The sequence below is a fragment of the Thalassophryne amazonica genome, chromosome 21 (genome assembly GCF_902500255.1).
Source record: "Thalassophryne amazonica chromosome 21, fThaAma1.1, whole genome shotgun sequence".
NCBI lineage: Eukaryota > Metazoa > Chordata > Actinopteri > Batrachoidiformes > Batrachoididae > Thalassophryne > Thalassophryne amazonica.
Genome location: NC_047123.1, coordinates 38,817,774 through 38,960,159, shown reverse-complemented (window position 1 = coordinate 38,960,159; position 142,386 = coordinate 38,817,774). Strand labels below are relative to the sequence as shown.

The 142,386-nt window shown below is 42.0% G+C and overlaps 6 protein-coding genes, 1 long non-coding RNA gene and 6 other non-coding genes across 15 annotated transcripts in view; 5 read left to right on the top strand and 8 right to left on the bottom strand.

The window, feature by feature from the left end:
• rps7 (ribosomal protein S7) overlaps positions 1-12,035 on the bottom strand; it is a 12,809-nt gene extending 774 nt beyond the window's left edge. The window contains exons 1-5 of the mRNA XM_034161724.1: positions 11,984-12,035; positions 11,252-11,336; positions 11,043-11,114; positions 10,477-10,620; positions 10,022-10,086 (exon numbers count right to left, since the gene is read on the bottom strand). Coding sequence (XP_034017615.1) covers positions 10,022-10,086; positions 10,477-10,620; positions 11,043-11,114; positions 11,252-11,326 — 356 coding nt within the window. The 5' untranslated portion in view covers positions 11,327-11,336; positions 11,984-12,035. The remainder of the gene's footprint in view (positions 1-10,021; positions 10,087-10,476; positions 10,621-11,042; positions 11,115-11,251; positions 11,337-11,983) is intronic.
• On the top strand, positions 9,638-23,408 carry LOC117502662. Its single transcript, XR_004558375.1, has 3 exons — positions 9,638-9,721; positions 10,809-10,990; positions 23,398-23,408. It is a non-coding gene; the product is annotated as an uncharacterized LOC117502662 (long non-coding RNA).
• LOC117503681 lies at positions 9,664-9,878 on the bottom strand. Its single transcript, XR_004558632.1, has one exon. It is a non-coding gene; the product is annotated as a small nucleolar RNA SNORA73 family (small nucleolar RNA).
• On the bottom strand, positions 10,207-10,423 carry LOC117503678. Its single transcript, XR_004558629.1, has one exon. It is a non-coding gene; the product is annotated as a small nucleolar RNA SNORA73 family (small nucleolar RNA).
• On the bottom strand, positions 10,753-10,967 carry LOC117503680. Its single transcript, XR_004558631.1, has one exon. It is a non-coding gene; the product is annotated as a small nucleolar RNA SNORA73 family (small nucleolar RNA).
• Positions 11,444-17,105, top strand: rnaseh1 (ribonuclease H1). Its single transcript, XM_034161723.1, is given in 10 exon segments — positions 11,444-11,541; positions 12,991-13,089; positions 14,036-14,085; positions 14,088-14,159; positions 14,674-14,859; positions 15,029-15,128; positions 15,593-15,647; positions 15,831-15,915; positions 16,665-16,789; positions 16,922-17,105. Coding segments are annotated over 9 exon segments (843 nt in total). The 5' UTR covers positions 11,444-11,541; positions 12,991-13,024; the 3' UTR covers positions 17,027-17,105.
• An 11,615-nt stretch (positions 23,409-35,023) lies between the features above and the next one.
• LOC117503683 lies at positions 35,024-35,236 on the bottom strand. The gene has a single exon (XR_004558633.1). It is a non-coding gene; the product is annotated as a small nucleolar RNA SNORA73 family (small nucleolar RNA).
• A 117-nt stretch (positions 35,237-35,353) lies between these two features.
• LOC117502661 (40S ribosomal protein S7-like) lies at positions 35,354-37,389 on the bottom strand. Of its 2 annotated transcripts, none has more exons than XM_034161725.1 (5): positions 37,331-37,389; positions 36,603-36,687; positions 36,395-36,466; positions 35,831-35,974; positions 35,354-35,441 (listed from the first exon to the last, which is right to left on the bottom strand). In XM_034161725.1, exons 2-5 carry the CDS (start codon positions 36,675-36,677, stop codon positions 35,373-35,375), a joined length of 360 nt encoding a protein of 119 aa, XP_034017616.1. In that variant the 5' UTR covers positions 36,678-36,687; positions 37,331-37,389; the 3' UTR covers positions 35,354-35,372. The 2 variants fall into 2 exon arrangements, with proteins under 2 accessions (XP_034017616.1, XP_034017617.1); XM_034161726.1 differs by lacking the exon at positions 37,331-37,389 and adding an exon at positions 37,248-37,272.
• On the bottom strand, positions 35,561-35,777 carry LOC117503677. The gene has a single exon (XR_004558628.1). It is a non-coding gene; the product is annotated as a small nucleolar RNA SNORA73 family (small nucleolar RNA).
• LOC117503684 lies at positions 36,107-36,319 on the bottom strand. The gene has a single exon (XR_004558634.1). It is a non-coding gene; the product is annotated as a small nucleolar RNA SNORA73 family (small nucleolar RNA).
• Positions 37,390-38,059: 670 nt separating the features above from the next.
• LOC117502657 (ribonuclease H1-like) lies at positions 38,060-42,369 on the top strand. Its single transcript, XM_034161722.1, is given in 11 exon segments — positions 38,060-38,428; positions 39,369-39,379; positions 39,382-39,492; positions 40,007-40,192; positions 40,362-40,436; positions 40,439-40,460; positions 40,925-40,953; positions 40,956-40,978; positions 41,164-41,248; positions 42,000-42,124; positions 42,257-42,369. Coding segments are annotated over 11 exon segments (897 nt in total). The 5' UTR covers positions 38,060-38,303; the 3' UTR covers positions 42,362-42,369.
• Positions 42,370-69,609: 27,240 nt separating this feature from the next.
• On the top strand, positions 69,610-116,055 carry myt1la (myelin transcription factor 1-like, a). Its single transcript, XM_034161785.1, has 21 exons — positions 69,610-69,682; positions 69,776-69,809; positions 73,753-73,815; positions 76,368-76,808; positions 77,730-78,329; positions 78,574-78,986; positions 84,568-84,702; positions 88,837-88,927; positions 93,639-93,749; positions 94,321-94,541; positions 99,725-100,005; positions 101,311-101,532; positions 102,706-102,854; positions 105,840-105,908; positions 106,588-106,650; positions 107,055-107,138; positions 109,001-109,222; positions 109,381-109,472; positions 109,767-109,870; positions 110,443-110,586; positions 115,493-116,055. Exons 1-21 carry the CDS (start codon positions 69,628-69,630, stop codon positions 115,631-115,633), a joined length of 3,735 nt encoding a protein of 1,244 aa, XP_034017676.1. The 5' UTR covers positions 69,610-69,627; the 3' UTR covers positions 115,634-116,055.
• Positions 116,056-119,336: 3,281 nt separating this feature from the next.
• si:ch211-195d17.2 (uncharacterized protein LOC560495 homolog) lies at positions 119,337-131,408 on the top strand. Of its 2 annotated transcripts, none has more exons than XM_034161784.1 (9): positions 119,337-119,581; positions 123,971-124,264; positions 124,348-124,394; positions 127,809-127,846; positions 128,298-128,484; positions 128,855-129,010; positions 129,402-129,516; positions 130,446-130,605; positions 130,782-131,408. In XM_034161784.1, the coding sequence occupies exons 1-9, from the start codon at positions 119,468-119,470 to the stop codon at positions 130,817-130,819; spliced, it is 1,149 nt and encodes a 382-aa protein (XP_034017675.1). In that variant the 5' UTR covers positions 119,337-119,467; the 3' UTR covers positions 130,820-131,408. The 2 variants fall into 2 exon arrangements, with proteins under 2 accessions (XP_034017675.1, XP_034017674.1); XM_034161783.1 differs by having other exon boundaries at positions 127,809-127,864.
• The last annotated feature ends 10,978 nt before the right edge of the window (positions 131,409-142,386 follow it).

The window sequence follows — 142,386 nt, the reverse complement described above, 5'->3', positions numbered from 1 at the left end:
AGAATCATTCCAGACACCACAGCAACATAACGCTAGCACCGCTAATTAGCACAGAGCGAGCTAAAATACACTCAGATCTGTGCAATCAATTTACTTAACCTGAAGAATCAATCTAGTTATGTTTGAGTGATGTGTTGGAGCGTTCTTTTGTTTTTCATGATTCCATATTTTAGGCTGCAGTCAAACAACAGGGTTTCTGGTTCCGGAGCACAGCGGTGTTCTGCTGTATCTGTTAGCTGTTTGAACTGAGCTGTTTGAGTTCTTTGAATTAACAGTCTTTTTCAAGACTTTTTTACTTTTTTTTTTTTTTTTTTTTTTTTTTTTTTTTTTTTTTTACTTTTTCACCGTGCTCCAACGCCTAAAGAAGACCTCTAACGGTCGAAGCATCGCGACGGAGCTCTTTTATCAGCTAACCTTCATCAGCGTTGGCAAGCTTGCTAACGCTTTCGTTTTTATTTTTATTTTATTTTTTAGCACTGTTGTCGTGCTGCTCCACAGCCTGCCTAGTGGATTTTTATTTTATTTTTAGCACTGTTGTCGTGCGTTACCTGTGCTGCTCCACAGCCTGTCCAGTGGATTTTTATTTTATTTTAGCACTGTTGTCGTGCGTTACCTGTGCTGCTCCACAGCCTGTCCAGTGGATTTTTATTTTATTTTTAGCACTGTTGTCGTGCGTTACCTGTGCTGCTCTACAGCCTGTCCAGTGGATTTTTATTTTATTTTTTGCCACTGTTGTCGTGTGTTACCTGTGCTGCTCTACAGCCTGTTCAGTGGATTTTTATTTTATTTTTTGCCACTGTTGTCGTGTGTTACCTGTGCTGCTCTACAGCCTGTTCAGTGGATTTTTATTTTATTTTTTGCCACTGTTGTCGTGTGTTACCTGTGCTGCTCTACAGCCTGTTCAGTGGATTTTTATTTTATTTTTTGCCACTGTTGTCGTGCGTTACCTGTGCTGCTCTACAGCCTGTTCAGTGGATTTTTATTTTATTTTTTACCACTGTTGTCGTGCGTTACCTGTGCTGCTCTACAGCCTGTTCAGTGGATTTTTATTTTATTTTTTACCACTGTTGTCGTGCGTTACCTGTGCTGCTCTACAGCCTGTCCAGTGGATTTTTATTTTATTTTTAGCACTGTTGTCGTGCGTTACCTGTGCTGCTCCACAGCCTGTCCAGTGGATTTTTATTTTATTTTTAGCACTGTTGTCGTGCGTTACCTGTGCTGCTCCACAGCCTGTCCAGTGGATTTTTATTTTATTTTTAGCACTGTTGTCGTGCGTTACCTGTGCTGCTCTACAGCCTGTCCAGTGGATTTTTATTTTATTTTTTGCCACTGTTGTCGTGTGTTACCTGTGCTGCTCTACAGCCTGTTCAGTGGATTTTTATTTTATTTTTTGCCACTGTTGTCGTGTGTTACCTGTGCTGCTCTACAGCCTGTTCAGTGGATTTTTATTTTATTTTTTGCCACTGTTGTCGTGTGTTACCTGTGCTGCTCTACAGCCTGTTCAGTGGATTTTTATTTTATTTTTTGCCACTGTTGTCGTGCGTTACCTGTGCTGCTCTACAGCCTGTTCAGTGGATTTTTATTTTATTTTTTACCACTGTTGTCGTGCGTTACCTGTGCTGCTCTACAGCCTGTTCAGTGGATTTTTATTTTATTTTTTACCACTGTTGTCGTGCGTTACCTGTGCTGCTCTACAGCCTGTTCAGTGGATTTTTATTTTATTTTTTACCACTGTTGTCGTGTGTTACCTGTGCTGCTCTACAGCCTGTTCAGTGGATTTTTATTTTATTTTTTACCACTGTTGTCGTGCGTTACCTGTGCTGCTCTACAGCCTGTTCAGTGGATTTTTATTTTATTTTTTACCACTGTTGTCGTGCGTTACCTGTGCTGCTCTACAGCCTGTTCAGTGGATTTTTATTTTATTTTTTACCACTGTTGTCGTGCGTTGCCTGTGCTGCTCTACAGCCTGTTCAGTGGATTTTTATTTTATTTTTTACCACTGTTGTCGTGTGTTACCTGTGCTGCTCCACAGCCTGTTCAGTGGATTTTTATTTTATTTTTTACCACTGTTGTCGTGTGTTACCTGTGCTGCTCCACAGCCTGTACAGTGGATTTTTATTTTATTTTTTACCACTGTTGTCGTGTGTTACCTGTGCTGCTCCGCAGCCTGTCCAGTGGATTTTTATTTTTATATTTTTTTTTAAATTTATTTATTTTTTTTAGCACTGTTGTCGTGCGTTACCTGTGCTGCTCCACAGCCTGTCCAGTGGATTTTTATTTTATTTTTTACCACTGTTGTCGTGTGTTACCTGTGCTGCTCCACAGCCTGTCCAGTGGATTTTGATTTTGATTTTATTTTTTTGGGCGCTGTTGTCGTGCGTTACCTGTGCTGCTCCACAGCCTGTCCAGTGGATTTTTATTTAGCGCTGTTGTCGTGCGTTACCTGTGCTGCTCCACAGCCTGTCTAGTGGATTTTTATTTTGTTTTAGCACTGTTGTCGTGCGTTGCCTGTGCTGCTCCACAGCCTGTCCAGTGGATTTTTATTTTTATTTTATTTTTTAGCACTGTTGTTGTGCGTTACCTGTGCTGCTCCACAGCCTGTCTAGTGGATTTTTATTTTGTTTTAGCACTGTTGTCGTGCGTTACCTGTGCTGCTCCACAGCCTGTCTAGTGGATTTTTATTTTGTTTTAGCACTGTTGTTGTGCGTTACCTGTGCTGCTCCACAGCCTGTCTAGTGGATTTTTATTTTGTTTTAGCACTGTTGTCGTGCGTTACCTGTGCTGCTCCACAGCCTGTCTAGTGGATTTTTATTTTGTTTTAGCACTGTTGTTGTGCGTTACCTGTGCTGCTCCACAGCCTGTCTAGTGGATTTTTATTTTGTTTTAGCACTGTTGTCGTGCGTTACCTGTGCTGCTCCACAGCCTGTCTAGTGGATTTTTATTTTTATTTTATTTTTTAGCACTGTTGTTGTGCGTTACCTGTGCTGCTCCACAGCCTGTCCAGTGGATTTTTATTTTATTTTATTTTTTAGCACTGTTGTTGTGCGTTACCTGTGCTGCTCCACAGCCTGTCTAGTGGATTTTTATTTTATTTTAGCACTGTTGTCGTGCGTTACCTGTGCTGCTCCACAGCCTGTCTAGTTGATTTTTATTTTATTTTAGCACTGTTGTTGTGCGTTACCTGTGCTGCTCCACAGCCTGTCTAGTGGATTTTTATTTTATTTTGGCACTGTTGTCGTGCGTTACCTGTGCTGCTCCACAGCCTGTCTAGTGGATTTTTGTTTTGTTTTGGCGCTGTTGTCGTGCGTTACCTGTGCTGCTCCACAGCCTGTCCAGTGGATTTTTATTTTATTTTTAGCACTGTTGTCGTGCGTTACCTGTGCTGCTCTACAGCCTGTCCAGTGGATTTTTATTTTATTTTTTGCCACTGTTGTCGTGTGTTACCTGTGCTGCTCTACAGCCTGTTCAGTGGATTTTTATTTTATTTTTTGCCACTGTTGTCGTGTGTTACCTGTGCTGCTCTACAGCCTGTTCAGTGGATTTTTATTTTATTTTTTGCCACTGTTGTCGTGTGTTACCTGTGCTGCTCTACAGCCTGTTCAGTGGATTTTTATTTTATTTTTTGCCACTGTTGTCGTGCGTTACCTGTGCTGCTCTACAGCCTGTTCAGTGGATTTTTATTTTATTTTTTACCACTGTTGTCGTGCGTTACCTGTGCTGCTCTACAGCCTGTTCAGTGGATTTTTATTTTATTTTTTACCACTGTTGTCGTGCGTTACCTGTGCTGCTCTACAGCCTGTTCAGTGGATTTTTATTTTATTTTTTACCACTGTTGTCGTGCGTTACCTGTGCTGCTCTACAGCCTGTTCAGTGGATTTTTATTTTATTTTTACCACTGTTGTCGTGCGTTGCCTGTGCTGCTCTACAGCCTGTTCAGTGGATTTTTATTTTATTTTTTACCACTGTTGTCGTGTGTTACCTGTGCTGCTCCACAGCCTGTTCAGTGGATTTTTATTTTATTTTTTACCACTGTTGTCGTGTGTTACCTGTGCTGCTCCACAGCCTGTACAGTGGATTTTTATTTTATTTTTTACCACTGTTGTCGTGTGTTACCTGTGCTGCTCCGCAGCCTGTCCAGTGGATTTTTATTTTTATATTTTTTTTTAATTTATTTATTTATTTTTTTTAGCACTGTTGTCGTGCGTTACCTGTGCTGCTCCACAGCCTGTCCAGTGGATTTTTATTTTATTTTTTACCACTGTTGTCGTGTGTTACCTGTGCTGCTCCACAGCCTGTCCAGTGGATTTTGATTTTGATTTTATTTTTTTGGGCGCTGTTGTCGTGCGTTACCTGTGCTGCTCCACAGCCTGTCCAGTGGATTTTTATTTAGCGCTGTTGTCGTGCGTTACCTGTGCTGCTCCACAGCCTGTCTAGTGGATTTTATTTTGTTTTAGCACTGTTGTCGTGCGTTGCCTGTGCTGCTCCACAGCCTGTCCAGTGGATTTTTATTTTTATTTTATTTTTTAGCACTGTTGTTGTGCGTTACCTGTGCTGCTCCACAGCCTGTCTAGTGGATTTTTATTTTGTTTTAGCACTGTTGTCGTGCGTTACCTGTGCTGCTCCACAGCCTGTCTAGTGGATTTTTATTTTGTTTTAGCACTGTTGTTGTGCGTTACCTGTGCTGCTCCACAGCCTGTCTAGTGGATTTTTATTTTGTTTTAGCACTGTTGTCGTGCGTTACCTGTGCTGCTCCACAGCCTGTCTAGTGGATTTTTATTTTGTTTTAGCACTGTTGTTGTGCGTTACCTGTGCTGCTCCACAGCCTGTCTAGTGGATTTTTATTTTGTTTTAGCACTGTTGTCGTGCGTTACCTGTGCTGCTCCACAGCCTGTCTAGTGGATTTTTATTTTTATTTTATTTTTAGCACTGTTGTTGTGCGTTACCTGTGCTGCTCCACAGCCTGTCCAGTGGATTTTTATTTTTATTTTATTTTTTAGCACTGTTGTTGTGCGTTACCTGTGCTGCTCCACAGCCTGTCTAGTGGATTTTTATTTTATTTTAGCACTGTTGTCGTGCGTTACCTGTGCTGCTCCACAGCCTGTCTAGTTGATTTTTATTTTATTTTAGCACTGTTGTTGTGCGTTACCTGTGCTGCTCCACAGCCTGTCTAGTGGATTTTTATTTTATTTTGGCACTGTTGTCGTGCGTTACCTGTGCTGCTCCACAGCCTGTCTAGTGGATTTTTGTTTTGTTTTGGCGCTGTTGTCGTGCGTTGCCTGTGCTGCTCCACAGCCTGTCCAGTGGATTTTTATTTTTATTTTATTTTTTGGCACTGTTGTTGTGCGTTGCCTGTGCTGCTCCACAGCCTGTCTAGTGTCGGATTCCCTGTTTGGGAATCCGCTAGCTTAGCATAGCTACTAGCTCTTAGCCGTTTTAGCATGGCGGCTTCTCCTGTCTCTCCTGCACTTTTCTGCTCTGGGTGTGAAATGTTTAGTTATTCCTCGGCCTCTTTTAGCAGTAACGGTACTTGTAATAAGTGCAGCTTATTCGTAGCTTTGGAGGCCAGGCTGGGCGAATTGGAGGCTCGGCTCCGCACCGTGGAAAATTCTACAGCTAACCAGGCCCCTGTAGTCGGTGCGGACCAAGGTAGCTTAGCCGCCGTTAGTTCCCCCCTGGCAGACCCCGTGCAGTCGGGAAGGCAGGCTGACTGGGTGACTGTGAGGAGGAAGCGTAGCCCTAAACAGAAGCCCCGTGTACACCGTCAACCCGTTCACATCTCTAACCGTTTTTCCCCACTCGACGATACACTCGCCGAGGATCAAACTCTGGTTATTGGCGACTCTGTTTTGAGAAATGTGAAGTTAGCGACACCAGCAACCATTGTCAATTGTCTTCCGGGGGCCAGAGCAGGCGACATCGAAGGACATTTGAAATTGCTGGCTAAGGCTAAGCGTAAATTTGGTAAAATTGTAATTCACGTCGGCAGTAATGACACTCGGTTACGCCAATCGGAGGTCACTAAAATTAACATTGAATCGGTGTGTAACTTTGCAAAAACAATGTCGGACTCTGTTGTTTTCTCTGGGCCCCTCCCCAATCAGACCGGGAGTGACATGTTTAGCCGCATGTTCTCCTTGAATTGCTGGCTGTCTGAGTGGTGTCCAAAAAATGAGGTGGGCTTCATTGATAATTGGCAAAGCTTCTGGGGAAAACCTGGTCTTGTTAGGAGAGACGGCATCCATCCCACTTTAGAGGGAGCAGCTCTCATTTCTAGAAATCTGGCCAATTTTTTGGGATCCTCCAAACTGTGACTGTCTAGCGTTGGGACCAGGAGGCAGAGCTGTGGTCTTATACACCTCTCTGCAGCTTCTCTCCCCCTGCCATCCCCTCGTTGCCCCATCCCCATAGAGACGGTGCCTGCTCCCAGACCACCAATAACTAGCAAAAATCTATTTAAGCATAAAAATTCAAAAAGAAAAAATAATATAGCACCTTCAATTGCACCACAGACTAAAACAGTTAAATGTGGTCTATTAAACATTAGGTCTCTTTCTTCTAAGTCCCTGTTGGTAAATGATATAATAATTGATCAACGTATTGATTTATTCTGCCTAACAGAAACTTGGTTACAGCAGGATGAATATGTTAGTTTAAATGAGTCAACACCCCCGAGTCACACTAACTGTCAGAATGCTCGTAGCACGGGCCGGGGCGGAGGATTAGCAGCAATCTTCCATTCCAGCTTATTAATTAATCAAAAACCTAGACAGAGCTTTAATTCATTTGAAAGCTTGTATCTTAGTCTTGTCCATCCAAATTGGAAGTCCCAAAAACCAGTTTTATTTGTTATTATCTATCGTCCACCTGGTCGTTACTGTGAGTTTCTCTGTGAATTTTCAGACCTTTTGTCTGACTTAGTGCTTAGCTCAGATAAGATAATTATAGTGGGCGACTTTAACATCCACACAGATGCTGAGAATGACAGCCTCAACACTGCATTTAATCTATTATTAGACTCTATCGGCTTTGCTCAAAAAGTAAATGAGTCCACCCACCACTTTAATCATATTTTGGATCTTGTTCTGACTTATGGTATGGAAATAGAAGACTTAACAGTATTCCCTGAAAACTCCCTTTTGTCTGATCATTTTTTAATAACATTTACATTTACCCTGATGGACTACCCTGCAGTGGGGAATAAGTTTCATTACACTAGAAGTCTTTCAGAAAGCGCTGTAACTAGGTTTAAGGATATGATTCCTTCTTTATGTTCTCTAATGTCATATACCAACACAGAGCGGAGTAGCTACCTAAACTCTGTAAGGGAGTTAGAGTATCTTGTCAATAGTTTTACATCCTCATTGAAGACAACTTTGGATGCTGTAGCTCCTCTGAAAAAGAGAGCTTTGAATCGGAAGTGTCTGACTCCGTGGTATAACTCACAAACTCGTAGCTTAAAGCAGATAACCCGTAAGTTGGAGAGGAAATGGCGTCTCACTAATTTAGAAGATCTTCACTTAGCCTGGAAAAAGAGTTTGTTGCTCTATAAGAAAGCCCTTCGTGAAGCTAGGACATCTTTCTACTCATCACTAATTGAAGAAAATAAGAACAACCCCAGGTTTCTTTTCAGCACTGTAGCCAGGCTGACAAAGAGTCAGAGCTCTATTGAGCTGAGTATTCCATTAACTTTAACTAGTAATGACTTCATGACTTTCTTTGCTAACAAAATTTTGACTATTAGAGAAAAAATTACTCATAACCATCCCAAAGATGTATCGTTATCTTTGGCTGCTTTCAGTGATGCCGGTATTTGGTTAGACTCTTTCTCTCCGATTGTTCTGTCTGAGTTATTTTCATTAGTTACTTCATCCAAACCATCAACATGCTTATTAGACCCCATTCCTGCCAGGCTACTCAAGGAAGTCCTACCATTATTTAATGCTTCAATCTTAAATATGATCAATCTATCTTTGTTAGTTGGTTATGTACCACAGGCCTTTAAGGTGGCAGTAATTAAACCATTACTTAAAAAGCCATCACTTGACCCAGCTATCTTAGCTAATTATAGGCCAATCTCCAACCTTCCTTTTCTCTCAAAGATTCTTGAGAGGGTAGTTGTAAAACAGCTAACTGATCACCTGCAGAGGAATGGTCTATTTGAAGAGTTTCAGTCAGGTTTTAGAATTCATCATAGTACAGAAACAGCATTAGTGAAGGTTACAAATGATCTTCTTATGGCTTCGGACAGTGGACTTATCTCTGTGCTTGTTCTGTTGGACCTCAGTGCTGCTTTTGATACTGTTGACCATAAAATTTTATTACAGAGATTAGAGCATGTCATAGGTATTAAAGGCATTGCGCTGCGGTGGTTTGAATCATATTTGTCTAATAGATTACAGTTTGTTCATGTAAATGGGGAATCTTCTTCACAGACTAAAGTTAATTATGGAGTTCCACAAGGTTCTGTGCTAGGACCAATTTTATTCACTTTATACATGCTTCCCTTGGGCAGTATTATTAGACGGTATTGCTTAAATTTTCATTGTTACGCAGATGATACCCAGCTTTATCTATCCATGAAGCCAGAGGATACTCACCAACTAGCTAAACTGCAGGATTGTCTTACAGACATAAAGACATGGATGACCTCTAATTTCCTGCTTTTAAACTCAGATAAAACTGAAGTTATTGTACTTGGCCCCACAAATCTTAGAAGCATGGTGTCTAACCAGATCGTTACTCTGGATGGCATTTCCCTGATCTCTGGTAATACTGTGAGAAATCTTGGAGTTATTTTTGATCAGGATATGTCATTCAAAGCGCATATTAAACAAATATGTAGGACTGCCTTTTTGCATTTACGCAATATCTCTAAAATCAGAAAGGTCTTGTCTCAGAGTGATGCTGAAAAACTAATTCATGCATTTGTTTCCTCTAGGCTGGACTATTGTAATTCATTATTATCAGGTTGTCCTAAAAGTTCCCTAAAAAGCCTTCAGTTGGTTCAGAATGCTGCAGCTAGAGTACTGACGGGGACTAGCAGGAGAGAGCATATCTCACCCGTGTTGGCCTCCCTTCATTGGCTTCCTGTTAATGCTAGAATAGAATTTAAAATTCTTCTTCTTACTTATAAGGTTTTGAATAATCAGGTCCCATCTTATCTTAGGGACCTCATAGTACCATATTACCCCATTAGAGCGCTTCGCTCTCAGACTGCGGGCTTACTTGTAGTTCCTAGGGTTTGTAAGAGTAGAATGGGAGGCAGAGCCTTCAGCTTTCAGGCTCCTCTCCTGTGGAACCAGCTCCCAATTCAGATCAGGGAGACAGATACCCTCTCTACTTTTAAGATTAGGCTTAAAACTTTCCTTTTCGCTAAGGCTTATAGTTAGGGCTGGATCGGGTGACCCTGGACCATCCCTTGGTTATGTTGCTTTAGACGTAGACTGTGTTTCATAATTATTGTATGGCCTTGCCTTGCAATGTGGAGCGCCTTGGGGCAACTGTTTGTTGTGATTTGGCGCTATACAAGAAAAAAGTTGATTGATTGATTGAATGTGTCAGATATGCTTTAACTGCAGGGAGTAAAATGTTTGGCCCCGCCCATTAACAGCTTATAGTCTGTCGTGTTGGTGTAATTTTTTTTTTTTTGTCGCACTGCATTCTGTTTGTGTCCTGCATGGTTAAGCGCCCCAGTAATGGCCCCAAAGGACTCTGGGAAGAGGTAGGAATATGCAGGATGCCCATCCTCGCCGGCCAGCAGCCGGGGACGGAACTTTCTATCCGACATTGTGGAACGGGACTGTATGTCTCGGCTCAGAGCTACGCTCCCAAACGCCACCAGGACAGAGCCAGAGAGCAACTCTGGGTGTCCACATCGGAAAAAAAGGCCAATATCACAATTTAGACAAAACTGCACCAACACAGATGCCCATTTAAGACAGGAAAAATGGACACGCCTCTAGTGTCCCTTTCTGTGGGTGGAATAAAAGATGTACTGGACCTTTGATGAGAACCATCTCACCTTCTGGGACGCTTCTGCTTATTCTTTCTGCGACTTTTCCTGGTGGGTTTGGGCAGAATTCTCCTCTGAAAGTCACACAAGCACATCAGGTCAGTGTTCAAGTCCAAATGACAAACATCTCAATAACACTCAGGAGTCAACTGGATCAGGACCAGACTGACATAAACCGACAACACCCACAGATATACTGTGTCCTGCATGGTTAAGCTCCCCAGTAACAGCCCCAAAGGACTCTGGGAAGAGGTAGGAATATGCAGGATACTCATCCTCACCAGCTAGGAGCCGGGGACGAAGCTTTCTGTCCGACGGCGTGGAACGGGACTGTACGTCTCGGCTCGGAGCTACGCTCCCAAACACCACCAGGACAGAGCCAGAGAGCAGCTCACTGGATGTCCACGTCGGATAAAGAAACCACGCAGGGGGACATCAGCACTCGTTTGACAGAATGTCCTCACCTGTGCAATGAAGACCACGTGTTTGCCACTGAACTTCTTCTCCAGCTCCCTCACCAGCCGCACCTGAATCTTCTGGAAGGACTTCAGCTGAGGAACAGGAACGAAGATGATGATGGCTTTCCGGTTGCCACCAACCTCGATTTCCTGAAACAGTCAATACGTTCAAAAATGAACATCACCAAAACAAGACAAGCACTGTGGCTGTGTCCTGAAGTCACAGTGGACAAGAAGCTCAGATGTTTGCTGTACTTCTGATGACCAAAACTGATAACTACAACATGTGTCCTGCATGGTCTCGCTCCCCAGTAATGGCCCCAAAGGACTCTGGGAAGACGTAGGAATATGCAGGACGCTCATCCTCACCGGTCAGGAACCGGGGACGGAGCTTTCTATCCGACATCGTGGAATGGGATTATACGTCTTGGCTCAGAGCTACGCTCCCAAACGCCACCAGGACAGAGCCAGAGAGCAACTCTGGGTGTCCACGTCGGATCAGAAGGCAGAGTCACATTTTGTCCTCAGCACATTCACCTGTCAGGGACAGTCTGATGGAAACGTGTTCCCACCTTTGCTGCAGTGATGTTCAGCTCCCTCAGCTGAGCCTTCAGGTCAGAGTTCATCTCCAACTCCAGCAGAGCCTGAAGGGGCAAAGAAAAAAAAAAAAATTAACACTTCACACTTAAAGACTCCACGATGCTTCCACAAATGTTCATACTCAAGTCTTTGCAGCACAACTATGATTTCATATATATGAATATAAATTAACTTTTCTTACCTGGGAGATCCCAGACTCAAACTCGTCTGGTTTTTCTCCATTAGGTTTCACTATTTTGGCGCTGGTACTGAACATGGCCTTTTGTCTGGGAAAGAAAAAAAAAAAAATCAAACGCACATTCAGAATTACAGATTTTTAACAGAATTATTCCTTAATTTTAACTCTTCACAGCTGTAACTGATTAAAAATAACAGGAAACCGGCGTTAAGAAGTTCAACGAGCTGCTGCTGGAACCACGAACAGAGAAGGGATTTCAGACAAAAGCCACAAACCTCACGGAACATCTGAAGGTAAAGAAAATAAAGTCTCGAAACTGTTAAAAGTCGTGATCTTAAAGACGAGCGTTTTGCAGGTGAGGCTAGTTAGCATCGAGCTAACGAACGCTGATTTTCACTTATGTTTTCTTGCGGGATTGGCAGTGGTCGGTACCGGCAGTATGTTTTCTGTCTGGACGTACTCTTTAATCGAGCTTAACGTATTCGTGAAGTTTCTTTTTGTGGTCGCTGTGTGAACACATGCACGGCCTGCTAGCTACCGCTTCGTACCCCCACCGACACTGCATTTACTACGCCGTATTATGACTCTTATTTTAACCATCCGTCGCCCCAGACCTCCTAATCTTAAACATCAATAGTTAAGCTTGCTTTACCGTGTGAATATTCAATAATATGCCTCCATCAAAGTCAATTTTAAGACAGACTCAGACGTCCACCGTGAAATAGTACAACTAACCTTACTTTACGACGGCCAAGGAAGAGGCCGGATTATCGCGAGAGCCGTATTAATCGAATGTGAACGGGGTGTTACTATCGCGAGAGCGAGGCTTTTTTTGTCATCTTTATATATATTTATGCAATGTACAAATGCTTTCGAACGGAATTATTTGCAAAACACCAAAATTAATATAAAAGCACGTCATTCACAAATAATTCACATAAATATAAATCTGAATAAGCTTAATCGTTTGTTGAGGGAATGCTTTATTTCGGAGTCGTGATGCACAATGACATTACAAAAAAAAAAAAAATAAAACATCTTCAACCGCTGGTAAATTTTAATTTTTGAAAGTAATCCTGTTTTGCATGGTTAAAAGGCACGTTATGTAAAAGCAAGTATACATTTGAATAAAATTTTAGTCCAACTTGACGTCATTGTTTTCCAGGACCTTATTGTTGTTGTTTATTATTAATAAACCTTTATTTAACTAGATTAAAAAAAAACATTGCGTTCGAGAGTGACTTGGCTAAGAAAGGCAGCAACAGATTACATATTAGACAAAACAAACACTGTTCATAGGATTTCTGTTGTCGGTTTTTTTTTTAGATAGAACGGAAACTGTTCCAAAATAAAATATTTTGGTTTTAACTAAATAAATAAATAATGCTCTTTCACAGTTGACGATACGAACAGCGCCCCTCCGGAAGTGGCGGTCAGTGCCGGAGCTACAAAAACCTCAGGGCTATGCCATATTTTTTTCTGTATTCCTGATTTCTTGCTAATTTGTGTCAAGTTTAAAAGAAATTATATTCGGACACTAATTCAGAAGACTTGAGCCCAAGGTTTTGACAAGTTCTGTGTTTTCAGAGTATTTTTGTAAGGAGCTAGCAGCTAACTAGCTTGTCGTTGTGTTCAGTTTAATAATGACATGTAGTTTAATTTGACTTTAGGATGTCAGCCGCCTCGGTTTCGCTGCTTCTTTTGGTTTAATGAGTCATGTTAAGACTTGTTGGTTTTTTCAGTGCGGTTCGGACTGTTTGCAGCGCTGCAGAAAGTATGGCTAAAGGAACGTTCTTCTACGCGGTGAGGAAAGGAATCAAACCAGGAGTCTACAAGACGTGGTGAGAGACAGTTTAAAACTTAACAAGACCTCAGTTATATCTTAACATGTTTTAGTCGGACTGATTTATATCTCAGCTTGTGATAGTTTGCACTAATGCTGAAAAGTGACTTTTCTTCCTGTTCTGACTCACCAAACTCCATAAAGATATGTGGTATTTAAAAGTTAATTCAAATATTTGCCAAATATTAAACCATTTAAAAAAATGTTTTTAGCTTTTTCAAATCAAAATCATGTAATCTTGATTTGCACAGGGACACTACACAAGCAAGTCTTTGTTAAATGTTTTATTTATTTAACCCAACATAAAAGGGTTGGACTGAAAGGCGCATGAGCTGAAAATCTGCAGGAGTGCAGGAGACCTGAAAAAAACAAAACCCTGCTATTTCATTGTATTACCTTACTAAGCCATATATACTGATGGGGGAGTGTAAAGATGATTTCCAACCAGCCGTAGCTGATCCACAAATGAATTCTGCCTTCCAGAACAGCTCTTACATAATCATCTACCTGCTTCTGCATGTACAGAAGGGCTGGCTTGTCATTCCTACATTCATATTGTTATATTTAATAAGAGCCAGGGGGCCAAAATATCATCATCAGAGTGTGCAGGATGCCTGGGGTGGGGGCGGTGAGCGGGGGACCAACTGCTGTGGTTCTGATTACTTGTATTTTAGAAATCACTGTTGTGGCATAGTAATGTAATACAGCAAAATAACAACCACCACAACATACCAGCTTTCTTTTTTTTTTTCCTTCAGGTCTCCTGCACCTTTCAGTCCAGCCGCCATAAAACAGTGACTCTGGGATTACCATTATTATGCAGTTACTAGTCTGAGGGGTACAGAGCTACAAAATTTCTGTTCCTCTGTAAGTTTTTATGTTTCTTAGATTAGGGTCTGTTCAGTTCTTTTTACTATTTCATTCGTGCCATTTTTGTGATTTAGGGATGAATGTAAAAACCAGGTAGACAAATTCCCATGTGCCTCCTATAAGAAGTTGCTTCAGAGAAAGATGCCTGGGCGTTTGTCAGAGGAGTCCAGCCGTCCGCAGTTCCAGAGGTGACAGAAGGTGATCTTATGTACTTTTAAACAGTTTATTTTTTAAATCTGGGCCACTCCCCCAAAACAGAAAAGTCTCTGATGATTGCTTAGCTGTATGATTTCTTTCTGTGTGTTTCTTTGTTGTGCTTCTGTTTTATTTATACTGATATTGTTCATATGGTCACCTCACTGAGTCTGGTCTGCTTATGTTTTTTGTTTGTTTTGTTTTTTTCCCTGTAATCAAAACAACACCCGAAGGAGTTTTTCCTTCCCAGTGTTGTCAGTGTGTGTGCTCAAGCGGTAGGTACGGTTAAAAATTTACTTGTGTGCAGCAGCTTGAGGCGACTTATGATTTGGTCTATGAGGGTTGTCCAAAAAATTGATGGTCAAATATTAATAGATTTAAAAAAACAAGTATTGGATGAGGTACTCATTTGCAATGGTATTGATATTAACAGTGTGGTCTTTTTCTCCTAGATCTAAGAAGCCACAGTTTCAGTTGAGGTTTTTCCCCTACAATGAGACTGTTTGTGTTCTTCCAGGAGTGCAGAGTGATGGGTCCTCGTATAGTCTACTTCCTAAGCGAGGCCCAGAGCCTCTGGAGTACATCCCTATTGGTCAGAAGAGGTGTCACTCAGGCGAGGAGGTGGAGTCAGTCCCCAAACGAGTCAAACTGTCAGACTGCAGCAGCTTATCATCAGAAGCCACAGATGGATTCACATACATGGGTGAGACGCAGAACACACGAGGTGTGGATCCTGAAATGGCACAGACCGGGACGTGGGACTGAAGAGTCTTTACTCTGCCGGCTACAGGACGGGCAACACCAGAACTCACACCCCCACAGGTGGATGCTGTCTTTGTTGCTGTCACTCAGGGCTTTTCTTCATCCTCCAGGTGACGCTGTGGTTGTTTTTACTGATGGCTGCTGCTCGGCTAACGGACGGCGCGGCGCCCGAGCTGGCATCGGCGTGTATTGGGGCCACAATAACCCGCTGTGAGGAAACGCACATTTTAAAATGTTACACAGATCCAGAAACTTCTTTTTCTGTAACTGAAGTTTATATATGTGCAGAGTAAAAACAGTCAGATCTGATTGATTTCAGCAGCTGGAGCCTGCAACATGTTAGTGTCTATTCAAACAGTAGGTGCCGGTAAATCCCCTCATTCCACAAATCTGTGAGAGGTTGATTATTTTCTGGTTTTGAAATGCGAGTGCACACACCTTGAAAATTGTGACAGGATGCTCTTCAATCAAATATTGATTATGAACATATATAAAGGAAGTAAAAGCAATGATTTAGATCTCACCAAAAGAAAACATTTTATCTACAGAACGGGCAGAGTGGCATGTGTTTAAACTTTTATATGAAATGAGATCTGAGATTACTTCCAGTGCAGGGAAACAAATCCTCCTTTTGGTGCAAAAGATGGATCTGAATTATCTCATATTTTCTGCAGAAATGTTTCCGAGCGGCTGCCAGGACGACAAACCAACCAGAGGGCGGAGCTCCAGGTAAGCGTGTCAGTCTGTTTTTAAATACCAGCCCACGCCTCGGTGACAAAAAAGAGGATGTAGAGTTTTGATTTTCCTCCTGTATGAACAGTTTTATGTTGTATTAAAATCCTTGGGTGTGGTCTTAGTTTTGTGTTGCTGAAGTTGTTGTGTGATAAAAGGTTGCGTCTTTGTGTGCGCCAGGCTGCCTGCAGAGCTCTGGAACAAGCCAAAGAAAAGAACATCAAGAAGCTGGTTCTTTACACAGACAGCAAGTTCACCATCAACGGTGAGTTCAGGTTCCTCAACAAAAGGAGGGAAAATAATTCAGTGTCTGGCTGGAGGTGAGAGGTTCTGTGGTGAACCGTTCAAACCAAAAACACTCCGTGAAAACATTTAACCTGAATCTGCTGACGGCTGTTTTCTTCTCTGCTACCTTAAAGTTTAAGATTGTAGCACAGCTCACAGCCTCTTTGGAGGTGTGGCCAAACATCTGTCAAACAACACGGGCACATTTCACACCCCCATGTGTGTGGCAGGGGGTGTTAGTCTGAATGTCCAAATATCACACTGTGGTTCACCTTTAGCGGCGACAGTTTACCAACTTTTGTCTCTAAGTAAATAAACAAAATGCTAAAACGGAGGAGGCGTGGCTGTCCACCTGCCGCAGCTGACTGAGAGGAAGAAGCCACAGACATGGTTTAATTTTTCTTCTTGAACATCAGCCTTCAGAAACTTCATCTGTTGTTGGCGGTGGAGGGAAGCCCAACGCTGGTAAGCTTCAGCACTCTTGTGGTTCTTCACAGTGACGGTCACCTACAATAGTCTTAACAATCTAGTTAAATATGGCACCATAGCTACTTAACACCACCTTCTGGGGTAGATAGGGGTGACGTTAAACCGCTTAAATCGATCAGCTACATCGCTGTATGTGTCCAACTTCATCAGCTTCAGAATAACTGAACATAGACTTCAAGTGACGAAGTTATTCCAGATCAGTCCAGAAGTCTGCAGGAATCATGTCTGTGTTTCCTGCAGGTGTGACCAAGTGGGTAAAGAACTGGAAAGTCAACAACTGGAGGCTGAAGTCTGGAGGTCCAGTCACCAACAAAGAAGACTTTGTGAAGCTGGACCAGCTGAACACAGAGGTTGATGTTGTCTGGGTAAATACTGACGCCCTCAGTGAAATATTTAATGATGGGTTTTTCTGGAGAAAATGAAGATGTTGTGATTTCTGTACTATTTATTTTTTTTAGTTTGACACAGTTTGGGAACTCTTCCTCTTCTTTGTGTAGTTGCACATTCCGGGTCACTCCGGCTACAAAGGTAACGAGGAGGCGGACCGACTGTCCAGAGAAGGAGCCGCGCAGCCTTCACAGGATGAAGGAAGTTTGGACTGAGGGGCGGCAGCAGCTGATGTTTGTGCTTGTCATGTTTTCCTTTGTGTTTCTGCTTTGAATAAAGTTCAGCTTTCTCTTAGTAGGTTTAATGATTAAACTGATTTTCATTTGATTTTGGAGAAAAGCTTCAGTCAGACAGGGTAGAACCATTAAACTGGATTTGAAGAAAGAGGGCGGAGCCAATAAAACAGGATCTGCATCCGAAATGGAGGCAAAGTGCACAGCAAACTTTAACTAACTTTGGGCACGACGACAGCTGCACTGGTCTGCTCAGGTGAAGTCTATATTATGTCCTCTGTGGACGGACTCGAGACCAATGAAAAGTGGATCACAATGGTGCAGAACTGAATCGTTGTACAGGATTGTGAATAACATTCAGTGCAGGCTGTGGAAGGGGGTGTGGCTAACTCACACTGTTGAGCACCTGAACAATCAGAACACCAGACTTACAGTTGGAAAGTTGCAGGATGTTCCCTTCATTGCCTAATTGAGTTTGTCTCTTTGGGGTTAATCCAGCTGAGTGTCTTTGTTGTTTTGCTTCGTGATGTCATAGAAAGTGACAGGATGCAAGCTCTATAGATGGTTTACATTGGCCACCAAACATTTTATGTTAAGATGCTAAATTTACAGTGCAGCTGTCTTAAAGACGTAACGATCACAACTGTGTAAACCAGAGGTCTCAAACTGGTTCCAGAAAGGGCTTAACTGATTCCATCTGCTCAAAGTATGGTAATCAGTGAAATCACATGGTGCAGTGGGTGGTTGCAAAGAAAACCTGCATCCTCTCGGCCCTGTCCGGAATCAGTTTGAGACCTCTGATGTAAACGGATTCAAAAATGCACATGGACACAAAGTAAAACTGTAATGATGCCGTCTGTGACCTATTACAAATGGTAAAGAAAATCCAGTGATGTCTATAGCAATGGAATAAAAAAAACAAATGCTGATGGTTGTGTGTTAATGTGTGCATGCACCAGATAAATGTAAATATGGCTTTAAATCTCCCCTCATTCAAATGTGTCTGTATGTACAGACCTAAATCTACATCTGAAGTCTGTATTGGTCCAGGATGAGGAAACCAGATCCAAAGAGGACAGACTGTTCATGAAAGGCCTCTGTTTTACATTTTGCTTAAATTTCTTTTCACATTTATATTTGCCCTGTTTTGGCCTCATACTCACTTTACTAATCTCACTCTCCTCTGGTTGTTCTGGTGTTTGCGGTATCATCTTTAGGCCAACTTCACACATCTGCTCTTATTTATAATTATTTTCACACGTCTGCTCTTATTTACATTTTCTCAAGCGCCTGCAGTTTGCATACTGAACCTGAGTTCGATCAGAAGCATCTGTTTCTGAAAACGTGGAATCAGTTAGAGAACGGTGACAGAAGAGAAGATAGATGACGAGGAGGAGAAAACTGGTGAAAGGAGTGAAACTAGTAGGAAATAAACGCAACATGAGTACTACTTTATATAAATATGTGCGTGTGATACCAATGATGGGCCAGCAGGAGGTACTGCAGGTCATTGTTGGACATAAAACACGTAATGAGCACGATTTGTAAATGTTTTTTTTGTTTGTTTTTTTTAATCCAGTAAGGCTGCGAGAATATTTTGCAGATCAGCTCAAAATAAATAAATTGGGTTTGTTCTGTGTTTTCCTGCTGCACATGTGAACTGTAAGAATTTGCTGCACGTTATAAAGAAGTGGCTGTAAATGTGGGTTTCTTGTTGAAATCACCATTGTTAAAAAAAAAAAAAAAGTTATGCAAATTATGGGTTGAGTTCACAGGGTCAATAAGTGGAATAGTTTTGACTGCAGTGAATGTCCAAAGTAAAGGTCAATAAGGTTAATGTTTATTGGATTCTGTGATATTTAACATATGTGACTCTGACAGATTGTACAAATGATTCCTTTTCAAAAATCCTATTACCTCGACCAATTATGATAACCTTTATTTCACCAGATAAAAAAGCCTATTGAAATCGAAACCTCTTTTACAGGGGTGAGCAGGCCAAGAAATGCAGCAGCACAGCTCATAATAAACAGGTTAATAACATTAAAACAAATAAAATACAAGCAGTTTACAGATGAAACAATCAACTTGGTCATAGTCACAAAATATAAGTTAAAACTACCTAAATAATCATTTGCATCATCTACGGTGGGTGGGGGGGGCAGCATGTGTTCAGGTTGGGGATGGATGGATACTTTTTGTACCCGTGTGGAAATCTAACCTGGACTCCATAAAGTAGACCCATCAACCCGCATGTGGGCACACAGACCAGTAAACATCTGACTTTGAGCAGGTCGTTGTCATTATAACACATAAACGAGAGCAATCAGAGATTTCTGACATCCGCCAGTCTGCATCCAGATCACCTCCAAAAGTCACTGGAGTCTTCCATACCCTAATATGTATCTGTGGTGAAAATTTAGTCAAAATCTGTGCAGTAGGTTTGACGTAATCCTGCTAACAGACAGACAAATAAATGCAGGTGATTTTATTGCATCCTTGACGTAATGAATGTTAGGAAAATAGCTGCGGTATTGATCAGTTTGTGGTTCTGTAGTCCAGTATGGGTTCAGTAACCTCTGTATGACTGAATATTCTTGAATTCTGAGTAATATCATGAGTTCGATGCAGATAAAGTCTGTAAGTGTGCTGGTTTTGTGCGTCTCTGTATCCACCACACTACAGAACTGCCCCAGGTCCTGGATGCCAACCACCCAGGTAGACAACCGGTCCATCACCATCTCTGTAAAGTAACCATGTGCCTGCTCCAGCCAGGGGAAATGTGGGCGTGTCCTTGACCTTCAGTCTCTGGGGTCCTCAGCACTGAACCACTTGTGTCCTGGATTATGTCCAGAGAAACTCCCCACATGGACTAAATGTGGTGTCTGATGTTCCTTCACAGTGTCAGTGATCCTCCTCATCTGAGTCTCACTAAATAACCCTTCAATTGGCACATTTGATCCTCCACAGAGACCTGGTACCAGAGACATCCAGTCATGGCCTTAGGACACTGATCCAAGTCTGACAACCAGACAGTAAGACAGGAGCATCACCAAACACCTCTGACCTTTTAATTTCTTATTTTAATTTAACCTTATTTAACCATGTTAGTCCTGTTAAGATCAAGATTTCTTTTTCAAGGGAGACCTGGACAATTATAAAGTTTACAGTCCACCTAACCTGCATGCCTTTAAATATGGGAGGAAGCCGCAGCACCTGGAGGAAACCCATGCAGTCACGGGGAGAACATGCAGACTCCACACAGAAAGGCCACAGTGGGAATCAAATCCATTACCTTCTTGTTGTGAAGCAACAGTGCTAACCCCTGAGCCACATGCTGCCTTTAACTGCATGTCTCCATAAGAGCTTCCCATCATCTCTGGATGTCAAAGGTCAAGACCCCAGGTGGCTCCAGTCAGGTTGTTGAGTGGAGAAGTAGCTGGTCTGCCAATATGGAGACCTGGGTTTGAGTTCTACTCATCTGTGTCCTTGGACAAGACATGTGACCTACACAGTATCAATCCCCCCAGCTGTACTGGTCTTGGCTGGGGAAATAAATGTGAGGCATCACTGTAAAGCCCTTTGAGCATCTGCTGCATGGAAAAGCTCTACAAAAAAGAGACATGGAGGTCCCTGCAGAGAGGACTCATTCCTCATTTGGTTTTGATTGCAGTTAGTTGTGGTGGACAGTGGACCCATAAAGTAAGAGAAGCTGTGCCTCTGTCTGGACCTGAGTCTGCACAGAGACATGCTCCTCCCCTGGTACTGATTCTTTGCAAACTTGTCTCCACACCGCTCTTCTTTACTTTTCACCTCGTCTCTGGCAAACAAGACAATAATGGCAATCTTTTGTTTCTGTGGAGAGAAACAGAAAAAGAGACACCAGAAGCCCCCCCCCCCCCATCCTGCTGCAGCCACTCGATCAGTTGGTGTCGATGTTGGAATCAGCAGGACAGAAGGTTTCTCACTCCGACCTCAATCGCTGCCTTGTGGCGAGCGTGGGGCGCCGTGACCCTGCCGCAGGCAGCCCAGCCTGAGAGCGTGCGCCTCTTGGAGGTCAGAGGTCACCTCGCAGCAGCTTCACCTCCTCACTGGCTGAGCCTTGTTAGCACTTCTCCTCCTCCTCCTCAGCAGAATGCGCTCTGGCATCAGTCCGCCACTGCCCTGCTGGAGGGGAGGAAGACCAGCAAAACTAGAGAAAACTTAACAAAGCAGACATGAGAAGCATCCTGCTCACACTTCACTCTGAGGCATTTGTTAATTTTTGGACCAGCAGCTTCTTAAAATAAACCACAATGTTCTGCTGGGGTTGAAGAACTCCCTGACATCGCAAGCCGTCTGACACCGAGCGGGGCTGTTAGCTAAAGTGCTCGCAGTGCTGATGGCGAAGAAAGAAAACTTCATGCAGATATTCAGCTGTCTGAATATAAGCCCACAGTGCACCAGAGTTGGAGCCGAGTTGCTAAACCTCAAGTCCAAGTGGACGAGCTGTGGAATCTAAGATGTAGTTGTGTGACCTTACGTGCTCTGAAGTCTAACTGAAGGGAAATGTTCCAAAAATCACTTTTTCTCTTCGAACCCATCTCTGGTTTGAGATGCAGCCTGCAAAAAATTGGACATGAATCGTGCCATTACAAAGGAAGGGTGGAGTGAGACGACTTCCTGTCCACAGTGGGGTTTGTTTTCAGAAGTTCCCCTCAAGGTCATGAGGTTGACTTTGTCTGTTTAATTTGGTCAAATCATCCCAGTCAACAGGTCTTTTTTAATTGAGGAATTTGTCTCAAATGGTTGTTGACAGGTTGGCGGTTTGAGACTTGGAGCTGGATTTAGGTGACGTCACACCCTCTGTGGGGAGCAGGTCGCTCAGTGGGATAAGGATTTGGGCTTCCGATATGCAGTCCTAGATTCAGTTAGTGGTCACGCTGCCTGAGAGCAGAGGGTCTGCAAGTTTGTCTTTGAAAATGTTCAGGTTTGTCTTTTTGTGTTGTCAGCTTAGAAATCCTCAAAGCCTTCAGTGTGATGGGACGGAGTTCTGCTGGAACAGACACGCTAAGATCAAAGAACACTCTGGAGTCCAGATCATAGAAAAAATTAAAAACCTTTAAAAAAATAATAATTGTGTAAGGAGAACATTTTTGACATTTTCTCTCTCTCTGAACTCCACCATGTTGTCCATCATTGTGACTCAGTGTTTGTTTTTTACCATCTTGTGGATCCAGGTCTGGGCTTGTGTTCTCCAAAACTGAATGAAACTCATCTCTGTTTGTCTCTTACAATTGAATGTTTTCATGAGAGGATGCTGTCATGTGTGAGATCTGTTTTTATCCTTTGGGCTTCACGTCACCATGTGGTCAGTCGGTCAGTTGACGTTTCGCTTGTGAGTGACATCACTTCAGTTGTCCCGGCCCAAGTGTCACCAAACCTGGTGTACGCATTTTGCATAGTGACCTCAAGAGGCTGGTTGACATTTGGGTCAAAGGTCAAGGTCACTGGAGAAAACTTTGTAAAAACCAATAACTTCTTTGTGAATTGTCTGATTGTCACCAAACTTGGTAAACCTGTTACGCTTGGTGACCCCAAGAAGCTGATTGGTTTCTAGGGACAAAAGATTAAAATCACTGACCTGCACTTTGGAAAAGTCTTCTGCAGAAAAGCACCATTGGTTAGTGCAGACAGTGAGCTCGTTTAACACCTGTGAGTAGTGTGGTGTATGTGTGAGGATTTGTTTGTTTGTGTGTCTTCCATCCATGTGAATAATAAAAAAACAAAACAAAACTAAGTTTTAAACCAAACATACAATGACTGAAGGTTTGCCAAGAACAGAGATTTTATTTTGAGAAAATTCAGTTAAGTCAAGGTCACAAGGTCAACATTTGTGACCTTGAGGACACTGAGTGTGGCTGTTACCATGATCTGGTAAAGATTCTCCTTCTGGTCACATGACAAACTCAGGGGCATATCTGTTTAACTCACTTTGTGGATTAAAGGTGGTTAATGATTTAATGTTGAGCTGATCAGATGTTGAACATATGTGAGTGTGTGTGTTTGTGTGGAAGCGTGAGGACGGCCTTCATGTTGACGTATCAAAGTGCAGAATCAGCAGCTTTTTGTCTGAATTAACATAAAAGCTTTTAAAATGGTTCAAATTCCAGAGAAAAATCTGCAGACGTTCAGTGTTTCACCTCTTCACCAAACGTGACTCCAAAGCTGCTTTTAATTGCTGCTTGCAGTGTTTGAACTTGGCTCTTCCTCCGCCGCCACCCGCCATCCTCATTATGAGAAGAGGTGAATTGTGGGTAGAATCTGTGGGTGGTTGGACAGCCTGCTGTGAGCGCTGATGTTTGTGAAGGCAGGGGACAGGAAGGAGATGAGCGAGGGGATGGACATGATGGAATGAAAGATGAGGGAGAAGAAAAGGAAGAGAGGATAAAAGGCAGCGAGGAGAGAGTGTGAGGAAACCAGAAAGAGGAAGCTGACAGAAAGTCGGCAGCTTGAATGTTGAGTAGTTAAGTGAACCAGGACCAAGAGACACCACAAAACCAATGGAGTGATGGATGTGAAAAAGAGACAGAAATGGATCAAAGTGGAATGAGAAATAACGTTTGATTTTTTTTTTTTTTTTTTTTAAGTGGCGATGTGGCTGGTGGACCGCTGTTAAAAACATGAAATATATCCTGGACTCACTTCTGTCACGTGACTTCTGGAAGTATTAACTTGTGCAGTTATTAGCGACCATGCTAACTAGCAAGACAAGGCCAGTTAAAACGATAGCTCACTGTTTGCTTTCTCTGCTGGCTTTGTTAATTAGCACGTAGTCTTAAAAACAGGCCTCTGGAGCTCATTTACAATTAAAACACATTTTTACCCCCTCTGAAGAGGTAACAATTTTCACTGTCTGTCTGAGTTTTAGCGGGATAACTCCAAAAATAATGATCAGATTTCAATGGAATTTGGTGAGCAGAAGAAATGGTAAATGGACTGCATTTATATAGCGCGGTTTACAATAACGCCTCACATGCACACCGATGTCAGGGTGCTTCCATACGAGGTACTCACTACACGGCAGCAACTAGGGGATTAAGGACCTTGCCCAAGGGCCCTTAGTGATTTTCCGGTCAGGCTGGGATTTGAACCGAGGCTCCTCTGGTCTCAAGCCCAATGCCTAAGCACTAGACCATCACCTCCCCTAAAAGATAGATGATGTTCTGGGGATTAAGTGAGGAGGTGATCCGGGATTTGGATCTGGGCCTTGGTGGAGGTATGGCTCTTTGGTGTCTTCTGGTTTGATCACATGGTGTCAGGCACCTGTTTTTGTTGGATCACTTCAGCTTGTAGTTTGACACACATTAGTTCTGACAGAACCTGTAAGATGTCGGTTCTGGTCTCACAGGTTCTGTTCCTCTGTACTCCTGGGGTTCACCTTGCTGTCATGTGACTGTCATGAGAGTCGGTGTGATGTAGAACTACTGCCTCAGGTTTGACACAATGGTCGAGGTGGTTGTGGAATGTGCCTCCTTTGGAGGATCTGAGGTATAGATGCTGCCGCTGGGGTCCACACTACTGAACCCGTTCCCATGGCAATGTGGCCCTGGATACCCGGTGGAAAATGGATGCTTAGGATGGATGAATGTGTAAATGAAGGCAGAGAAGCTGAGTGTGGTGCTGGTTCCTTTGCTGCGGTCTGTAGAACTGGGGCACGGTGCTGCTGGGAGCTGCCTGCTGGCTCTTAAAATGCTGCTCAGGTCTGCAGCAGGCTGACATCCAGACAGCCTGAAAACTCGCACATATCCACCCTCAGCAGCCGACGTCTTTATCCGCAAGCCAACGCCGCGTCTGAAAAACAGCCACTGCATCACACTCTCAGGACGAGCTGCTGATCAGGGCTGGTGGAGAAATACTGGCTAAAAATATCACTTTCCACTGATTACACGGAGTGGAAGTCAATCCTCTGGAGTGCGCCACAGGCCAACGAGCGTCTGCGTGTTTCTGCATAAATTAGCTGCTTTCTGGCTCATTTCTTCACTCATCATCAGACAGCTTCAGGGGAATCTGGTCCTTGTCTGTAATACAGTTCACACTGACATGAGGAATAAAGATTATGTGGGTTTGCTGTTAATTACTGTCTGCAGCTGGGTTTTTTTTTTCCTTTTTATTTGCAGAGTCATCAGGAGGAACACACACACACAAAACCTATTTTCTATATAACATGCAGTTATCACCTTGTGCTTTATTTCCAGTTTCCTTACATTGACTGTTTTGGGGTGAGTTGGATTCATAAATATTTGTACAATTTTTATGTATTTATTTGTTATTTCAGCTGTTTATCACACCTAAATTAATTGGATGATATTTGTATCAAAAATCAGATGAATATTGATGGAATTGCAGTAATTTCTTTGCAACAGTTGAAACTGGATGATAGGTAATGTGTTTGTCAATATTTACTATGTCCTGCCTTTCGTCTGTCGTAGGATTACTGCGATATTATGATGTTTAATGGTAGTAAATCCTGAAAATGCCTAGAATCAGTATCCAGATCCTAAAGCATTGACCCATTCTGAACCCCTGTTTTTCGAAAGGTTTCCTGTGAATTGAAATAGGTTTGGTGTTGTATGTGTGGTCACAAACACATGGAACTGATCTCCATTCATTCCCTGAGAGGTGGAACACTGCATTTGATCACAAAGAAAAATAAGACTCACAATATATCAGAAAACCACAGAAGAGGACTTTCTTTTGGTTGATTATGCTCATGTATAGCTGTCGTGAATTATTTCACCACAGACAGCGGCATCTTTATCTGGGCTGTGATTCTGTGTTCAATGAAATTATCATCATACTCAAGAACCAACTCATCTTCATGTGGACATCAGCTCCCCAAAAGTCAGACAATCTGCAGTGAAAACAACAAAGCAACTGTGAGCGAATTGGATTAACTTGGGAAAATTTCAGATGGCAACAGGTCAGGGTGGGTTTATATATATATCAGTAGTTTGAATTAGCTTGTTTGTTACTTACAGAAACTAGTTTTCCCAACTGAAAATAATAAAACAAACACTGATTTTCCCACAAGCTTCTTAATGTATGGAACAAGTTACATGATAACAAATCCTACTTGTGAGATGGTCATAATATGAAATGTCAAGTGTTTATGGATCACTAAGTTGGTTTATGAGATGCAAAATCACATTTTGAGATAGTGAGATTGATGTGTAATTGAGATTATGAACTGTGTTTATGAGATGCGGTGGTCCAACATAATCCATTATGAGATATTAATCCATGATTATGCTACAAATCAACATTCTGGGAGTAAACATAATTTAAAAAATAGTCTTAATAACCTTCTTTGTATAGTGCTCTGAAGTCAGATGTTTCAAAGTGCTTTTAATAAATGAACACACAAGAAAAAAATTAAAGAGCTGAAAAGTGCCTGTGTTTCTAAATTATAATTTGTTTTAGACTCTACATCATTACAATTTAGCAAGATGACCAATATGATTGTTTTTTTTTTATATATATATATATATCTTATTTGTTATTAATGTTCTCATGATGATGTTAATCTGACCATTATGACGTGTGCTGCTGCCTTTCTTGGCCAGGTCACACTTGTAAAAGAGGTTTTGATCTCAGTGAGCTTCTGTCTGGTTAAATAAAGGTTATAATTATTATTATTATCATGAATCCATCTATAACAGAGTTAAAATGTCCAAACACAAACCAGAATGCAGAGTAACGTGTCCTCTTCACACTTTCCAGTGACCTTTCTCTTTGATCAGGGTCATATTTTAATAATAATAATTTTGCCTCAAAAGAAAAGTGGTTTTAAATTTCTGTCTTCTGGATTGGAGTCAGTATGGGACCACTTCTGGGACTTGCTATCCAAAGAGCAGAGTTGTGGTGTTTTGGATCCTCAGCAGAGTAAGAAAGAGGTTTTTGTAGAACTTGTCAAACACTGGGTCTGACCTGGAAAAAGAATTCACAAAATGTTGCGATGGTTTCAGATAAGATTCTATTTTGTTGTAAATTTTGACATTCGAGAGAAGAAAAGACGGCTGCTGCAGGGACAAAGAACTCATCTTCATTATGTCTTGTTCCTTTTGATGGCGAGTGTCATGATCGGTGACTCATCAGCCTCTCGCTCCTCCGGTTCTGTGTCCATAAGAGATGGGAAGTGACCTACATAGCACGATGGCAACTTCTTCTGGTCTGTCTTTGCATTTCAAGAAGAGATGAATAATTTACTCTCCTCCAACACACGGCTTCTAAATAACCACTTCTGACATAGAGCATCCATGAGAGGCTTTAATGACATTAGAAAGGTGTCATCAAGTGTGACTGCATTAAGAAGGAGGCACCAGTAGGAGATCTGCATGAGAACCAACGTGAAGAACAGCTTCTGTCAGGAAGAAGAACCTGGAGAGGATTCAGAGAGTCGAGAAAGGTAGAAGGAGGAATGTCAGGAAGAATCAAACACTGTGGAAGGAATAATGAGTGAAAGAGATGGAGAGCAGGAGGAAGTACAAAAAGAACACTTCAGAGGAGAAGAAAGGAAGAGGATGATGAGATGAAAAGTAAAATAATTGGTGAAAGGCAAAGAGTGAATGGGAAAACGGTGGGGGGATGGAGGAGAAAATGAGGATAAATGGAACTACAAAAGAGGAGGACAAGAAGAACAACTGGTGGAAAAAGAGGGCGAGGAGACTGGAAGAAAACTGAAAGATCAAGAGGATGAGGAATTTGAGATCAGACATGAAACCAGGAAAACAAGGATGAAAGAAAGGACACAAGTGCAGATGAGGAGAAAAGTAGAGGAGGAGTAAGATAGGTGGCAGAGAGGGTGCACAATGGAGAGAGGGAGGGAAGGAGGAAACTTCAAAGAGAGATGAGGGGACAAAGATTAGGAAATAATGAAGGATGCAAAGGAAGCGTGAGAGATGAGGAGAATCACTGAGGAGTGTAAGAAGAGGAGGTGCAGAAAGAGGAGTCATCTTTGGTGTCCTTCAGCTTCTAAATAAGATGCTTCTAGTTTCAGTTTAACTTTGAGACAAAAATCTAAACTTTGTGAATATTAAGTTTCTGTTAATGTGCCTTTATATCAATAAAATGAATCGATAAACATTTGGATGAAGATGCATCGCAGTGCTTCAGTCCTCTGCGGTCTGCAGGATTCTGGGCCTCCTTGAGGGCAAAGTGCGTGCCGCCCCTGCACACAGCCAGGGGCGTGCTCAGCAGCAGCCATCTTTAGGGCATTATCTCCCGCCATACGCCCCCCGCAAGCTATGCTCAGCCCTGCTGTCATTGACTTTCTTCCCACTGAGGCTTCAGGCTGCAGAGCTGCAGTGAAAAACCCACTCCACACCTCCACACTGCCAGCCCACGGGGTCGCTGCTCCTGATCCCAGCAGGTACTAACCTGATGATCTGCTCCCCACCCACTAACAGTCACTATGATCCACCTGAACTCTCCTTTTAATAAAGCAGAAACTTTCTATAATTTTCGTGACATCTGCTTGTTATTCGTCCTGTGAATGAAAAATGAAACATTTGTCACTTAAGGTTGTTTTGCAAATCTGCTCTGCATTGTTTTTATTTTTTGGTGGTGTGTTTTTTTTTTGTTTTTTTTTACCCTGCTGTGTGTTTCAGCAGAGGACTTGAGACAGAGGACGTTTCAGTCCCGTCCATCTCTGTCCTGCTGTATCAGAACTGACACAGTTGACTTTAACATTGACTTTTGTTTTGACAGATCCAAAGAAATTAAATGAGTAATCAGTAAAAAGTTTTAAAATGAGACCCTTTGCTGTTTCTGGATTATAAAAGGTGAAGGAGACACATGGTTGTTTTTCTTGTTTGGGGAGTTCTTCTGTTATTATGATGTGACTTTTGTCCGGTTTGATCTCGTAAAACATGTTTTGATCTCGACAGGGCTTCCTGCTAAAATAAAGGTTGGATTAAATTTACTCTGGGTCTTGGCCTGGCTGATCTTGAGGAACATTCTCTGATCATTCGGAGCACATATTTTCACTTTTTGTCCACAGACACACAGGACTTGTAAAAGTCTTTTCAACATTCAGCCTGGATCCAGATTGGTCTTAATTAAGGATCCTGATTGGTTGTTTGCAAAATTGAGTGAAGAAGCTAAGTGTCACTTGGAGGGATGGACAGATGGACAGACGGATGCAGTCTTTTCTCGTCCAGATGTTTTATTGAAGGCAGAGTGGAAGTGGGTTAGTCTGTTAAAAACCAGCCTCATAGTTTTCACGCCATCAGAGCAGAAAGATGGAAGGAGAGATGAGTGGAAAGAGTCAAAGTGTGTGTAGAGATGTGATTGGAGGAAAGCTGGATGGAGGAGGGATGTGTGGAAGCAAGGACGAAGGAGCTGAAGCATGAAGGAGGCAGAAGAGGGAAGGATGAAGGGTATAAATTAGGCAATGACATCATTAAAAATTGAGGATAAATGGACACGATGATGATATAAAAGGAGGAAGACAAAGGCACATAAAGATATGAATGATAGAAGAGAGAAGAAGTTAATGAGTCCAAACTTTCTAATCCAGAAAGCTCAGTCTGGATTTTGATTCAGGCAAGTTAGATTTTTTTATTTTTAATACATCAACACATAAAAATAAAGACTTTAACAGTATGTGTTTAATTTATTCAAATTATTACCTCCAGAGAAGGGTGGAGCTTATATCATGATCAGTACGTCTGTGTGCCTGTCAGAATTTATTAATATTATTAAAAGGTGACGTATGAAATCTAAGCTGGACTTTGCCAGAAGATTCAGAGGTGACTTGAACATTTCATTTTTTATTATTCATTTATTTTTTTTTTTGTTTAATATTTTACTCCCCTGTGAAGATGTGACTGGTGAAGCAACAGACTGTTATCTCTCCAATCACTGCCAGTGAAGTCTGTGGTGGGGTTTTGGTGGCTTCCCTCACGAGTCTCCTTTGTGAGGACAGTCTTCTCTTGAGACATTTTCCAGAGATTTACTGTTTGTATTTTCATGATGATTGATTCAATGGAGATATTTATTGACTGGACAATGTCCTCTTGTCCGTTCTCAGACTTGGGCTCTTTTACTGACTTTGTTCTTTTGTTTTCTGGTTACGGCCGCCAACGAAGGTGAAGGAGGTTCTGTGTTCGCCCCTGTTTGTCTGTTTGTGAACAGCCTGGAATTTTCCATATAACTTTCTGAAATTTTTACTGAACATTCTAAAAAATGAGCCGCTGTCTCAATGAGAAAAACTGATGTAACAATTTGCATAGATTTTTTTTTTTTAAGTTATTTCAACTTAACTAGAGAAGTCTTGTGGCATTAACTCAGTTGAAAGTTGAAAAAACAAAATTGAATAACTTAAAAAAAATCTATGCAAATTGTTACATCAGTTTTTCTCATTGAGACAGCAGTTCCTTTATTAGAGTGACGATTCATATCCTGATAGGCAAGAAGTGTCTCAGTTTTCAAGATCATGGGTCAAAGATCAAAGTCAGGAAAAATCTTTGAAAATTGGAAAAAATCCCTATTTTTAACATTGAGCAAATTTAAAAAAAAATCATACCACTGTAAATAAAAATCACATTTCTTTTGTATTTAGAGAGTGTTATGTAGGATGGTATCCTTCAATGACTGACAAAGTTTGATCCAGATCTGATCCAGGTTACACATTTTGTGGCCATTTCAATTTAACATTGAAAATCCCATTTAATGTATTTTACATTATCTTAATCAAATGTGTCCTGATCACTCTCATATTTCAAAGTGAGGTGCAGACTGACACTCACTGTCACCTGACAAAAGTTTGATCCAGATCTGATCCGGACTGTGGATTTAGTGGCTATTTAATTTTCAAATTGAAAGGCCCTTTTGGTCTGTATTTTGTGTTATATTTTAGTTTATGAAAAGTCACTTCTAACAGGACTTTGACCTAGAATTTTTTTTCCAGGGCAAAAATTTGTGGAATTGCAAACTAGTGTTGGCTGAGGTTTGCACTCTACTTTTAATGTGTGATTTGTTTAAGGTTAAAGACTGTTTTAGGAGGCTCGATTTTTTTTCCCCCCTCCAGTCTAAAAATAAAACTTCTCCTCAGTGAATCCACACGTGTCGTTTTCAGGAATTCATGTCTTCATCAGTCAGACTGAGTCTGGACCTGGACCTGGACCTGGACCTGGACCTGGGACTCGGGGTTCACACACACAATGATTATATTTCCACCTTCTATAAAAGCTTCCAGGAGCAGAAGTCTGACCTCATGACCTCTGAGGGTTATTCAGACTGTAAAAGTCCTCTGTGCATTCTGGAATGTTCAGGGAGCTCCGCCCCTTTCATTCCAAATTCTGATTAGCTCCTGTTCGGCTGTGATTGATGTCTTGATAATGGGAGCTTTCAGTCGCTGTCATTATGTTTCCGTTATTCAGCGGCTGGTTGTTGTCTTTGTTTCCATTATTTGGGAGTGTGTTTTTAAAGGGGGCGGGGCCTTGTGTCTGGCCCGCCCCCTGGCTCTGTGTGGCTGAAGGGTCTGAGTGCTGCTGCAGTTTATCATGATGATTATTTAATTACAGCCTGCAGCCAAACAAAAGGAAACCAACACTGGAGGACGCCGGAAACCGTGCGTGTGCGCGTGAATCCGAACAACACCCTGTAGGGCTGCCACGCGCACACGCACGCGCTCTGTCTGGCTTCCAGCGTGCAGGCTGTGAATGGGGGGGTGCACACTGCGCCCTCGGGAGCCCGCATGCGCGTCCCGGCCAGCTCGCGTTCGGGCGCGGCGTCGGGTTTGCGTGCGCGTCTTCGAGAGACGACAAATAAAGAGGAGAGAGAGAAGGAGAGAAGAGGAAGCCGCCGTCGTCTTGTGCTGCTGCAGTCTGAATCTGTCTCCCTCACCTTCACCATCACATCATCCTCCCCCCTCCTCCTCCCCCCTCCGTGCCAGTGAAATTTATTCTGCCTAACAGAAACTTGGTTACAGCAGGATGAATATGTTAGTTTAAATGAGTCAACACCCCCGAGTCACACTAACTGTCAGAATGCTCTAGCACGGGCCGGGGCGGAGGATTAGCAGCAATTCCATTCCAGCTTATTAATTAATCAAAAACCTACAGAGCTTTAATTCATTTGAAAGCTGTATCTTAGTCTTGTCCATCCAAATTGGAAGTCCCAAAAACCAGTTTTATTTGTTATTATCTATCGTCCACCTGGTCGTTACTGTGAGTTTCTCTGTGAATTTTCAGACCTTTTGTCTGACTTAGTGCTTAGCTCAGATAAGATAATTAAGTGGGCGACTTTAAATCCACACAGATGCTGAGAATGACAGCCTCAACACTGCATTAATCTATTATTAGACTCTATCGGCTTTGCTCAAAAAGTAAATGAGTCCACCACCACTTTAATCATATTTGGATCTTGTTGACTTATGGTATGGAAATAGAAGACTTAACAGTATTCCCTGAAAACTCCCTTTTGTCTGATCATTTTTTAATAACATTACATTTACCCTGATGGACTACCCTGCAGTGGGGAATAAGTTTCATTACACTAGAGTCTTTCAGAAAGCGCTGTAACTAGGTTTAAGGATATGATTCCTTCTTTATGTTCTCTAATGTCATATACCAACACAGAGCGGAGTAGCTACCTAAACTCTGTAAGGGAGTTAGAGTATCTTGTCAATAGTTTTACATCCTCATGAAGACAACTTGGATGCTGTAGCTCCTCTGAAAAGAGAGCTTTGAATCGGAAGTGTCTGACTCCGTGGTATAACTCACAAACTCGTAGCTTAAAGCAGATAACCCGTAAGTTGGAGAGGAAATGGCGTCTCACTAATTTAGAAGATCTTCACTTAGCCTGGAAAAAGAGTTTGTTGCTCTATAAGAAAGCCCTTCGTGAAGCTAGGACATCTTTCTACTCATCACTAATTGAAGAAAATAAGAACAACCCCAGGTTTCTTTTCAGCACTGTAGCCAGGCTGACAAAGAGTCAGAGCTCTATTGAGCTGAGTATTCCATTAACTTTAACTAGTAATGACTTCATGACTTTCTTTGCTAACAAAATTTTGACTATTAGAGAAAAAATTACTCATAACCATCCCAAAGATGTATCGTTATCTTTGGCTGCTTTCAGTGATGCCGGTATTTGGTTAGACTCTTTCTCTCCGATTGTTCTGTCTGAGTTATTTTCATTAGTTACTTCATCCAAACCATCAACATGCTTATTAGACCCCATTCCTGCCAGGCTACTCAAGGAAGTCCTACCATTATTTAATGCTTCAATCTTAAATATGATCAATCTATCTTTGTTAGTTGGTTATGTACCACAGGCCTTTAAGGTGGCAGTAATTAAACCATTACTTAAAAAGCCATCACTTGACCCAGCTATCTTAGCTAATTATAGGCCAATCTCCAACCTTCCTTTTCTCTCAAAGATTCTTGAGAGGGTAGTTGTAAACAGCTAACTGATCACCTGCAGAGGAATGGTCTATTTGAAGAGTTTCAGTCAGGTTTTAGAATTCATCATAGTACAGAAACAGCATTAGTGAAGGTTACAAATGATCTTCTTATGGCTTCGGACAGTGGACTTATCTCTGTGCTTGTTCTGTTGGACCTCAGTGCTGCTTTTGATACTGTTGACCATAAAATTTTTTACAGAGATTAGAGCATGTCATAGGTATTAAAGGCATTGCGCTGCTGGTGGTTGAATCATATTTGTCTAATAGATTACAGTTTGTTCATGTAAATGGGGAATCTTCTTCACAGACTAAAGTTAATTATGGAGTTCCACAAGGTTCTGTGCTAGGACCAATTTTATTCACTTTATACATGCTTCCCTTGGGCAGTATTATTAGACGGTATTGCTTAAATTTTCATTGTTACGCAGATGATACCCAGCTTTATCTATCCATGAAGCCAGAGGATACTCACCAACTAGCTAAACTGCAGGATTGTCTTACAGACATAAAGACATGGATGACCTCTAATTTCCTGCTTTTAAACTCAGATAAAACTGAAGTTATTGTACTTGGCCCCACAAATCTTAGAAGCATGGTGTCTAACCAGATCGTTACTCTGGATGGCATTTCCCTGATCTCTGGTAATACTGTGAGAAATCTTGGAGTTATTTTTGATCAGGATATGTCATTCAAAGCGCATATTAAACAAATATGTAGGACTGCCTTTTTGCATTTACGCAATATCTCTAAAATCGAAAGGTCTTGTCTCAGAGTGATGCTGAAAAACTAATTCATGCATTTGTTTCCTCTAGGCTGGACTATTGTAATTCATTATTATCAGGTTGTCCTAAAAGTTCCCTAAAAAGCCTTCAGTTGGTTCAGAATGCTGCAGCTAGAGTACTGACGGGGACTAGCAGGAGAGAGCATATCTCACCCGTGTTGGCCTCCCTTCATTGGCTTCCTGTTAATGCTAGAATAGAATTTAAAATTCTTCTTCTTACTTATAAGGTTTTGAATAATCAGGTCCCATCTTATCTTAGGGACCTCATAGTACCATATTACCCCATTAGAGCGCTTCGCTCTCAGACTGCGGGCTTACTTGTAGTTCCTAGGGTTTGTAAGAGTAGAATGGGAGGCAGAGCCTTCAGCTTTCAGGCTCCTCTCCTGTGGAACCAGCTCCCAATTCAGATCAGGAGACAGATACCTCTCTACTTTTAAGATTAGGCTTAAAACTTTCCTTTTCGCTAAGGCTTATAGTTAGGGCTGGATCGGGTGACCCTGGACCATCCCTTGGTTATGTTGCTTTAGACGTAGACTGTGTTTCATAATTATTGTATGGCCTTGCCTTGCAATGTGGAGCGCCTTGGGGCAACTGTTTGTGTGATTTGGCGCTATACAAGAAAAAAGTTGATTGATTGATTAATGTGTCAGATATGCTTTAACTGCAGGGAGTAAAATGTTTGGCCCCGCCCATTAACAGCTTATAGTCTGTCGTGTTGGTGTAATTTTTTTTTTTTGTCGCACTGCATTCTGTTTGTGTCCTGCATGGTTAAGCGCCCCAGTAATGGCCCCAAAGGACTCTGGGAAGAGGTAGGAATATGCAGGATGCCCATCCTCGCCGGCCAGCAGCCGGGGACGGAACTTTCTATCCGACATTGTGGAACGGGACGATGTCTCGGCTCAGAGCTACGCTCCCAAACGCCACCAGGACAGAGCCAGAGAGCAACTCTGGGTGTCCACATCGGAAAAAAAGGCCAATATCACAATTTAGACAAAACTGCACCAACACAGATGCCCATTTAAGACAGGAAAATGGACACGCCTCTAGTGTCCCTTTCTGTGGGTGGAATAAAATGTACTGGACCTTTGATGAGAACCATCTCACCTTCTGGGACGCTTCTGCTTATTCTTTCTGCGACTTTTCCTGGTGGGTTTGGGCAGAATTCTCCTCTGAAAGTCACACAAGCACATCAGGTCAGTGTTCAAGTCCAAATGACAAACATCTCAATAACCCTCAGGAGTCAACTGGATCAGGACCAGACTGACATAAACCGACAACACCCCAGATATACTGTGTCCTGCATGGTTAAGCTCCCCAGTAACAGCCCCAAAGGACTCTGGGAAGAGGTAGGAATATGCAGGATACTCATCCTCACCAGCTAGGAGCCGGGGACGAAGCTTTCTGTCCGACGGCGTGGAACGGGACTGTACGTCTCGGCTCGGAGCTACGCTCCCAAACACCACCAGGACAGAGCCAGAGAGCAGCTCACTGGATGTCCACGTCGGATAAAGAAACCACGCAGGGGGACATCAGCACTCGTTTGACAGAATGTCCTCACCTGTGCAATGAAGACCACGTGTTTGCCACTGAACTTCTTCTCCAGCTCCCTCACCAGCCGCACCTGAATCTTCTGGAAGGACTTCAGCTGAGGAACAGGAACGAAGATGATGATGGCTTTCCGGTTGCCACCAACCTCGATTTCCTGAAACAGTCAATACGTTCAAAAATGAACATCACCAAAACAAGACAAGCACTGTGGCTGTGTCCTGAAGTCACAGTGGACAAGAAGCTCAGATGTTTGCTGTACTTCTGATGACCAAAACTGATAACTACAACATGTGTCCTGCATGGTCTCGCTCCCCAGTAATGGCCCCAAAGGACTCTGGGAAGACGTAGGAATATGCAGGACGCTCATCCTCACCGGTCAGGAACCGGGGACGGAGCTTTCTATCACATCGTGGAATGGGATTATACGTCTTGGCTCAGAGCTACGCTCCCAAACGCCACCAGGACAGAGCCAGAGAGCAACTCTGGGTGTCCACGTCGGATCAGAAGGCAGAGTCACATTTTGTCCTCAGCACATTCACCTGTCAGGGACAGTCTGATGGAAACGTGTTCCCACCTTTGCTGCAGTGATGTTCAGCTCCCTCAGCTGAGCCTTCAGGTCAGAGTTCATCTCCAACTCCAGCAGAGCCTGAAGGGGCAAAGAAAAAAAAAAAAATTAACACTTCACACTTAAAGACTCCACGATGCTTCCACAAATGTTCATACTCAAGTCTTTGCAGCACAACTATGATTTCATATATATGAATATAAATTAACTTTTCTACCTGGGAGATCCCAGACTCAAACTCGTCTGGTTTTTCTCCATTAGGTTTCACTATTTTGGCGCTGGTACTGAACATGGCCTTTTGTCTGGGAAAGAAAAAAAAAAAAATCAAACGCACATTCAGAATTACAGATTTTTAACAGAATTATTCCTTAATTTTAACTCTTCACAGCTGTAACTGATTAAAATAACAGGAAACCGGCGTTAAGAAGTTCAACGAGCTGCTGCTGGAAACGAACAGAGAAGGGATTTCAGACAAAAGCCACAAACCTCACGGAACATCTGAAGGTAAAGAAAATAAAGTCTCGAAACTGTTAAAAGTCGTGATCTTAAAGACGAGCGTTTTGCAGGTGAGGCTAGTTAGCATCGAGCTAACGAACGCTGATTTTCACTTTGTTTTCTTGCGGGATTGGCAGTGGTCGGTACCGGCAGTATGTTTTCTGTCTGGACGTACTCTTTAATCGAGCTTAACGTATTCGTGAAGTTTCTTTTTGTGGTCGCTGTGTGAACACATGCACGGCCTGCTAGCTACCGCTTCGTACCCCCACCGACACTGCATTTACTACGCCGTATTATGACTCTTATTTTAACCATCCGTCGCCCCAGACCTCCTAATCTTAAACATCAATAGTTAAGCTTGCTTTACCGTGTGAATATTCAATAATATGCCTCCATCAAAGTCAATTTTAAGACAGACTCAGACGTCCACCGTGAAATAGTACAACTAACCTTACTTTACGACGGCCAAGGAAGAGGCCGGATTATCGCGAGAGCCGTATTAATCGAATGTGAACGGGGTGTTACTATCGCGAGAGCGAGGCTTTTTTGTCATCTTATATATATTTATGCAATGTACAAATGCTTTCGAACGGAATTATTTGCAAAACACCAAAATTAATATAAAAGCACGTCATTCACAAATAATTCACATAATATAAATCTGAATAAGCTTACGTTGTTGAGGGAATGCTTTATTTCGGAGTCGTGATGCACAATGACATTACAAAAAAAAAAAAATAAAACATCTTCAACCGCTGGTAAATTTTAATTTTTGAAAGTAATCCTGTTTTGCATGGTTAAAAGGCACGTTATGTAAAAGCAAGTATACATTTGAATAAATTTTAGTCCAACTTGACGTCATTGTTTTCCAGGACCTTATTGTTGTTGTTTATTATTAATAAACCTTTATTTAACTAGATTAAAAAAAAAACATTGCGTTCGAGAGTGACTTGGCTAAGAAAGGCAGCAACAGATTACATATTAGACAAAACAAACACTGTTCATAGGATTTCTGTTGTCGGTTTTTTTTTTAGATAGAACGGAAACTGTTCCAAAATAAAATATTTTGGTTTTAACTAAATAAATAAATAATGCTCTTTCACAGTTGACGATACGAACAGCGCCCCTCCGGAAGTGGCGGTCAGTGCCGGAGCTACAAAAACCTCAGGGCTATGCCATATTTTTTCTGTATTCCTGATTTCTTGCTAATTTGTGTCAAGTTTAAAAGAAATTATATTCGGACACTAATTCAGAAGACTTGAGCCCAAGGTTTTGACAAGTTCTGTGTTTTCAGAGTATTTTTGTAAGGAGCTAGCAGCTAACTAGCTTGTCGTTGTGTTCAGTTTAATAATGACATGTAGTTTAATTTGACTTTAGGATGTCAGCCGCCTCGGTTTCGCTGCTTCTTTTGGTTTAATGAGTCATGTTAAGACTTGTTGGTTTTTTCAGTGCGGTTCGGACTGTTTGCAGCGCTGCAGAAAGTATGGCTAAAGGAACGTTCTTCTACGCGGTGAGGAAAGGAATCAAACCAGGAGTCTACAAGACGTGGTGAGAGACAGTTTAAAACTTAACAAGACCTCAGTTATATCTTAACATGTTTTAGTCGGACTGATTTATATCTCAGCTTGTGATAGTTTGCACTAATGCTGAAAAGTGACTTTTCTTCCTGTTCTGACTCACCAAACTCCATAAAGATATGTGGTATTTAAAAGTTAATTCAAATATTTGCCAAATATTAAACCATTTAAAAAAATGTTTTTAGCTTTTTCAATCAAAATCATGTAATCTTGATTTGCACAGGGACACTACACAAGCAAGTCTTTGTTAAATGTTTTATTTATTTAACCCAACATAAAAGGGTTGGACTGAAAGGCGCATGAGCTGAAAATCTGCAGGAGTGCAGGAGACCTGAAAAAAACAAAACCCTGCTATTTCATTGTATTACCTTACTAAGCCATATATACTGATGGGGGAGTGTAAAGATTTCCAACCAGCCGTAGCTGATCCACAAATGAATTCTGCCTTCCAGAACAGCTCTTACATAATCATCTACCTGCTTCTGCATGTACAGAAGGGCTGGCTTGTCATTCCTACATTCATATTGTTATATTTAATAAGAGCCAGGGGGCCAAAATATCATCATCAGAGTGTGCAGGATGCCTGGGGTGGGGGCGGTGAGCGGGGGACCAACTGCTGTGGTTCTGATTACTTGTATTTTAGAAATCACTGTTGTGGCATAGTAATGTAATACAGCAAAATAACAACCACCACAACATACCAGCTTTCTTTTTTTTTTTCCTTCAGGTCTCCTGCACCTTTCAGTCCCAGCCGCCATAAAACAGTGACTCTGGGATTACCATTATTATGCAGTTACTAGTCTGAGGGTACAGAGCTACAAAATTTCTGTTCCTCTGTAGTTTTTAGTTTCTTAGATTAGGGTCTGTTCAGTTCTTTTTACTATTTCATTCGTGCCATTTTTGTGATTTAGGGATGAATGTAAAACCAGGTAGACAAATTCCCATGTGCCTCCTATAAGAAGTTTGCTTCAGAGAAAGATGCCTGGGCGTTTGTCAGAGGAGTCCAGCCGTCCGCAGTTCCAGAGGTGACAGAAGGTGATCTTATGTACTTTTAAACAGTTTATTTTTTAAATCTGGGCCACTCCCCCAAAACAGAAAAGTCTCTGATGATTGCTTAGCTGTATGATTCTTTCTGTGTGTTTCTTTGTTGTGCTTCTGTTTTATTTATACTGATATGTTCATATGGTCACCTCACTGAGTCTGGTCTGCTTATGTTTTTTGTTTGTTTTGTTTTTTTCCCTGTAATCAAAACAACACCCGAAGGAGTTTTTCCTTCCCAGTGTTGTCAGTGTGTGTGCTCAAGCGGTAGGTACGGTTAAAAATTTACTTGTGTGCAGCAGCTTGAGGCGACTTATGATTTGGGTCTATGAGGGTTGTCCAAAAAATTGATGGTCAAATATTAATAGATTTAAAAAAACAAGTATTGGATGAGGTACTCATTTGCAATGGTATTGATATTAACAGTGTGGTCTTTTTCTCCTAGATCTAAGAAGCCACAGTTTCAGTTGAGGTTTTTTCCCCTACAATGAGACTGTTTGTGTTCTTCCAGGAGTGCAGAGTGATGGGTCCTCGTATAGTCTACTTCCTAAGCGAGGCCCAGAGCCTCTGGAGTACATCCCTATTGGTCAGAAGAGGTGTCACTCAGGCGAGGAGGTGGAGTCAGTCCCCAAACGAGTCAAACTGTCAGACTGCAGCAGCTTATCATCAGAAGCCACAGATGGATTCACATACATGGGTGAGACGCAGAACACACGAGGTGTGGATCCTGAAATGGGCACAGACCGGGACGTGGGACTGAAGAGTCTTTACTCTGCCGGCTACAGGACGGGCAACACCAGAACTCACACCCCCACAGGTGGATGCTGTCTTTGTTGCTGTCACTCAGGCTTTTCTTCATCCTCCAGGTGACGCTGTGGTTGTTTTTACTGATGGCTGCTGCTCGGCTAACGGACGGCGCGGCGCCCGAGCTGGCATCGGCGTGTATGGGGCCACAATAACCCGCTGTGAGGAAACGCACATTTTAAAATGTTACACAGATCCAGAAACTTCTTTTTTCTGTAACTGAAGTTTATATATGTGCAGAGTAAAAACAGTCAGATCTGATTGATTTCAGCAGCTGGAGCCTGCAACATGTTAGTGTCTATTCAAACAGTAGGTGCCCGGTAAATCCCCTCATTCCACAAATCTGTGAGAGGTTGATTATTTTCTGGTTTTGAAATGCGAGTGCACACACCTTGAAAATTGTGACAGGATGCTCTTCAATCAAATATTGATTATGAACATATATAAGGAAGTAAAAGCAATGATTTAGATCTCACCAAAAGAAAACATTTTATCTACAGAACGGGCAGAGTGGCATGTGTTTAAACTTTTATATGAAATGAGATCTGAGATTACTTCCAGTGCAGGGAAACAAATCCTCCTTTTGGTGCAAAAGATGGATCTGAATTATCTCATATTTCTGCAGAAATGTTTCCGAGCGGCTGCCAGGACGACAAACAACCAGAGGGCGGAGCTCCAGGTAAGCGTGTCAGTCTGTTTTTAAATACCAGCCCACGCCTCGGTGACAAAAAAGAGGATGTAGAGTTTTGATTTTCCCTCCTGTATGAACAGTTTTATGTTGTATTAAAATCCTTGGGTGTGGTCTTAGTTTTGTGTTGCTGAAGTTGTTGTGTGATAAAAGGGTTGCGTCTTTGTGTGCGCCAGGCTGCCTGCAGAGCTCTGGAACAAGCCAAAGAAAAGAACATCAAGAAGCTGGTTCTTTACACAGACAGCAAGTTCACCATCAACGGTGAGTTCAGGTTCCTCAACAAAAGGAGGGAAAATAATTCAGTGTCTGGCTGGAGGTGAGAGGTTCTGTGGTGAACCGTTCAAACCAAAAACACTCCGTGAAAACATTAACCTGAATCTGCTGACGGCTGTTTTCTTCTCTGCTACCTTAAAGTTTAAGATTGTAGCACAGCTCACAGCCTCTTTGGGAGGTGTGGCCAAACATCTGTCAAACAACACGGGCACATTTCACAACCCCCATGTGTGTGGCAGGGGGTGTTAGTCTGAATGTCCAAATATCACACTGTGGTTCACCTTTAGCGGCGACAGTTTACCAACTTTTGTCTCTAAGTAAATAAACAAAATGCTAAAAACGGAGGAGGCGTGGCTGTCCACCTGCCGCAGGCTGACTGAGAGGAAGAAGCCACAGACATGGTTTAATTTTTCTTCTTGAACATCAGCCTTCAGAAACTTCATCTGTGTTGGCGGTGGAGGGAAGCCCAACGCTGGTAAGCTTCAGCACTCTTGTGGTTCTTCACAGTGACGGTCACCTACAATAGTCTTAACAATCTAGTTAAATATGGCACCATAGCTACTTAACACCACCTTCTGGGGTAGATAGGGGTGACGTTAAACCGCTTAAATCGATCAGCTACATCGCTGTATGTGTCCAACTTCATCAGCTTCAGAATAACTGAACATAGACTTCAAGTGACGAAGTTATTCCAGATCAGTCCAGAAGTCTGCAGGAATCATGTCTGTGTTTCCTGCAGGTGTGACCAAGTGGGTAAAGAACTGGAAAGTCAACAACTGGAGGCTGAAGTCTGGAGGTCCAGTCACCAACAAAGAAGACTTTGTGAAGCTGGACCAGCTGAACACAGAGGTTGATGTTGTCTGGGTAAATACTGACGCCCTCAGTGAAATATTTAATGATGGGTTTTTCTGGAGAAAATGAAGATGTTGTGATTTCTGTACTATTTATTTTTTTTAGTTTGACACAGTTTGGGAACTCTTCCTCTTCTTTGTGTAGTTGCACATTCCGGGTCACTCCGGCTACAAAGGTAACGAGGAGGCGGACCGACTGTCCAGAGAAGGAGCCGCGCAGCCTTCACAGGATGAAGGAAGTTTGGACTGAGGGGCGCAGCAGCTGATGTTTGTGCTTGTCATGTTTTCCTTTGTGTTTCTGCTTTGAATAAAGTTCAGCTTTCTCTTAGTAGGTTAATGATTAAACTGATTTTCATTTGATTTTGGAGAAAAGCTTCAGTCAGACAGGGTAGAACCATTAAACTGGATTTGAAGAAAGAGGGCGGAGCCAATAAAACAGGATCTGCATCCGAAATGGAGGCAAAGTGCACAGCAAACTTTAACTAACTTTGGCACGACGACAGCTGCACTGGTCTGCTCAGGTGAAGTCTATATTATGTCCTCTGTGGACGGACTCGAGACCAATGAAAAGTGGATCACAATGGTGCAGAACTGAATCGTTTGTACAGGATTGTGAATAACATTCAGTGCAGGCTGTGGAAGGGGGTGTGGCTAACTCACACTGTTGAGCACCTGAACAATCAGAACACCAGACTTACAGTTGGAAAGTTGCAGGATGTTTCCCTTCATTGCCTAATTGAGTTTGTCTCTTTGGGGTTAATCCAGCTGAGTGTCTTTGTTGTTTTGCTTCGTGATGTCATAGAAAGTGACAGGATGCAAGCTCTATAGATGGTTTACATTGGCCACCAAACATTTTATGTTAAGATGCTAAATTTACAGTGCAGCTGTCTTAAAGACGTAACGATCACAACTGTGTAAACCAGAGGTCTCAAACTGGTTCCAGAAAGGGCTTAACTGATTCCATCTGCTCAAAGTAATGGTAATCAGTGAAATCACATGGTGCAGTGGGTGGTTGCAAAGAAAACCTGCATCCTCTCGGCCCTGTCCGGAATCAGTTTGAGACCTCTGATGTAAACGGATTCAAAAATGCACATGGACACAAAGTAAAACTGTAATGATGCCGTCTGTGACCTATTACAAATGGTAAAGAAAATCCAGTGATGTCTATAGCAATGGAATAAAAAAAACAAATGCTGATGGTTGTGTGTTAATGTGTGCATGCACCAGATAAATGTAAATATGGCTTTAAATCTCCCCTCATTCAAATGTGTCTGTATGTACAGACCTAAATCTACATCTGAAGTCTGTATTGGTCCAGGATGAGGAAACCAGATCCAAAGAGGACAGACTGTTCATGAAAGGCCTCTGTTTTACATTTTGCTTAAATTTCTTTTCACATTTATATTTGCCCTGTTTTGGCCTCATACTCACTTTACTAATCTCACTCTCCTCTGGTTGTTCTGGTGTTTGCGGTATCATCTTTAGGCCAACTTCACACATCTGCTCTTATTTATAATTATTTTCACACGTCTGCTCTTATTTACATTTTCTCAAGCGCCTGCAGTTTGCATACTGAACCTGAGTTCGATCAGAAGCATCTGTTTCTGAAAACGTGGAATCAGTTAGAGAACGGTGACAGAAGAGAAGATAGATGACGAGGAGGAGAAAACTGGTGAAAGGAGTGAAACTAGTAGGAAATAAACGCAACATGAGTACTACTTTATATAAATATGTGCGTGTGATACCAATGATGGGCCAGCAGGAGGTACTGCAGGTCATTGTTGGACATAAAACACGTAATGAGCACGATTTGTAAATGTTTTTTTGTTTGTTTTTTTTAATCCAGTAAGGCTGCGAGAATATTTTGCAGATCAGCTCAAAATAAATAAATTGGGTTTGTTCTGTGTTTTCCTGCTGCACATGTGAACTGTAAGAATTTGCTGCACGTTATAAAGAAGTGGCTGTAAATGTGGGTTTCTTGTTGAAATCACCATTGTTAAAAAAAAAAAAAAAGTTATGCAAATTATGGGTTGAGTTCACAGGGTCAATAAGTGGAATAGTTTTGACTGCAGTGAATGTCCAAAGTAAAGGTCAAATAAGGTTAATGTTTATTGGATTCTGTGATATTTAACATATGTGACTCTGACAGATTGTACAAATGATTCCTTTTCAAAAATCCTATTACCTCGACCAATTATGATAACCTTTATTTCACCAGATAAAAAAGCCTATTGAAATCGAAACCTCTTTACAGGGGTGAGCAGGCCAAGAAATGCAGCAGCACAGCTCATAATAAACAGGTTAATAACATTAAAACAAATAAAATACAAGCAGTTTACAGATGAAACAATCAACTTGGTCATAGTCACAAAATATAAGTTAAAACTACCTAAATAATCATTTGCATCATCTACGGTGGGTGGGGGGGGCAGCATGTGTTCAGGTTGGGGATGGATGGATACTTTTTGTACCCGTGTGGAAATCTAACCTGGACTCCATAAAGTAGACCCATCAACCCGCATGTGGGCACACAAGACCAGTAAACATCTGACTTTGAGCAGGTCGTTGTCATTATAACACATAAACGAGAGCAATCAGAGATTTCTGACATCCGCCAGTCTGCATCCAGATCACCTCCAAAAGTCACTGGAGTCTTCCATACCCTAATATGTATCTGTGGTGAAAATTTAGTCAAAATCTGTGCAGTAGGTTTGACGTAATCCTGCTAACAGACAGACAAATAAATGCAGGTGATTTTATTGCATCCTTGACGTAATGAATGTTAGGAAAATAGCTGCGGTATTGATCAGTTTGTGGTTCTGTAGTCCAGTATGGGTTCAGTAACCTCTGTATGACTGAATATTCTTGAATTCTGAGTAATATCATGAGTTCGATGCAGATAAAGTCTGTAAGTGTGCTGGTTTTGTGCGTCTCTGTATCCACCACACTACAGAACTGCCCCAGGTCCTGGATGCCAACCACCCAGGTAGACAACCGGTCCATCACCATCTCTGTAAAGTAACCATGTGCCTGCTCCAGCCAGGGGAAATGTGGGCGTGTCCTTGACCTTCAGTCTCTGGGGTCCTCAGCACTGAACCACTTGTGTCCTGGATTATGTCCAGAGAAACTCCCCACATGGACTAAATGTGGTGTCTGATGTTCCTTCACAGTGTCAGTGATCCTCCTCATCTGAGTCTCACTAAATAACCCTTCAATTGGCACATTTGATCCTCCACAGAGACCTGGTACCAGAGACATCCAGTCATGGCCTTAGGACACTGATCCAAGTCTGACAACCAGACAGTAAGACAGGAGCATCACCAAACACCTCTGACCTTTTAATTTCTTATTTTAATTTAACCTTTATTTAACCATGTTAGTCCTGTTAAGATCAAGATTTCTTTTTCAAGGGAGACCTGGACAATTATAAAGTTTACAGTCCACCTAACCTGCATGCCTTTAAATATGGGAGGAAGCCGCAGCACCTGGAGGAAACCCATGCAGTCACGGGGAGAACATGCAGACTCCACACAGAAAGGCCACAGGTGGGAATCAAATCCATTACCTTCTTGTTGTGAAGCAACAGTGCTAACCCCTGAGCCACCATGCTGCCTTTAACTGCATGTCTCCATAAGAGCTTCCCATCATCTCTGGATGTCAAAGGTCAAGACCCCAGGTGGCTCCAGTCAGGTTGTTGAGTGGAGAAGTAGCTGGTCTGCCAATATGGAGACCTGGGTTTGAGTTCTACTCATCTGTGTCCTTGGACAAGACATGTGACCTACACAGTATCAATCCCCCCAGCTGTACTGGTCTTGGCTGGGGAAATAAATGTGAGGCATCACTGTAAAGCCCTTTGAGCATCTGCTGCATGGAAAAGCTCTACAAAAAAGAGACATGGAGGTCCCTGCAGAGAGGACTCATTCCTCATTTGGTTTTGATTGCAGTTAGTTGTGGTGGACAGTGGACCCATAAAGTAAGAGAAGCTGTGCCTCTGTCTGGACCTGAGTCTGCACAGAGACATGCTCCTCCCCTGGTACTGATTCTTTGCAAACTTGTCTCCACACCGCTCTTCTTTACTTTTCACCTCGTCTCTGGCAAACAAGACAAATAATGGCAATCTTTTGTTTCTGTGGAGAGAAACAGAAAAAGAGACACCAGAAGCCCCCCCCCCCCCCCCATCCTGCTGCAGCCACTCGATCAGTTGGTGTCGATGTTGGAATCAGCAGGACAGAAGGTTTCTCACTCCGACCTCAATCGCTGCCTTGTGGCGAGCGTGGGGCGCCGTGACCCTGCCGCAGGCAGCCCAGCCTGAGAGCGTGCGCCTCTTGGAGGTCAGAGGTCACCTCGCAGCAGCTTCACCTCCTCACTGGCTGAGCCTTGTTAGCACTTCTCCTCCTCCTCCTCAGCAGAATGCGCTCTGGCATCAGTCCGCCACTGCCCTGCTGGAGGGGAGGAAGACCAGCAAAACTAGAGAAAACTTAACAAAGCAGACATGAGAAGCATCCTGCTCACACTTCACTCTGAGGCATTTGTTAATTTTTGGACCAGCAGCTTCTTAAAATAAACCACAATGTTCTGCTGGGGTTGAAGAACTCCCTGACATCGCAAGCCGTCTGACACCGAGCGGGGGCTGTTAGCTAAAGTGCTCGCAGTGCTGATGGCGAAGAAAGAAAACTTCATGCAGATATTCAGCTGTCTGAATATAAGCCCACAGTGCACCAGAGTTGGAGCCGAGTTGCTAAACCTCAAGTCCAAGTGGACGAGCTGTGGAATCTAAGATGTAGTTGTGTGACCTTACGTGCTCTGAAGTCTAACTGAAGGGAAATGTTCCAAAAAATCACTTTTTCCTCTTCGAACCCATCTCTGGTTTGAGATGCAGCCTGCAAAAAATTGGACATGAATCGTGCCATTACAAAGGAAGGGTGGAGTGAGACGACTTCCTGTCCACAGTGGGGTTTGTTTTCAGAAGTTCCCCTCAAGGTCATGAGGTTGACTTTGTCTGTTTAATTTGGTCAAATCATCCCAGTCAACAGGTCTTTTTTAATTGAGGAATTTGTCTCAAATGGTTGTTGACAGGTTGGCGGTTTGAGACTTGGAGCTGGATTTAGGTGACGTCACACCCTCTGTGGGGAGCAGGTCGCTCAGTGGGATAAGGATTTGGGCTTCCGATATGCAGTCCTAGATTCAGTTAGTGGTCACGCTGCCTGAGAGCAGAGGGTCTGCAAGTTTGTCTTTGAAAATGTTCAGGTTTGTCTTTTTGTGTTGTCAGCTTAGAAATCCTCAAAGCCTTCAGTGTGATGGGACGGAGTTCTGCTGGAACAGACACGCTAAGATCAAAGAACACTCTGGAGTCCAGATCATAGAAAAAAATTAAAAACCTTTAAAAAAATAATAATTGTGTAAGGAGAACATTTTTGACATTTTCTCTCTCTCTGAACTCCACCATGTTGTCCATCATTGTGACTCAGTGTTTGTTTTTTACCATCTTGTGGATCCAGGTCTGGGCTTGTGTTCTCCAAAACTGAATGAAACTCATCTCTGTTTGTCTCTTACATTGAATGTTTTCATGAGAGGATGCTGTCATGTGTGAGATCTGTTTTTATCCTTTGGGCTTCACGTCACCATGTGGTCAGTCGGTCAGTTGACGTTTCGCTTGTGAGTGACATCACTTCAGTTGTCCCGGCCCAAGTGTCACCAAACCTGGTGTACGCATTTTGCATAGTGACCTCAAGAGGCTGGTTGACATTTGGGTCAAAGGTCAAGGTCACTGGAGAAAACTTTGTAAAAACCAATAACTTCTTTGTGAATTGTCTGATTGTCACCAAACTTGGTAAACCTGTTACGCTTGGTGACCCCAAGAAGCTGATTGGTTTCTAGGGACAAAAGATTAAAATCACTGACCTGCACTTTGGAAAAGTCTTCTGCAGAAAAGCACCATTGGTTAGTGCAGACAGTGAGCTCGTTTAACACCTGTGAGTAGTTGTGTGTGTATGTGTGAGGATATTATTTGTTTGTTTGTGTGTCTTCCATCCATGTGAATAATAAAAAAACAAACAAAACTAAGTTTTAAACCAAAATACAATGACTGAAGGTTTGCCAAGAACAGAGATTTTATTTGAGAAAATTCAGTTAAGTCAAGGTCACAAGGTCAACATTTGTGACCTTGAGGACACTGAGTGTGGCTGTTACCATGATCTGGTAAAGATTCTCCTTCTGGTCACATGACAAACTCAGGGGCATATCTGTTTAACTCACTTTGTGGATTAAAGGTGGTTAATGATTTAATGTTGAGCTGATCAGATGTTGAACATATGTGAGTGTGTGTGTTTGTGTGGAAGCGTGAGGACGGCCTTCATGTTGACGTAATCAAAGTGCAGAATCAGCAGCTTTTTGTCTGAATTAACATAAAAGCTTTAAAATGGTTCAAATTCCAGAGAAAAATCTGCAGACGTTCAGTGTTTCACCTCTTCACCAAACGTGACTCCAAAGCTGCTTTTAATTGCTGCTTGCAGTGTTTGAACTTGGCTCTTCCTCCGCCGCCACCCGCCATCCTCATTATGAGAAGAGGTGAATTGTGGGTAGAATCTGTGGGTGGTTGGACAGCCTGCTGTGAGCGCTGATGTTTGTGAAGGCAGGGGACAGGAAGGAGATGAGCGAGGGGATGGACATGATGGAATGAAAGATGAGGGAGAAGAAAAGGAAGAGAGGATAAAAGGCAGCGAGGAGAGAGTGTGAGGAAACCAGAAAGAGGAAGCTGACAGAAAGTCGGCAGCTTGAATGTTGAGTAGTTAAGTGACCAGGACCAAGAGACACCCACAAAACCAATGGAGTGATGGATGTGAAAAAGAGACAGAAATGGATCAAAGTGGAATGAGAAATAACGTTGATTTTTTTTTTTTTTTTTTTTTTTAAGTGGCGATGTGGCTGGTGGACCGCTGTTAAAAACATGAAATATATCCTGGACTCATTCTGTCACGTGACTTCTGGAAGTATTAACTTGTGCAGTTATTAGCGACCATGCTAACTAGCAAGACAAGGCCAGTTAAAACGATAGCTCACTGTTTGCTTTCTCTGCTGTGCTTTGTTAATTAGCACGTAGTCTTAAAAACAGGCCTCTGGAGCTCATTTACAATTAAAACACATTTTTACCCCCTCTGAAGAGGTAACAATTTTCACTGTCTGTCTGAGTTTTAGCGGGATAACTCCAAAAATAATGATCAGATTTCAATGGAATTTGGTGAGCAGAAGAAATGGTAAATGGACTGCATTTATATAGCGCTGGTTTACAATAACGCCTCACATGCACACCGATGTCAGGGTGCTTCCATACGAGGTACTCACTACACGGCAGCAACTAGGGGATTAAGGACCTTGCCCAAGGGCCCTTAGTGATTTTCCGGTCAGGCTGGGATTTGAACCGAGGCTCCTCTGGTCTCAAGCCCAATGCCTAAGCACTAGACCATCACCTCCCCTAAAAGATAGATGATGTTCTGGGGATTAAGTGAGGAGGTGATCCGGGATTTGGATCTGGGCCTTGGTGGAGGTATGGCTCTTTGGTGTCTTCTGGTTTGATCACATGGTGTCAGGCACCTGTTTTTGTTGGATCACTTCAGCTTGTAGTTTGACACACATTAGTTCTGACAGAACCTGTAAGATGTCGGTTCTGGTCTCACAGGTTCTGTTCCTCTGTACTCCTGGGGTTCACCTTTGCTGTCATGTGACTGTCATGAGAGTCGGTGTGATGTAGAACTACTGCCTCAGGTTTGACACAATGGTCGAGGTGGTTGTGGAATGTGCCTCCTTTGGAGGATCTGAGGTATAGATGCTGCCGCTGGGGTCCACACTACTGAACCCGTTCCCATGGCAATGTGGCCCTGGATACCCGGTGGAAAATGGATGCTTAGGATGGATGAATGTGTAAATGAAGGCAGAGAAGCTGAGTGTGGTGCTGGTTCCTTTGCTGCGGTCTGTAGAACTGGGGCACGGTGCTGCTGGGAGCTGCCTGCTGGCTCTTAAATGCTGCTCAGGTCTGCAGCAGGCTGACATCCAGACAGCCTGAAAACTCGCACATATCCACCCTCAGCAGCCGACGTCTTTATCCGCAAGCCAACGCCGCGTCTGAAAAACAGCCACTGCATCACACTCTCAGGACGAGCTGCTGATCAGGGCTGGTGGAGAAATACTGGCTAAAAATATCACTTTCCACTGATTACACGGAGTGGAAGTCAATCCTCTGGAGTGCGCCACAGGCCAACGAGCGTCTGCGTGTTTCTGCATAAATTAGCTGCTTTCTGGCTCATTTCTTCACTCATCATCAGACAGCTTCAGGGGAATCTGGTCCTTGTCTGTAATACAGTTCACACTGACATGAGGAATAAAGATTATGTGGGTTTGCTGTTAATTACTGTCTGCAGCTGGGTTTTTTTTTTTCCTTTTTATTTGCAGAGTCATCAGGAGGAACACACACACACACAAAACCTATTTTCTATATAACATGCAGTTATCACCTTGTGCTTTATTTCCAGTTTCCTTACATTGACTGTTTTGGGGTGAGTTGGATTCATAAATATTTGTACAATTTTTATGTATTTATTTGTTATTTCAGCTGTTTATCACACCTAAATTAATTGGATGATATTTGTATCAAAAATCAGATGAATATTGATGGAATTGCAGTAATTTCTTTGCAACAGTTGAAACTGGATGATAGGTAATGTGTTTGTCAATATTTACTATGTCCTGCCTTTCGTCTGTCGTAGGATTACTGCGATATTATGATGTTTAATGGTAGTAAATCCTGAAAATGCCTAGAATCAGTATCCAGATCCTAAAGCATTGACCCATTCTGAACCCCTGTTTTTCGAAAGGTTTCCTGTGAATTGAAATAGGTTTGGTGTTGTATGTGTGGTCACAAACACATGGAACTGATCTCCATTCATTCCCTGAGAGGTGGAACACTGCATTTGATCACAAAGAAAAATAAGACTCACAATATATCAGAAAACCACAGAAGAGGACTTTCTTTTGGTTGATTATGCTCATGTATAGCTGTCGTGAATTATTTCAGCACCACAGACAGCGGCATCTTTATCTGGGCTGTGATTCTGTGTTCAATGAAATTATCATCATACTCAAGAACCAACTCATCTTCATGTGGACATCAGCTCCCCAAAAGTCAGACAATCTGCAGTGAAAACAACAAAGCAACTGTGAGCGAATTGGATTAACTTGGGAAAATATTTCAGATGGCAACAGGTCAGGGTGGGTTTATATATATATATCAGTAGTTTGAATTAGCTTGTTTGTTACTTACAGAAACTAGTTTTCCCAACTGAAAATAATAAAACAAACACTGATTTTCCCACAAGCTTCTTAATGTATGGAACAAGTTACATGATAACAAATCCTACTTGTGAGATGGTCATAAATATGAAATGTCAAGTGTTTATGGATCACTAAGTTGGTTTATGAGATGCAAAATCACATTTTGAGATAGTGAGATTGATGTGTAATTGAGATTATGAACTGTGTTTATGAGATGCGGTGGTCCAACATAATCCATTATGAGATATTAATCCATGATTATGCTACAAATCAACATTCTGGGAGTAAAACATAATTTAAAAAATAGTCTTAATAACCTTCTTTGTATAGTGCTCTGAAGTCAGATGTTTCAAAGTGCTTTTAATAAATGAACACACAAGAAAACAAATTAAAGAGCTGAAAAGTGCCTGTGTTTCTAAATTATAATTTGTTTTAGACTCTACATCATTACAATTTAGCAAGATGACCAATATGATTGTTTTTTTTTATATATATATATATATATCTTATTTGTTATTAATGTTCTCATGATGATGTTAATCTGACCATTATGACGTGTGCTGCTGCCTTTCTTGGCCAGGTCACACTTGTAAAAGAGGTTTTGATCTCAGTGAGCTTCTGTCTGGTTAAATAAAGGTTATAATTATTATTATTATCATGAATCCATCTATAACAGAGTTAAAATGTCCAAACACAAACCAGAATGCAGAGTAACGTGTCCTCTTCACACTTTCCAGTGACCTTTCTCTTTGATCAGGGTCATATTTTAATAATAATAATTTGCCTCAAAAGAAAAGTGGTTTTAAATTTCTGTCTTCTGGATTGGAGTCAGTATGGGACCACTTCTGGACTTGCTATCCAAAGAGCAGAGTTGTGGTGTTTTGGATCCTCAGCAGAGTAAGAAAGAGGTTTTTGTAGAACTTGTCAAACACTGGGTCTGACCTGGAAAAAGAATTCACAAAATGTTGCGATGGTTTCAGATAAGATTCTATTTTGTTGTAAATTTTTGACATTCGAGAGAAGAAAAGACGGCTGCTGCAGGGACAAAGAACTCATCTTCATTATGTCTTGTTCCTTTTGATGGCGAGTGTCATGATCGGTGACTCATCAGCCTCTCGCTCCTCCGGTTCTGTGTCCATAAGAGATGGGAAGTGACCTACATAGCACGATGGCAACTTCTTCTGGTCTGTCTTTGCATTTCAAGAAGAGATGAATAATTTACTCTCCTCCAACACACGGCTTCTAAATAACCACTTCTGACATAGAGCATCCATGAGAGGCTTTAATGACATTAGAAAGGTGTCATCAAGTGTGACTGCATTAAGAAGGAGGCACCAGTAGGAGATCTGCATGGCTGAAGAACCAACGCTGAAGAACAGCTTCTGTCAGGAAGAACTGGAGAAGGATTCAGAGAGTCGAGAAAGGTAGAAGGAGGAATGTCAGGAAGAATCAAACACTGTGGAAGGAATAATGAGTGAAAGAGATGGAGAGCAGGAGGAAGTACAAAAAGAACACTTCAGAGGAGAAGAGAAAGGAAGAGGATGATGAGATGAAAAGTAAAATAATTGGTGAAAGGCAAAGAGGATGAATGGGAAAACGGTGGGGGGATGGAGGAGAAAATGAGGATAAATGGAACTACAAAAGAGGAGGACAAGAAGAACAACTGGTGGAAAAGAGGGCGAGGAGACTGGAAGAAAACTGAAAGATCAAGAGGATGAGGAATTTGAGATCAGACATGAAACCAGGAAAACAAGGATGAAAGAAAGGACACAAGTGCAGATGAGGAGAAAAGTAGAGGAGGAGTAAGATAGGTGGCAGAGAGGGTGCACAATGGAGAGAGGAGGAGGGAAGGAGGAAACTTCAAAGAGGAGATGAGGGGACAAAGATTAGGAAATAATGAAGGATGCAAAGGAAGCGTGAGAGATGAGGAGAATCACTGAGGAGTGTAAGAAGAGGAGGTGCAGAAAGAGGAGTCATCTTTGGTGTCCTTCAGCTTCTAAATAAGATGCTTCTAGTTTCAGTTTAACTTGAGACAAAAATCTAAACTTTGTGAATATTAAGTTTCTGTTAATGTGCCTTTATATCAATAAAATGAATCGATAAACATTTGGATGAAGATGCATCGCAGTGCTTCAGTCCTCTGCGGTCTGCAGGATTCTGGGCCTCCTTGAGGGCAAAGTGCGTGCCGCCCCTGCACACAGCCAGGGGCGTGCTCAGCAGCAGCCATCTTTAGGGCATTATCTCCCGCCATACGCCCCCCGCAAGCTATGCTCAGCCCTGCTGTCATTGACTTTCTTCCCACTGAGGCTTCAGGCTGCAGAGCTGCAGTGAAAAACCCACTCCACACCTCCACACTGCCAGCCCACGGGGTCGCTGCTCCTGATCCCAGCAGGTACTAACCTGATGATCTGCTCCCCACCCACTAACAGTCACTATGATCCACCTGAACTCTCCTTTTAATAAAGCAGAAACTTTCTATAATTTTCGTGACATCTGCTTGTTATTCGTCCTGTGAATGAAAAATGAAACATTTGTCACTTAAGGTTGTTTTGCAAATCTGCTCTGCATTGTTTTTATTTTTTTGGTGGTGTGTTTTTTTTTGTTTTTTTTTACCCTGCTGTGTGTTTCAGCAGAGGACTTGAGACAGAGGACGTTTCAGTCCCGTCCATCTCTGTCCTGCTGTATCAGAACTGACACAGTTGACTTTAACATTGACTTTTGTTTTGACAGATCCAAAGAAATTAAATGAGTAATCAGTAAAAAGTTTTAAAATGAGACCCTTTGCTGTTTCTGGATTGTAAAAGGTGAAGGAGACACATGGTTGTTTTTCTTGTTTGGGGAGTTCTTCTGTTTTATTATGATGTGACTTTTGTCCGGTTTGATCTCGTAAAACATGTTTTGATCTCGACAGGGCTTCCTGCTAAAATAAAGGTTGGATTAAATTTACTCTGGGTCTTGGCCTGGCTGATCTTGAGGAACATTCTCTGATCATTCGGAGCACATATTTTCACTTTTTGTCCACAGACACACAGGACTTGTAAAAGTCTTTTCAACATTCAGCCTGGATCCAGATTGGTCTTAATTAAGGATCCTGATTGGTTGTTTGCAAAATTGAGTGAAGAAGCTAAGTGTCACTTGGAGGGATGGACAGATGGACAGACGGATGCAGTCTTTTCTCGTCCAGATGTTTTATTGAAGGCAGAGTGGAAGTGGGTTAGTCTGTTAAAAACCAGCCTCATAGTTTTCACGCCATCAGAGCAGAAAGATGGAAGGAGAGATGAGTGGAAAGAGTCAAAGTGTGTGTAGAGATGTGATTGGAGGGAAAGCTGGATGGAGGAGGGATGTGTGGAAGCAAGGACGAAGGAGCTGAAGCATGAAGGAGGCAGAAGAGGGAAGGATGAAGGGTATAAATTAGGCAATGACATCATTAAAATTGAGGATAAATGGACACGATGATGATATAAAAGGAGGAAGACAAAGGCACATAAAGATATGAATGATAGAAGAGAGAAGAAGTAATGAGTCCAAACTTTCTAATCCAGAAAGCTCAGTCTGGATTTTGATTCAGGCAAGTTAGATTTTTTTATTTTTAATACATCAACACATAAAAATAAAGACTTTAACAGTATGTGTTTAATTTATTCAAATTATTACCTCCAGAGAAGGGTGGAGCTTATATCATGATCAGTACGTCTGTGTGCCTGTCAGAATTTATTATATTATTAAAAGGTGACGTATGAATCTAAGCTGGACTTGCCAGAAGATTCAGAGGTGACTTGAACATTTCATTTTTTATTATTCATTTATTTTTTTTTTTGTTTAATATTTTACTCCCCTGTGAAGATGTGACTTGTGAAGCAACAGACTGTTATCTCTCCAATCACTGCCAGTGAAGTCTGTGGTGGGGTTTTGGTGGCTTCCCTCACGAGTCTCCTTTGTGAGGACAGTCTTCTCTTGAGACATTTTCCAGAGATTTACTGTTTGTATTTTCATGATGATTGATTCAATGGAGATATTTATTGACTGGACAATGTCCTCTTGTCCGTTCTCAGACTTGGGCTCTTTTACTGACTTTGTTCTTTTGTTTCTGGGTTACGGCCCGCCAACGAAGGTGAAGGAGGTTCTGTGTTCGCCCCTGTTTGTCTGTTTGTGAACAGCCTGGAATTTTCCATATAACTTTCTGAAATTTTTACTGAACATTCTAAAAAATGAGCCGCTGTCTCAATGAGAAAAACTGATGTAACAATTTGCATAGATTTTTTTTTTTTTAAGTTATTTCAACTTAACTAGAGAAGTCTTGTGGCATTAACTCAGTTGAAAGTTGAAAAAACAAAATTGAATAACTTAAAAAAAATCTATGCAAATTGTTACATCAGTTTTTCTCATTGAGACAGCAGTTCCTTTATTAGAGTGACGATTCATATCCTGATAGGCAAGAAGTGTCTCAGTTTTCAAGATCATGGGTCAAAGATCAAAGTCAGGAAAAATCTTTGAAAATTGGAAAAAATCCCTATTTTTAACATTGAGCAAATTTAAAAAAAAAATCATACCACTGTAAATAAAAATCACATTTCTTTTGTATTTAGAGAGTGTTATGTAGGATGGTATCCTTCAATGACTGACAAAGTTTGATCCAGATCTGATCCAGGTTACACATTTTGTGGCCATTTCAATTTAACATTGAAAATCCCATTTAATGTATATTTTACATTATATCTTAATCAAATGTGTCCTGATCACTCTCATATTTCAAAGTGAGGTGCAGACTGACACTCACTGTCACCTGACAAAAGTTTGATCCAGATCTGATCCGGACTGTGGATTTAGTGGCTATTTAATTTTCAAATTGAAAGGCCCTTTTGGTCTGTATTTTGTGTTATATTTTAGTTTATGAAAAGTCACTTCTAACAGGACTTTGACCTAGAATTTTTTTTCCAGGGCAAAAATTTGTGGAATTGCAAACTAGTGTTGGCTGAGGTTTGCACTCTACTTTTAATGTGTGATTTGTTTAAGGTTAAAGACTGTTTTAGGAGGCTCGATTTTTTTTCCCCCCTCCAGTCTAAAAATAAAACTTCTCCTCAGTGAATCCACACGTGTCGTTTTCAGGAATTCATGTCTTCATCAGTCAGACTGAGTCTGGACCTGGACCTGGACCTGGACCTGGACCTGGGACTCGGGGTTCACACACACAATGATTATATTTCCACCTTCTATAAAAGCTTCCAGGAGCAGAAGTCTGACCTCATGACCTCTGAGGGTTATTCAGACTGTAAAAGTCCTCTGTGCATTCTGGAATGTTCAGGGAGCTCCGCCCCTTTCATTCCAAATTCTGATTAGCTCCTGTTCGGCTGTGATTGATGTCTTGATAATGGGAGCTTTCAGTCGCTGTCATTATGTTTCCGTTATTCAGCGGCTGGTTGTTGTCTTTGTTTCCATTATTTGGGAGTGTGTTTTTAAAGGGGGCGGGGCCTTGTGTCTGGCCCGCCCCCTGGCTCTGTGTGGCTGAAGGGTCTGAGTGCTGCTGCAGTTTATCATGATGATTATTTAATTACAGCCTGCAGCCAAACAAAAGGAAACCAACACTGGAGGACGCCGGAAACCGTGCGTGTGCGCGTGAATCCGAACAACACCCTGTAGGGCTGCCACGCGCACACGCACGCGCTCTGTCTGGCTTCCAGCGTGCAGGCTGTGAATGGGGGGGTGCACACTGCGCCCTCGGGAGCCCGCATGCGCGTCCCGGCCAGCTCGCGTTCGGGCGCGGCGTCGGGTTTGCGTGCGCGTCTTCGAGAGACGACAAATAAAAGAGGAGAGAGAGAAGGAGAGAAGGAGGTGAAGCCGCCGTCGTCTTGTGCTGCTGCAGTCTGAATCTGTCTCCCTCACCTTCACCATCACATCATCCTCCCCCCTCCTCCTCCCCCCTCCGTGCCAGTGAAGGCATGGCCACACATCCCCCCGACAAAAGAGAGGGAGAGAGAGAGGGATAGAGAGACTCTGGAGGAGGAGGAGGAGAGGAGGAGGAAGGAGTCCGCTTCGTCGCCGTCTCGGTAGGTTTGAATCTTTTTTTATTCTATTTGTGTCCTTTTGGCTCTGCTGTTCCTAATAATGTGGCACACTGTGTGTATGCGCGTGCGTGTGTGTGATTCCTGCGGCGCGTCAGATCCTCAGGTTCATATTTATTTGGACACGGACAAAGTTTGTGCCTTGGACTTGAACAATGAGCTGTCAGATCCGAATTAATCATCCTCACATCCGAATTAGGCGCATCACTGAAGACTGACATGAGCCCATTCACAAGGACCAAAAGTAACTGGACAGCTGTCTGCTGCCATTTCTCGGGTCCACAGTTGTATTTCCCCCAAATCATCTCGAGGTTAATTTGAGCTCGGCCAATAGACAGTGGAGCTAAAATAAAATAAATAAATGAATTAAAAATCACCTGAACCTGCATGTCACGTGCCTGTCATTTTCTTATTATTTTCACATTAGCAGATACAAGCTGTAGCATTAAATTGTTCCACATCTTTTTAAGTTAATTCAGTCATTAAGAAATAAACAGTATGACACAATACATGTATGGAGCAACTGAATGCACACAGGAGGCTGGTGAGGGAAGCCACCAAGACGTTCATGATGACAACTCTGAAGGAACGACAAGCTTCAGTGGCTGTGATTGGAGGGTCTTTAGTCTGTCAGTGTTTAGGTGACTTGGTGGCTTCCTTCACCAGAGTTCAGCTTTGAGGCTGGTCTGCCCTGGACAGAACTGTTTTGTACACTTTATGTTTCCTTATTATTGGAGAATGTGAACTCCAGCAGACATTTTAAATAGAAGACGACTCTGTGGACGTGTTTATTGTCTTAGTTTGTGGTCGGCAGCATAAATATTCCAAACGTTGTTCAACTGTGTGAACAGAGTGTATGTGCAGTGTTGCAGATTGTCATTATTTCACTTTAGTCTCCCACACTCAGTATTCCACTATCTTTCCTGCACTCTGAGCTCCTCTCACTCATAACCTTTGACCCTCAGCGGAGGAGGGTGAAGGTCATGTGATTGACCACATTTGCGTGTTTTCAGAAGGGAAAAGTAAAAAAAAAAAAAAAAAAGGTGGAGGACAGATTCTCATGTTGAGTAAAGTGGATTTAGGCTTGATTTTCTAATGATTCCACTTTCTTTCCTTTAATTCATTTTGAGATTTAAAGCTTGTGGGACAGATTTACTTTGGGCCTGTTTCTGTAACATTTTTGGTTTTCTCGTGTCAAACTGGCAGCAAGAGAATGAAACAAACACTCAGCAGTTCCTTCAAACACCAGATGAGGATTTCTTACTGTTATTTTTTAGTCCAAACTGCAACTTTATGATGTCAAATGGTGACATGTCAAAGATGGAGAGGAGGGGTGAAGTGTCATCAAACCACCGTCTTCTGATTATCGGGTTAATCACATGACCTTCTCCAGCCCCTCTGATTGGCAGATGTTAAAGTCACGTACAGCAAAAAACCTGTCAGATTGATGACGCAACAGATCCGAGTTCTGGTTCTGTGAAGAACGACCACGACAGGTTCATCACCTCGTGCACAGACTTTGATATAAGGAGGAGAATTTGATTTGTGATGAAGTTCTCTGGTTCTTGGGATTCCTTGTGGCTTTGTTTCCACATTAGTCTGTGTGTGTTTGTGTTCACATGCTCAGTTTAGCTCAGAGGACGAACCCGGTGATCAGGATCTGGACCTGGATTCTGGGTCATTTCTATTCAGTGTTTTGTAAAGTTGGCACAGAGCAATGGCATTAAAACATTTCTACAAATCTTTGACAAACTCTGATCAAACCTGTCAGTCAAACATTTTACACAATAAAAACTCATCAAGCAAATCTTGGTTCAGATCTGGATCTGGATCAGGATCTGTTACAATGAAATCTGCACTTAAAAAAAAAAAAATTACATCTGCTCCTAAGATTTCTGTATGTTAATGACTCAACATGATAATTTCAGTCAGTGATCTGGCTCATAAATTAGGATTTATCAGTAATTTATGTAAACCTCAGTCTGTCCAGTTTCATTAATATTTAAGGTTTAAAACTTATACGTAATTAAAATGCATATACTGTATATCTTTGAGTACATTTGTATAAGACTGGTGCTCATGAAGTTGTTGTGTTGTAATTTCTAGATCTATAAATCTGTAATATTATTCATAAAATCCAGAGCTTGCCTGATTTTGGCTGAGGTTTGAACTTTAATTATTCTTCTGTACATTTGTGTCTGTAAACAGTTTGATGTATTTTAATTTTTGTCATGCAGATATGAAAAGAAACCTGCAAACCGCACGTTTATGACTAAAACTCAGTGTGGGTCATTTATTTACCGACATCACTGAAATTAGAAAAATTTCATTAAAAAAAAAAAAAACTAATTTTGTTGGAATGAAGGTGACAGAAATGTGACAATAAACATTTGGGAATCACTGCAGGATGAAAATATTTTTGTGAATATTTATTTGCTACACTGATAACTGTATTTTATTTCTTTTTTTCAATCTGATGTTCTCAGTTGATGCCATGGAAACTATTGTTCTTCACTATAGTGAATATATTGATATTAATGCAGAGTGAAAATCCACTGTCTGCTTCATTTCATTTTTATGTGCAGCAATTATTTTCTTTACCAGTAAATGTGAAATCTTTTTCTGATTAATTATTAAAGCTGTTAAATATTGTAAAGTATTGAAAAAATACTCAATATATTCAACCAATGTAGCCAGTTGGCATAAACTTGAACCAGTTTGAAGCCATTTTTAAAAGTGGCTTAAGCCATGTTGTGTTGGTGGAACATGTGGAATCAAATCAGTTTATCTCCATTTAACCAGATTTCAGTCTAAGTGAGAAAACGGTTCATAAGAACGAGTCTGAAATCAGCTGGTCAGTCTTTAACTAAATAAGACCCCACATGCAGATTTGATCATCAATATTTAAAGTCATCTTTTGCTTGTTAAAATTGATCAGTTCACTACATTTTGTTGTGATTGGATGAAGATATTGATTCATGCTGCTGATTGATACTCAGCTGTAAACATACCCACTGTGAAAATCTTTGGATCAAATGTGGTTTCAGATCATTTAAAACCAGTTTGAAGCACTTTAACAAGTTCAAATTAAGCCCTTCCCCCCTTTGTAACTGGTTTAAATGATTTCAGCACAGTTGGATATATATTTGTCTTTTGACGAAGTAATTTGTGTTTTTATTCATATTTTATATTTAGAAGGTGTGAGATTGTGTTTGATTTCTCGTGACATTAATGTGCTGCGTTTAAGTGCGTCTGTAGTTCTCAGTGATCTGTGGTGTCGTCATCATGGTGCTTTCAGGTTTAATAGTTTTCCATGTGTTAGATTTTGTTGTTTATTAGCTTGAAGTGATCCCATAATCTCCTTCTAGATTAATAATCATTTTAAAATGAGAAAACAGCAGAGCAAAAACACTGGACTGAAAATCAGGATCAATTTATCTATCTATTTATTTATTTATTTGAGCAAAAAAGAAAGAAATAATATAAATTAATATATTAATTCTAGAAATTAATATAATTGTTATTTTCCTTAAGATGACAGTTTTTGCAGTTTAATTTCCTCTGTTTGTTCTTGGGCGTCCTGACGGCAGTGACAGTGAACCTGTCGGAGGGATGTCTGTTGGATTCCACAGACTGGATCCAACACAGAGTTTTCCTGAAATATTACGACACTGTCGAGTGACTGGATCCGTAGGGATCCCGCACACAGGTGTCTTAGTGCTGAGGATTCTGCAGACCACACCAGGCCTCAGCCACGCCCACGTGCCACCTGGATGCTGTTGACAGAGACGTGGTGACTTTGGGAGATGAGGACTGACTGTGAGTCTGAGCAGTTGTGACCTGAAGCCGTTCGGTCACGTGACGTTACGTGCTACCAAAGCTGCTGTGACCCGTGTCTCTGTGCTTGTAATGATGTGAGATCTTCTTATGATGCATCTGTGTGGAGACACTTCAGTGGCAGATTTTACGCTGCCGTGTGCTCCTGAAGTCATCATCCCACATCTGGATGGAGATGGTCCCTTATAGACTTCAGGCGGGAATGTGCTGAACCTGGTCAGATCTTCAGGTTGATTCAAAGGCCTCAGTATTCATGGTCTCCCTCTCTGGGCCTGTGCCAGTCTCAACTGATCTGGTGTCAGTAAGATGGATGTATGCTGACAGGTGGAGGTCATGTGGTTGTCTCTGACCGTCTGCTGTTCTGTTTGCAGGCTGTAAAAATCAGACTTTGTGACTATGGTGGAATGATTTTTCAATCAAGGAAGAGGTTTGCAAAATCTAGTATTGAGCTGATGACTTTATCTCATTTTTCAGCATCTTTAACTTTGCAAGATGGTTTTCATAAACATCACTTTATACCTGGAGGTCACTGTCCATGCTCCTGGAGGTCACTGTCCATGCTCCTGGAGGTCACTGTCCATGCTCCTGGAGGTCACCGTCCGTGCGTCTGGAGGTCACCGACCGTGCATGTTTTCCATTTGTACCTGCTGCAGGTACAGCTGATTCATCAAGTGTGGAGTTTCTTCACTCTCTCTCATTAAAAAGAATCACATTGGCGCAGTGAGTGTATGTTGGTCTCACGGTTGCTATGGAGATGGACCATATAGGATTTGATGGTGCAGACTGGGATGACTGTGGGTCATGTTTTATATTCTCAGTGTTTGGCTTTTATTCCTGTGTGTATGGGTTTTTATTTTAAGTCTGTGTGTGTTTGTGTGAATGGGTGAATGCGAGGCATCATTATAAAGCGCCCTGGACATCTGATACAGATGGAAAAGCGCCATATAAATGCAGTCCATTTACCATTTCAGTGTTTCCTGATGATCTTTTTTGGTGTTGGCGCCGACGATGCTCCAATCTGTGGAATATTTCCATGACTTTCCTACCTGGACATCTGGAGTCTGTGTTGTTGTCTATGTGACCTGGTAATCCAGATTAGCATCTGTGTTTGGCACCCATGAAGTTGCTCCTTTGATAATAGTACAATGAGCTGAAGCATCTGTCGTGACCTTTTCCTAATTTGGACTGTAATAACTGACCGTTCTGTTCTCATGGCGTTCCCGTGTTGTTGCGTCCAGAATCCAGCTGTTCTCTGGCGTCTGTAATATTTATATTGTTTTCCTGCAGGGAGCAGTCTGAGGCGTTTTGTCCTCCACAGTAACATTAATAAGTTCCAATCATATGGGCCGGGATCATTGTGGAATGCTTTATTCTCTTGCAGGGTGTCTGACGGGCCTGGCTCCCATGATATTCCTGTGATGAGATGAAGTGATGAACCTGTAACAACCTCACATCACTTTTTTCTTTAAAACACTGCAGCACACATGTCAACAAAATAACTCCAAGATGTTTGGACCAAACTTGATGGAGTGATTGAGGATCAACCAAAGATACAGTGATTTGATGTGAAGAACAAATCTGTTAAAAGTCAAGGTCACAGACCAAGGTCACATGGTGTAGATTTGGTAGTTTTACATCTAAACAGAAACAAATATTATATCACTAAAACATAAAGTATTCATTTACATGATTCTCTTGCACTCGTCTTACAGTAATTTTAATTCCTGTATTTTTGGACATTTTGACCCTTATTGGACAGGATTTGATCCAGTTTTGGACTCTAGGAGGACATCAATGGTAGTTTTCTGATGATATTCACGTATGATTTCTGTGTTATTCCGCTGAGGTGTGTCTTGTCCCTGTTCTCGTCCTTCAGGGGGCCACAGAAGAAACACTGGATCACAGTTTATATTCCTGCTGAAGTGTTTCTGCTGTCCAGCAGTGAGGTTTCAGTGTCTTAAAATATCACTTCATAAAAGTAAGGGTTAGGGTTAAATTCTGAGCTTTTCTTTTTTTAATAAAAGACGCTTGACGGGATCCTGATCTGGATCCGAGTCCGAGAGCTCACTGAGATCTAGTTCAGGACAGACACACGGAAACATGGCTTTTAGTGCCAAAAAAGGTTTAAAGTTCGAGTGAAGTTTAAAGAAAGACTGTGAAATATCAGGATTCAGATGAAGAGTGGCTCTGGTGGTTTGGGTTTCCACCAGGGTGTCCTGTGGTGGACCCTTCCCAGCATGCTCTGAGTCAGTGCTGAATGTTTGAATGAATGGCCTTTTGTTTGTGTAACTTCTGTTTCCAGTTAACTGGGCGCATGTTGCCTGGACGGAGCAGGAACTAAGAACTGTGGGATTGATGAGCTTCCTCACTTTATGGATAAAACAAGGACCAGTCAGGTTTTGGCACCTGTTAATTTATACTACACAATCACAAACGGATGGCGTTTGCACGTCCTCACACAGACATGCATGTGGTGTGAGGCACACACACACACACACACACACACACTCTCCCTGTGCACCCGCTCAGTTTTATGGTCTGCAGGCAGACAAGGTTTCTTTTTTCTTTGAGCTCTTTGCAGCAGAGGGGCTGCAGACTGTTTGATGTGCTCAGTGGCGGCCTGAGATGCACCCGGCCTCGGTACGCTGGGACGTATCATGGTGACGAGAGTTCAGACAAGGCTGTCCAGAATTTACATTTATACGAGCGCTGCAACAGCCCCTGAGCTGCAGCGAGCTGCCGCATTCAGCAGCTGATGATCAAACCGTTGTCTCAGTTTGTCTTGTTCTCACGGCGCTGCTTGGGTTTTATGTTCATGCTGCTGCGTTTGCAATAAATGGCTCCTTGCAGGATCTCACGGGGTTTTCATGTGAATATTTCACCCCAACACCAGCGGGTCTGCAGCAGCTTTTACAAAAATAAATAAATAAATAAAAAATTTACAGCAACTGTTTGAAGAAAAGGAATGAGAACACGGGACTTTGGGGAAAATAATGACAGGAAATAATATAAAAGCAGCTCAAATGGATCACAGTAGAAAACCTGTGGTGGAAAACGTATTTGGATATTTTGCTGAAGTAAATGTGGTAATTCTGCACTGTAGAAATATTCTGTTAGAAGTGAATATACTGCCCTGAAATTGTTACTGCAGCAAAAGTAGAAAATTATTTGCTTCAAAATATAAATGCATTTTGAAGCATAAACACACTCATTGTGCAGAATGGGCCATTTGTAAAATTACTGGATTCTAATTATTGATGCATTAGTGTTTATTGCTTTAATATTGCAGTTGGTAAATGGGGAGTTAATAGTAATTTTTAAAAAATATCTTATATACTGCTGGGTAGCTTGTGAATTTTCCCCGGTTGATGAAATAATATCATCCACTGACTGTACTCTGTGATCCACTGTACTATAGTGTGAAGAACTTTAAGCTCTGAGATCAGTGGAAAAACACCACATGAATGCAGCTCATTTACAATTTACTATTTACTGTGTTTGCTTCTGAGATGTGCTGAAGTACAAAGTACCAGAACATTGAAATGTTCAAAATTTGAACTTTGTTTTTACGGAGCTTTTATGCTCAGTCACATTAATGAAATAGTCTAATTGGTTAATCTGTGTCTTCTTCTTGTAAACCGTGAACTCACTCACCACTTGTAAGAGTCATGTGACTGATTTATGCGTGTGTTCAAGGTAGTCTGATGGAATGCAGTTTGTTACACTGATTCACAGCACAACCTTCTTCTGGTGTGTTTGTAAGCTTGGAATGCCACAAATGATCTTGTTTTTCTCTCGGCAGAATCTCTTGATTTATTGAGACATCCTCATTTATTACATTATTAAAAAAAAAAAAAAACATTCCATCAGCTTTGCACTGAAGGGTGAAAACGGGAAACAAAGGTCAGTGGGTTGTAACGTGAAGTCGGCTTCTCTCATCAGCATTAAAGTGAAAAATACCAGAGGGTCCCAGAATTGAGCTTTGAGGAACCCAAACCTAATTTTTGCTTATAGTAAGTATTTGTTATTTAGATACAATCAGAACTGCATTTGTTAAGTCAGAATGTAACAACTTGAATAAATGAATTTAAGACATCCTGTCATTGTGGGAGTGGAATAAATAATACAGAGTTTTTAGTTATTAAAATTTGTGAGAAATCAATAAACTGGTGACTTTTTCCACTGACTTCTTACATTGTTGATTTTGTTTTTTGTCATTAAAACTCAAATAATGACCAATCAAATGTCACATTTGAAAACAAGTGATTTTTCTTTTTGTCTTCTCCTAATGTTTTGTGCCTTATTACCTTTTGTGCTTTATTACTGTGTAATAATTTTACCATATCAATATATGATACTTATAAATGCAGTGGTATGTAAACGTTTGGGCACCTTTGATGATTTCCATGATTTTACTTTATAAATCATTGGTTTGGCTCAGCAATGTCGGTTAAATATATCATATAGCAGATAAACACAGTGATATTTGAGAAGTGAAATGAAGTTTATAGGATTTACAGAAAATGTGCAATAATTAAACAAAATTAGGCACGTGCATAAATTTGGGCACCCCAACAGAAAAAACACATCAATATTTAGTAGATCCTCCTTTTGCAGAAATAACAGCCTCTAAATGCTTCCTATAGCTTCCAGTGAGAGTCTGGATTCTGGTTGGACTCATGGAAATTATCGGGGCGCCCAAGCTTTTGCATACAACTGTAATATACTCTCTTATATTCTATTTTTCACGTAATCTGTTCACATTAGTATTTATGCACCCACCAGCAAACATCGCAATATACTTTAGTCCACTTTCTTTAATGTAAATATTGTTCTTTTCTTTGCTGCTATATGCTGTAACACGATTACCATCCCCCCCACTGTGGGATCAATAAATCTTATGTTATGTGTCGTTATTCTCATTTTGCACAGGATCTGAACAGGCTTGATTCCACTGTCTTGCTCAAAGACACTTCAGCCAAACAACCAGCTGTTCAGATGCCTTTCTGATGGCTCCCTTGATGACGTGAATAGCTCATTACCATGAACAAAAGACTGAAACTGCTTTGACCTGAGTACCCCATTGTAAACAGGGGATAAAGTGTGTCTCAGACCCCCTCCCCGGTTAAGGCTGGGTTTCAAACGTTTCACATAGAATGCCTCCTTGACCCCTCTCTCAAACCATTTCTTCTCTCTGGCTAATATTTTAACTTCCTTGTCCTCAAACGTGTGGTTAGTGTCTTTAAGGTGGAGATGAACTGCAGACTGAGGTCCACTGGCGCCCTCTCTGCGGTGCTGGTATAGCCTTTTGTGTAAAGGTTGCTTCGTTTCACCTATGTAGTGTTCGTTACAGTTTTCCTGACATCTGATAGAATACACTACATTGCTCTGTTTGTAACTAGGGATCATGTCCTTAGGGTGAACTAATTTCTGTCTCAAGGTGTTAACCGGTTTAAAATAAACTGGGATTTTGTGCTGTCTGAAGATCCTCTGTAGTTTTTCCCCTACTCCTGCTAAATAAGGGAGAGACACTCCTCTTCTTCTTGTCTCCGTCTCCTGTCTATCTGGTCTATTTGTTCTCTGGGACTTCTGCACTTTGTCCAGGGACCATCGTGGGTACCCACATACTGTGAGGGCTTTCCGGACAAGTTGCTGTTCTTTAGCCCTTCCCTCTGCAGTTGTGGGCACCTGTAGGGCTCTGTGTTGAAGAGTCCTGATCACCCTGAGCTTGTGTTCAAGGGGGTGGTTTGAGCCGAAGAGCAGATATTGGTCAGTGTGAGTGGGTTTTCTGTAAACCCCTGTCTGGAGCTGCCTGTTCTCTCCAATCGTAACATCACAGTCCAAGAAGGCTAAATGGTTGTTTCTGGCATCCTCACGTGTGAACTTGATATTGGCGTCCACCGAGTTGATGTGTTCTGTAAAGTCCTCAACTTGCTGTTGCTTGATTCTGACCCATGTGTCATCAACATATCTGAACCAGTGACTGGGAGAGATGCTTGTGAAAGACGTCAAGGCTGTCTTCTCCACTCGCTCCATGTACAGATTGGCCACAATGGGGGATACCGGAGACCCCATCGCACAACCATGAATCTGCCTGTAGTAATTCCCCCTAAACAGGAAATACGTGGTGTTAAGACAGATCTCCAAGAGTTGGCAAATGTGGTCTGGTGTGAGTTTGGTCCTTTCAAGTAGAGACGCATCCTCCAGCAGTCTCTGCCTCACAGCTGAGACGGCCTCAGCGGTGGGGATGCAGGCGAACAACGATGTCACATCAAATGACACCATAGTTTCATCTGCCTCCAGCTGCAGGTCCTTGATTTTGTTCACAAAATCTTGTGTGTTCTCCACATGGTGGTCTGAGTTACCCACTAGAGGAGCCAAAATCCACTTGAGGTACTTGGCCAAATTGTACGTGATGGAATCTGTGCTACATACAATAGGCCTCAGTGGAACATCCTGTTTGTGGATTTTGGACAGTCCATAGATGCACGGAGTGGCGTCCCCAGGGTACAGTCTGTAGTATGTCTGCCTGTCGATGAGTCCCTCTTTCTCCAGGTTTTGGAGGTAGCTAATGATTTTCTTCTTATAGCTGCTCATGGGGTCTCTCTTCAGACGTTCGTATGTATTGGAGTCACTGAGCAAGTTGTTGATCTTGGCCTCGTAGTCCGATGTGTTCAGGACCACCGTGCATCTGCCTTTATCCACTTACAGGATAAGGATGCTTTGGTCCTTTTGCAGTGCTGACAAAGCTTTCCGTTCTTCTCCTGTGATGTTGGACGGAGGAGGCTTAGCACTGTTCAGCACTGCTGTGACTCTTAGTCGGAGGTCCCCAGCTTCTGACTCTGACAAACTGTTATGTTTAATGGCTGACTCTACTGCAGTGATGTAATCTACTGTCGGTATATGTTTAGGGGTCACTGAGAAATTTAGTCCTTTAGCGAGCACATCCTTTTCTGTCTGTGTAAGAACCCTGTTGGAGAGATTCTTTACCCAATTTTCCCTGTTGTCACTAATTTGTCTGGGTGTATCTTTAAAACTACTCCCACTGAAAGTACGCCTTTTCTGCACTAAAAGGTTGTGAAACTTCCTGACTTGCCGCTCCTTACTTTTTAAATGCTCAGACATTTGAATTTTAACTATGAACTTTGTGATCTTATTATGGGCCTCTTCCCCCACTAAGGTTTCTAACATTTTGTGCAGACTATCCAGATTATTTTGGAGGTCTAATATTTTAAAATGAAGCCTTCTAAGACCCAAAATCCTCCTAAGGTAACTGTGCTGGATCTTTTCTGCTGTGTGACCTGCTTCTAGTGCCTTTTGCTTCATGCATTTGGGAATAACATTGTTTTGTTTGCATCTCAGGTTAAATCTTAAGTGGTTTCTAAAGTTAGCTATCTTTTTAGCAGTCTTTTCCAGCTTACGTACCAGTGCCAGGGCCTCATGCCCACAGTTGGTTGCAATGTTTCTGTGCAGGCTCTCAGTTGTCCAGGTGGTTTCCATAGCAGAGAAGCTTGAATCTTCGACTGGACTGGGTTGCTTGACGCGAGGATGTTTTCCTTCAAATCGCAGAAGCTTCCTCAGCTAAATTCTTGCTCTGGAAGTCTGACTTCTGTCTGGCTCTTGTAGAGAAGAATAAAACAGTTCTGTTTTATTCTTCTCTACAAGAGCTTCTGCGATTTGAAGCGAAACGTCCTCGCGTCAAGCAACCCAGTCCAGTCGAAGATTCAAGTTTCTCTGCTATGGAAACCACCTGGACAACTGAGAGTCTACACAGAAACAAGAAGACAAATGTGCTGCTCAGCTTCCTCCTCCACAAGTACGGCGGTGGACGGTTCAATTCCCACACTGTGACTTTCGTCACACAGGTGTGGTTAGATAACGAGGATCCCTCATTTGTGATATTTTGTTTTTTGCAGATGATGACTCCTGAAGAGGCGTTCTGAGTTTATGAAGTAAAATCTGTGGAGCAGTGACCAGCAGCAGTTCAACCGAAGCGCTGCCACATCCAGCTCCGACCAGGTGCCCACGTTTTCACATTAAACCCTCATTAATGCCACCATGGAGATTTACGATCTCACTTTCAGTTAAAACAGTGGGCGTGGCCCGAAAGAGAAATGCTTTGATTTTGGCTTTAAGGTTTCAGAGATTAAAGTGGGCGTGTCTGCTGCAGAGCGTGACTGACATCTTTGGAGTAACATTTTACCTTCTTGACCAGATTTGAGCTTTAACGTCTCCAGCTGTTGTAACCTGTTAATAAAGTCTGAATTGTCAATAACTGAGAGCTTTTCTGCTACAGATGGAGGTGGGTCCCAGTGAAAAACGCCATCGAACGCGGTCCAAAGGAGTGCGAGGTAGGAGCCCCTCAGCCCGCTGTCTGAACGTTCTGGTGAAGGACGTGTTGAAGTTCATCTCTGACTGCGTCCTTTTGGCTTTTTCCTTTCTAGCTGCGGTGGAAGTGGTACCCCAGGAGTTATTCAGGTGGGTGAAGTCCTGCTCATCCACACCTACAACTTTCCATCAGCTGTTGATTTTCACATCCTGTTGTGCCACAAACCTCAAAACCAAGTTAAGTTTGGTTTTGTTTTGGGTGTTGACCCATGAAAGCTGAGTTCTTGTTGTGGAATGAGCCAGACTCAGTGAGGAGTCGATCATAGAACCAGGTCTTGGATTGTTGTTGGACAGCGTCTCATTAACTTTCTCCTTCTTGTCCTGAGTTCACCTTCTGATTACACTGTGCACTTTAACTGGATCAGGTCTTTGTTGTACAGCAGATTCTGTTGGATCCAAACAGTTTTTGGCTCAGCTGTGGAACAGTGGATCAGGCCAGGCTGTCTCCTCTGGTCTCTGCAGCCTTCATGTAGTACTTCATGGTCTTGGTGGTGGCTTACGTGTGACCATGTTCCTGTGGGAGTCTGAGCTGGGTCCACATTATTGTTCTCTGTGGCTCTTCCACTCTGCCAACGTCTTTTCACAGTTCTTCTTCATGAATCTTGCAGGAGAATTCTACTGTTATGAGCAACACAAAGATGATGTCATAAAAAATAACAACACTTTATTAGCACAGTTCCCTTTATAGAAATACAGCTCTGAAGGTTTTACAGGAACATGAAATGATTTGAAATCAGCAAACCTTTAGAATGGAAAGAAACTCCATCCACACCTGCTCCTCACTTCCATCATGCATGTGATGTTGACAGCATTTATTACGTCCATCAAGGGCGACATAAATCATCAGCATTTATTTATTTGTCTGCCTTTGGAAGGATTACGTCAAAACTACTGCTCGGATTTTGACAACATTTTCACCACAGATAGATATTAGGCTATGAAAGACTCCATTACATTTTGGAGGTGATCTGGATCCAGATTTCACTTTGTAGACCTTTAAGGATTACATAAAAACTACAGTACTTCACGGATACGACATCACAATGTAAAACCTACATCAGCAAGACATTATTGTGTTTCAGCTTGTGAATTAAATATCAGATTGTAACATCTCAGTCGGACCGTTCTGGATCAGGATGCAGTTATTGCATTGTGTTGTGTTGTTCCGGATCCGGGTCACGATGTGAATCACGTATCTGTTATTTTGAGTCCTCGTCAAACCCTTGGTGGACATCAGAAATTTCCAGTTGCTCTTATTGTTTTACATTTGTTGTGTTAACAAGCAAGAAGAGCTTTTCTCTCCTCTGGTAACACTGTTGGGCTAGGACAGCAAAAATGTAGATGAGTGGGTGAATGAGTCAGTGAGCTTAACCCAGCCAGCTTCTGGAAGCAATAACTTCATAATAAAACTGGTCAGTGCTGTTCAAATTAAAAGGGTGTATGTTGAGTACAAACTGATTAAAATCTGCTGAACTTTGATGCACTGGGTCAATTTAAAAAGCAACTTTGTCTCTTCTGAAGAGCTTCAATTAGTCAACATAGAAAAAACAGTGTCCACTATTTAGCCAAAATGGGATGACGTAATCAGGAAGCACAAAACAATGAGTAGCATGTATCAATGGGAATGATGCCATCAGTGGTGCAGATTTCTTACAGAAAAGTCAAACCACTGCTTCTAGGAAGCACCAGGACCCTAAAGACTTGGACCTTTGTTCTCTTGTAAAGATATCAGCATCACCACACTCCTCTGACCTCTCTAACATTGGGGTGCAGGTTTTCCTTGCAGAGCCACTGACTCCAGCACCAGGTGATTTCATTGATAAACTCATTCCACCTGCTGAAAGTGATGTTAATCAATAAAATCACCTGCTGAGCAGAAAAATACTGAGCAAAAAATATTTGCTCATGAGTGAGCTGATTTACAAGCTAACATCATGTGATTGGCAAAGCTAGCAGAGAATAAGTTCAGAGTTCCTTTATTCCATGTCTGCAGGATGTGGTCTTAAAACTGACTACAGTCTACTGTGATCTGTTTCTGGATAACCTCTAAATATAAATCTAATATTTCATAAAGTGCAATTAAAATCAGACATGTGGATGTCATGAAGCGGAATTCTGATTGTTTGTTGTTCTTGCTGCAGTGCTCTTCTTACTGACCTCATCAATTTAATAACATCAGCTCTCAAAGTACATGTGAATATCTGGTGGAAAGAGGACACGAACAGAAACTGTGATTAGGAATTGCTTTTTGCTTCTTCTTTTTTTCTTTTTACCCTTTTCTCTTATTGTCACTCTGCTGAGGAGACATTTTATCCGCTGAACAAAGGAATAAAATTGTCCAAATACTTTTGGTCCTACACACGGAATGTGCAGTAGTCTGATTGGAGTCTAATTACCGTCAAATTAAAGCTGACTGTTTTCAGTGATTTTATCTTTATATTCATTCTTTGCTTTCAGCTTGACTTTTTGTGCGACATCGACAATAACGAAACGTCTGCTTGTGTCCAAAGGAATGTGGACTAAACTGTTCCTCTTCCACATCCTGTCCTTTTCCTCCTCTGCTGTGATGTTAAAGCATGACCACGTGTGTGGATCAGGTGATGTTGGGTGAAAGGTGGGCGGAGGTTATTGCTGCAGAGTCAGAGGTTATGTGGCGTCCCCGCAGCAGACAGCTTGGCGGTCCGTCTGTCATTATGCAGAGCGGCCTGAAAGCTGAAGCAGTGTGACTCAGAGCTCCGGAGAGTTCTGCTGCTGCTGCTGCCTGCAGCCACGAAACAAAAAAACCCAGAAACAACCTCCAGACGGCCGCACAGCAGAAACAGCTGAAGCTTTCTGTGTCAGAGGATCAGACTGAAGTACCAAACACCAACACAGTTAGCAGTGAGGACGCCCATTCAAACACTGACACGGGCAGACATGCTTGACCTTTGACCTTGAGCTTAAAAAAAACACTTATCAAAAATTAACAACGCAGGTTGATCTGATGTGGCCAAAGCAAACAAAAAAATCCCCCCTCACACCTCCAGGATGTCCAACGTGTGTGTTTGTTTTTTAGTAATCTATTGTCTACAAGGACACAGGTCAAATTAAGATTTCAAGGTTTACACAGTTATTTTTTTTACTTCAAATTAATCAGTGTAAAAATTAAAAGCACGTGATAAACTTTCTGTTTGAGCTTAAGCCGAGTTGCCGTGGTTTCAAATGGCTCCTCCTCCAGTGTGCTTTGTTTTTGGCTCGGTTGAGATGACCTGATGTTTCACCAGCTTTAAGCAAACGGTCCGGGCGTTTCCTTCTTTCTGTCTGGTTGTCAGACTTGGACTATAACCAGTGTCCTAAAGTGAGGACTGGATGTCTGTGGAGGATCTTTTGGTCCCACTGGAATGACTTTGTGTCAAGTGAACGGTTACTTCTGAGACTCAGATGAGGAGGATCACTGACACTGTGAGGGAACATCGCAGACCACGTTTAGTCCATGTGGTCAGCTTCTCTGGACATGATCCTGCCTGCATGTCTCAGTGTTGAGGACCCAAGAGACTAGAAAATCTGGAGGACACGCCCCTGTTTCACCTGGCCGAGGACACGCCCCTGTTTCACCTGGCTGCAGCAGGTAGACTGTTAAATAGAAATACGGTTCGATGTGGAGATGGACTGGTTGTCTGCTGGCGCAGTGCCGTCCAGGACTCAGGGCGGCTTTGTGGGTGTTGTGACGTGTTCATGCTTCCAGATCTGAAACTTTAAGCAAAATGTCTCCAACTGGTTTCATTCTGCTTGAAGGAGACAAAAGTGTTTTAACACCACGTAAAATGTGTTTAAATCCAGATGTTACTTTTTCTTGAACTGATTACAAATAGCTGTGAACCAACAACAAACTGGCTTTAATGTGGACACATTTAAGCTAAACCACTTCGGGCTGCTGGATAGCTTTTACTTTTTGATCACTATAATATGAAGATGTCTCAGATGTTGTGATATTTATTTTATTTTCTGAGACTTTCTGAAGTTTGTGAAATGTCGCTGTCTGTTTCCTCTTCAGCTGCCCCACTCCAGGCTGTGATGGCAGCGGCCATGTCAGTGGGAAGTACGCCAGACACCGCAGGTATGAACCACCACTTCTACATACTGTCAGAGACTTTAGCATTTTTACTAATTTCTCTACGTCCAGGTTTGTGTCAGTCATCGTTTGATTGACAAGTTGTTGTGTACATGAACAATCACCAAAACTCCACAACTGTCAGGTGCCTGAGGAAAATAGTTTTGTTCTAATCATTGGCCATTTTGACCAATCAGTACAGCAAAGTCCCAAATAAGCAAAATAATTAGATGTTGATTATAACAACAACAACAAATACTTGGTAAATTCTTACCCAGACCTCATACATTAAACCATCTGTAATCAAAATGTCAACACATCCAAAGAGGCAGAAATATTGGGTGCTGTCCTTGGTGCTGAAGGGGTTCAGTTTGTAGATGGAGGGGTGAGCCAGGTTCATCATCACTGCTTCTCCTCCTGTGTTTTTTCTTTAAATTCCTGCCCTACCTTTCTTTGTCTCTCTCTTTCTATTTCTCTCTCTCTATCTCTTGCTTTCGCTCTTTTTCTCTCTGGAGGATGTCACCATGGCGACAGCACCGTGTGGATGCTGCAGTATGAGGACCAGGAGGGATGCAGCCTGTCTCTCATGGCAACCGCTAGTATATATGTGAACATTGTCGCCCACATTGCCCCCCCTTGCTGTTTCTACTCAATCTGTCATACAGCCGCTGTCTCTGCCGCCTTGTTAGTGCCAAAGCATTGCCATGGTGATGAGTGTTGGCATGTGTTGTTGCCGGGGGGAAGCTATCCGACCAAATCCCTCTTGATGCACATTTAATACCTCGATGTAATTACGTTGGCAGCAGCTGATGTTCTTATATCGCTCTCTTCATTGACAAAACAAAATGTTTCCTGTCATAATTTAAAATGAAAAATTCAAGAATAATCCCCAAAACACCAAATTCAACAACCAGTCATCCTATACAAAATCATGACTGAGTGGAGATTTTATCAAGGATGGAAATGATTTTTTATTTTTTAAATAACACTTATGACATTCTGCAAGAGGAAATCCTGTGTTGTGGCTGGTCAGTAGCGCTTGACTCCTGGTCAGAGAGTTAACCATTTCATACCATACCAAAGATATATGATTTCTCTGTGGTAACCATAGCAACAACACTGGTGCTTCAGGCTATAAAACTAGTTAACTGAGTGTTAAAACTAATTTAACTTGAACAGGCTGCATACATGCTAAGTGTTAATAAAGGTTCATTTATGATGTAATAAAGCAAACATGTGTGTCCAAATAGACACGTTAATGGACTCACAGTGGACTTTATCCATTATTTTCTCACATCAGTACACCTGAAAAAGTGTTATGGCTTTCTCAGGAAGCTGTTCCTGCTGCTCATTCTCATTAGCAGAGCTGCAGGTCGAGATCTTCGTCACGCACGCAGCCGATAAATTATCGATCAATTTGACAAAGAGCAGTGCATCTGATCAGACCGCTGCAGATCAGTGCAGGAAGAAGAACTGATGTGATGAGACTGGTTCCACACCTCCCTCCCTCCCTCTCTCTATCTTCCTCACATAATTACCATGCATTGTCTCTCGCCCTTGTCTGCAGCATTCCCTTGTTTCAGAGCTGCTTTAATTACCACTGGAATTTTAATTGGCAGGAAATGGCAAGGTGGCTGAGGTCACACACACACACACGATGGTCTGTATGTTAAAACTGGATCATTTGAGGTGAAGTCTTTTATCTGTGAGGGATCAACAGTGCAGCGGTTCAGGGCAAATAAATTTAAATGGATTTCATTCATTTGTTTCTGAATTTATTCAGACTTGGTGATAATATTGTTAGTTTTTCTGACATGTCTGTGGAGGTTCTCAGTCATCCAGGTCATGGTTGAGTCAGGTCAGCTGGACATGATTTGGTGCCTTGAAGATGTTTTGCTCTTCATCCAGAAAAGCTTCATCAGCTCTCGAGGGGAAGTCCAGTGGACTGAACTTGTTTTGCTGACATATTGTTGTAAATTATATTTGTGTCTGCTATTTAAAGCATTATCATCGCTGAAATTCAGCCTGTATGTGTGATTCTGTCAGCCCAGTCTCATGCTTTTTTTGTGTTCTGTCATGAAATGACTCGCATTTTTGTGATGCAGTTTATTTTATTTTACTATTTCTAACCCTCTCCCTTCCACGAACCATAATCATAATCCCACAACACACTGACATTTTGTCAGTGCCATCGTGGCGCAAAAACTTCTTCAGCCGTTTGGTTCCAACTTGGAGCGTCAACCCTCAACAGACGTAAACATCTGGAGGCTTTTCTGATCCGGGTCCACGTGGCTCGTACCAGCTGCTTCTGGAAATGTGTTTGCAGATGCAATATCAAATAAAACATATTCCCTTCAACAAGTTAGCATGCTACCTAGCATAGCACAGGTAATGCAAGAGATAGCATGGCTAGTTAGCATGTAGATGTCTAAAAAACAGGTCTGTGAAATGATGGAAAGTTGCTGAAATATGAATAAAACTGCTGTTAAATGATGAAATGGTGAATGAGGGAGCAAAGATGGCTGCTGACCTTGTGCGTGTCCTGTGTCTGGCCTCAGTGTCTACGGCTGCCCGCTCGCCAAGAAGAGGAAGGCTCTGGAAAAACAGCCGCTAGAGCCAGCCGCCAAGAGGAGGCCCTTCATCACCTCCTGCCAGGGCCAGGAGGAGGAGGAGGAGGAGGAAGAGGAGGAGGAGGAGGAGGAGGAGGAGGAGGAAGAGGAGGAGGTCGGTCCCTACACCAGCTATGAGGGCGAAGCCTTGAATGATGGAGAGGAGTTTAAGGACCAGGGGGAGGGAGTGGAGGAAGAGGAGGGTGAGAGAGAAACAGAGGAGGAGGAAGATGGAGAGGCAGAGGATGAGTTTTCAGAAGATAATGAGGAGGAGGAGGAGGAGGAGGAGAGAGCAGACATGATGGTTTCACAGCAGATGGAGGAGGAAGAGGAAGAAGTGGAGGATGGGGATGAAGAGGAGGAAGAAGAGGAGGACTCCCGGCAGGGTGAGTTGACTGTTTGATGATGGTTGTAGTTTTTGCTCATTTCCTGAAGGGGGCGATGCTGTTTGTGTTGGTTTATTGGTTTATTTTTAGTTGCTAAAACTCAACATCAGCTTGGTCAAAAGTTGATAGAGTTTAAAATACAAGGTGGATCCAGGTAAAAGGGGCGGAGCCAGCAAATATTAAACTAGTTGTTTTTTATGTATATAATGTGAGATTTAGCATTTTGTCAAAATGATGAATCAGATTAATTGATAATGAAAATAATTGTTGGCCCTGCTGAGTTGTGTCTCTGGGGGAAAAGAGGCTCCGCCTTCTTCCACCATGTCCTTAGTTTCTTCTGAAAGCACTTTGCAAATAATCAGGAGAGAAGCTGTGAGTTATTGAGGGCCCCCCCGTCCTCTTCCTCGTCTCTGTGGACGTGTCACATGCGCACTGCATCGCCTTCTCCTCCTGAGGATATTTATGGCTCCTGAATTAGAGCGTCTCACCGCCTCCATTTTCAGTGCCTCTGCTGTCACCCCCTAAAATCAGCAGAGAGGCTCGACGGGCCGAGTTCTCCCGCTCAGCTGTGTGTTTTAGAGACCAAACAGCGTCACAACTGGTATGATGGAGATGATGTGTTCAGGAACAGATGAGAACAACCTGCTCAGTTTGAGATTATTCAGAGAATTTTGATTGTATGAATGAACAGGTCATTACTCTGTTTACTGTATCTTTGATTTTGAAGTAATTTTTGAGTTTTTCAGGACGTTTACATCACAGGTACTGAGTGCTACAACGTACAAGTCAACCGATTATCGGCGACTGTAACCGGCCAGCAGGTCGGCAGTCGGTCGACTTGTACGCCAAAGGGCCTGAAATGTTTCGTGTGACGTCTCAGAGTTTTGTTTCTTTTTGTGGCAGTGGAGAACCACTACAAAACCAGTGCACAATCAAAACTCCTCCCATTTCATAAAGACGACAACAACAACAGCTGCAGCATCGGCACAGGCAACACCAACGGAGAGGAGTACGAGAACTATGACGAGCTGGTCGCCAAGTCGCTGCTCAACCTGGGCAAGATTGCCGAGGATGCCGCCTACCAGGCCATGACAGAATCCGAGCTAAACAGCAACTCCTCCAACAGCGCCGGGGAGGACGACGATGACGAAGATGACGAGGAGGGCAGCGAACACGGCGACAGGAAGGGGGACCTGAGTGTGGATTTGGACAGTGATGTGGTCAGGGAGACTGTGGACTCGCTGAAGCTCCTGGCCCAAGGCCATGGTGCTATGCTCCCTGAAGACGGCTACCCAGAAGGCTCCATTGTGGACAGCAGCAGCCATATTAATGGGGGACCAGGGGTCAGAGGTCAGGCTGAGGAGAGTGAGGAGGAGGTTTGTCTCAACAGTCTGGAGTGTCTAAGGAACCAGTGCTTTGATCTGGCCAGGAAGCTGAGTGAGGCATCTGATCGTCCCATCCATCAGCCTCTCCACCATCATCTCCAAAACCCAACCAACCAGCAGCTGTCCCACCACCTGAACAGGTACGTCAGCTCTGACGAGTCACATGGTTGTTTCTCTTCCACAAACTATTGTTCTTATTTTGTGTCATATTCAAAGCTGATGAAGCGAGGCTGGTGTTGTACTTGTGAGTAAGAAAATCCTAGTTTTGGTCAGAACTCTGGCAGCAGCACTTAAAGACTTTTTGTCCAACTGGGTTGCAGTAATTTAGTTCTCCAATAAGATTTTAAAGGTCTTGCCAGTGACTGGTGGCCTTCTGTTGTCCAGGTTTGACGGCTGCCAACAGGGCACTCCAGCGGTGTCCAGACATCTGGAGCGCAGCTTCTCTGACATGGTGACTCTGATGAAGCTGGAGGAGCAGCTGAGCCCGGCGTCCAGAGGATACCCGACCCGCTGCAGCCAGGAAGGTGATGAAGACACGACGTCGGTGACGTCGGACCGCTCCGATGAGACCTTTGACATGGCCAAGGGGAACCTGTCCCTGCTGGAGAAGGCCATTGCTTTGGAATCAGAGAGGGCAAAGGTTATGAGGGACCGGATGGCCTCGGAGCATACAGCAGCCCATCGGGAACACCACCATCACAGCCACGGCGAGCATAGCCCGCGGAAGAGCAGCGCTGCAGAGGAGCGCAAGTCCAAGATGCACCATGATGGTCTGAAGAGGGCGTACTACCCTAAAGGTAGGCAGCACGAACCCACACGCTGACCTTCAGTGTTCAGTATCGATCCACAGTCAGCAGCAGCTTTAACTTTCAGAAAGTTGGCCAGGCTTTTGTATGTTGGTTCTCTTGGACGCTGCTGCTGTCTGTCAAACCCAAAACGTCTCATGAACGTGTGTCCTCTCTTTGGTTAATTTATTTACACACACATACACACACACACACACATATATATATATATATATATATATATATATATATATATATATATATATATATATATATATATATATAAATATATATATATAAATAAATAAATAACAGATGCATAGATGTGATATGAAAAATATAAATGTTCACATCTTCTAGTCACTGCAACATGCAGTTGTTGGGACGTCGCTGATTAAAATGCATCAGACTGGAGAGACTCAACATGATCCATCGTGCAAAAGGAAAAAAAAAAATTTGTAGATCCCCTCCAGAATTGAATGGTTTTAATTCTTTCCTTGTTTTGGATTTTAATTAGTTTCATTAATGAGCCTTATCATGCAGTCGTTTCCAGGCTTTCCCTCAGATGGTTCTGTTCCCAGTTAGACTCGAGCATCTCAGCAAGTTCACTGATTGTTGGTTCATTTGTAATGAAATTTACAGTTGTATGTAAACGTTTGGGCACCCCTGATAATTTTTATAATTTTCCTTTATAAATCATTGGTTGTCTGGATCAGAAATTTCAGTTAAATATATCATTTAGCAGACAAACACACTGATATTTGAGAAGTGAAATTAAGTTCATAGCATTTACAGAAAGTGTGCAATAATTATTTAAACAAAATTAGGCAGGCGCATAACATAGTGAGGAAATGGAAGACCACAGGCACAGTACTAGTTAAGGCCCAAAGTGGCAGGCCAAGAAAAATCTCAGATAAGCTGAAGCGAAAGATAACAATCATAGCCAACCCACAGACCTACTCCAAAGACCTACAACATGATCTTGCTGCAGATAGTGTCTCTGTGCATCGTTCAACTATACAGCGCACTTTGCACAAACACCCAACATTTACCATCAATCACTTTGATTGGTTTTGGATTTTTCTATCAATAAACTAAATAGACTAAAACAGTTAAATGTGGTCTATTAAACATTAGGTCTCTCTCTTCTAAGTCCCTGCTAGTAAATGATATAATAATTGATCAACATATTGATTTATTCTGCCTTACAGAAACCTGGTTACAGCAGGATGAATATGTTACTTTAAATGAGTCAACACCCCCGAGTCACACTAACTGCCAGAATGCTCGTAGCACGGGCCGAGGTGGAGGATTAGCAGCAATCTTCCATTCCAGCTTATTAATTAATCAAAAACCCAGACAGAGCTTTAATTCATTTGAAAGCTTGACTCTTAGTCTTGTCCATCCAAATTGGAAGTCCCAAAAAACAGTTTTATTTGTTATTATCTATCATCCTCCTGGTCGTTACTGTGAGTTTCTCTGTGAATTTTCAGAACTTTTGTCTGACTTAGTGCTTAGCTCAGATAAGATAATTATAGTGGGCGATTTTAACATCCACACAGATGCTGAGAATGACAGCCTCAACACTGCATTTAATCTATTATTAGACTCAGTTGGCTTTGCTCAAAATGTAAATGAGTCCACCCACCACTTTAATCATATCTTAGATCTTGTTCTGACTTATGGTATGGAAATTGAAGACTTAACAGTATTCCCCGAAAACTCCCTTCTGTCTGATCATTTCACAACATTTACATTTACTCTGATGGACTACCCAGCAGTGGGGAATAAGTTTCATTACACTAGAAGTCTTTCAGAAAGCGCTGTAACTAGGTTTAAGGATATGATTCCTTCTTTATGTTCTCTAATGCCATATACCAACACAGTGCAGAGTAGCTACCTAAACTCTGTAAGTGAGATAGAATATCTCGTCAATAGTTTTACATCCTCATTGAAGACAACTTTGGATGCTGTAGCTCCTCTGAAAAAGAGAGCTTTAAATCAGAAGTGCCTGACTCCGTGGTATAACTCACAAACTCGCAGCTTAAAGCAGATAACCCGTAAGTTGGAGAGGAAATGGCGTCTCACTAATTTAGAAGATCTTCACTTAGCCTGGAAAAAGAGTCTGTTGCTCTATAAAAAAGCCCTCCGTAAAGCTAGGACAGCTTACTACTCATCACTAATTGAAGAAAATAAGAACAACCCCAGGTTTCTTTTCAGCACTGTAGCCAGGCTGACAAAGAGTCAGAGCTCTATTGAGCCGAGTATTCCTTTAACTTTAACTAGTAATGACTTCATGACTTTCTTTGCTAATAAAATTTTAACTATTAGAGAAAAAATTACTCGTAACCATCCCAAAGACGTATCGTTATCTTTGGCTGCTTTCAGTGATGCCGGTATTTGGTTAGACTCTTTCTCTCCGATTGTTCTGTCTGAGTTATTTTCATTAGTTACTTCATCCAAACCATCAACATGTTTATTAGACCCCATTCCTACCAGGCTGCTCAAGGAAGCCCTACCATTATTTAATGCTTCGATCTTAAATATGATCAATCTATCTTTATTAGTTGGCTATGTACCACAGGCTTTTAAGGTGGCAGTAATTAAACCATTACTTAAAAAGCCATCACTTGACCAAGCTATCTTAGCTAATTATAGGCCAATCTCCAACCTTCCTTTTCTCTCAAAAATTCTTGAAAGGGTAGTTGTAAAACAGCTAACTGATCTGCAGAGGAATGGTCTATTTGAAGAGTTTCAGTCAGGTTTCAGAATTCATCATAGTACAGAAACAGCATTAGTGAAGGTTACAAATGATCTTCTTATGGCCTCAGACAGTGGACTCATCTCTGTGCTTGTTCTGTTAGACCTCAGTGCTGCTTTTGATACTGTTGACCATAAAATTTTATTACAGAGATTAGAGCATGCCATAGGTATTAAAGGCACTGTGCTGCGGTGGTTTGAATCATATTTATCTAATAGATTACAATTTGTTCATGTAAATGGGGAATCTTCTTCACAGACTAAGGTTAATTATGGAGTTCCACAAGGTTCTGTGCTAGGACCAATTTTATTCACTTTATACATGCTTCCCTTAGGCAGTATTATTAGACGGCATTGCTTAAATTTTCATTGTTATGCAGATGATACCCAGCTTTATCTATCCATGAAGCCAGAGGACACACACCAATTAGCTAAACTGCAGGATTGTCTTACAGACAAAGACATGGATGACCTCTAATTTCCTGCTTTTAAACTCAGATAAAACTGAAGTTATTGTACTTGGCCCCACAAATCTTAGAAACATGGTGTCTAACCAGATCCTTACTCTGGATGGCATTACCCTGACCTCTAGTAATACTGTGAGAAATCTTGGAGTAATTTTTGATCAGGATATGTCATTCAAAGCGCATATTAAAAAAATACGTAAGACTGCTTTTTTGCATTTGCGCAATATCTCTAAAATTAGAAAGGTCTTGTCTCAGAGTGATGCTGAAAAACTAATTCATGCATTTATTTCCTCTAGGCTGGACTATTGTAATTCATTATTATCAGGTTGTCCTAAAAGTTCCCTAAAAAGCCTTCAGTTAATTCAAAATGCTGCAGCTAGAGTACTGACAGGGACTAGAAGGAGAGAGCATATCTCACCCATATTGGCCTCTCTTCATTGGCTTCCTGTTAATTCTAGAATAGAATTTAAAATTCTTCTTCTTACTTATAAGGTTTTGAATAATCAGGTCCCATCTTATCTTAGGGACCTCATAGTACCATATCACCCCAATAGAGCGCTTCGCTCTCAGACTGCAGGCTTACTTGTAGTTCCTAGGGTTTGTAAGAGTAGAATGGGAGGCAGAGCCTTCAGCTTTCAGGCTCCTCTCCTGTGGAACCAGCTCCCAATTCGGATCAGGGAGACAGACACCCTCTCTACTTTTAAGATTAGGCTTAAAACTTTCCTTATGGCTAACGGTTATAGTTAGGGCTGGATCAGGTGACCCTGAACCATCCCTTAGTTATGCTGCTATAGACTTAGACTGCTGGGGGGTTCCCATGATGCACTGTTTCTTTCTCTTTTTGCTCTGTATGCACCACTCTGCATTTAATCATTAGTGATTGATCTCTGCTCCCCTCCACAGCATGTCTTTTTCCTGGTTCTCTCCCTCAGCCCCAACCAGTCCCAGCAGAAGACTGCCCCTCCCTGAGCCTGGTTCTGCTGGAGGTTTCTTCCTGTTAAAAGGGAGTTTTTCCTTCCCACTGTTGCCAAGTGCTTGCTCACAGGGGGTCATTTTGACCGTTGGGGTTCTTATGTAATTATTGTATGGCCTTGCCTTACAATATAAAGCGCCTTGGGGCAACTGTTTGTTGTGATTTGGCGCTATATAAATAAAATTGATTGATTAAACACGCAGTGTAAATGTAAACATCATAAACGTCTCGTACAGTGTGTTTTTTTGTCATGTTTTTCTTAATCTGCATTCTCCTGCACTCTGAATACACTGAATCTGTCATGTCACAATAAAGATACATTGATTTATTCTTTAAAAAAATGTCTAAATGTGGGACTTTATAGAGAAATAAAATAAATGACTTTAAAAGTGGAAATGTATAAGGAAAAAAATAACAGATTAAATGTAGAAATAAATATACAGAACAAAATTATGCACAAAAGATGAAATCTGATCATTTTTTAGCATGTATTTATTTTTCTTATTTTATTCCTTTTTCTGTTTCTTGATTCATTGATTTTTTTTAATGTATTCTTAATTGTTTCACTTTGACCGTCCAAATGGAGAAAGATAACTTTGTTTGCTAAATTTGTGGATTTTCTTCAGCTTTCTTTTAAAAACAAAAATGCTGATTATTTTGTAACGATTCTGATTTTAATTTACCATTTAAGGCTGAATGTGAGACGTCTGCTGCACCTCACCAACACTGTTCTTGACAGCAAAAAGCTTTTTAATGTCACACCTGTCATCTGATCTCGTTACTGCTCCAAAATTGTCGGGTGACCTTTGACCTGACCCAGATGAGATGAATCTGACCCTGGATCAGCGGGGATGAAGGATCCGTCTGCCTGACGCGTGGTTACATCAGTGCAGAATCACCAACAAACACTCCAACTTTATTTATTTTTATCGTTTGGACCTGAGCAGAAAATGTCAAAGAACCTTTTCAGGGTTGAAGGAGCCGTGTGATCCGTGTCCTCTGAAACACCATATGTGGTTGTGGATGAGATCATGGATACTTGGTTTCCACTGCAGCTCACAGTGTTAGAATAAAGCGGTGTGGGGACATCAGGCAGGGGGCGTGTCAGGCGTAACTAACGGCACTCTGTGGGACTCGATCTGTAGCCCAGATACAGACTGACCTCCGACCGGAGCACAGAGGAGGAGCAGGAAGCTTTGGGCTGCACGTTGCTTCCAGGTGTCAAAGATGCACGTGCTGTGACCTGGAGGTGGTTCCAACCCAGAATAGACAAAGTCCAAACTGCCAACATTGTTCCAGATCTGGCTGCTCTTTCTGGAACATCACCAGTGGACATTTAGTTCTCCAAAACAGACAACAGGAAGTAGTTTATCTCTCTGTTCTGTCCATTCAGACTCCTCACGGGGGGAGAAGAAGGAGAGCAAGTGTCCGACTCCGGGCTGTGACGGGACAGGTCATGTGACTGGTCTGTACCCGCACCACCGCAGCCTGTCCGGGTGTCCTCACAAAGACCGTGTTCCACCTGAAAGTACGTCCTGGCCTGAAACCACCTGACGAGTCATTTCAGTTTGGTTTTCTGTCTGCAGACGTTTCTCAGAGGTGGAAAAGTCCAAACTGTGGTTCTGATCAGTGCACTGAATCCACGACCTGCATTAATGTCAGAACACAAACCTCAGTGACTGGTGGCTGATCTGAATCTAGAGGTTTCAGTACTTTGAACTCTGTCTCATGTTATACAGCAGCCCTCATGCAAGATCCAGGTCCAGAGAGGAATTCTGTAATCCACTATTTAAGAACACCACTTTGAAACCTGACCACCCCAAACCTTTAATCACAGTTTGGATTAACACACGAGGCTAAGATGAAGTATGATTATTATTATATGTTGAACTGGGTCAGATAAATGAGTAATCACAGAATTCATGTCCCCCGGCTTTGTTTTATTACTTCTGATTACATCTTAAAAATCATCAAATATTAAGCTTTTTTACAAAATTGAAAATCAAATAAGTGTTTTAAAAACTGATTTTTACTGACCTCTCATCACCCACCTGCTGTACCTTCATGGCCCACACCGTGGGCACCATTACCCTAAATAATTCCTTGATATTATGAGAGAGAACCACAGCTCAGCGCTGCTCCAGGATCAGCCAGATTCAGAGCCACAGTGTTGTTTTTGAAATCGATACCAAATATTTTGTTACTCTGTAGAAATAAAAAAAAAAAAAAAAAAAAAAAATTCACTTCATCAAAGTGAAAGAAATGATCCAGATCAAAATGCTTCATTCTGGATCTGGTTTCTGGAGATCCAGGTTTCTGTTGAAGGCTTCATGGTGTTTTGAAGCCACACCCCCTGTGGGGTTTTTTTTTTCAGATTGTTTCTACCTCTGAGAAATGGTTGTACATAAAAACAATTTAAATGATTTAATTTTTTCCAGTGACATGTGATAAACGTCAGACTTCTCATTGACTATTTGTCTTCTTTTCGTTTCACCGTGTCAGTGACTGTGTGACACAGAAAACTGAATAATCCTTATTTGCTTCATGAATTGAGTCTTTTGATTTGTGCGTCACTGGTAGTTTTTGGAATGTTCTGCTTTTTCATCCTCATCCATCTCTCCTGCATGTCTGGAGCTTCACCGTCTGTCTGTTGTGTTGGAAATGAGTTTGGGGGATTTTTGTGGACTTTAATTTTTCACCTGAAACACATGTCGATGCAGTTTGTGGTTGAATAAACTCAGAAAAAGTCACGTGATCCTTCTAAATCTGGGCCATTTTTCTATAATAATTTACTGTCAGAGTTGATGTAAAATAAATGAGCAACATGGATCCAGATCAGCTTTATCTGGAATAAAGAACCGTGCAAAAATGATGCGGGATGCTTAATTCAACAAATGGCGTAAAAACAGACATGAAAATGATCAAACTTCCAGCTGCTCACATTTTGTGAGCCAAACCCAAATTTGACTGGCCACTTCCATCTGGTTTCCATGGAAACGGACTGATCCTGCAAAGCTAAATGTGCGCAAATTAGCAAATGCAATTAAGTAAAAAAAGTACGATGATAAAAGATTGCAGATTTTTCCTAAAAGAGCAATAAGCAGAGATTACTATAATTGATTAATAGTCATATTGATTGACTCATATCAGTTAATATGAATAGTTTGTTTTTCCTTTGGTTAGCAGGAAATTGTGCAAAGAAAAACAATACAGTTTGTGGGATGTTTGCATGATGATATTTTAAGTTTTTCCCCCAAGAATTCTTAATAGTTGAATCTAAATTATTCAAATTTGTTGCATTACCCCCCCCCCCCCCAAACAAACAAACAAACAAACTGGCCCCCTTTGCCCTGCTTCCGGCTTGTGGCTTCATTAAATGACTGAAGATGTATTTTGAGGTCTGAGGTATAAACCAGCTGTTTGCAGATATTCTTGGCGTTGGTTCTGTTTGTGTTTTGGTGTTTGCGTCCTATTTTACTTCCTTTCCTCCTCCTCGTCCTCGTCACACCTGCCTCATGTCTGCTTTTGGTATCTGTGTCGCCGACGTGAACAGCATGAAAAATCAGTTTGATCCACCTGCTGGCTGCAGAAAGTCCAGAACCAAGCTGCATGCGAGCGTCAAAACCTACTTTACCCGTTTCACCAAGAAAGAAATGAGCTATAATGAAGAACCTCTTCTTTATAAATTGCATTTTTTCTTAACTCTGAGTCTCATACAGTAGTGTTCAGAATAATAGTAGTGCTATGTGACTAAAAAGATGAATCCAGGTTTTGAGTATATTTCTTATTGTTACATGGGAAACAAGGTACCAGTAGATTCTCACAAATCCAACAAGACCAAGCATTCATGATATGCACACTCTTAAGGCTATGGAATTGGGCTATTAGTAAAAAAAAAAAAGTAGAAAAGGGGGTGTTCACAATAATAGTAGTGTGGCATTCAGTCAGTCAGTTCGTCAATTTTGTGGAACAAACAGGTGTGAATCAGGTGTCCCCCATTTAAGGATGAAGCCAGCACCTGTTGAACATGCTTTTCTCTTTGAAAGCCTGAGGAAAATGGGACGTTCAAGACATTGTTCAGAAGAACAGCATAGTTTGATTAAAAAGTTGATTGGAGAGGGGAAAACTTATACGCAGGTGCAAAAAATTATAGGCTGTTCATCTACAATGATCTCCAGTGCTTTAAAATGGACACACACACACACAAAAAAAAACAGAGACGCATGGAAGAAAATGGAAAACCACCATCAAAATGGATAGAAGAATAACCAGAATGGTAAAGGCTCACCCATTGATCAGCTCCAGGATGATCAAAGACAGTCTGGAGTTACCTGTAAGTGCTGTGACAGTTAGAAGACGCCTGTGTGAAGCTAATTTATTTGCAAAAATCCCCCACAAAGTCCCTCTGTTAAATAAAACACGTGCAGAAGAGGTTACAATTTGCCAAAGAACACATCAACTGGCCTAAAGAGAAATGGAGGAATATTTTGTGAACTGATGAGAGTAAAATTGTTCTTTTTGGGTCCAAGGGTCGCAGACCATTTGTGAGACGACCCTCAAACTCTGAATTCAAGCCACAGTTCACAGTGAAGACAGTGAAGCATGGTGGTGCAAGCATCATGATATGGGCATGTTTCTCCTACTATGGTGTTGGGCCTATATATCACATACCAGGTATCATGGATCAATTTGGATATGTCAAAATACTTGAAGAGGTCATGTTGCCTTATGCTGAAGAGGACATGCCCTTGAAATGGGTGTTTCAACAAGACAATGACCCCAAGCACACTAGTAAACCAGCAAAATCTTGGTTCCAAACCAACAAAATTAATGTTTTGGAGTGGCCTGCCGAATCCCCGGACCTAAATCCAATTGCGAACTTGTGGGGTGACATCAAAAACACTGTTTCTGAAGCAAAACCAAAAAATGTAAATGAATTGTGGAATGTTGTTAAAGAATCTTGGAGTGGAATAACAGCTGAAAGGTGCCACAAGTTGGTTGACTCCATGCCTCGCAGATGTGAAGAAATCATGAAAAACTGTGGTTATACAACTAAATACTAGTTTAGTGATTCACAGGATTGATAAAAAAGCCGTTTGAACATAATAGTTTTGAGTTTGTAGCGTCAACAGCAGATGCTACTATTATTGTGAACACCCCCTTTTCTACTTTTTTTTACTAATAGCCCAATTTCATAGCCTTAAGAGTGTACATATCATGAATACTTGGTCTTGTTGGATTTGTAAGAATCTACTGAATCTACTGGTACTTTGTTTCCCATGTAACAATAAGAAATATACTCAAAACCTGGATTAATCTTTAGTCACACAGCACTACTATTATTCTGAACACTACTGTATGTGTCCAGAATTTAAACCTTCATCACTTCTTGTTTTTAAACTTTTACTAATTTGATGGGGTTTTTTTTTTTCTTTTTTTCTAATGTTCAGTCTGTCTGGTGTTAAATGTCTCATTGGTCTTCCTGCTCCAGTCTCTTCCTGCTGGAGGAATCTGCTTGTTCCCATCAGGATCACTGAGTCCTGGTTCTGGAACTGGTTTGTTGGTTTGGTGGTTTTGTGTCTGTGCATGTCTAACCGTCGTAGCTGAAATCCCGCTAACTCTCCTTTCTTTTCCTGATCTCACCTCTTCCTGTCTGTCAAAGTCCTTGCCATGTATGAAAATGTTTTAAAGTGTCCAACTCCTGGCTGCTCTGGACGGGGTCACGTCAATAGCAACAGGAACTCGCACCGCAGGTGAGTGAGCGGCCTTCAGCGGAGCCGCTAACGCTGAGCCGACTTTCAGCGCAGTAACTGAAAGTTTGTGTGTTTGTTTGAGATTCAGATGTTACTGATTCTGATCGTGTTCTCGGCATCATTTCAGTGCGTCACTGTCACTTCGTGCGCGGCGGAGCTGAAGTCCCCAGATTAGCATTAAGTCGACTCAAGTTTGTTTCACGGCGATTTAACCCAAAAACTCACAACCCCCCAAAGTGATGGAAAAGTAAAGATTAGCAAAGTGCATGTGCTGAATGTTTTTTTAGTTTTCAGTTTAGTTGCATCTCGGTTGAAGTTGTAAAAGTGGCAACTTTACTTTTTTCTTGACCCCAAAATAATATGACTGAAAGGACTCTCAGCCCGACACAGACTCGTTTACCAAACATCAAACATCCGTTCACGTGTCCATCCACGGCTAATCTGGGTTCTTGACCTTTGAGCTCTGGAGACAACCAGGAAGATCTCATGAGGTCAGAGGGGTTTGGTGATTCTAATATCTTTGCAGGAGGACAAAGGTCCAAGTCTTCAGGGTCCTGGTGCTTCCTGTCTGGTTCTCAGACTTGGACTCTAACCAGTGACCTCATGTGAGGACTGGATGTCTTTGGTGCCGGTTCTCTGTGGAGGATCTTTGGGTCCCACTGGAATGACTTTGTTTCAAACGAGTGGTGTCTTAATGAGATTCATATGAGAAGACTCACTGACATTGTGAGGTAACATCAAAAATAAATCCTGTATCGGCCCTGAAGCCAATCAGACCGCTGCTGATCTTCAGTTTCTGATTCGTGAAGAGAGTCCATGGCTCCCCCTGGACGGGACGCCAGTCCATCACAGGTTATTTCCCCAGCCAAGGCTGGTACCCAATTCACAACTGGGTGGACTGAGATGATTCAGATTAAGGGCCTTGTACAAGGACAGACAGGTAGTACAAGCAGGATTCAAACCCAGGTTTACGAGGTCTGTTAGAAAAGTATCCGACCTTATTATTTTTTTCAAAAACCATATGGATTTGAATCACGTGTGATTACATCAGACATGCTTGAACCCTCGTGGGCATGCGAGAGTTTTTTCACGCCTGTTGGTTATGTCATTCGCCTGTGGGCAGTCTTTGAGTGAGGAGTGGCCCACCCTCTCGTCGTTTTTTTTCATTGTTTAGGAATGGCTCAGAGACTGCTGCTTTGTTTGATCAAAATTTTTTCAAAACTGTAAGGCACAACTGAGTGGACACCATTCGATAAATTCAGCTGGTTTTTGGTAAAAATTTTAACGGCTGATGAGAGATTTTGGTCCAGTAGTGTCGCTTTAAGGACGGCCCACGGCACCTGACGGCGATCTGCGCTTCGAGGCGGCAGCGTCTCACAGTTTCAAGTTGAAAACTTCCACATTTCAGGCTCTGTTGACCCAGTAAGTCGTCAGAGAACAGAGAAGAAGTCGGCATGAGGAGTTTATTCGGACATTCCATTGTTAACGGACATTTTGTAATGAAAGAACGTGCGGGCAGAGTCGCATGTCGGGCCGGACCCGACCGCGGGGGGTCGCGACAGGAAAAACCTCTGTTGGAAACCTTAACGGGCAAGTTGGAACATGCCCAGCTGTTAAACAATTTCTCAGATACTCACTTGTTGAAAGTCATCAAAAGCCGCCTGAATTTTACAAATGGTTTTCAACACGGAGGTGTTTTTTCCTGTTGCGGCGCACACAGATTCACAGAGTCGTCACAGAAACGACTCGGCGAATTTGCGCGCACGTCTTTCATTACAAAATGTCCTTAAACAGTGGAATGTCCACATAAAGTCCTCATGCCGGCCTCTTCTGAATCTTCTCTGTTCTCTCACGACGTCCTGGGTGAATTAAGCCTTAAATTAGAATGTTTTCAGGTCGAAACAGGCCGACGACGGCGCCTGGAAGCGCTGCACGACGTCCCGCTCTGTGGGAAGTCCTTACACCGACAGAAACACCCCATAATCTCTCATCAGCCGTTAAACTTTTCACTGAAAACCAGCTTAATTTCTTGAATAGTGTCCACTCGGATATTCCTCACAGCTCCAGAAAAAATGTTTGATAAAGCAACGCGCACCGTCTGGAGCAGCGTGTGAAACAAAGGAATTCAGCCGAGAGGGCGGGACCACATCTCACTCAAGGCCTGCCCACAGGGAAATGACGTCACCGACACGCGTGAAAAAACTCACGCGTGCGCACGAGGGTTCAAGCATGATTGGTGTAATCGCATGTCATTCAAATCCATATAGTTTTTTTTTTGTTGTTTTTTTTTATAAAACTGCCGGTTAGTTTTATAAGATACTTCGTATGTATTGGTCAGCCAGACCATTGTCCACTGAGCTACTTTGGAGGTCATGTAGTGGATGAACAAGCACCAGCTTTGACATTTTGTCCATGTGGTGCATTTTAGCTGATCAAGGACACACCCACATTTCACCTGGCTGCAGGAGAGAGATGGTGGATGAACTGCTGCCCGTACAAGCTGAGATATCTGGTTCTGTTGACCGTCATGTTGTTAGTGGGAGGAGCTTGGTCTGAAGCTTCCATGTTGGGTGTCGTTTTTTGTTGTTGTCAAAGTTCACCCAGCTTAAGCTTGTCCCCAACAGTTTGCACAAGAACATTGTTCCATTTGGCAAAAATCTCTGTGAATACATGATTCATGGCAAATCACCTGAAAATAACTGAAATTCCATCTAAACGTGTGGCCAAATTGCAGGACAGACCACAACATGAACCAGAAATCATCTGCATTGTGGAAATAAAACCAGTTCCATGTGGCAGAGAGACTTTATAATTGACTTTACTTTCCTACAAGTTGTGCTGCTTCGGAGAGCTGCTGGCAGTCTATGTGGATTGGGTTTTCTCGGCTCAGAGGAAGAAAATTGCTGCATTTCCATATGTAGGAATTTGGCTGTGAATCCTGAAGGCAACGTGGAAAATTGTTGGAACTCTTCCTGTTTGGGATGCATGTGGGAAGAGGGCTTAAATTAAATTTTTTTGGCATGTGTGAGCGATCTGCAGTTGAGCTTCTTAACAGTCGGAGCAGAGCATGCAGGCGGCATGTTTGCGCGCGCAGCAGCACGTGCACACAGACGTGGCTGCAGGGCGTGTTATGTAGCACAGCTCCACTGGGAGAGCAAACAAAGCGCTAGCCAACTAGCTTAGCTGATGTTAACTTCCAGCTCACATGGCTTTCATGTCTGGCAGTCTCCATGGAAACGCCACCATCACAGCAGCAGCTCATATCATCCTGTAAAAAATGTGTCTGCGCGTGTGGCAGCAGCACGATTTACTCCCGACTGTGTGTGCGGAGCAGTTAGGAGCAGTTCTTACGTCCACGCTGTGTCAGATTCTCGAGCTTCCAAAGCACATTTCAGCCGCTCATAAATTCATCCACAGCAAGTTTTCTTTATTTTAAATCCAGTTAGTTCTGCCAAAGTTCATACTTCTTCTGGCTTTCAGATTTTAACTTCATAAATCAAAGTTGTGATTTGATCTGATCGATGTTGGTGTGATGATGGTTGATGTTCCAGAACGCTTTTATCTGTTATCGACAGTCTGGACTCACCATGACCACCTTCCCGCCTGCTCCCATGGCCCGTCTGTGTCCACGCGGTCATGGTGCCATTTTAGGTTTTTGGTCTGAGTCTGACCACACCCCTTGGAGAGAGAGGACCAGCCTACAGGTGCTTCCACAGAAACCCCAGAGTCTGGTTCCAGGAATGGGTTCTGTTCTCCGCCTACTGGGAAAGGTTTCCATGTCATTTGATCACAGATTCTTTCTTTTAAAGTCATTCCTGGTCCGACTTCTTACCCGAGACCACTTCCCCTTGACTGATCCTTCCAAGATACTCCAAACCTCCCTGTGTCCTCCACCGCGATGAGATGTTGTGGTGAAGGAGACGTTTTACCTACATTCTGTTTGAGTGAGAAGGAGATCAGACCAGAATCTCTTCTCCTTCATGTGGGAAAGAGCCCGTTTTAGACCTCTGGTTCTTGGAGCTTATTCCTCAGATTCCACATGAAGCACAAATGTCATCAACCACAAAAACCCCCAAGACCACAAACCTGCAACTAATGACTGCTCTCATTATTGATTCATCATAAAAACAACCAACAGATCAATCACCAAAATAATTGATTCCAGAAAACGTCCAAAGTCCATCAGTTAATGGAGCATCGTATCACTGAAGTCTTGTTAATATTTTTCAAATGTCAACATGATACCTCAGAACCCATCAAAGATTTCAGTGCGGAAACTAAAGAATCGGCTCCCTGGAGCACTGGGACACAAATGTCAGTTTAATCTGGACCTTTCAAAATCCTTTCTTTGTTTGTTCCCAATAATTTTAAGCGTACTTGAAGTTGAGTTAATTCCATGTGGTGATTATACCTAGTTATGGTTAGTCAGCATCTGAAGTAAATAGTTATCATCTTGTTTGCAGGTGTGTCGGGCTGAGATAGTTCTGCAGTCAGTTTGTTCTGCTCAGTCCTTTGTGACATCACAGAGTACTTTTTGTGAAGCAGGAATTTGCAGGACAGTGGAGAAGTCGAGATTGATCTGTCTGTTACTTTTGAGTCTGTTGGTGAAGCGGCAGTTTTGAATCCGTAATTGGTGGCGAGCTGCTGTTACAGCTGAAGCGTCTCACACTGTGGCAGCGCCTGACCCGCCCTGTGGTCCTTCCTCCTGCAGTCTGTCTGGATGTCCCATCGCTGCCGCAGAGAAGATGGCCAAAGTCCACGACAAGAGTCACCTGACTGACAGTGGCATAAAGACCAATCAGACGTCAGACCGCGTCCTCAGGTAATGCCCACTGATGGTTACACACACCTGACCCTTCTGTTAATCGGTGTCCAGACTAAACAGACTCAAACGACACAGTTGGGACTCAAATGTTTCAGATAAATTAATAATAAGCTGCGCTCTAGTCCGGCCCCCACTGTCCGGTTGGATCCTGTTCGTCCCCCGTGTTGACCAGAGACACAAACCAAAACTGAACCCCCTCATTTTCATCCTTTGGACCAAGTTCCATCAGACTAACGCCGTCAGGATTCCTGTGCACGTGATTTCTGAAAAAAAAAAAGACAGAAATTTTCTGAAATTTCACACTGTTCATTTTATTGCACTGTTTAATGTATTTTTCTCTAATTTTGTTAGTTTTGTTAATGTTGTTATGGATTTTATAAATCTGTGTCTGGTGGTGGAAACTAAAACGGCACCAGTTAGAGCTCCAACACTCAAACCTGAGTAGCTGATCTGTTGCTGTCTTTTGGTCTCAGTTGTTGTCCATCTTTCTTCATCGTTCTGCTGATTGGTGCATTGAAATCCTCACTAACCTAAATTTCAGACCCTGTCTGCCGTCTGTGTCTTGCAGGCCGATGTGTTTTGTCAAGCAGCTGGAGATTCCTCAGTACGGCTACAAAAACAACGTTCCCACTAGCACGCCGCGGTCCAACCTGGCCAAGGAGCTGGAGAAATACTCCAAAACCAGTTACGATTATGGCGGCTACGACGGCCAGCATGGCGGATACGGAAAGCGAGGCCCAAGCACCAAGTCCCACCACGGGCGAGACACCTCCCCTAAAGGATACGACTGTAAGTGAACGCATCACATGACTGACGGTCTGATTTGAAATCCAGTCAGGAAGTAGCTTAATTTGTTTGTTAGCCACTTGCTATTGGCTGCATTCTTTGATTGATTTAGCCACTCTGGTCTCCATAGCAACCATGTTTTATGATAATACCCACCAAAACAAATTAAGCTTGTTGTCCATCAGTGTGACGTACCAGTTTTTGGGGAAACCAGCTCACATTCAGGAACCCTGTTGGTAACGTTACCCGTTGGCGCTTGATTCAGCTGCAGTGCTGTTCTAGTTCCACCTGCGTAAAATACTGCAATAAGATGAATCCTGGCAGTTTTTCACAGAATATCTTCAGATCATACAGTGTGTCTGTGATACGTCATTTTCAGAGTTTATTTTCCACCAACACTGGGAGACGCGACGTTCCAGAATTCTCCAGAAAACGTATAAACCACCAATGAATTAATTTATTGGAATTCATGATGTTTCCATTCATACACTCAACAAAAATATAAACGCAACACTTTTGGTTTTGCTCCCATTTTGTATGAGATGAACTCAAAGATCTAAAACTTTTTCCACATACACAATATCACCATTTCCCTCAAATATTGTTCACAAACCAGTCTAAATCTGTGATAGTGAGCACTTCTCCTTTGCTGAGATAATCCATCCCACCTCACAGGTGTGCCATATCAAGATGCTGATTAGACACCATGATTAGTGCACAGGTGTGCCTTAGACTGCCCACAATAAAAGGCCACTCTGAAAGGTGCAGTTTTGTTTTATTGGGGGGGATACCAGTCAGTATCTGGTGTGACCACCATGAGACCCCGATGAGGACGACGAGCATGCAGATGAGCTTCCCTGAGACGGTTTCTGACAGTTTGTGCAGAAATTCTTTGGTTATGCAAACCGATTGTTTCAGCAGCTGTCCGAGTGGCTGGTCTCAGACGATCTTGGAGGTGAACATGCTGGATGTGGAGGTCCTGGGCTGGTGTGGTTACACGTGGTCTGCGGTTGTGAGGCTGGTTGGATGTACTGCCAAATTCTCTGAAACGCCTTTGGAGACGCCTTATGGTAGAGAAATGAACATTCAATACACGAGCAACAGCTCTGGTTGACATTCCTGTTGTCAGCATGCCAATTGCACGCTCCCTCAAATCTTGCGACATCTGTGGCATTGTGCTGTGTGATAAAACTGCACCTTTCAGAGTGGCCTTTTATTGTGGGCAGTCTAAGGCACACCTGTGCACTAATCATGGTGTCTAATCAGCATCTTGATATGGCACACCTGTGAGGTGGGATGGATTATCTCAGCAAAGGAGAAGTGCTCACTATCACAGATTTCGACTGGTTTGTGAACAATATTTGACGGAAATGGTGATATTGTGTATGTGGAAAAAGTTTTAGATCTTTGAGTTCATCGCATACAAAATGGGAGCAAAACCAAAAGTGTTGCGTTTATATTTTTGTTGAGTATACGTTCATCATAAAACTCCCGTCGTCGTCGTCCTTTGTTGGAAGGAATCGGATCGGTGGGGAACACTTTGTCCTCATGGTGCTGATAATGGACGGAATCTCTGGCCAGACTGAAAGAACGGTTATGGAAATGTGGAGCTAAGAGCAGAGGATGGAGGGATGATGAAAAAGAGGAGAGAGATAATGGAGGAGAGAGCAGTTTCTTTGGCCGGGAGCCATTAGTGAGACACAGGAGAGAGGTTGTTAGACGAAGTGTCTCCACTCCTCCATCACGACTCCATCCATCCAGCTGTCTCTATATCATCATCCGTCCCCCATCCGTCCATCTGTCCATCCTTTTATCCACTTCGCTGCTTTCTTGTCTGGCTTCAAAATCCAAAATTACTATATATATATAAATATATATATATATAGTATGTATGGAGAGAGAGAGAACCCGTTTTCATATCTAAGCTGGTTAAATCCAGTTTAAAGGGTTTATATTATACAAAACAGGTTTATTTCCCTTTTACTGCTCATGCTGAATTATTTTTCTGCTGAACCTTTGGTTCATGTTTGACCTGTGTGACGTATGTAAAGAAAGTCCATGTCCGGATTCGTTCCGTGCACTACACAGCAGACCGCGCAGACGAACCTATTATTCAACAAGACAAAGCCGAGTCCATCTTTCACCACATGAAATAGTCATTCCATTGAATGAAAAAAAAAAAACAGTCATTATTTGTTTTATATAACCTCTAAAACTGATCCTTGTCATTTGATTTTATAGTAATTTATAAACAACAGAAAAGGGACTTACATTTTGGTGTTTGTCGCTGGTAGTTGTAAAACAGCTAACTGATCATCTGCAGAGGAATGGTCTATTTGAAGAGTTTCACTCAGGTTTTAGAATTCATCATAGTACAGAAACAGCATTAGTGAAGGTTACAAATGATCTTCTTACGGCCTCGGATGGTGGACTCATCTCTGTGCTTGTTCTGTTAGACCTCAGTGCTGCTTTTGATACTGTTGACCATAAAATTTTATTACAGAGATTAGAGCATGCCATAGGTATTAAAGGCACTGCGCTGCGGTGGTTTGAATCATATTTATCTAATAGATTACAATTTGTTCATGTAAATGGGGAATCTTCTTCACAGACTAAGGTTAATTATGGAGTTCCACAAGGTTCTGTGCTAGGACCAATTTTATTCACTTTATACATGCTTCCCTTAGGCAGTATTATTAGACAGCATTGCTTAAATTTTCATTGTTACGCAGATGATACCCAGCTTTATCTATCCATGAAGCCAGAGGACACACACCAATTAGTTAAACTGCAGGATTGTCTTACAGACATAAAGACATGGATGACCTCTAATTTCCTGCTTTTAAACTCAGATAAAACTGAAGTTATTGTACTTGGCCCCACAAATCTTAGAAACATGGTGTCTAACCAGATCCTTACTCTGGATGGCATTACCCTGACCTCTAGTAATACTGTGAGAAATCTTGGAGTCATTTTTGATCAGGATATGTCATTCAATGCGCATATTAAACAAATATGTAGGACTGCTTTTTTGCATTTGCGCAATATCTCTAAAATTAGAAAGGTCTTGTCTCAAAGTGATGCTGAAAAGCTAATTCATGCATTTATTTCCTCTAGGCTGGACTATTGTAATTCATTATTATCAGGTTGTCCTAAAAGTTCCCTGAAAAGCCTTCAGTTAATTCAAAATGCTGCAGCTAGAGTACTAACGGGGACTAGGAGAGAGCATATCTCACCCATATTGGCCTCTCTTCATTGGCTTCCTGTTAATTCCAGAATAGAATTTAAAATTCTTCTTCTTACTTATAAGGTTTTGAATAATCAGGTCCCATCTTATCTTAGGGACCTCATAGTACCATATCACCCCAATAGAGCGCTTCGCTCTCAGACTGCAGGCTTACTTGTAATTCCTAGGGTTTGTAAGAGTAGAATGGGAGGCAGAGCCTTCAGCTTTCAGGCTCCTCTCCTGTGGAACCAGCTCCCAATTCAGATCAGGGAGACAGATACCCTCTCTACTTTTAAGATTAGGCTTAAAACTTTCCTTTTTGCTAAAGCTTATAGTTAGGGCTGGATCAGGTGACCCTGAACCATCCCTTAGTTATGCTGCTATAGACTTAGACTGCTGGGGGGTTCCCATGATGCACTGTTTCTTTCTCTTTTTGCTCTGTATGCACCACTCTGCATTTAATCATTAGTGATTGATCTCTGCTCTCTTCCACAGCATGTCTTTTTCCTGGTTCTCTCCCTCAGCCCCAACCAGTCCCAGCAGAAGACTGCCCCTCCCTGAGCCTGGTTCTGCTGGATGTTTCTTCCTGTTAAAAGGGAGTTTTTCCTTCCCACTGTCGCCAAGTGCTTGCTCACAGGGGGTCGTTTTGACCGTTGGGGTTTTTCTGTAATTATTGTATTGCTTTGCCTTACAATATAAAGCGCCTTGGGGCAACTGTTTGTTGTGATTTGGTGCTATATAAATAAAATTGATTTGTTTTGATTTTGGTGCTTAACAGTCCAACACAAACTTTAAATACGAGTCCAAAATTGTTCTCAGTCAACTTACTAAAACAGTCAGATATTTCAAAAACAGTTAGTAGTCCGTGACACCGTGCACAGACCGAACCTCTGCTTTCCTCACCCCGCTGAAAAATCCCGTCAGAAATTTGTCCAGGTTTTCATCCTAACTTCATCCTCACAGCTCTTCATGTCTGCAGACGACTTACGGCGCAGTGGATTTGTTTGTGTGTGTGTGTGTGTGTGTGTGTGTGTGTGTGTGTGTGTGTGTGTGTGTGTGTGTGTGTTAGAAGACTTAACACTGTCAATTGTTCAAATCATCATCCATCAGCAAAACAAACTCCATCATGTTTAGCTGAACGCCATCCCCACTCGTGTATGCGTGCGCAGTGGTTGCAGCGTGTAATGGTACAAAATGGATGGAACCAAATTTGTACAGTAAATGCAACACAACACAAATGGAATGAATAATCCATGTCATGTGACAAAGCACCAATCACATGACAAAGATCCACCCAGTCGTATCAGAATTTTGATTGACACAAGACTAAGATTATTAAGTATTTCCAAATATATATTGTGTTAAACTGGGTGAGATAAAGGAAGAATAAAATACTCAAACATTACTGGGTGATATTAAACTTTATTATTAAATTGAAAATCAAATATGTTACTATTTACTTTTACCTCTTGTGGCCTACCTGAAATACCATCACAGCCCAGCAGGGGGCTGCAGCTCACAGATCGATCGATCGATGTCTTTGTTACTCTACAATGAGATGTTGATTGGGAATGACTGAATTAATCAAATATTTACTGGTTTCCATTGTTCCAGCGGTCACAGACTGGCTCGGGGGGAACAGTGGGTTGTCCATGAACCCAGAAGGTGAGTCTGAGTCAGATCATGAACCCTGTGTGTGTCGGGGTGCGACTCCCACACAGGCAGAGAGACTGACAGAGCAACACTTACTGACAGATTCACAGATTTATGTTCATGAGATTGGTCGAGTGCAATCTGTTGACATTTTGACACGTCGGGCGTAGAGTCTGCCATCAGTTCCAAATATGAAGGAAGTCCAGTGATGGTTGAGATCTCCAGACAGACGGAGTGCAGTTGTGATGATGCTCATGCGGATGGTGAGATTCCACTAACAGTTTGACCTGTGCTTGTGTGGCTGCAGCGAAGCATTACTGTAAAACGTCCAGTCCGGCCAGCAGCACCACCAGCAGCTACGCGCCCAGCAGCAGCAGCAGCCTGAGCTGCGGCGGCGGGGTGGGAGGCGGCGGCGGTGCAGGAGGAGGAGGCAGCAGTGCGAGCAGCACCTGCAGTAAGAGCAGCTTCGACTACACTCACGACATGGAGGCGGCCCACATGGCGGCCACGGCCATCCTCAACCTGTCCACGCGGTGCCGGGAGCTTCCGCACGCTCTGGGAGGGAAGCCCCAGGACCTGCTGACACAGGTATCTGAATCAGCTCTGTGTTCCCACCATGCTCCAGTCAGTGCCATCAACATATGTCTGTTTCCTGTGAGTTTTAACCCAGCAAGCTAACGTGCCACCGTCACATTGTTTCTCCAGCCCATGAGCAAAGCACATCAGCAGACCCGCTCATGTCATGTATGATTCAAAGCTGACCTGATCCAGAACAGGTGCTGAGGTCTACTTCCTCTACAGGACGTCCTTTTCAAACCACAGTTTGCCTTTAGTGCCCTTCTGCAGCACTGAGGCATCATGGGAATAAAATCTTCCCACTCACTCCTGACCAGAAGGTCAACTTAAAACAAACAAACAAACCAGAGATGACGCTCTGTGCTGTTGTGTGTTTGAGAGCTGTCGAAGGCGACTCTCCTCCACGTCAGGCTTCAGTATCCAGGCAGCGGGTCACATGTCCTCCACAGGACGTCTCGTCCTTTGACCGCTGGACGACTCCAGCAATCATGAAACAATGAGTACATCATGTGCTTCATTTTACAAATGATTCAGTTTCTTTTTGCAAAACCAAATCCTAAGTACCGCATCTCCTTGTACTCTTGTCTACTTTCTTCATCTCTCCGACTATCCCAAAACTTTTTCGCCAACCTCTTTCTCCTTATGCTTTCCTGGACCTCTTCATTCCACCACCAAGTCTCCTTGTCTTCCTTCCACTGTCCAGATGTCATACCCAGTACTGTCCTAGCTGTCTCCCTCACAACATCTGCAGTACTTTTCCAGTTGTCCAAAATTGCTTCCCCTCCAACTAGTGCTTCTCTCATCTGCTCGCTAGATTTCACACAACAGTCTTCCTCCTTCAGCTTCCACCATCTGATCCTTTGTTGAGCTCTCACTCTCTTCTTCTTCTTTACTTCTAAAGTCATCCTACAAACAACCATCCTGTGCTGTCTAGTGACACTCTCTCCTGCTACCACCTTAGTCTGTGATTTCTTTTAGCTTGCATCTCCTATAAAGAATGTAGTCCACCTGTGTGCACCTTCCTCCACTCTTATATGTGCTCCTCCCTTTTCTTAAAGTAGGTATTCACCACAGCCATTTCCATCCTTTTTGCAAAATCAACTACCATCTGTGGTTTGTTTGTGTTTTTAATCAGTTTATTAGTCTGAAAATGAATTCACAGACTTTAAACTTGCTGATCTCAGGTCACCTGTGATTCATGCTGATTAAACATTGTAAAATTCTTTCTCAGTGGTGTGTTTGTAGGAACCATGTGCTCCTGTGCTGTTTTCTACCTGTTTCATGTGTGACTTTAGAGCTTCTTCATGTCTCCATCAGAGTCCGGTTGGGGACCTGGAGGACAGTGGTGTGGTGGATGTGGCCGGTCAGCCTGGGGGTCCGGAGGGGAGCGGGACGGTATTGACCCCACTGCAGCCGATGTCGCCCCGGAGACAGGCGCTGCTCAGCAGCCGCTGCTACCAGCTGAGTGACACCGACTGCTGGGACCTTCCGGTCAATTACAACAAGATCAAACATCTCGGAGACGAGGACCACAAAGAGGTAACTGGAAGGTCCACTTCATTCTCTACACAATGTCTGAGTTGTTAGATTAACCAAAGTGATCAAAGTCTGAATTGTCAGATCCACCAAATTCAGTTCTAGTTTTTGCACCACTGAGGGGAATAAGGACTTTGCTCAGAGTCACCTGAGGGATTTTTTTCCCGTCTGACAGGGATTCAGTCTCAGGATCTTCTGCTCACCGTCCCGCCGGTCTAACCTCTGGACCACCTCCACCCCTGTGAGGATCGATAAACATGATGCAGAGCTGCTGGTTATAGCTGTCTAATAGGCTCAGTACGCCTCCGTGTGGGCACACGTGTCACTGCAGCTGCCTGCCAGCTGAAAGCTGGAGCAAAGTGCATTAAAATGCTGAATTACATCTCAAATACATAAGTAAAACATGATAGATCATCTGCACGCCTCGAACCCTCAGCAGATCTGATACGACACCGAGCAACCCGAGCAGTAAATTACTACATTTGCTGTGCAGGATTTAGGGAGCTGAAGTGAAAAGCTTTTAATCAGGAGAGTAATTGCGTTTGTTAATGACGCACGACATTGCAGAGGAGGCCAGAGCCTGGAGCTCGGCATGATGGGATTTTTACCCCCCCTCAGACAGTCCTGAATGGTTTGGCGCTGAGGAGGTGTGTGTGTGTGTGTGTGTGTGTGTGTGTGTGTGTGTGTGTGTGTGTGTGTGTGTGTGTGTGTGTGTGCAGAGCAGACTGCAGCCTTCACTGCTGCAGAATCAGGTGGAAGCTTCCATCTAGATCATCAGATATCACCCTCAGTGGTTTTAAATTAGCACAGATTAATAAAGTGAACCTTGGAATTTATCACTCGACATGAAATTACAGATTAACGAACACTGTGGTCTGCAGAGCAGGGGTGGGGTGGGTGGGGGGGCTCTAAAGTCTGAACCACGGCTCCTTTACACTGAGAAGAACCATTCAGACGTCTCAGTCGTGGGTTCCTCACAGGTTTCTCGAGGCAGTCAAAGTGTCCTGAGAAACTGATAAATCAGGAATATTCTGCAGGGATTAGAGGTTTATTCTGACCTGGGAATGTCAGTGTGTACTTAGTACGCGTTTGTTGTTTGAAAACTGTAAGAATGATGCTGTGTATTTTATTTAGTTGTGGATTTGTTCACGCAGAACATGTAGTGATGTCTTGTAGTCGGCTTATTTCTCCTCCCTACACCAGAGCGATGATCTGGATCCCTTCCAGGACTTGCTGGAGGAGCAGCGCTACCCGGGTGAGGTGACCATGCCCAGCCCCAAACACAAATACCCGTCCTGCAAGGAGAGCAAGAAGGAGCTCATCACGTAAGACTCAGTGCAAACATGACCCCAGTTAGCCCAAAACCAGCTCTGCTAAGAGTCTCATCTTCGTTGTCTGCGGTGAATCCTGAAGTGCAAAGAATGAAATGTGGCTCAAATGTCATCAGAAGGACCATCATGTCAATACACCCGTCAACTCGTGTGCAAAGTTTTTTTTTATTGTACCTTCTTTAGCATCATGCAGGTTTAAAAAAAAAGGGGGGGGGCTTAATACACAAATCTTGTCAAAAAAAAAAAACCTGGCAAAGTTGTATAGGTTCATGCTTGGGATTTACTGTGATCGACACTACACAGTAAATTTTGCAGAGTAAAATATTCTCTGCTGCGATAACATTTGGTCCCAGTCCAAATAGAGCTAAATATACTATATCAAAGTGCTAAATCAACTCTATCGCAGTGTAAAATCAACTCTATTATGCTGTGAATGACTTATTGGAGTAGAAACACTTAATTTGACAAGACGGTTGAGCTGATTTCACTCTATAATAAAGTATATTTTACTCTATTTAGACTGGGACCAAATGTTATCCCGGCAAACTATACTTTACTCAACAAAAGTTACTGTGCAGGAGATGTCCTTAAGTTGTAAAATGTTTGGTCTACAGTTGTATATCTGCCAAGTTATGGAAGATTGTATTTTATGAATCAAGGTTTGTCGCTGAAAGAAATCAAAGTTCCTGATTTGATCGGCTTCCCTCTCTGACCTCGTCCTTGTGCAGTCATTCAATTCTTCCTCAGTGCTGATGGACCTGACTGTATATGACAGTTTCATGTGCTTCAGTCTGAAGATTTTTCTTAATTTGAGTTCAAATTTCAGAATGTATTAACTTATATAACCGAAAGTGACCAATTTAAAAAACACATAATAGTTCAGAATAATTCCTGCAAATTTCAGGCATAAAACATGAGTCGACTAAAAGTATTGACTTAATGAACTTTGCAATTTCATTGCGTCACAATTCTTATGGCCACACCCCCTTTTTAAGCCTAACACGAAACAGGTTTTGTCGAGTGGTTGCTGGGTGCAGTGACATTATCCCAAATATGAAAAAAATCTGAGACGGTCAGTTGTTGAAGTCAAACATTTGAGCCCAGAAAAGCGTCACATTTTTTCTTTCCCCTCCATTTCTTCTGTTTGTCAGAAAAACTGATTCAGACCTTCAGCTGGGTCAAATCTCAAGCTTGACGTCAATATTAGTTGTTATAAGAGGGGAAGAAACCATTTTGGTGACAATCCAGATGTGGATTCAGGACTTAAGTATCAGTTTCTTGGTTGTTGTTCACAAATGCACATTAGTCCTGATCCAGGAAAAGATCCAGATCTGTTATCAGTGAGTCCCTTAGTGCTTCGCATTACGGTGTCATTTTATTGATTTATTTTTAATGAAAGCTGCTAATTAAATACAGCTACCGGGTCCGGCACAGATTTACCGTCTGGAGACTCAAATGTAGTTATTCAGTTACAAATACATGAAAATACAAGATAATATTAAAAATTAACAAACAAACAAACAAACAAAAAAAGATACACTGGTGTTTGTCTTAAAAAACTTGTCATATTTAATATCATCATTTATATTTTAACAGCCAAGTAGCCTGTGTGTGTGTGTGGCTTCGATTGCGGCAAAACTGGGGAGAGCTGACATTTGCTGTTTGGTGTGCTTATGTATTTTGGGTCAAGGATGAATGCTACGAAAACAGAAAGTTCATAGGTCAATTTTTTTTTTTTTGTTGAGAAATTAGCGATTTTAGCTAACCAGTAAACAATGGACATTGTGCTGCAATGCACCAGGGGAGTTGAGAGTTTTGAGGTTTTAAATGTTGTTGTGGTTCATGCTAGTTTAACAGTATTTTTAATGTTATTGATTTATTGTTTTTGTAGTTCAATTGGTTTAGTCAGTTTAGTTAAGTGTTATGTTGCTATTACATGAGTGAATTAAGTGTCATTTTGGCAACATGAGTGAAATGTGTACTGCTTTTAATGTCCGCCACAGTCTTTGTCAAATTAAAAGCACCTGCTTACAGCAGAACGCAGAAAAGACAAAAAGCTCTGCATGCGTGCTTGCAATTTTGATAACGCACAAACTGGGGAGAGCTGACATTTGCCGTTTGGTATGTTTATGTATTCTGGGTCAAGGATGAACAACGGCAAAACCAAATGTTGATAGGATTAATATTTTTAGAGAAGCTACATATATTACCTAACAACACTGAACAATGGACATTGACATTTACATTCTGGACTCACACGCCATTCCAGCAGGGGGTGGTAAATCATCTATATATTAAAAGCATGCATGTGTGATTTTATTTAGTAAATTCAATGTTAGTACATAATATAATTGTAAATATGTTAAAAATACATGGATAACACAAGAAAGTGAAAACACTTATTTCCATTGTTGTCCATTTAAAAGTCAAATAAGTAAATATAAGTAATAATAAAATAATAATTCATGATAATAACAGTGTGTATATGATAACAAGAACCTAAACAATTTAGAAATATTAAGACAGTAAATTAACAACAAAAAAATGATGTAATTAACAGGAAATAAGAGTTGAGTTCTCCTTCCAAAAACTGTTGAGTTTTAAGGTTCTAAAACTATTCTGGACTCACACACCATTCTAACTCATTATACAAACTTTGCATAATTAATTACCAGCCTTGAAAAATGTCAGCTACCTATTTTATAAACATCTAGAGCCCATGGATCCCCACAGACAACACATTAGTCTTTAACTATAAAACATGGGCAAACTGTTAAATGTGATTTCCTTTAGTTCAGTGAAACCACGAAACAAATGATTTTAATTAAAGGTATTAAGTTTCTCTGCCAGTGATTCAGCTGTGTAGCTGATGTTTTTGTATTTCATCATTTTAAGTCACTAATTTTGCTTATTCTTGATTTATTTATTTTTTATTCTTAATTTTTCCTGTTTTGTGTGGGTTAAATTTTCCTCGTGAAGGTTATCGAGCTGCCAGCTGGCTGAGAAGAACATCCGAGGAATGATGACAACCAACTCCCAAGAACTAAAGTGAGTCCACGCAACTGTCCAGCGAGGGGTTCGAGTACACAGGTGGAACACCGCGAGAATGTTTGTCCAGAGCACAGTCTGATGACCATTTGATTGACAGACAGCGACTGGGGTTCAGATGTGGAGTAGCGGGAATAACGGGATGGAAAACGTCATTTAGTAAATGTGTTCTTGATGTCAAGTTGTAGCCTGTTTTAGTTTCTTCTGTTAAAAATAATTTGGAGAAAACTGAAAACTCTGGGGGCAGCACGGTGGCTTAGTGGTTGGCACTGTTGCCTCACAGCGAGAAGGTTGTGGGTTCAATTCCTGTGGCCTTTCTGTGTTTGCATGTTCTCCCCGTGTTTGCGTGGGTTTCCTCCGGGTGCTCCGGTTTCCTCCCACATCCAAAGAGATGCGGGTTAGATGGATTGGAATCTTTAAATTGTCCGTTGGTGTGTGTGTGGGTGTGTCTATGTTTGTTTGTCTGTTTGTGGCCCTACGACAGACTGGCGTCCTGTCCTGGGTGTACCCCTGCCTCGCGCTCTATGACTGCTGGGATAGGCTCCAGCCCCCCGCGACCCTTAATTGGACTAAGTGGTAGAAGATGAATGAGTGAATGAATGAAACCTCTGGATTGTTTCTGAAACTCCTGAATCGGTGTCGGCAGACACATGGATTCATCCTCGGCTTTCTTTTTTAGGTGTCCCACTCCCGGCTGTGATGGATCTGGACACATCACCGGAAACTACGCCTCCCACAGGAGGTACGGAAACTACACCACGCCGCCCGTCTGGAGGCCGGTTTAGTGTTTGTTTGAATCAGAACATTTTCTGGCCTGGTTTTTCTCACAGATCGTTCTGATTGTGAGAGGAGGCTGTTTTTTGGCCTCTGATGCCCAAATGTTCTGTCTGTCCACAAATCATAGGAGACTCTTCATTCAGCTCTTGATGGGTTTTGATTCTGATAGTTTTGTTTGCTTTACTGAAAAGTTCACAATTCTTGCTTGAATTTTGGAGGTGAAAAAAAATTTTTTTTACTGGAAAAACAGTGAAATTCACCCAAAATCTGGCCTGTTCATGAATATTCCTGGTGAGAAATGAGGATTTCTAACATGTGAAAGCTGAGGACTGGTTTTGTGGTTGATGGTGCTTCTGGTCTGTCCTGCAGTCTGTCTGGATGCCCTCGAGCCAAGAAGAGCGGCCTCAAAATCCTCCACAGCAAAGAAGACAAAGACGACCAGGAGCCAATCAAGTAAGGTTCTGAGGCGGTTCATTACTTTAATCACTCAGCCTCAGCAAACACAAAAATGAGTGGTTGTCATCCAGGTCGGGGTCAGATCACACAGGGGTCAACATTTAAAAGTGCTCTGACCATCTTCAGATGTTTATCACATTATTTGTGGGGTTGGATTCCAAAAAGTCCAGTTTGGACATGACTGATGATGATGGTGATTTTTAGAGAGAGGCCACGCCTCCACTTCACCGCGTGCTCCCAGCAGGCCGAGTTCAGTGAAGTCATGAAGTCAGTCTGACCTTGTGGATAATGTAAAGTTCAGCCGGCGTCGGTCTGCAGCCAGCTGTTGCTGCCACACGCGTTCATCATTAATGATGGGATCATGATGAAACTCAACCTGAGCTCAGCCCACCGCCGCTCATTCTAATCGCCCGAAATGTCACAGCAAACATGGTTTAGACATTCAGGAGGCAGAGACAAGTGTCTGGAAGCCAAGACGCTGTTTATCCACCAGGTCGTTACGCCGCCCTGAGGCCACCAGGGAGGCAGCAGGGCGGACGAGTCCTGAATTGACGGCTTTCACATTTTATTTTAGCATTTTTAAGAAAGAACCTTCAGTTTCTAAACTACTTGATCATCCTGTGTTCACTGAGGCTTGTTTCAGTTCTTCGGGTGGTGTTATGGGAAATATGTCTGTTGAAAATGACAAAGTCTAAATTAAAAAACATGAATTGCTGGATTGATTGTTTCAAGCTTGTTTAAATTAATGTGACAGCATGTAGTTTCTTAACGAGATTTCATTAAAGCTGCAGCAGGGAGCAGATCAAAACATCCCGAAATAGCTGAGAAATTATTCTCAGGACTCTACGGGTTCACCACTAGGTGCTGCTATTTAGTCACATTGCAGTCAGTTTGGGCCTGTCTGCCTTTATTTTACCTGCATGTTAGTGGGCGTGGTTTCAGTGCAAAGGTTTCCGTTTCAAACCCCACCTCTGCCACATTTCTCCATGTAATGTGGAATTGCATCAGGAAGGGCATCTGGTGTAAAACGTGTGCCAAGTCTGCTGTGGCAACCCGGAGTGAAAACGAGGGAGCAGCTGAAGGGACTTACTTTTTTACATTGCATGTTAAAGATGTTAAATGGGAGCAGCCAAAAGAAAAAGAAGTTAAAGATGCTAATATGGCTAAAAACAGGAGGTTCACTCCTTTACTGACTCACTGATCCATGCATGGCCTGGAAAGTTGTGAGCTGTAATCTGTATAAAAAAATTAAAGAATGATAATAAATCTGGTAATGTTAACATGTGGATTAATGAGTTGAACACTGTGTTATCCAAGTAGTAATAATAATATTAAATGAAGAAGTCATGTCAGTGTACGTTGTTCGGTTGTTTGCATTCACACTTCGTGTCCGTGGTAGAATCAGCTCTGCGTCACCCAAACACCCCTTTTGGAAATAAAATAAATCATCCTTTTACTCAGCAGGAAGTGAGAACTCAGTCCGTAGAAAAACTGGACTCATCAGTATTTTATGTTATGTTTTTTTTATTATTATTAAATAGCAGCAAGAAATGTTAACTTCTAGACATGAATGATTTTTGCTGCATATGATGCCCAGACAGCTGAAAAATCACCAAATTTAAGAATCAATCGCACATTTTGGAATGAAAACGGGTTAAATGGATTCAAACTGGGGAAAATCTGATGATACGCTGTTTATTTTCAATGTGGCGGCCTGAGCAGAATTCTTCTTCTGCTGTTGGTGACTGACTGTAAGTACTTTGAAAATCAGCCACAGTGGGACTTCATGGTTTGCTCCTCCCTCTTTTTTTTCCTTTTTTTTTTTTTTTTTTTTTTTTTTGGTTTGCTCCTCCTCTCAGGTGTCCTGTCCCAGGCTGTGATGGACAGGGTCATGTGACAGGGAAGTACGCCTCTCACCGCAGTGCATCAGGCTGCCCCCTGGCGGCCAAGAGGCAAAAGGACAGCTACATCAATGGCTCTCAGTTTGTCTGGAAGTCAGGGAAGACTGATGGCATGACCTGCCCGACGCCGGGCTGCGATGGCTCGGGACACGTTAGCGGGAGCTTCCTCACTCATCGAAGGTGGGTGGAGCTATCTGAATGGTTACTGATCATGTTCTATAACCATCAGTTTGAAGCCAGTGAGAGACTGGCTTCAAACTGAGACTTTAAACCTGCTGAAGAAAGCCACCAGTGGTTTTGGTCTGTGACTGTGTGTGTGTGTGTGTGTTTGATTTCAGTCTCTCCGGTTGTCCCCGTGCCACCAACGCCATGAAGAAGGCCAGGATGAGTGGCGTGGAGATGCTGACAATCAAGCAGAGAGCAAGTAAAGGTCATAGCTCCAAAAAAAACCCAAACCAGAACCTTCACCTCACCCGTTATTACCGCCACCAATGACCTCATGATTTCAACCATGTTTTTTATTTCTTGCTGGATTGGAAAAAAAAAAAAGTAACATAATGGATCAATGTTGACTTTTATTCTGCCCACTAAATATTGTTAAACATTTCATCCCAGTTAGGAGTTTTGAAGTCTGTCTTAATGATGGGTCTTATTTTGGACTGATTTTATGTCGAGACTTTTTGCACAAAGAGAATTTTCACACATGCTGTTTTTCCCCCTCCAGGCATTGAAAATGATGAAGAAATCAAACAGCTAGATGAAGAAATCAAAGATCTAAATGAGTCCAACAATCAAGTGGAGTCTGATATGATAAAATTGAGGACACAAGTAAGAAAGCTGCTCTGTGCGCTCAGTGTTTCATAATTGTGGGTGATTGTAGAGAAAAATGACTGAACACTTAGTGTGCAGAAAACTGGCCAAAGAATGTGTACGCATCACCGGCACAGCGTGGGTCTGGTCTGTGGAGTCATCAAACCTTCAAACTGGATCACATTTTGAGGCAACCCTGATCTTCAGGGTTTAATAGTCCAGTGAGAAGAACGCCACCTTTACCTTCAAAAAGCTTAACCTTCTCAGATGTTTTCATACATCATCTGCAGACTGGTCACAGTTTGCAGATGATGATGTCTTATTCTTAGATGATCTTTCAGAATTAAAGAAGTGCTGCAATCTGCTGGCTCAAAACTAGAGATCACTTTTTATGTTGATATGGATAACAATTTAGGAAAGATTAGATATTAACTTGCTTTAAATAATTTAGCAGTGCAACAAGAAACCGTGAAACAAACACTATTTTATGTCACTACACATGAACCAAACCATGAAAATCCAAAACTGTTGAATTAGTGCACCTGTGCTGAACAGATACCGAGGTAGTGATGTTTCTATTTTTTGTGTAGATCACCACCATGGAGACCAACCTGAAGTCCATCGAGGAGGAGAACAAGGTGATTGAGCAACAGAACGACTCGCTGCTGCATGAGTTGGCCAACCTCAGCCAGTCGCTCATCAACAGCTTAGCAAACATCCAGCTTCCACACATGGTAAGGAAGGTGACGGAATCTTCTGCAGCTTCAATGAACCAACCCAAAGCTGAAGTCAAGTTTACAATGACCTCACCGTTCCGGCGTGTCGGCCAAACGGTCTCGGCCTCGCAGCTGCCACGCTGCACCAAAGCCAGAATGTTCCAGGAATAAGAATTTCTGAAAAAGAGAGAGAGAGAGAATTATGCCAGTTTTTGCTTAATGATAAGTCCCAATACAAAATCAATAAATAGAGACACACTGACTGCTGTTGATCTGTTTGATCTGGTGTCTGCTGTAGTGTAAACACTGATCAATCTGGTTCAGGGACGATCAGGTTTTCTTCATCCGCTTCTTTGTGTTCGCCACCTTTTGTTTCCCAGCAGCCCATGTTGTGCTTCGACACCTCAGAGTTTCACGCAGACAAACGACTCGCTCATTTTGCTTTTCCTTTAGCTCCTCTGATGTCATGTTGTCTCATCGACGAAGGAAGAACGGGGTTAATTGGATAATCTCTCCAAACCAAACCAGTCCAATTGATAACTTCATATTGCAAGAAAATCACTTAGAACAGTTTCTTCAAATATATACAAAGCTGTAGGTTGTTTATAAGTTGTTCTGTAGTTGTTGAAATTTCCTCAGTAGTTCAGAATTTTCTTAAAGTCACAGTGAATTAAAAAAAAACTCATTGTACTACTTTATTTTAGTACATATTTGGGTTTTGAAAAGTAGTTTGTTTCAAAATTAGATCTGAAAATCTTATTTTTTGTGCCACACTATGGAGCCGCCCCGGGTCCTCAGTGGAAACCACCCAGGCAAAGAACCACTCCATCCCCACCATCTCTCTGCTGCAGCCAGGTCCATGTGGGCATGTCTTGACCAGGTGAAACATGGGAGTGTCCATGACCAGGTGAAACATGGGAGTGTCCATGACCAGGTTGGAACAAGGGCATGTCCATGACCAGGTGAAATGTGGGCATGTCTTGACCAGGTGAAACATGGGAGTGTCCATGACCAGGTTGGAACAAGGGCATGTCCATGACCAGGTGAAATGTGGGCATGTCTTGACCAGGTGAAACATAGGAGTGTCCATGACCAGGTTGGAACAAGGGCATGTCCATGACCAGGTGAAATGTGGGCGTGTCCTTGACCAGGTGAAACATGGGCGTGTCCTTGACCGGGTGAAATGTGGGTGTGTCCATGACCAGGTGAAATGTGAGTATGTCCTTGACCTGGTGGGATAATGGGCATGTCCATGACCAGGTGAATTGTGGGTGTCTCCTTGAGTAGGTGAAATGTGGGCGTGTCCATGACCAGGTGAAATGTGGGCGTGTCCTTGACCAGGTGAAACATGGGTGTGTTCTTGACCGGGTGAAATGTGGGTGTGGCCATGACCAGGTGAAATGTGAGTATGTCCTTGACCTGGTGGGATAATGGGCATGTCCATGACCAGGTGAATTGTGGGTGTGTCCTTGAGTAGGTGAAATGTGGGCGTGTCCATGACCAGGTGAAATGTGGGCGTGTCCTTGACAGGTGAAACATGGATGTGTCCTTGACCTGGTGAAACATGGGTGTGTTCTTGACCGGGTGAAACATGGGTGTGTTCTTGACCGGGTGAAATGTGGGTGTGTCCATGACCAGGTGAAATGTGAGTATGTCCTTGACCTGGTGGGATAATGGGCATGTCCATGACCAGGTGAATTGTGGGTCTGTCCTTGAGTAGGTGAAATGTGGGCGTGTCCATGACCAGGTAAAATGTGAGTATGTCCTTGATAAGTTGAATCATGGGCATGTCTTTGACCAGGTGAAATGTGGGCGTGTCCTTGACAGGTGAAACATGGATGTGTCCTTGACCTGGTGAGATAATGGGCGTGTCCTTGACCAGGTGAAATGCGGGTGTATCCATGACCTTGAAACACTGAAAGCTAGTTGATTCAGATATAGCTGATTTGCCAAGCTAGTTTGATTGGGACTAGTTAGCTTGCTATAGCTAGCTCACAGTGAGGGCGATCGTTTACCGTGGCACCTTTGTGCCAGTCAAGTGCCCAGAGAAGTGGCGATTTCACACTCATCCAGCTTGGTCTTTATTTTCAGCAGTAATGAGACGCTGAAGCTGCTGCAGTTAGCGGCGCACTGACGCGGAGGAAGTGCAGTTCCGCTGTGACATTTTACCCGTGACTGTGTGAAGCAGAATTGAATCAGAATCATCAGTATTTCGTCTCACCGTGATCAGTGTTCCTCTTAGATTTCATGCATGTTTGCTGAAGCCACGCCCACTTTCAGATGGCCCAATCAAATCATTTCTAACATAAAGGCCTATGAAATTCTAATTTCACATTTTTTCTCACTGAAGTGAGAAAACCTTTCAAATGTATTTTTCACTGTGACTTTAAGTGTGAATCTGCGGCTCCGTTCACACTGCAGGTGTTTATGCTCAGATTCTGCAAATGTACATAAAGTATATACTTTCTGTCATTATTCCATCAGTCTGGATTGATAATGTGATTTATTATCTTGTGACAGTAGAATGTCTTCAGTAGTGATCTGTTCACACTGATTAAGTAATCCTAATTTAAAGTGAGATTTGGTCAACTCTGAGCCACAGTGTGAACGGAGCCAAAGAGGATAATTTGAGGCGGGTGTCTGGGTGTTGCTCATGAAGCCGTGTGCCGCCGTCGCCATGTGTCTCGCGGCTAATAGACTTCTCTGTAACCCTCTCCTGTAGAGACCGCTGCCACAGAAAGAGGCTCCAGTAAAACATAACTGCTGTTTACAGATGCCTCCCAGAGTAAGAGATCATTTATCCTTTATCCAATTATCCTTCTCTTCTGCACCCTCATCCTCCTCTGATAACACTGTGGTGTCTGCACACATTCAGAGAACACAGGCGCACATCAAGCCGCAAACCTCTACATGTGTTTCACGTGTAGATGAGGAGAGGCTGTAACCATGGCAACAAGGAGGGACCACATTAGCATCAGGATCGCTCTGCTGTCCAGCAGTTAATCAGTTATCTAAACCCAAAATCTAAAAAAAAATCTAAATTTCCAAAATTATATATATACTGAACAAAAATATAAACACAACACTTTTGTTTTTGCTCCCATTTTTTATGAGCTGAACTCAGAGCTCTAAAACATTTTCTACATATACAAAAACAGGTGTGGCATCTCAAGATGCTGATTACACAGCATGATTACTGCACAGGTGTGCCTTAGGCTGGCCACAATAAAAGGCCACTCTGAAATGTGCAGTTTTGCTTTATTTGGGGGGGGGGTGTCAGAAATCCAGTCAGTATCTAGTGTGACCACCATTTGTCTCATGCAGTGCAACACATTTACTTCTCATAGAGTTGATCAACAGCCAGTCACCTTTGAATGTGAGTATTTTCCCACACTTGTCGGTTACAGCGACGAACTGCAGTTAGGTCGAGACCCCGATGAGGACAACGAGCAGCAGATGAGCTTCCCTGAGATGGTTTCTGACAGTTTGTACAGAAATTCTTTGGTTCTGCAAACTGATTGTTGCAGCAGCCACCCAGGTGGCTGATCTTAGACCATCTTGGAGGTGAACTTGCTGGATGTGGAGGTCCTGGGCTGCTGTGGTTACACGTGGTCTGCGGTTGTGAGGCTGGTTGGATGTACTGCCAAATTCTCTGAAACGCCTTCTCTGAAACTTGGCTTATGGTCGAGAAATGAAAATTCAATTCACGGGCAACAGCTCTGGTGGACATTCCTGCAGTCAATGTGCCAGCTGCATGCTCCCTCAAAATTTGCAACATCTGTGGCATTGTGCTGTGATAAAACTGAACATTTCAGAGTGGCCTTTTATTGTGGCCAGCCTAAGGCACACCTGTGCAATGATCATGCTGTCTAATCAGCATCTTGATATGCCACACAACTGTGAGGAGGGATGGATTATCTCAGCAAAGAAGAGCTCACTAACAGATTTATACAGATTTGTGAACAACATTTAAGAGATGTTTTAGATCTTTGAGTTCAGCTCATGAAAAATGGGAGCAAAAACAAAAGTGTTGTGTTTTCAGTTGTGCTCAAAGGTTTACATACCGTAGCAGAAGTTTTTTTTTTGTTTTTTTTTTTTTTTGGCCCATTTTTCAGAGATTATGAATGATAACACAAAAACTTTATTTTCACTCATGGTTAGTGGTTGGGTGAAGCCATTTATTGTCTAACAACTGTGTTTACTCTTTTTAACTTACAATGACAACAGAAACTACCCAAATTTGGACACTTTGTCAGTTGGTGCTCGTGTGAGCATGCGATTGTTGGATTACTGGGTTAACTGAGTGACCAAAGCCAACGGTTCAGTTGACATTCATCTAAAAACGTGTTGCCAAAATGCTGATATGAAGCTTCCGTTTTTGTCTCCATACACCAACATTCCATGTTCCCATCAGCCAGCCATTTTTCCTGATTTTTGTATGTTTGCAGTTTCACTGATCTTCACAGACTGAAATACAGTCAGACGTTGTGCATGATAATTTGAAAATATATATCTATATTAGCAAAAGTAAAATGAAGGAATATCCCAGCTGACATTCCCACAACATTCCATAACGTTCCCTGGAAGTTCTGTGTGCTTTGGAGAACATTCCTAAAGTTTTGTAAACTGTCTGGATGACACAACCTATCGGTGTCATCCAGACAGCTATCAAATGTCTGCATCAAAACAATTCCCGCTAAAAATGATGGGGAATATTTGGGAATGTTCTTGGAAGACAGATTTTTCTGTCTGGGACTTGAGTGACAGTTTGTGTAACCATGGTGTCTTGGTGGTATCCCCTGCAGAACCTTCACGTCTTTTACCCCCCGCATTATATACCCCTGTTTATAAAAACCTGTACAGGCATTCGTACCTCTGAGGCCTCTGATTGGTTGTTTCTTGGTGGCTTTTTTTCCTTTCACAGGAGCCAATGAATGAACAAAACTTTGACACGTATGTGAGCACTTTGACAGACATGTACACCCACCAGGATCAGTACCAGAGCCCGGAGAACAAGGCCCTGCTGGAGAACATCAAACAGGCTGTGCAGGGCATCCAGGTGTAGCTCTGACAGACTCCCCAAACAAACAAACAAACAAACAAACAGAGACTTGTTTCTGCTGTAATGAAGCACCGCTCTTTGGTTTCTGCTCATGGTGTCTCTGTTCCTTTCACTGCTGTCGCCTCACTTTGAAAAATGATTCTCTACATTTTCAACACGTTTTTGTACATTTTCATATGAACTAATATCAGCTGATGCATTGTTTATAGCTGCTGTATATCTGCACATTCTGGTGTATTTTTTATTTATTTATTGTAAGCTTGAGTCATTTTAATGGACTGAAGAAACGGGATTGGCGCCTTGATTGGCAGCAGCAGGAAAATCACGTTAAATGGTTGTAGATTTTTGTAAAGTCTTCAGTGGACTCCGTGGATGTGAATAATCCTGTAAATGTTGAATTTAAATTATGAGAACAAACAGTGTTAGAAAAAAACCCCTCAAACATCATGACACAGAAACATACTGTTGCATTTCCCATCATCCCCCATGGCGTTGTTTGCTTCAAACCGTCCAGTTATGATGCTAAAATGAAAGACCAACAGTGATGTAAAACATAGGAGACAATCTGCTATTCTGAATGAATTTAAATGTCAGCTCGCCAGTAGGAGGAGGAGTCAGCAATACCACTACGTTTGTTTACGTATGGATGCAATCTATATGAAAAAAAAGTTTGGGAATATGCAATTTCTTATAAAACTAGACAACAGCTGATAGATGTTTTTACAAAGTGTGTTGCGTTTTGTACAAATGTTTTCCTACAATCACGGCATCAGGACTTTGGTTCTGTCACGATGGACTTTGCACAGAGACGCCTTCGTTTCCACGCTTCGATGTTTTACTCTTGATTCCGAGGCAGATGAGAGGATGTGTAGATAGAACTTTACTCTCTAAAGGCCAACAACTCCGCTGGATTTACAGGGTCAAACATCCTCATCATTCATTGTTGTGAATTCATCCAGTCATTCAGCTGATTGTCTGAGCCGCCACAGGCCGCCGCCGGGATACAGCAGTTTTTTTTTTCTCTACAGTTGTTTGGCAGCGTGTCTGCGCTCACAGTGCTGGTGAAAGAGGCTTTCTGAATGTGCATGCACTTTATTGGGTTCCGTCAGCGTGATCAGGTGGTGAATGAGGCTGAAGGTGTACAGTGAGGTTTAGAAACTGTGACTTCAGCGCAACTTTGTGCTGCTTCATAATCATTTTTAAAGGAAAACTCTCCCTGGTTTCCTCTGAGTTTAAATAACAGACAAACGTCCCTATACAATATCTGATCACAGATCAATAAACCACTTTGAAAGCTCACCGATGCAGGGCAGCTCATTGATAACAAGACTTTTCACAAACTGCTATATTATCTGTAGGTGAAAGAAAAAGGAAGATAATTAAATCAGTTGTGGAAGCAGCATCCACCACACTGTGGAACTGTCCTGGATGGCAACCACCCAAATAGAAAACCAGTGCAAACCCCACCTGTCTCTCCTCCTGACGATCTCCTGCCCTGCCGGTTTTCCAGCCTCCCTGCTCTACGCACTGTTCATTAACCATCACATGTCCTCAGAGGCCTCGTGGTGTGGACGTTGGACTGTGATACCATCCGGGTTCATTTCCTGTGCACAGCCAAGTCCCCAACTCACACTTCCAAAACTGTCGTGTCCAGCAGTGTGAATTTTAAACTGTGGATACAGGGAGACACGTGCCCTTCTGGAAAAGAGCTTAGAGTTCTTATAGCTACTTGTCTTAAAGAAAAAAGACCTTTATCAGCCAATCACGAGCAAGAAAAGAGCAGGCTTAACTAATCAGCTGGTTCAAACAGGAAAACATGCAGGTCAGGTGACAACAGGGTGAGACACCCCTGATGAGTCTGATGCAGCCAGGTGAAGCATGGGTGTGTCCTTCACCAGGTGAGGCGTGGGCGTGTACTAGACCAGGTAAGGCGTGGGCGTGTCCTTGACCAGGTAAGGCGTGGGCGTGTCCTTGACCTTCTCCAGTCACTAGAATCCTCAACACTGAGGCGCCTGTGTGCTGGATCATACACAGATAATGAACTCTTTGACCAAAATGTCGTAGCGGGCGTTCTCAAAATGCAAGTGATCCTCCTCACGACGTAACTGTTGACACAAATTCTTCACAGCGACAGCCACTTTTTTTTTTTTTAAATGAGCTGATACCAAAACCATCCTGTCATACTTTAGGTCTTAGACTTTCCAGATTTTGAATTGGGGGGGAAAAATTGTAGTTGTCTGAGGTGGAAAGCACCAGCTTCAGTGAGTCAAAGTTCTGCCACATGTTTTGTCACCCTGTAAACCATCTGGTTCTAATACGTTTGACTCTTCAGGCAGGTTGACCAGCTGATCAGTGAAATCACCTGTTTTAGCAGCAAAGTAGAAACAACGTGGTCAGACTTCTGCTCACTGAATCCAGGGTTTCCCACCTCTGGGAATGATACACATTTGGGACTGATTGGACATCTTCAGTTGGACTTAACTGATGTTTTTCCAAACCTGCACATGTTGAACAACATCTGCTGGGGTAATTAGCAGCTAAAGTAGACAATCGGCAGAATTCCCGATTACCTCAGATTGTACGCACCTTCAGGATGACTCCTTATTCTCACAATCAGGAAATTGTGACCAATCTGATGTAATCTGGAATAATTGTCTGCTATAAACAGGGCATCAGATCTGCCCGTCCATTGATTCACCACATCAACATGTCACGAGAAACAACACAGAAATTTCAGCTTTTTGGAAGTGTGGTGAAAAATTCAGTCAGAAGAAGTAGCACTGAGTGCATGTGGGAAAAAAAGAAAGAAAAAGAATGGGAATTGGGTATAACTGGACATATAGTAAGACCTGTGATTACATTTGAATTTTGACTACGATTTAAAAAAAAAAAAAAAAAAAAATCAGGCTCAGTTTTGAAATTGGGACAGAAATGGTTCATGGGAGACGGCCTTCAGAAACTGTGTGGATCAGTCCAGTGAAAGTCAGCTTTAAGGAGTGTGGCTGCAGACTGTACTTTGTTTCCTAAAAAGAAATGGGGAGTTTTCTTTTAAAGGGGTTAATTTTTGATATATTGAATTGTTTCATTCTGACATGAGTCTACGTCCAAAGCTTTTTGTTTGTCTGCAGCTCTCTGCTTTCCAGACTGACATCTTCTACTTATTTCGTCAGTTCTTCTTACTGACACAAAAGGGAGATAAAGCACAATTCTGCCACTTAAAACACAGTCAGTAGGTAATTAATGATGTAAAATCTAACCTGTATTCACGTAGAGACACAAACATGACACGCTAAGAAACCTGATGAATATTTGTAAAACCATCACTGTTCCAGAGGACCACACTTTGTTTGAAGTAGAACATGAATAAGAAGTTTTTAAACAACATTAATTTTCCCCTTTTCCTCTGTTGGACATGAAGCTTCCAGAAGCCTTTTCAGACACACAGCATGAGCTTTCTGTTGGTATTTTTAATCGATATGGTCATGAGTTGCTACGTGATATTTTAATTTGAATTGTGAAGTTTGTAGGATTTTTATCATCTGTTGCTGTTAATAAAATTTGTGTTGCAACACTGACATTGTGTGAGTTTCTCATCTCTATCTTTTTGTAATGACCTCGTTTTGCTGTTTTCTGGACGCCTACAATGACCCTCCATACCGTTAGGGGGCGCATGTTCGCCGCTTTCGCTCATGTCTGGAGTTCCGGTTCAGAAATGTTCTTTCCGTGTGCAGATCGTCGTTGTCACACAAACAAACCCGTCGTCGGTTTGTTGTTTGTGGATTCTGACCCGGTTCGGATGTGCTGTTGAACCGCGTCGGCTCGGTTTGGACCGACAGCATGAAGTGTATCGTTTCCGGGTGTCCGAACCGCGCCTACACGGTCCATCTGGGAAGCTTTAGCCGACCACCGAAACGGTTCTTCAGCTTCCCCACAGAGCCGGCCCGAGTCAAGGTACCGACCCGACCCGGTCACGGAGATCCGCGTGGGAACGTATTTTTATGTTAATGTTCCGTGAGGTTCTGAGCGCTGATTGGTCGCCTGTTTTCACATCAGTTAAACATCAATGAATAACAAAGATGAGGAAAAATGCTCATGTGATCCTTTGTTTGTAGCTCCTCCCCAAAGTGCAGGATGCAGGGGAGGCTCCGCCCACATTTACAGAGAATCTGCTGACGTCACTTTAGAATGTTGTAAATCTTTGTGCGATGATTGACATTCATGACAGAACACTAATTTTTGCTCTTAATTAGTGACCTACATGCTAACCATGTTTCAGGTAGTTAGTTGGAATTTTAATTGCTCGTCTCAGAAGATCCAGCAGCTGGAGAACTTGAACAGCAAAAATTAAAGCAGAACATCAACCGTTTTCAGTTGAATTTATTTCAAGTATACAGCACCAAATCACAACAACGCTGCCTCGCGGCACTTCACACGGGTCAGGTCCAGCCTCACCAAACCATCTGAGCAAGAACACAGGCGACAGTGGGGAGAAAAAAACTCTGATATTGAGGACGAAACCTCAAGCAGACCAGACTCAGAGGGGTGACCCCCTGCGCAGGCCAGTCTAACAGTTACAAGGTTTTTGCAAAGTTTAACCAGTTTTTACAAGCAGAAGATACAGAAACACCAGCAACAAAATCAGAGTCTGTTTTTGAGATAAAAGGCATGCAGTCATTGGTGCAACAGGCAGGGCATCCTGAGGTTGGTCCGACGCCCCGGGGCGCAGCATCTATTAAAAGTCTAGTCAGTGCTTTGGACAGAGTGAAAAAGAGCAGAATCAGTCAGCCGGAAGTAACTGCAACTAATGTATTAATTCACCAGCAGTAAATCAACAGGAAAGCAAATTTCCAATATTTAGATCTGATTATTATTATTAATTGCACACGTTGATAATTACTTGATGATGCACTGTAGGAGGCTGTGGCAATGCTACAGGGATTCTTTGTTGCCCAAGGAGCAGCGAAAACAGATTAGCTTACATACTTGTCCAAAAGACAACCCCAAATGGGCGGACAAATGGACTGTTTGTGAACTCAACTCTCAAGTTCTGGGAAGGTCCCAACTCTTCATCGACCATCTGTGGAGACCATTTTGTAGTCCACAGGGATTTCGTTGGTTATGAACAGTGGTTAAGTGCGCAGCAGGATCCTTTAATCTTACAGCCACACGCCATCCTGATCATTAAACCCACGAGAAAAAACATCATGTACAATCTGCTGAGAAAGGTTCAAATCCCAGTACACCAAAAAGAAGGAAATCCTGTGCAGTCTCAAAAGTCTACTCTGATAACTGGCCATTTAGACAACAATAATCCCTTATCCATAATGATATAATTGTACTGCTCTGCATAAACCCACAGGCCATTTCTGGGATACCACCTTCCTTTTATCTTGGAACATAATTTTACCATTTTTGTAAAGGAATTTCTAAACCTAGTTTTATTTTGGATGTCAACATTATTTTAATTTGCACACAGAAACAAAATTATTTCAAAAACTACCAGGGTCAAAATTATTAAAAAAAATTTTATACTGTATGTACATTGGAAGATACCTGTTCCTCAATTTGAAGCCCATCATTGCACAGCAGCGGTTTGTGCTGTGGTCCAACAGAATGGTCCGTTCTTAAGGAGGCTAATAATTTAGACCTTGGTAGTTTTTGGTTTTTGTTAAATAATTTTGTTTCTGTGTGCAAAGTAAATTAATGCAAACATCCAAAATAAAACTAATGTTTAACAATGCTGTTTTTAAATTTTTTGTGCGGTTCAAAAAAGCACTTGGGAAAATATTGAAGGAAATTTCATATGGGAGGTTAGTAATTTTGTCCTTGTGTATCTGCTGTTAGCATAGGCCTAAACAGGACTGCCCCACATCGCTATATGACCCTCTGATGCAGTCATTATGTCCAATGTATTTATTCAGAATGAATTGTCTGTGATTTCTCTGTAATTTGCGTTGCCCACACCATCATCCCCAGCAGCTTCTTCCTCCCTGTCACTGGCAATGGTCAGCTGCCCAGCTGGAACCTCTGGCTTGAATCAGACGGGCAAAATTTTGCCGGGAGGCTGGTGCAGCTCCCTCAGTATCATTATTTTCAAATTTGCGAACATATGTTCCTGAACATACCGGGCGGGGGGAGAGAATAAGTTTTGAACACATCGCCATCATTTTCAGTAGATATATTTCTGAAGGTGTTATTGACATGAAATTTTCACCAGATGTCTGTAACAACCCAAATAATCAATACATACAAAGAAATTAAACCATAGATGTCCATAATTATGTGTAATAATGTGAAATGACAGCGAAAAAGTATTGAACACCTGAATAAAGGGAGGTGCAAAAAGGCACGGGAAGCCAAGACACCAGCTGAAATCTATCCCAAGGTATCACAGAAGAAGCATCTCATCTCATGATGGGTAAAAGCAAAATTTCATGTCAGTAAATTTGATAAAAATGTTGACATGTTCAGTATTTATTTTACCCGCTGTATTTGGTAAGTCTGAGCAGCCGGTCTGCTCTGTGTCAGTCTGATCCCGTCAGATCTCATCTGGTTAGTACTTGGATGGGAGACCTCTTTGGAACACCAGCGGCTGTGTGTGTTTCTCCAGGTGACACTGGAGTTGTGTCAGGAAGGACTTCTGGCGTAAAACTTGTGCCAAATACCAATGCAGATCTATATGCTGTGGCGACCCCAAACAAAACGGGAGCAGCCGAATGTTCAGAGTAACGTCACGCGTCAATAAATACAGAGTTCGTTTTCCAGAAATGCACTTGCTTACTCTGTGAGTGAGAAGTTTGAATAGCATTTAAGTCCTTCAGCAACCACTAATTGTGACCGTGTGTGTGTGTTTGTGCATAGACTTAAGAGTCACACATACTTTGTTGAGTTGTTCTACTTCACGTCAAAAAAACGCAAGACGTGTCCTTTAGCTACCTTTGCTAGCACTTTCTCATGGGCTATTTTTGTTTTCAGCTTAGTTTGAAAATACATTGATCTCTAGTGCTTTACACTTTGACTTTACATTTTGAGTTTTCAAATGTAAAGTTAGCCTGTGACTCACACTGAGGAAGACTTGAGCCAAAATGAGAGTTCTGGGTGTAACTCGTGACTCACAAAGATTTACGAAATTCTGAGAGATGTCAGCAGATTATGACCCAGCGGTTGACTAGCGTAGAGTTTGGGTGTTTTTCAACATTTCAGACAACTCGATGTGGATTAACGTCTTTCAACAGGCTTTCAACCGACTGATCAAATGTTTGTTTCGGTAGGATATAGTGGTTTAACTACGTGGTTCTTTATGTTGCTGGTGGACCGGCTGCTGTTTTGGTTGGTACGTTACCCATGAAAACAAAATGTAAGACCATAAAGGACATGCCACAGGATGTGATGTTCAACGTTATACACAGGTGTGGGTGGAGCCTTCTGTCGGCGCTCTGCTTTCTTTTTTCCTGTATTGTATTTCCTTGATGAAACGCCTGACCTTAAATACGGGTCTGCCTTATTTGTCACGTCAAAACTCCACCAGAAAAAAATAAACGCCTGTCTTAAATAAGCGCCGGTTTGGTTTAAAGGCCGGGTCACTTATGTTAGCCACCAGACGTCTCTGCCTGGCTGATTGTCCGTGTGAGTAGCAGGAGTGCCTTCTTTAAATTAGACTTTGTGTACAAGTTTTAGGTTCCAGTGTGATTAAAAAAAAACTGCTTATATGTGCATTGAAAAGGGTTACATTTGATCGAGTCACTCTTTTTCTAAGTGCATTGCAGAGTGGTACCTGAAATGGCATGCCACGGTGCCAGTTGCAGTGGAACGCCGGTAGGTGGCGCACTGGTATGGTTTTGATTTGTTACTGTCCCATTACAAGATATTGAGAATGTTTAGCTTGAAGCTACATGACAGATGTGAAGCGGTTGTCTTTTGTTCGCCACGCCCGGCAATGTGTGTGAATCTTATAAATGACAGAGCAGGCAGCATTTTGTTAATCCTCACTGGCCTTGACTAAGCACCCGCCTCACTTAAGTGCCGTGTCTGCACAGTGCACACGGTGTGAAAAAATAAACATCTGGGATATTAATCAAGGAAATATGGTATTTGTTTTATGCTTATGGATAGTAACGAAATGGTGCAGTCCTGCTCGAGGTCATGGGGGTACTGTAGCGAAACCTCAAGTGAGAGATACATTTTGCGAAAAGGACACGAAGAAGACAGAAAAAAGGGAATATTTTGATTTTATGTAACATAAAAAAAAGACTACATCAGAGTTGCTCAAATTTCATTAATTGTTGCCCTTTTGAAATTGACAAAGGTGAACGCCACCCAAAAATAAAATGTTTGCGTTAGGTATGGCTGGCAGCGCTGCGGGAGATGGACAAACTGGACTCTGTGGAGCAGCATGTAATCTGTGAAGACCACTTCTTACGGGAAGACATTTCCGTCAGCGGGGTCAGCAGCGACGCCATTCCCCTCATGCCCCCGTGCCTGGAGGGGCCGCTGGGCCTGATCAACCCCTGGGGAGCAGATTCTTCTGAGGAAGAGGAGCCGTGGTCAACTGCTGGTGACGACGATGCTGTTGAAGGTGGAGATGAAGCTCCTGCTGTTGTGGAACCTCCTGCACCAAAGCTGCCGCCGCCGCCGGTCAGGAGGCTGATGTGTGTTCGTCTTTGCATAAGAAAAACCTGATTGCCGATATTAATCTGCTGCTGTTCTCTGGTTTTCAGAATCCAAGTGGAAGCTCAGAGAATCAATCAGAGGCCAAGATAACCAGGTAACTAACTTCTGATTGTCTCTGCTGGGGAGGTTATATTTATACACACACTAGTTTTAGGGCACTTAAGGGGTCACTTGAGGAGGGGGGGTGTGGTGATCCAGCAGGGCAGAGGTTCAGGTACTGAGAGTTCTGGACCCAGTTTTATGAAGCAGTACTATGGGTGACTCAGGTGTAGTACTCAGACTTAAAGTAGGAGTGTGCTGAGGTGCACCGATCCAGATTTTTTTCTGATCCCGATACCTGAATTTGGATACCCGCCGACACTGATCCTGTTCTGATACCAGAACTCTGTTTGCTTTAATATTATTATCATTATTGGTGATTTTATATGAGGATATTTTGTATCACCAGTTATACAGCTTCATGATGAAGTGTTATAGAGGAGGATTTTTTTAAAACGAGGACCTGAAAGTTCAGCTCCAGTCATATCCAGAAACTGCGTTGAAGGACATTTGATGGACGACACTAGTTGAAAGCTGCAGTAAGACTCCTGCCATTTTAAACCTGCTCGGGCTAAAGCCGTGTGACAGCTGACTGGTTCCTGTTTCCATCTGCCAGGGCTGTGAAAACTCAGCAGATCCGAGGAATTCTGCAGGTTTCATCATTCATAGTGTTGTACTCTGTAATTGTGATCGTGACCGAGTTTTAAAATGCCTATCGCAAAGTGTTCTTTTTTTGTTTGTTTGTTTGTTTTGTTTTTTACAGCTTGCAAGTTTTACAAGTCCGCAGACGCTGATCTGTATAACAGATACAAACCTGTGTCCGCTCAAAGCTTTGCTGTTACGGCAGTCGTCGTAAAGTGGGACTGATTGGTTGCTATGGCGATGCTGTGTGCCTGCTCCAAGACAATGTTTTTAAGATGAATGTAGCGCGTGGACATCGCATACTTTTAGAGATACAAGTTTTTAAAAGAAGAATTTTGCGGCATGTCTGTGTCGGAGGGAAGATGGCAAGAAAGACTGTTTGAAAAAGGTTAATATTAGGACAAGAATCTGTGGCGCTGGCTTCATGAAGACATCCAAAAAGGTAAAAGAAACAGGAAAAGCTCACTGCATCTCGTCCCATCAGGAAACACAGTAAGATTTTTTTTTTTTTTTTTCTCTGGAAAATAAACATTGTAATGTTCAAACAGGATTATGTGACCTTTTTCAAATTAATCTAGACTTTGTTTCATTGGAAAAAAGACACTGTGGCTTTGAATGGATTTACAGGAATTTACACAAGAATATGACTTTTTTACTATAATGTATGTTGTTGATATTTTACCACGATTTTCAAAATATTCTACAAGCTTTAACTGTGGTTTTTGAAATACTTTAACAGTCTTTTCAATCTTCATGAATTTCATATAGTTTAATTGTTCTGAGTTGATGCATCATTTGATTTACAGTTAAAAGGAAAATCATTCCAGGTCCTACTTCCACGTTATATTCTGTTATTTCAACATTATCATTGACAGGTCAAATGAAAGGCTGAATCATTTAAATATGCACTTTTGAGATTTTTTTTTTCTTCCAGGAGATGCTGAAAATAGATCATTAGATACAAAATTAATTTGGTTTCTGGGGCCCCGTGGGCGCTAGATCCCGGCTCTTGGGGGGCTGCCCCTCCAGACCCCTGCCACATTTTCCTTGGATTTCACAATTTTCCTGCTTTTAAACTCAGATAAAACTGAAGTTATTGTACTTGGCCCCACAAATCTTAGAAACATGGTGTCTAACCAGATCCTTACTCTGGATGGCATTACCCTGACCTCTAGTAATACTGTGAGAAATCTTGGAGTCATTTTTGATCAGGATATGTCATTCAAAGCGCACATTAAACAAATATGTAGGACTGCTTTTTTGCATTTACGCAATATCTCTAAAATCAGAAAGGTCTTGTCTCAGAGTGATGCTGAAAAACTAATTCATGCATTTATTTCCTCTAGGCTGGACTATTGTAATTCATTATTATCAGGTTGTCCTAAAAGTTCCCTAAAAAGCCTTCAGTTAATTCAAAATGCTGCAGCTAGAGTACTAACGGGGACTAGAAGGAGAGAGCATATCTCACCCATATTGGCCTCTCTTCATTGGCTTCCTGTTAATTCTAGAATAGAATTTAAAATTCTTCTTCTTACTTATAAGGTTTTGAATAATCAGGTCCCTTCTTATCTTAGGGACCTCGTAGTACCATATCACCCCAATAGAGCGCTTCGCTCTCAGACTGCAGGCTTACTTGTAGTTCCTAGGGTTTGTAAGAGTAGAATGGGAGGCAGAGCCTTCAGCTTTCAGGCTCCTCTCCTGTGGAACCAGCTCCCAATTCAGATCAGGGAGACAGACACCCTCTCTACTTTTAAGATTAGGCTTAAAACTTTCCTTTTTGCTAAAGCTTATAGTTAGGGCTGGATCAGGTGACCCTGAACCATCCCTTAGTTATGCTGCTATAGACTTAGACTGCTGGGGGGTTCCCATGATGCACTGAGTGTTTCTTTCTCTTTTTGCTCTGTATGCACCACTCTGCATTTAATCATTAGTGATCGATCTCTGCTCCCCTCCACAGCATGTCTTTTTCCTGGTTCTCTCCCTCAGCCCCAACCAGTCCCAGCAGAAGACTGCCCCTCCCTGAGCCTGGTTCTGCTGGAGGGTTCTTCCTGTTAAAAGGGAGTTTTTCCTTCCCACTGTAGCCAAGTGCTTGCTCACAGGGGGTCGTTTTGACCGTTGGGGTTTTACATAATTATTGTATGGCCTTGCCTTACAATATAAAGCGCCTTGGGGCAACTGTTTGTTGTGATTTGGCGCTATATAAATAAAATTGATTGATTGATTTCACAGCCATGATCTTTGAAATTGCCGCCCAATTTTTTGATGTGTGGGGGGAAAAAGGGAAATCAGGATTCAAACTTTGTTTTTTGGTTCTGGAACTTCACCCTGTAGTGTTGAGTGTTCCTGACAGTGTTCTCCAGGTGCCACAAACAGGAATCCATGAGTGTCGAACAGTTTTACGTTTTTTGTCATATTGCCGTTTCATTTCTGCAGGAGAGCGTCTGTTTCAGCATCAGTAAAATCTGTAACGACTAATCTAAAAACGAAACCACAATCCAGATAAAACCGAGTTTCTGAGCTGTCGAGCTAAAGATGGGAAAATTCAGAATATTTCGTCGACAACATCAAGACTTTTTCCAGTCAGGAATTTTAAAACGGTTCACGGTGCAGTTATTGTTTTAGTCTGGTGCTAAGTTAAACCGCTGGTTTCGTGAGTCTCGGACTGTGACTCGGTCCAGGACTTCTTGCTGCCACTAGATGTTATGACCTTGAGGTGTGTCTTCTTGAACATGACCCAGCGCATGGTGCTGAGGACACGCCCCCTGGCTGCAGCAGGTAGATAACTGTCCAATCATTAATCAGATTTTTTGTTTGTTTGTCTTTCCAGTGGGACATCGACACAGAGTGAGGAGACAAACACGCCCAGTAAGGAATCCACAAATGGTATATTTGCAGGATGTTTCATTTCTGTAATGAAATTATTTTCAAAAAAGTTGACGTATTGAATGATCTTACTAGATTCCAGTTAAATATAATATTTAGTTTTGTGGACATGTAAAAGTTTCAGGTTAATCTTATTTTCAGTTTGGAGTCTTAATGGAATTATGCACATTTGAGTGTCCTTGTTTTACTTTACTTCAGGTGGTTCTGGGATGTTATTTTGTCATTAATTTTCATTGTCTCTGTGGTCTGTTTGCCATTTTGTTAATTTTTTTTTTTTTTTAATTTAGTCAAATTTTACATAATTTCACTGACAATTTAATTTAAATATGTAAGTTTTTGACTTTGTCCTGCGCTCAGACACAGTTTGTTGCCATGTAAGGCCCCAGAAAAGGGAATCATTGATTTTTGTTGATGTATTTTTGGTGTTTGTCAGACGTGTCACTCGCCACGCTGACACGCCGTTTCCTGGAGCTGATGACGGCGGCACCGGACACCTTGGTGGACACGAGACAGGTGGCCATGAGTCTGCACATCTGTAAACGACGCGTTTTTGACATCACCAACATCCTGGAGGGCATCAACCTCATCCAGAGGAAGTCAGGCACCACGTTTGTGTGGACGTAAGTGACGACGTGAGGCGCTGCTTTGTGTCTCCATCATTGCGCTCCCAAATGTTCTGGGTGAGCAGGGTGAGAAGGGTGGTGGACAGACTTTGGTCCATTTTGGTTTCTCTTCCTGTTGTTCCTTTAAGATGACAAACAATTTTTAATTTCATCTCATTTATCAGGATTCTATACATTCTGTGTAAAATTTCCAAATCAGTGAGCTTTGAAATTGTTCAACTTCCTCTGTTGAAGTGAGAGCTCCCCCTGCTGTCAGAAAGTGGAACTGCAGCTGCCAGTCAGTTCAGTCCCACAATCATTTCTGAACGTCCAGCCTGTTTGTGGCTTGTGTCGCTCAAGGTGTGTGTCTCTGCCGTCTCGTGTCCAGGGGAACGAGTCCGATCTCTCAGTTCTTGTGGAGGAACCAGCAGAGGCTCCACAGAGAGATGCAGAACCTGAAGCTTGTGGAGGAAACGCTGGATGGCCTCATCAAAAGCTGCGCCCAGCAGCTCTTCAAAATGACAGACGACTTGGAAAACTCAACATATCCTTTAATACGGTCACTGTGACAACAGACAGGCCTGATCTGAATGTTTTTTTTAAACAGGATACAGTCTTTTGTCTGGTTCTGCGTCTTATCTGGGTTTTGACATCAGCAGGAACACAGACCTGCCGCAGTGTTTCCCGTGATTCACAAGTGGGATATAAAGTTAGCTTCATGTGTGTTTGAGCATCGTTTACACCATGTTGTCTCAAGAAAATACTGAGTGAGGGTGCATGAAGGAGGCAAGTGAGGGAAGCCATCAAGACACCCATGACCTCTGTGATTGGAGAGCTCTTCACCATTTCCAGCTTTATGTCTGATTTTTGCAGATGACCTTTTTTCCTCCTGCAGCTCTGCCACCTTCCTTGTATTTCTTTAACCTGTCATGTACGTTGGCGTATGTGACTCATGAAGACATCAGGCGGCTCAGAGTCTTCCAGGAGCAGACGGTGATTTTTGTCAAAGCTCCAGAAGAAACCAAACTGGAGGTTCCTGCACCAAAAGAGGTAAACAAAGACTTAAATGAACAAAATCTGAATCCAGTGGAAACATGAGTTCAAACCTCAGTTATTCCCAACCTGACTCATTTGGTGTCTTTGTTCCTGTCAGATCCTTCTGCTGCGTATCCTTCACACGTTAGCTTATTGCATAGCTAGCATACAGAACACAGGCATGTATGTTAGCATGCTCCAAAACATTTGATCAGAAACCACTTATTGGTGTCAGCTTGTTCAGATTGTCTGCTGTTAGCTCCCACGGTACCGCGTTAAAGCTACACTGTGCCGGATTTCAGGGTGTTTATTAGCTTAAATGGAGTATAGAATTCAGAACCATCCGTTCTTTAGTGGTTAAATTACCTGCGGCAATGAATCCGTTTTCTTAATGCTAGAATGAGCTCTTCATATCTATGTAGAGAGCGCCCCCTCATGGAGGCTGCCATGTAGCACCGCCATGTTGATACAGCAGCCCAAAACGCACGTATGACCTCAACTTTTCGCATTTTGCAGCACCATAGGAGCACTGATGAAAGTATAAGTCAGTGGTCGCTCCCTGATAAACTTTCCACGAGTTCTTACGACTTTGAAAATCCTCATATTTGTCATTCGGAGGTTGAGACATGTTGCTGGTTGCTAGAGTGTGATTTCCCCTCTGCCAAAGAAGCAAAAACGGGAAACGAAATTCTGATCAGTGGCAGCATAATGCAATCTGCAACTCCACCACTGGATGGCACTAAATCCTACACACTGTAGCTTCAAAAGGTTTTTCAGTTTCTGCAGAAGCTAAAAATAAAATGTGCTGCATTCATCAACATGCAGCTTTGTCTTTGTAATTAAACACAGTCTGTTCATCACGTATATGAAGCTGTAACCAATCAGTCAGTCATGATGATGCGTTCAAAGTCATCATGAAAACACGAGTGTCTGTCTGGACACAGGACAGCATCCAGGTCCATCTGAAGGGTGGGAAAGGCCCCATCATGGTGCTGACCTGTGACATGGGACCGGGAGACACTGTGACCTCTGACCCCGGACAGAAGAGTGGCTGCTTCATAACGTTGGAGGAGAGCCGGATCAAGACGGCTGCGCTGCACACAGGTAATCAGAAACCTGGCGGCGGATGGAAGAGACTGAACGGTTCTGGATTTTGTGTTTACACTGAAATTCAAGGCTCTTCTCACGTACACATTATGGTTGTGGACAAAACTCATTTTTATGTCTTTATCTCCAATTTAAATAAAGAATTGATCATGTTTTCATGTCTGCTGTTGCAGAGTCCTCGAGTCTACAGAGTGCAGTACAGAGTGCGTAGCCACTAGGAGGCACCACCCATGCATGGGTTTTGTGCAAGAACTTTATTAGATTATCTGCAGACACCAGCAGGTGGGATGTTTGATGCTCCTGCACTCGCAGATGGAACTTTGTGCTGATGTCAGCTGTCGAATGTGAAGAGAAAAGAAACAACCATCAAACTGATGATGTCACAGAGGCAAGCCGACGGCCTGTGACCAGAGTCCCACCGTGCTGATCTTGAGGACATTTGGACCTTAATTTCTGTTGTAAAAAGTCACAGTGAGATGGTTTGCTGAGTTGCTGCAGACACCTGCGGTGTTGATCTTTTTTATACTTGTCATTTTTATTCGGTGTAACTTTATTCTTTTGGCTTGGTGACAGACTTTGGATTTCTAAAGTTGAAAATGATTCACAGATGTTGAGATCAATAAAAAGAGTCCTTGTATATAATAAATTATCAGCTGATTTTCTGTTTGTACCCTGAAGGTTACTGGTTTGAAGCCCTCAATCAGAAAGGCAGATGGTTTCAAACTCATCACCCTGCCCATGTGGCCTTAAACACAACACTAGATCTGCTCTAGCTCTGGATTCTAACCTTTAACCTCTGCGTGTGAGTGACTGAGACATGTTCAAAATGTTAATTTGTCAGAAAATAAGTTTAGACGTTATTCTACACTGATATGGTTTATATATATATATATATATATATATATATATATGCGTGTGTGTTTGATGCACGCAAAAATGTCTTCCATCTGTGTATTTGTGGAAATGTTTTTGACTCAACTCAAAACTAACCTGGTTGACACTTGATATTTACCATAAATATCTGCGGGAAGTGGAGAAGCTGATTGAATTTTTGGGGTTTGTGCACAGATGTTCTTCAGGATGAAGTTATTTTTAGCATTCCTCAAGTACTTGGTGATACTCTGTACGCTGAATATTTATGTCTTATGGTGACAAAAGTATGATGGTATTGACAAAATGTCATGTTTTAACCTAATTTCTCGAGTGCTTAAAACCTGGTGGAAACTTCCTGCTGGACGAGTTCATTCTAGAACATGACATCGTGGTTACCTGTGCTGAGCCGTGATGATTCCTCTAGGTTCTAGGCTCATTCAGAAGTTCATCACCACGCTGTGTCACGTGATGAGTGGATCTGGTTAGATTGTCCTCCTTGTTGCTCCACTTCGATCTTCTTGGGGGTTCTGGTGCTCCTGTTGGCTCTTTTCTGGAGGTTTTGCAGGTTTTCCTGTTGGGTTGATGACCGTCTGTGTTTTAACATTAATGAGGCAAAAAACGTTAAGTTTCAGTGGTAAAATAATCTGAAAGATGATCATGATTGATCTTAAGAGTATATTTTTCAAGAATTAGTCACCAATTGAATTAAAAACAATATGCGGGAGATTCCTTTTATGGCCTCATAAAAGGATCAAGCAGCATCATTATCATCCTGATTGATCTCAGTATGTCTGTGAACCATCTGAACGATTTAAGGATTAATGATTATTAGGCTAGAATTGTCAAATGTATTTATTTTATTTCATGCTTATTGATTATTGGCAGAGATTATTTTCTGACCTCAGTGGGATCTTTAACTCAGTGCTACTCAGTTTAACTTCATTTAAATGTGATTGTTTTATTTGTTTGATCCCTGTGACATTTGACCTCATAAAATGTAGATTTGAAATGGTGCAACGACCATGCACTTGGTTACATGCTAATTTAAATAAACATGGCTGAATCTGGGTGATTTGTGCAGGATCCAGTCAGACGGATCACATTGGACAGAGTGTTTTTGTTGGAGCTGATGCATGTGTTTGACATGTTTGACAGATGCACATCAGGGAAGCTGAGGTCTTTGCAAACAGACGGACTCCTCCTACGGGTTCTTCCATCCACAATGTCTTCAGGTCAGAAACACGTGCTGTCAAATTCCAGTCTGATCAGTAGATTCTGATTCTGTTACTCTAATATCCTGATACATGGTTGTTGTTTTTTTTTTAAAAAACAATGACCATCAAATATGACCATTGGGTATTGCAAAGACTTTGTGTTCAGCGTCTAGTCCTGTTACTGCCACAGTCTTCAAATTCACAGGGAGCTCTCTTGGGACACAGACCTTGGACAAGTTCAAAGATGGCTAACCTTTGACCTATTCTAAGAGGTTAAAAAGTCACATTCTGTTTCTGTTTAGTTTTGTTTTTGAGTGGTGGGCATGACAGCCAATCAGAGTAGAGCTGCACCGTGCAGTCAGTGGCTGCTCTCTCCAAAATATATGTTTCATATATTATGTAAAAGCTAGTGGGAAATAAATACTTCTAAAACTGAAAACACTGTTTTTATAAACTGATAACACCTCTGAAGTCATTTACAAGACATTTCACCACCATTAGCATGATGACGTCACAGGCTGGTTTAGCTAGCTGCAAAACTCCATTTGGTTTGTCTGTTAATATAATCTCTCTGTCATTTATTATGTAAAAGCTAGCGTGAAATAAACACTTCTAAAACTGAAAAAGCTGTTTTTGGAACCTATTAACACCTCTGGAGCAAAATTGCAGATGTTGGCGTGCACGCTAACTGACGCTAACTCAACGGTAGCTCCACATGGCATTAAATTTGTCTGATACCAGCAAATGCACAAAGGGTGATCTACAGATGTTCTTTGATTTGTACAACTTCCACTCTTGTTTAAAACTCACATACACGCCATTAAAAGGTGAATATTGTTTTTGATAGAGGGGTTTTATTGAACATGTACAAATTGTTTGTAAGACAATATTTTAAACACTAGTAAGTCCCTTTGGTTTCAACACCACAGATCTGAGGTGGATCTGCATGTTGATTTTACACCAGATGTCTTTCCTGATGTAATTCAATTCAATCAATTTTTTTATATAGCGCCAAATCACAACAAACAGTTGCCCCAAGGCGCTTTATATTGTAAGGCAAGGCCATACAATAATTATGTAAAACCCCAACGGTCAAAACGACCCCCTGTGAGCAAGCACTTGGCAACAGTGGGAACCCCACATTACTTTGAACTGTGAACCTTCTACAGTGGAAACAAGTGCACTGACCACCTGGTCACCACCTCTGCCTTTAAAAAACCAAACACAAAAAAAGACATGTTGCAATTTTGCAAGACAAATACTACTTTGCTTTCTTGTTTCTTTTCTTGTTTTGCTTTCCTGTTTTTAAAAAAGAATGACCAATGAAAACAAGGAACTGCAGCAACAAGATGCATTATCTCAAATCAACTCAAGTCTATGATTAAATATTCACATTGTTTTTATAAACCAGTTTCTGAATGTGTATGTTATTTTTCAGGTTTACAGTGTTTTGTCCTGGATTGGAAAATGGTTTTCTGATGTGAAGGAACTCCTTAAATTAGCTGCTTCAAACAAGAAACAAACTGTAAAGTTCATCATGTTCTGTAATATTAAATTCCTGAGTGGTGTATGATCATAATTTAGTAAATGTAAGTCGGATTAAGTCAAGATTACATGTGGCTGTATCCTGACACATCAAAACATCTGAGGGAGGTTTTTCCCCCCTTAAATCTTGCCGTCGCACTTGCTCGTGTTGGGGAAGGGTAGACTTTACTACTGTTGGGGAAGGGTAGACTTTGCTTGTGTTGGGGAAGGGTAGACTTCACTCGTGTTGGGGAAGGGTAGACTTTACTCGTGTTGGGGAAGGGTAGACTTTGCTCGTGTTGGGGAAGGGTAGACTTCGCTCGTGTTGGGGAAGGGTAGACTTTATTTGTGTTGGAAGGGGTAGACTTTACTCGTGTTGGAGAAGGGTAGACTTTACTCGTGTTGGCGAAGGGGTAGACTTTTGTCCTGGATTGGAAAATGGTTTTCTGATGTGAAGGAACTCCTTAAATTAGCTGCTTCAAACAAGAAACAAACTGTAAAGTTCATCATGTTCTGTAATATTAAATTCCTGAGTGGTGTATGATCATAATTTAGTAAATGTAAGTCGGATTAAGTCAAGATTACATGTGGCTGTATCCTGACACATCAAAACATCTGAGGGAGGTTTTTCCCCCCTTAAATCTTGCCGTCGCACTTGCTCGTGTTGGGGAAGGGTAGACTTTACTACTGTTGGGGAAGGGTAGACTTTGCTCGTGTTGGGGAAGGGTAGCTTTTACTCGTGTTGGGGAAGGGTAGCTTTTACTCGTGTTGGGGAAGGGTAGCTTTTACTCGTGTTGGGGAAGGGTAGACTTTACTCGTGTTGGCGAAGGGGTAGACTTTTGTCCTGGATTGGAAAATGGTTTTCTGATGTGAAGGAACTCCTTAAATTAGCTGCTTCAAACAAGAAGCAAACTGTAAAGTTCATCAGCCACCTCAAGGAGACCCTCAACCCACAGATCTGCAGAGGTTTTGTTGATGCTTTTCTGGTTCACAAGCGAAATCTGGAGGTTGGTAAACCATCATCTTTAAAAAGTGACCCTGATGGGTCATTGTGTTCACAGTTATGATTTAACATCATCCATCTGTTTTCTAAACCTGTCCCAGTGGTGACTGGGTGAAAGGTGGACTTCCCTCTGTGCAGGCCACCAATCTGTTGCAGGACTGACACATGTACAAACTGAAATCAGAAAAGTTGGGACGATATGAAAGGGAGATGCAGAGATTCTTCTATCGACTTTAACTTCTGTTTCACTGCAGAAAGTAGGAACGTAAATCATTTCCTGATGATTTTTTTTCTGGTCAACTTCATTTCATTTAATACATTTCAGACCTGCAAGACACAAAATTTGAGATAGGGCAAAATTTAGGGCCAGTCATGAGATGAATAATATTTCAAATGTGATTATAATCATGTTTTGGTGGAAATGCAGCATTCACAAAAGGCTACATTGGAGCAGAGATGGGTAGAGGATCTCCAGTTTGTCAAAAAAAATGCATAAGAAAATTTGTGATGTTTTGAAAACAGTATTCCTCAAGAAAGATGTGAAAGAATTTGCATATTTCTCTTTGTACAGTGCAGAATATAATTAAACTATTTAGGTAATGTGGAGGAATTTCTGTGCATAAAGGGCAAGTGAAGTGCAAAGTGTGATCTCCAATCCCTTAGATGACACTGCATCAAGAATAGTCATTCATCAATATCTGCTATAACCACATGGGGAAGGGATTACTTTGGGAAACCTTTAACAAGCACTATAAAATGGAATAAAATTTACAAATGTCACTTAAAGCCTTACTGTGTAAAAAAGAAGCCTCATGTTAACTTTGTCCACAAACGTCTCTGACCTTGGAGGCATCTGGGTTGAACCATCACACAGTGGAAATGTTTACTGCAGTAAATCAGTATTACAGGTCCTGTTTCAGAAGAAATGGACGTTGTGTTCTCTGGATGAAAAGGATCATACAGACTGTTATCTGCAACCAGCAAACATCAGGATCTGTCAGTGGCCTTGGAACAGATGATTTGCCCTTTTTTAATGGCAGCATTAATACAGAAAAGTACCCTAGAACAGAACTTGATAAACATCTCAGCTGAGATGTCTATCAAGTTCTGTTCTGCAACAGATTGTACTCTTCTGTTATCTGGTAACAAACCACAACTTGTAACAAAAGCTAAATACTTTGAGGTGTGGCTCGAAGCAGATAGATTTCTGTACATAGTGAATGTACGAGGCAGTTAAGGAAAGTTTACACCCAAACAAATCTTTTGTTCAGGAAATTCCCTAAATGTGATGTTGAGTGTATGTTGTTCAGGTCAGATTGTACCTTGATATCTTGCGCTCTTCTTTGGTTCTAGACTTCTTGCTGCTGTTATGAATAAGACCCGAGTTGCTTACGATAATTCACTGTGTAGATTATTGATTCCTAAATGATCTGGACGATTTTTTTGGTGAACTGATGAGGAAAAACTGTATCACTTTAAAACCAGACTTAAAAATGCATTTGTGGAAAGTTTTAATTCCAAAGTGCCAGATCACTCCAATGTGTGGAAATTCTGGCACAAGATTTTAAATGTAGGATGTTTATATTTCAGGGTTTTTATTTTTATCCGGGGCCAACAAATGGCCATCGAGTATGGCGAAGACCTGACGTCCGTCTGTCTGTCTGTGTTCAGCATGAATTCAGTCCTGTTACTGCCACAGTCTTCAAATTCACTTAATACTTAATATTGTATATTTTTATATTTATATTCAAAGGAGGTTATTACACTATGATTGGCTATTTTCGCCGGCGTTAGCGTGGTGACGTCACATGCTGCTAGCTAGATGGAAACCGTTTCATTTGTGTGTAAATATAATCTCTTTGTCATATATTATGAGAAGGCTAGCGAGAAATAAACACTTCTAAAACTGAAAACGCCGTTTTTAGAATCTAATAAATACCTCTGAAATGATTTAAAAGACATTTGGCAGATGTTAGCCTTCAGCTTAGTTTTTGAGTGGCGGGAGTGACAGCCAATTAGAATAGAGGTGCACTGTGACGCCACAGTCTGGTTGCTTTCTGCAAACTGTTTTTGCAACCTGATAATTAACTGCAAATTAACACAATGCTTATACAGCCGAGGGTATTTTAGCGTGACATCTTGAATGCAGTATATTTGTTTATACAAGTACTTCCAAGTTTTGCCACCAGAGTCTTGTGATGCAAATAGCCAAATGAGAGTTATGGACACGGCCGCTGTACGAATAGCCACGGCCTTTTTTTATTCTTTAATTACAAATATGGGTTTAGCCTTTTATTCTAATGGACCAACTGAGGTGCTCCTTATCTCTTTGATTTAAAGAATATCACTGCTATTTTTTACGACTTTTACATCTTAGTGTATGTATACTTGTTGATTATTTATTTTACTTATTTCTTCTTTTTTATTTCTGCTTTGAACCTTGTGTTTGAAATAAACAATTTGATTGATGGATTTTAAAGCAGCGTTTGCTGCCTTACAGATGTCGTCTTTTCCAGGAGCGTCCATGCTTTTTTCAACAGGACAGTACAAAACCACATTCTGCACACATTACAAAGGCATAACTGAAGAAGTAGAGGGGACAGGTACTGGACTGACCTTCCTGCAGTCCTGACCTGTCCCCGATATAGAATATGTGGAGAATTTTGAAATGAAAACTGCAACGATGACGACCCCAGATTGTTACACACCTTAACACGTGTTTGCAAGAAGAATGGGACAAATGACACCTGAAACACTTCATTGATTGCTGTCCTCAATGCCAAAAATGTCTTTATTCTGAGAAGTAATGACATTACAAAGTGGGAAATGCTTTAGATTCCCAAACTTTTTTTAATGTGTTTTAGGTCTTAATTGCAGGAATGGATGAAAAGTAACAATTGAAATTCACCCTGTTTGTAAAGAAATCAGTCAAAATAATGTAAGAATCACTGTTTTGTGTTTTCCTTCTTGTCCCAATTTTGTCCTATTTGGGGATGTAGACAAACATGCCTACTTATAAGTATTTTTCCCAGAAATGTTCTTTAGACTTATTTACATTATGTTCATCATATGTATCCAAATGTCATTTTCATTGTTTTCAAGCAAAATGATTTAGCCTCTACCTAGACGATAGGAACCAACCCGGTGCCACTTTGGCACTTTGTTCAAAAGTTTCAGTCAAAACCAGACCATGTGACTGTTGCGGATCGTGAAATACCAGAAATGACTTTAGTGGTAGGCAAGGGCGTAGGTTTGGTCTCAGCTTTGGTAGGGACAATACCCCCCCGGCCCCCCTGCCCACCACCACCACCCCCTAACCCACTCATACCATTAGACGCACAAGTACAGCATAATACATAACATATGACAACATAATGCTGAATAATTTAACACTTTATTTACATTATTAAGTGTGTAGGCAAACAAACAAATAGCTTAAATAACAAAATTGCACCCAAAATCACAAATCTATTCTATAGGCCTACACCTGAGAGAACAAGACAACAAAAAAATACTTGTGGAGCTAACAAAAAAAAAAAAAAAAGTTTTTGCAAGCAAGATGTATAATCTATTCTCTTCATCAATAATGCAGTTGTAGGTATCTGGCAACCTAATTTGCCAAAAAAACAAACAAAAAAAAAAAGATTTCCAATGATATATATGGTGTATTACGGTAAACGTAAGCCTGTGATGTCATAACGCAAAGGAAAAACACGGAAGTTTCACACTAGTGCGCCGCTGAAAAAAAAAAAAAAACTAGTGCGCCGCTGATTCTCATTACCGTAAGTTCTCATATAAGCCCTCACTCTGAAAAATTTGACAGCAAGCCAAGAACCCGTTCTTTCCAACAGCGCGTTCGGTGACTTTTGAAACAAGGGAAAGTATGAAAAAGAGCGCAAAAGTGACAGAAAAGTACAGAGACAGACAGCAAACATAAATGTAGTAATTTTTGAGGAAAAGGCAGGATGTTAGTGTCATTTGTGAAGGTGTGTTTGTGTGGGTGTGCAGTTTATTTTAAGTGTGGCGCACAGCATTGTTCGCAAGCCCCGCCCTTCTTGTTTTTCTGCACCGGAGCAGTGTTGCCAGATATGAAATATGAAACTATCGTACCAAAACCTCAAAATGATCGTATTTTGGGAGAAATTATCGTACACAAACAAAACGCATACAACGTAGCTATTTTAGCGTTTTTTTGTTTAATTTACAAAGAATTTTATGTCACATTTTTAAACAGTAATTATAGTAATGGGGGAAACTATGGCACAAAAAGAACGCAAATGCACTACCAGACTAGAAAGATTTTTTTTTTCTGTGAAGGGACACAAACGTGTTGATTACCAGACTAGAAAGATTTTTTTTTTTTCTGTGAAGGGACACAAACGTGTTAATTACCAGACTAGAAAGATTTTTTTTTTTTCTGTGAAGGGACACAAACGTGTTAATTACCAGACTAGAAAGATTTTTTTTTTTTCTGTGAAGGGACACAAACGTGTTAATTACCAGACTAGAAAGATTTTTTTTTTCTGTGAAGGGACACAAACGTGTTAATTACCAGACTAGAAAGATTTTTTTTTTCTGTGAAGGGACACAAACGTGTTAATTACCAGACTAGAAAGATTTTTTTTTTTTTCTGTGAAGGGACACAAACGTGTTAATTACCAGACTAGAAAGATTTTTTTTTTTCTGTGAAGGGACACAAACGTGTTAATTACCAGACTAGAAAGATTTTTTTTTTTTCTGTGAAGGGACACAAACGTGTTAATTACCAGACTAGAAAGATTTTTTTTTCTGTGAAGGGACACAAACGTGTTAATTACCAGACTAGAAAGATTTTTTTTTTTCTGTGAAGGGACACAAACGTGTTAATTACCAGACTAGAAAGATTTTTTTTTCTGTGAAGGGACACAAACGTGTTAATTACCAGACTAGAAAGATTTTTTTTTTCTGTGAAGGGACACAAACGTGTTAATTACCAGACTAGAAAGATTTTTTTTTTCTGTGAAGGGACACAAACGTGTTAATTACCAGACTAGAAAGATTTTTTTTCTGTGAAGGGACACAAACGTGTTAATTACCAGACTAGAAAGATTTTTTTTTTCTGTGAAGGGACACAAACGTGTTAATTACCAGACTAGAAAGATTTTTTTTTTCTGTGAAGGGACACAAACGTGTTAATTACCAGACTAGAAAGATTTTTTTTTTCTGTGAAGGGACACAAACGTGTTAATTACCAGACTAGAAAGATTTTTTTTTTCTGTGAAGGGACACAAACGTGTTAATTACCAGACTAGAAAGATTTTTTTTTTTCTGTGAAGGGACACAAACGTGTTAATTACCAGACTAGAAAGATTTTTTTTTTTCTGTGAAGGGACACAAACGTGTTAATTACCAGACTAGAAAGATTTTTTTTTTCTGTGAAGGGACACAAACGTGTTAATTACCAGACTAGAAAGAGTCGAATTCAACCTCGAGGTCGCTGTCGTCATCCGATGCCATGGACACTTGTGCAGATTTTGTTGAACACAGAAAAAATGTTGATAAGGAACTTGAACTTTTTATTTTTCTTGTATATCTCTTTGCTCTTGTGTTTTGTTCGTTTGTTATTGCATTTGTTGAAGTATGAGAGGGGGCGGGCTTTCAAATGACGGTCACCCAAAGCCTGCAGCAGCCCTGTGTGTGGTGTGTCTTTGATGCTGACTGAGTGCAACACCTGCAAAATGATTCTTGGGTGTCAGAGAGAGATGCGTGTTTGGCCAACCAACTGAAATTATCGTACATATTGGATTTTTTTCCCATTATTGATCGTACGTCGTACAGAGGGCAAAACTATCGTACAAATACGATAATTATCATACATCTGGCAACACTGCACCGGAGCCACCCATCCTCTGCGCTCCGGGACCTCCCACTTTACAAATGAAGCGCTGCCTGCCACGAGATGCGCTTTGTTTACGTCCACGTGAGAAGAACGTGAGCCAATGAAATTGCAACATGGTAACCCTGTCACTCTGTCGAAAACACAAAACATGACGACTAAAATTATAGTATCGAGTTCGCAAAAAAATAGTGAATGATTTTGTTATATAAACAAAAATGCTAAATATTGGTAGGGACTATTTTGCCATCCCAAAATATTGGTTGTGACTTGTCCCTATGGTCCATATGCAAACCTACGCCCCTGGTGGTAGGAAGATGACCTTGGTATTTAGGCTGATGTTTTCATGGTCTGAGAAGTCATTTATACATGAAGATTCTCTGTCATACTAGAAATGAACAAATTTGCACCTGAGATCAGAATATTGCAAGAAACATTGAACAGTTTTCACCGATTTGGTTTTACTTAAAGTCCCACGGTGAGGATCATCTCGTCACTTTCCATGAATACCATCACGAAGAGTCGCATTTAATGCGGCCGCACTGTAAAATGTGTTCACTAAAAAAAGTCTGACATCTCCGTTGATGTCCACATCGTCTTCATCATCCTGTGATGATGCACTTCTGGTGTGAACATTGTTACATTCTGCTCCAGTGTGACAAATGCACAACGTGGAATATGACGACGACGTCGACCAGCAGAACACGAACAAGCAGAAGAAGAAGCCACATGTGGTCATCTGCAGCACGTCTTCAACTTAATTTATAGATAAAAATAGTATTTTATCTCCATATCAGTCTGGTTTTAGAAAACAGCACAGGAACAGCTGCTATTAAGGCTGTAAATGACGTTATGGAGGCACAGAACTGCAAGAAATACTGTGCAGCTCTTTTTATTGATTTGTCAGAAGCCTTTGACACAATCGAACACGTCACCTTGACAGAAAGACTCCTGCACCTGCTCAGGTTTGAGGAGACCAGACTCTGCAGAACACAGACATACAGGCAAACCCTGTGCTTTTCTTGCTTTTAATTTTGAATTTAGATTAATTTGTGTTGTTGTGAATTATGTGAAGCGCCTTGGTGCGACTTTGTCGTGATTTGGCGCTATATAAATTAATAAATTAAATTAAATTAAACCCCCAGGTCCTGAGCAGACGGGGGATCACCACCAAAGTGCTTCACAAACCCATCAGTCAGGTTTCCATGTGGTAGTGCCCTGATGAGCGTCTGCAACTTTAATATTAAAGCGTTCCACACATGCATTTTATTTCCCAACAGTTCTCCAAT

What these genes read in the sequence shown, in the direction of transcription:
- myt1la (XM_034161785.1), top strand. Translation starts at nt 69,628, where the DNA reads ATGGAGGTGGGTCCCAGTGAAAAACGCCATCGAACGCGGTCCAAAGGA. An exon ending in AGCAAGAAGGAGCTCATCAC is followed by an intron (nt 102,855 to 105,839) that starts GTAAGACTCAGT and finishes TTCCTCGTGAAG; the next exon opens with GTTATCGAGCTGCCAGCTGG. An exon ending in GACGACCAGGAGCCAATCAA is followed by an intron (nt 107,139 to 109,000) that starts GTAAGGTTCTGA and finishes TCCTCCTCTCAG; the next exon opens with GTGTCCTGTCCCAGGCTGTG.
- si:ch211-195d17.2 (XM_034161783.1), top strand. Translation starts at nt 119,468, where the DNA reads ATGAAGTGTATCGTTTCCGGGTGTCCGAACCGCGCCTACACGGTCCAT. An exon ending in GGCACCACGTTTGTGTGGAC is followed by an intron (nt 128,485 to 128,854) that starts GTAAGTGACGAC and finishes TCTCGTGTCCAG; the next exon opens with GGGAACGAGTCCGATCTCTC. An exon ending in GACGGCTGCGCTGCACACAG is followed by an intron (nt 130,606 to 130,781) that starts GTAATCAGAAAC and finishes CTGCTGTTGCAG; the next exon opens with AGTCCTCGAGTCTACAGAGT.
- LOC117502661 (XM_034161725.1), bottom strand. Translation starts at nt 36,677, where the DNA reads ATGTTCAGTACCAGCGCCAAAATAGTGAAACCTAATGGAGAAAAACCA. An exon ending in TGAACATCACTGCAGCAAAG is followed by an intron (nt 35,975 to 36,394) that starts GTGGGAACACGT and finishes TGACTGTTTCAG; the next exon opens with GAAATCGAGGTTGGTGGCAA. An exon ending in ACGTGGTCTTCATTGCACAG is followed by an intron (nt 35,442 to 35,830) that starts GTGAGGACATTC and finishes TGTGACTTTCAG; the next exon opens with AGGAGAATTCTGCCCAAACC.